The sequence below is a fragment of the Pleurodeles waltl genome, chromosome 1_2 (genome assembly GCF_031143425.1).
Source record: "Pleurodeles waltl isolate 20211129_DDA chromosome 1_2, aPleWal1.hap1.20221129, whole genome shotgun sequence".
In the NCBI taxonomy this organism is placed as follows: domain Eukaryota; kingdom Metazoa; phylum Chordata; class Amphibia; order Caudata; family Salamandridae; genus Pleurodeles; species Pleurodeles waltl.
The window spans coordinates 1,176,143,789-1,176,287,967 of NC_090437.1; positions in this window are offsets into that span (position 1 = coordinate 1,176,143,789).

Genomic DNA, 144,179 nt, shown 5'->3' on the forward strand with positions numbered 1-144,179 from the left:
CACGATAACGATTCAAAATGGTTTTCATTCCACTTACAATCTCTGCAAGGGGAGAGAGAAGCTCACATTAAACTCAGAACCACAATGGCAATGTAGGGTATCTCACAAGTTACATCACATTCCTGCCAAAATTGAGGCACCTGGGGAGAACAGGAGAGGATTTATTGTGCCTTGGTGTATAACAAAAATAGTAAATTAGCAGTAACAGTTGATGCATAATGGGAACCACTGCTTAGCATAAAATTGTTGATTTTGAGTAGCTGCCCAGAGTATGCTTTATGCACAGGGTTGCTGTTGTCTGCTTTCAATTCCTATCTTGAAAATGAAATGTTAAATACAAAAACAATATATATTGTCTAAAGTATCATCTGCCATAGTATAAGGATAAAGCAAGCCACTGAGAAGTTTTGTGACCCTATAGAGGAACGAGCCTGAAGGCTGAGTTCCCTTGTGAGGTCATGGAACTCTGAGGTGAGTTGTGTTAGCTTAATACTGTATGCCATAGGGTATGTTATTTCTCAAAATACATGACCACACTATCACCCTTCTCACAAAATGATTAAAGCCTTGGTGTGTTGCTCTTTCCTCTGATGTTTCTGAACTGGAAGAATAAAATTAGACACACCAGAAAGCAGATAAATGTTTGTTGCAAATAGATATTAGAACCAGTTAAATACAAATAAGATTAAAGAAATACTGGTTTATAATATGTAGAAACATGCAGAAAGAATCTATCTCAACATATTTCCATAAATATCTCCTTTATGCTCACCGATGATCATCTAACAAAACGGAGCAGCAGCGGGAAAAGCCACATTTCATATTCATTTTTTAAACTGAATTTATAATTATACTCTGTGAAGTATCTTTCCACTCAATGGTGAATATGGCAGAAGGTATTATGAGGGTACAACTCAACTGTAAATAGTTATTACACTTTATCCGTTGCTAGCCTATCCCTCTTTTCTTGGTAATGAATAATCAATCATCATTCATGCATAGCCTGGCCTTGAGTTTAGGAGTGACTTAATGATAGTTGCTTATATGACAAGAGAAAAAAATGCTTGGAGTACAAACTCCTGGCTGAAACTGTAGACACAAAACATACTCTATGATGGAATCAAGAAATATGTGGATACTGGATCCTAATTTCACTCCTCGCTCTGTTCTAAAGGATGTATCTCAGTCGCAGGGATGGGGAGAGAATGCCGATCCGGATGCAGCTGCTTGGAGATAAAAGAAAGCCTTGGTTAGTACAGTAGTAAATCAGTCATGGTCCTAGAGACATACCTGGGTTTTTACTTATCTCATTGAGGTGCGATCCCATTCTGTGTGCCTACATATCACATCTAAAGCTACAAGACATCCATTATAGATGTCTTGTCAGCATTGTTAAGTTTGTGGTGCAAATAGGTCACAGGGTGTGTAATGACGCTTTGAGTTGTGCAGACAGCCATTGGAGTCTTCCAGAACCAGAAACATTACAATGTTCATATAAGGCATAACTTTGGAATATACCTGACACATGATAAAATGTTGCATTACATGATGGTCATCGTTGAGTTCCAAAACAAAAAAACATTATGATGCTGATGTTGGGCATAATCCAAGCAATTAGGACTTGTTATGTCTCAACAAAGCTGCAATTCGCTATCTGCTGCTGGACGAGAAAATGTTCAAACATTAACACAAACATTAAGAGACTGATAACCCGTGAAATCTGGTTGACTACTAGAGACACATAAACCTCAAATGTGGATAGACCCAAACCTATAGAATATGTGACAAATTGAAACAAGTATATACAAAATGGATGCTTGGTCTTTATTCATGGCTTTTGATCTTGCCCATTAGATAACTTAGAGGGGTTATACCTTACAACTATTAGTTCATCACCTTGTTCCTCAAATCTTTTGGGAAAGGGACAGTTTCTTCCAACCATAAATGTTGCTCAACTGTTAAATCCTCTCTTAACCCCTTAGCTGCTGGGCCTTTTCCCCCCACAGTGCTGAGCCCTTTTTTGGCTATTTGGGGTAGTTCGCGCTTAGGGCTTCATAATTTTTTGTCCACATAAGCTAACCACGCCAAATTTGCGTCCTTTTTTTCCAACATCCTAAGGATTCTAATGGTACCCAGAGTTTGTGGTTTCCCCTGGAGGAGACCAAGAAAATAGCCAAAATACAGTGAAAATTTCGTTTTTTCCAAAAAAATGGGGACAAAGGGCTGCCGAAGAAGGCTTGTGGTTTTTTCCCTGAAAATGCCATCAACAAAGGGTTTCTGGTGCTGAAATCACTATCTTCCCACCTTTCAGGAACGGGCAGACTTGAATCAGAAAACCACATTTTCCAACACAAATTTGGCATTTTACTGGGACATACCCCATTTTTACTATTTTTGGTGCTTTCAACCTCCTTCCAGTTAGTGACAGGAATGGGTGTGAAACCAATGCTGGATCCCGGAAACCTAAACATTTCTGAAAACTAGACAAAATTCTGAATTCAGCAAGGGGTCATTTGTGTAGATCCTACAAGGTTTTCCTACAGAAAATAACAGCTGAAATAAAAAAATATTGAAATTGAGCTGAAAACAACAGCCATTTTCCTTTATGTTTTACTCTGTAACTTTTTCCTGCGATGTCAGATTTCTGAAAGCAGTATACCGTTTTGTCTGCTGGACTCTTCTGGTTGCGGGGATATAAAGGGCTTGTAGGTTCATCAAGAACCCTAGGTACCCAGAGCCAATAAATGAGCTGCACCCTGCAGTTGGTTTTCATTCTATACTGGGTATACAGCAATTCATTTGCTGAAATATGAAGAGTGAAAAAGATGTATCAAGAAAACCTTTGCATTTCCAAAATGGGATCAAGATAAGGTTTTGAGGAGCAGTGGTTATTTGCACATCTCTGAATTCCGAGGTGCCCATACTAGCATGTGAATTGCAGGGCATTTCTCAAATAGACGCCTTTTTTACACACTCTCTTATATTTGGAAGGAAAAAATGTAGAGAAAGATAAGGGACAATAACACTTGTTTTGCTATTCTATGTTCCCCCAAGTCTCCCGATAAAAATTATACCTTACTTGTGTGGGTAGGCCTAGCGCCCGCGACAAGAAATGCCCCAAAACACAACGTGGGCACATCCCATTTTTTGACAAAATACAGAGCTGTTTTTTGCAAAGTGCCTACCTGTAGATTTTAGCCTCTAGCTCAGCCGGCACATAGGGAAACCTACCAAACCTGTGCATTTTTGAAAACTAGAGACCTAGGGGAATCCAAGATGGGGTGACTCGTTGGGCTCTGACCAGGTTCTGTTACCCAGAATCCTTTGCAAACCTCAAAAAGTGGCTAAAAAAACAAGTTTTCCTCACATTTCGGTGACAGAAAGTTCTGGAATCTGAGAGGAGCCACAAATTTCCTTCCACCCAGCGTTCCCCCAAGTCTCCCAATAAAAATGATACCTCACTTGGGTGGTTAGGCCTAGCGCCCGCGACAGGAAATGCCCCAAAACACAACGTGGACACATCCCATTTTTTGACAAAATACAGAGCTGTTTTTTGCAAAGTGCCTAGCTGTGGATTTTGGCCTCTAGCTCAGCCGGCACCCAGGGGAAACCTACAAAACCTGAGCATTCTTGAAAATTAAACACCTACGGGAATCCAAGATGGGGTGACTTGTGGGGCTCTCACCAGGTTCTGTTACCCAGAATCCTTTGCAAATCTCAAAATTTGGCAAAAAAACACTTTTTCCTCACATTTCGGTGACAGAAAGTTCTGGAATCTGAGAGGAGCCACAAATTTCCTTCCACCCAGCATTCCCCCAAGTCTCCCAATAAAAATGGTACCTCATTTTTGTGGGTAGAGCTAGTGCCCGCGACAGGAAATGCCCCACAACGCTATGCGGACATATCATATTTTCCCAAAGAAAAAAGAGCTGTTTTTTGCAAGTGCCTAGCTGTGGATTTTGCCCTTTAACTCAGCCGGCACCTAGGGAAACCTACCAAACCTGTGCATTTTTTAAAGCTAGACACCTAGGGGAATCCAAGATGGGGTGACTTGTGGGCTCTCACCAGGTTCTGTTACCCAGACTCCATTGCAAACCTCAAAATTTGGCAAAAAAAACATATTTTCCTCGCATTTTGGTGACTGAAATTTCTGGAATCTGAGAGGAGCCACAAACTTCCTTATACCCAGTGTTCTCCCAAGTTTCACGATAAAAATGGTACCTCACTTGCGTGGGTCAGCCTACTGCCTATCACAGGAATTGCAGCAAAACACAACGTGGACACATCATATTTTCGCAAAGAAAACAGAGCTGTTTCTTTGCAAAGTGCCTGGCTGTGGATTTTGGCCTCTAGCTCAGCCGGCACCTAGGGAAGCCTACCAAACCTGTTCATTTTTTGAAACTAGACACCTATGGGAATCAAAGATGGGGTGACTTGTGGGGCTCTCACCAGGTTCTGTTACCCAAAATCCTTTGAAAACCTCAAAATTTGGCCAAAGAATACTTTTTTCTCACATTTCGGTGACAGAAAGTTCTGGAAGGTGAGAGGAGCTACAAATTTCTTTCCACCCAGTGTTCCCACAAGTCTCCCGATAAAAATGGTACCTCACTTGTGTGGGTAGGCCTAGTGCTTGCGACAGGAAATGCCCCAAAACACTATGTGGACACATCATATTTTCCCAAAGAAAACAGAGCTGTTTTTTGCAAAGTGCCTATTTGTGGATTTTGACCTCTAGCTCAGCCGGCACCTAGGGAAACCTACCAAGCCTGTGTATTTTTTAAAACTAGACACCTAGGGGAATCAAAGATGGGGTGATTTGTGGGGCTCTCACCAGGTTCTGTTACCCAGAATCCTTTGCAAACCTCAACATTTGGCAAAGAAAACACTTTTTCCTCAGATTTCGGTGACAGAAAGTTCGGGAATCTGAGAGGAGACACAAAATTCCTTCCACCCAGCGTTCCCCCTAGTCTCCCGATAAAAATGGTACCTCACTTGTGTGGGTAGGCCTAGTGCTCGCGACAAGAAATGCACCAAAAATACAACGTGGACACATCATATTTTCCCAAAGACAACAGAGCTGTTTTTTGCAAAGTGCCTAGCTGTGGATTTTGGCCTCTAGCTCAGCCGGCACCCAGGGGAAACCTACAAAACCTGAGCATTCTTGAAAATTAAACACCTACGGGAATCCAATATGGGGTGACTTGTGGGGCTCTCACCAGGTTCTGTTACCCAGAATCCTTGGCAAATCTCAAAATTTGGCAAAAACAACACTTTTTCCTCACATTTCGGTGACAGAAAGTTCTGGAATCTGAGAGGAGCCACAAATTTCCTTCCACCCAGCACTCCCCCAAGTCTCCCAATAAAAATGGTACCTCATTTTTGTGGTTAGAGCTAGTGCCCGCGTCAGGAAATGCCCCACAATGCTATGCGGACATATCATATTTTCCCAAAGAAAACAGAGCTGTTTTTTGCAAGTGCCTAGCTGTGGATTTTGGCCTTTAACTCAGCCGGCACCTAGGGAAACCTACCAAACCTGTGCATTTTTGAAAATTAAACACCTACGGGAATCCAATATGGGGTGACTTGTGGGGCTCTCACCAGGTTCTGTTACCCAGAATCCTTGGCAAATCTCAAAATTAGGCAAAAACAACACTTTTTCCTCACATTTCGGTGACAGAAAGTTCTGGAATCTGAGAGGAGCCACAAATTTCCTTCCACCCAGCACTCCCCCGAGTCTCCCAATAAAAATGGTACCTCATTTTTGTGGTTAGAGCTAGTGCCCGCGTCAGGAAATGCCCCACAATGCTATGCGGACATATCATATTTTCCCAAAGAAAACAGAGCTGTTTTTTGCAAGTGCCTAGCTGTGGATTTTGGCCTTTAACTCAGCCGGCACCTAGGGAAACCTACCAAACCTGTGCATTTTTTAACGCTAGACACCTAGGGGAATCCAAGATGGGGTGACTTGTGGGCTCTCACCAGGTTCTGTCACCCAGACTCCATTGCAACCCTCAAAATTTGGCAAAAAAAACATCTTTTCCTCGCATTTCGGTGACAGAAATTTCTGGAATCTGAGAAGAGCCACAAACTTCCTTATACCCAGTGTTCCCCCAAGTTTCACGATAAAAATGGTATCTCACTTGCGTGGGTCGGCCTACTGCCTATGACAGGAATTGCAGCAAAACACAACGTGGACACATCATATTTTCGCAAAGAAAACAGAGCTGTTTCTTTGCAAAGTGCCTGGCTGTGGATTTTGGCCTCTAGCTCAGCTGGCACCTAGGGAAACCTACCAAACCCGTGCATTTTTTAAAAGTAGACACCTAAGGGAATTCAAGATGAGGTGACTTGTGGGGCTCTCACCAGGTTCTGTTACCCAAAATCCTTTGAAAACCTCAAAATTTGGCAAAAGAAATACTTTTTCCTCACATTTCGGTGACAGAAAGTTCTGCAATCTGAGAGGAGCTGCAAATTTCCTTCCACCCAGCGTTCCTCCAAGTTTCTCAATAAAAATGGTACCTCACTTGAGTGGGTAGGCCTAGTGCTCACGGCAGGAAATGCACCAGAAACACAATGCGGACACATCACATTTCCCCAAAGAAAACAGAGCTGTTTTTTGCAAAGTGCCTATCTGTGGATTTTGGCCTCTAGCTCAGCCGGCACCCAGGGGAAACCTACAAAACCAGAGCATTCTTGAAAATTAAACACCTACGGGAATCCAAGATGGGGTGACTTGTGGGGCTCTCACCAGGTTCTGTTACCCAGAATCCTTTGCAAATCTCAAAATTTGGCAAAAAAAATACTTTTTCCTCACATTTCGGTGACAGAAAGTTCTGGAATCTGAGAGGAGCCACAAATTTCCTTCCACCCAGCACTCCCCCAAGTCTCCCAATAAAAATGTACCTAATTTTTGTGGGTAGAGCTAGTGCCCGCGTCACGAAATGCCCCACAATGCTATGCGGACATATCATATTTTCCCAAAGAAAACAGAGCTGTTTTTTGCAAGTGCCTAGCTGTGGATTTTGGTCTTTTACTCAGCCGGCACCTAGGGAAACCTACAAACCTGTGCATTTTTTAACGCTAGACACCTAGGGGAATCCAAGATGGGGTGACTTGTGGGCTCTCACCAGGTTCTGTTATCCAGACTCCATTGCAAACCTCAAAATTTGGCAAAAAAAACATATTATCCTCGCATTTCGGTGACAGAAATTTCTGGAATCTGAGAGGAGCCACAAACTTCCTTATACCCAGTGTTCCCCCCAAGTTTCACGATAAAAATGGTACCTCACTTGCGTGGGTCGGCCTACTGCCTATGACAGGAATTGCAGCAAAACACAACGTGGACACATCATATTTTCGCAAAGAAAACAGAGCTGTTTCTTTGCAAAGTGCCTGGCTGTGGATTTTGGCCTCTAGCTCAGCTGGCACCTAGGGAAACCTACCAAACCTGTGCATTTTTTAAAACTAGACACCTAGGGGAATCAAAGATGGGGTGACTTGTGGGGCTCTCACCAGGTTCTGTTACCCAAAATCCTTTGAAAACCTCAAAATGTGGCCAAAGAATACTTTTTCCTCACATTTCGGTGACAGAAAGTTCTGGAAGGTGAGAGGAGCTACAAATTTCTTTCCACCCAGCATTCCCACAAGTCTCCTGATAAAAATGGTACCTCACTTGTGTGGGTAGGCCTAGTGCTCGCGACAGGAAATGCCCCAAAACACTTTGTGGACACATCATATTTTCCCAAAGAAGACAGAGCTGTTTTTTGCAAAGTCTCTATTTGTGGATTTTGAACTCTAGCTCAGCTGGCACCTAGGGAAACCTACCAAACCTGAGCATTTTTTTAAACTAGACACCTAGGGGAATCCATGATGGGGTGTCTTGTGGGGCTCTCATCAGGTTCTGTTACCCAGAATCCTTTTCAAACCTTAAAATGTTGCAAAATAAACACGTTTTCCTCACATTTCGGTGACAGAAAGTTCTGGAATGTGAGAGGAGCTACAACTTTCCTTCCACCCAGCGTTCCCCCAAGTCTCCCAATAAAAATGGTACCTCACTTTTGTGGGTAGACCTAGTGCCTGCAAAAGGAAATGTCCCTCAACCCTATGCTGACACATCAAAATGATCAAATACAAAGCTACCTGTTTTTGCGGGTTCGGGGTCACCTGCGTTTTTGGTCCTGGGATCAGCAGCCATATAGAGAAACCTACCAAACCCAAACATTTCTGAAAACTAGACATCAGAGGGAGTCCAGGGAGGTGTGACTTGCGTGGTTCCCCCAGTGGTTTCTCACCCAGAATCCTGAGCAAACCTCAAAATTTGCCTGCAACAGAAAAAGGCCAAAAACCTGTAGAGATCGAGGGGATAGCACAGCGAGTTGATACGCACATATTTTTCTTTTATAAATCTTTAGGCTTACTCTGCTTTGGTGACCCACACAATTGAGGTATAAATTTACTTGGGAGACTGAGGGGAACGCTGGGTGGTAGGAAAATTGTGCCGGAGCAGTGATCCTACAAAGAAAAGTGAGGAAAATATGCTTTTTGAAGCAAACTTTGAGGTTTACAGAGGAGTCTGGGCAAGAAAATATTGGGGGATCCACACAAGCCACAGCCTCCTGGACTCCTTGGGGTGTCCAGTTTTTAAAAATATCTGGGTTTGGTAGGTTTCCCTAGATGAAGGCTGCACCCGGGACCAAAAACATAAGTGCCCCTCCCCCCAAGCACAGGTAGTTTTGTAATAGATCATTTTGATGTGTCCACGTACTTCTGTGATGTTCCAAACACTAAAATCGTGAAAAGAAATGCACTAAGGTTATTTTAGAAAGACCCCTCACCCACCAACCAAGTTGGTGGCATGCTTCATCATCGGGGTCCCACCTGAGACACCTTGCGTGTCACGGGTGTGCTGCAACGCCTGATTACAGTGGAGTAGGTTTTATTATTTTTACCACACATACTGGTTGGATTTGGCATGACGGTGAGTGATGGTTCAGTAGATCGAATTTTATTGACAAGAGATTTCACAAAAATGAAATGCACTGTTGTAGGAAGTTGTCTCTGTATATACTATCTCAAAGTGAGAGATAGTGTGCACAGAGTCCAAGGTTTCCCCTTAGAGGTTGATAGTGGCAAAATTAGATAATAATACTGCTCTATTTTGTGGTAGTGTGGTCGAGCAGTAGGGTTATCAGAGGGTAGTGTTAAGCATTTGTTGTACACACACGGGCAATAAATTAGAACACAAACTCAAAGACTTAACTCCAGGCCAATAGGTTTTTATATAGAAAAATATTCTTTTCTTAATTTATTTTAGAACCACAAGATTCAGAATTCAAGTAAATACATACATTGTAAGGTACTTGGCATAGGTAATTATGGACCTTTGAAGTAAAACAGTAAGGTACACAGTTTTGGCAAAAATGGCAATAAGCTATTTGAAAAGTGGACACTGCAAAAATCAACAGTTCCTGGGGGAGGTAAGTACACGTTAGTTTAGCAGGTAAGTAAGGCACTTACAAGTTAGCAGGTAAGTAAGGCAGCCCACCGTTGGGTGTTCAAGTTAACCCCAAACACTCAGCACCAGCAACACAGGGTCGGTCAGGTGCAGAGGTCAAAGAGGGGCCCCAATATCATAGTCGCCTATAAAGACTAGGGGGGCTGCGGTTCCAGTCTACTAGCAGGTAAGTACCTGTGTCCTCAGGGAGCAGGCCAGGGGTGTTTTGTAGAGCACTGGGGTGTCACAAACAGACACACAAAATACACCCTCAGCGGCACAGGGGAGGTCAGGTGCAGTGTGCAAAGTAGGTGTCAGGTTTTACATTTAAAGCAATAGAGGGCCAGCCACAGACTGGGCAAAGATGAGGGCTGCCTGCTGGTCACTCCTGCAGCAGTAGTTTGTTTCTCTCGGGGCTGGGGCTGAAGTGCTTGTTCCAGGTGTCGGGTTCTTTGTTACCGGGCAGTCGCGGTCAGGGGGAGCCTCTGGATTCTCTCTGCAGGCGTCGCCGTGGGGGTGCAGGCAGGTCATCTCAGGGCATCCACATCGTGGGAGTTGCCTGGGGGTCCTTGCTGCAGTGTTGGTTTCTCTGGACACGAGCTGAGGGTGTCAGGTGCAGAGTGTTGGGGACTCACGCTTCTGTAGTGAGGCTGGAGTCTCTTTAAAGTTGGTTTCTTCTTTGTTGCTTGGACAGAGCCTCTGTCCACAGGAGTTTCTTGGTCCTTTGGGTTGCAGGACAATCCTCTGAGCCGACGAAGTTCGCTGGTCCCGCTGGATGCATCACTGTTGCAGGTTCTTTGAGTCTGGAGACAGGCTGGCAGGGCTGGGGCCAAGTTAGTTGTTGTCCCAGTCATCTCTGTGGGGCTTTCAGGCCAGCAGTCCTTCTTCATTGTAGATTGTCAGGAAATCTGTCTTCCTAGTTCAGGGTTGCCCCTAAATACTCAATTTAGGTGTGTGTTTAGGGCTGGAGGACAGTAGCATATGGCTACTGTCCCTGAGGGTTGCTACACCCTCCTGGTGCCTCTTCCCTGTGGGGAGGAGGGCACATCCCTAATCCTATTGGGTGGAATCCTCCAAAGCAAGATGAAGGATTTCCTAAGGCAGGGGTCACCGCAGCTCAGGACACCTTAGGGGCTGTCCTGGCTGGAAGGTGACTCCTCCTTGTTTTTCTCATTATCTCCTCCATACTTTTTGCCAAAAGTGGGGGCTGTGTCCTGGGGGGCGAGGGCATCTCCACTAACTGGAGTGCCCTGGGGCGCTGTAACATCAGGCTTGAGCCTTTGAAGCTCACCACCAGGTGTTACAGTTCCTGCAGGGGGAGGTGTGAAGCACCTCCTCCCATTACAGGCTTTGTTTCTGGTCACAGAGTGCACAAAGGCACTCACCCCATGTGGCCAGAAACCCATCTGGATGTGGCAGGCTGGCTGAAACTGGTCAGTAGTTGGGCTGGTATACCGGGGGCACCTCTAAGATGCCCTCTGTGTGCATTTCTCAATAAATCCCACACTGACATCAGTGTGGATTTATTGTGCTGAGAAGTTTGATACCAAACTTCCCAGTATTCAGTGTAGCCATTATGGAACTATGGAGTTCCTGTTTGACAAACTCCCAGACCATATACTCTTCATGGCTACCCTGCACTTAAAATGGCTAAGAATTGGCTTAGACACTGTAGGGGCTCATGCAGCTATGCCCTCACCTGTGGTATAGTGCACCCTGCACTTAGGGCTATAAGGCCGGCTAGAGGGGTGACTTACCTATGCCACAGGCAGTGGGTTGTGGGCATGGAACCCTGAGGGGAGTGCTATGTCGACTTAGGGGCATATTTATACTCTGTTTGCGCCGAATGTGCGGCAAAATTTTTGACGCACAATCGGCGCAAACCCTGCCCCATATTTATACTTTGACGTCCGATCCCGCGGGCGTCAAAGTTCCACCATGTGCGTCATTTTTTGGAAGGGGGAACCAGCCTTGCGTTAATTATATGCAAGGTAGGCGTTCCCTTCCAAAAAATGACTTTAAGGCCTGTGCCCCATATTTATACTCTGACGTCATTTTGACGCACAGGAGGGGGCAGGCCTTTAAAAAACGGCACCCAGCCTGATGGGCGCAGTTTTTTAACGCCTGGGTCAGGGCAGGCGTTAAGGGACCTGTGGGCTCAGAAGGAGCCCAGAGGTGCCCTCCCATGCCCCCAGGGACACCCCCTGCCACCCTTGCCCACCCCAGGAGGACACCCAAGGATGGAGGGACCCATCCCAGGGAAGTTGAGGTAAGTTGGGGTAAGTATTTTTTTTCGTTTTTGTTTGTGGCATAGGGCCCCCTTACATGCCACTATGCCCAATGACCATGCCCAGGGGACATAAGTCCCCTGGGCATGGCCATTGGGCAAGGGGGCATGACTCTTGTCTTTGCTAAGACAGAAGTCATGTCAATGTAGGTTGGGCGTAAAAAAAAATGGCGCAAATCGGGTTGAGGCCTGAATTTTGCCTCAGACCTGACTTGCCCCATTTTTTTACGCCCAACCTCCATTTTCCCCTACGCCGGCGCTGCCTGGTGTGAGTCATTTTTTTTTACGCACACCAGTCCACAGCGCCGGCTAACGTCATTCAATAAATAAGGCGCCCGCATGGCGCTTTGGAATGGCGTTAGCCAGCGGTAAAATTTTTGACGCACAACTGCGTTGGAGCAGTTGTGCGTCAAAAAGTATAAATATGGGCCTTAGTGTTTTTCTCCCCACTAGCACACACAAGCTGTGAGGCAGTGTGCATGTGCTGAGTGAGGGGTCCCTAGGGTGGCATAATACATGCTGCAGCCCTTAGAGACCTTCCCTGGCCACAGGGCCGTTAGTACCAGGGGTACGATTTGCAAGGGACTTATCTGTGTGCCAGGGCTGTGCCAATTGTGGAGACAAACGTACAGTTTTAGGGAACTAACACTTTCAATCATAACTAGCATCAACAAAAGGCAAAAAGTTAGGGAGTAAACATGCCACCAGTGGCATTTTCCTACAACAGTTAATAACTGAAAGGCTAAAAAACAGAACCAATGACTCACAACTTGTGAACTGTAAAGCGACGACAAGGGACCAACCGCTTTACAGTCCATTCACACACCTTTCATACATGACATACACAAGACCATTCACACCGCCAGCCACGGGCTCAGCACATTACAACACTCACATCGACAGACAGCGCCACTCAAGGGACCATCACTTACATACGCCCACATGCCTGATTTAACAATCAGACCAGCTTATGGGAGTGTGTGGATTGACGTTTGGCTGGCACCGACAGCCAAGCACCACTCCACGCACACTGCCAGCCGTGTGCCACCCCATGCACAGCACCAGCCAAGCGACACCCCATGCACACCGCCAGCCAAGCGCCACTCCACGCACACTGCCAGCCAAGTGCCACCCTACTGACATCGCCAGCTAAGCAGCACCCCATGCACACCACCAGCCAGGTGCCACCCCATGCACTCTGCCAGCCAAGTGCCACCTCATGCACACTGCCAGCCAAGTGCCAGCCCACAAACACCACCAGCCAAGCACCATTCCACGCGCACTGCCAGCCAAGCGCAACCCCATGCACACTGCCAGCCAAGTGCCACCCCATGCACACTGCCAGCCAAGCGCCACCCCACGCACACTGCCAGCCAAGCTCCACGCAAATCTCCAGCCAAGCACCACTCCACGCACACTGCCATCACTTTTTTTTTAAACAACAAAAAACCCACTAACTAATTATAAAGAAGTACAAAACAACAAACACAAAAGCTTTAACTGTATACATGACAGAAATGCCAACCGTGAAACTGCACATATGAAAATAATAACAGGCAGTTTACGCTCATTTTTTTTTTTTTGCTGTGGTAACTCCTGAAACAGCTGGCCACACACAGCCCAGGCTTTGAAGGGCAATTGGGGCAGTACATCCAGCTCTCCCTCCGGATAGCTCTTCGGGCACAGACTCTACATTTCTTAGTGGGCAAGTCTTTTTTGGGAGTGGGAGGAATGTGAACAGGAAAGTGGCGATCTTTAAATCTAGCCACATCCTCCACCACTGCTACTCTAGAAACTCTTGCACGTTCCACCACAATAAAGCTCCATATCACTGACTCCTGAAATTTAACAAATTTCATCCATGACGCAGGGGAACAATCCTTGAACACAATAAAAGCATTAAAAGTTACTATATGAAATAGATGTATGGCCAACTTTTTATACCTCAGGTAAGACTCACGAAGAGCAGTGTAAGGTCCCAACCTCTGATCTATTCTCATCAACACCACCCATATTCTTATTGTAGTCCAAAATGCACACAGGTTTGCGCACTTCGGCAACCTGACGCCAAATAGTCACAGGGAAAGTACTCTTATCATGGATGGTAGTTAGCATGTACACATCCCTCCTGTCTGAAAATTTCAGAGCTAGCAGCTCATCATAATGCAAGGCGCTGCACTGTCACCTCTCAAGATTTTTACAGACAAGCTCCTTCGGATAGCCTTTCCGGTTAGAACGGATTGTGCCACAAGCAACAGTGTCCACTCTGAACAACTCCTTGAACAACTGCACTCCAGTGTAGAAATTATCTACGTACAAATGGTGACCTTTGCAAAACAGTCGTCTACCAAGTTCCCACACAATTTTCTCTCTAACTCCAAAAGTGGAAAACAAGGGGGGTCAATAATGTAATATCTACCAGTGTAGACCCAGAAATTACACATGTATCCTGTACTACTTTCTGACAGCATATACAATTTAATTCCATTCTGTGCCCTCTTGCTAGGAATGTACTGCTTAAAAACCAAACGCCCCTTGAACAGGACCAAAGACTCATCTACACTTATTTCTTTGCCTGGAACATACACCTCTGAAAACCGATCTACAAAATTATCAATGACAGGCCTAACCTTAAAAAGATGATCACAATCAGGGTGATCTTGTGGGAAGGCTAAAGCATTGTCAACAAAGTTCAGCATCCGAAGAAGAAGCAAAAAATCGATTACGAGTCATGGTTGCAGGAAATGTAGCCGTTGCCATCAAGAGACTAGTAGACCAATGATGGCTTCCTTATCAACCCCATCAAAAAAGTTAAACCCTAAGAACTTATTCATCTCTTCCAGATTTGTGGGAACCCACTGGGTAGCTCTAGACTGAGACCTAAGTCTGGCAGTGTTGTCCCTCAAATAATGTTCCACATACAAATTAGTCTGCTCAACAATCTCTTCCAAAAATACATTGTCCATTAGCAACTCAAAGAAATTGACAGGCAAAAAGTTTTCCGTATTTGCTCTACACCCTGGGAGACTAGTAAAGGCAGGCCACTGCGGCTGCTCCATGTTTGGGGCAACCCAGGTGTCACGTCTTCCAAAGGGAAACCTTTCAGCCACAGGCTGCTGCACTATTAGTACATCAGTGTCCTCCTCTAAAGCAGGCCCTTCATCTGCACTCAGAGTGGAATCCTCATCAGAAGATTCCTCTCGGACAGAAAACTCACTGCCAGAATCTCTCACTTCCTCCTCTGCCTCAGATGCAGAGCCAGTCTTATAATCATGGTCAAAAGATTACTCTAAATGCATGCCACCATCCTGCTGAGCGGTCTCTCTACTGCTAGCCATGATCCTTTCTAACAACAAATGGATTGCCAACAACAACCAGAACTGTCTAAAACAAGTAATAAACAAAGTGTGGCTTTATCACAAAGAGTTATGTACTAAAAAACTATGGGGGTCATTACAAGCTTGGCGGGAAGCGGTAACCGCCGTGCGGCCGCCAATGCGGCCGCACTCCCGCGGACCCCATTACAACATCCCTGCTGGGCCGGCAGGCGTAAACTAGGTTGGGCCCAGCGGGGATGCGGCCGCAACATAGGAGCCGTGAGACAGTGAAAAGCTGCATGGGGCCCTGTTAGGGGGCCCGGCACTGCCCATACCAGTGGCATGGGCAGTGCAGGGGCCCCCAGGACTCCCCTTACCGCCAGCCTCTTCCTGGCGGTGCAAACCGCCAGAAACAGGCCGGCGGTTGGGGAGTCATAATCCCCAGGGCAGCGCTGCTTGCAGCGCTGCCCTGGCGGATTATCACCTCTGGGGCTAAAACGGTGGGAAACCGCCGGCCCCGGCGGTGCGACCGCGGCGCTACCGCCGCGGTCGTAAGACGGGTCTCCGTACCACCAGCCTGTTGACGGTACGGATGCCACATTACCCCTGGCGGTCGGAGACCGCCAGGGTCGTAATGACCCCCTATATACTGAAAAAGCTGGACTCACCAGCAACTACTCTGCACAGACACAGCAATCACCAATGATATCCCACTAAAAAGAAAAAAGAAAAGCAAATTAGACATAAGACAACACAAATATATTGCGCACAAATCTAAGGACAATTTCACATACAATCCTGCATTTAGTACACCACCTACAAACATGTCATTCATGCATGTCAACAATACTCCTTTGGAATAAATTGCTTTTACTTACCTAAAACATGCAACTACGCAAACCTCAAGTCAACTACTGCCAAAACCGCAAGGATCCATAGCAAAGGAAGCAAAAGCTGTGAACTAGAACAAAAAAAAGAAATAAGCTGTTATAATCACAAATACAAATACTTTGCCAGTTGACAAACACCCCGCCACCAAGAATTTTCAAATTTTCCCTGGTGCCTAAGTGGATTCTGCCCCCACCTTGGGGGCAGATGGGCCTAAAAACAAATAAGCTGATCTTTCTCCAAGGGGGCAGAAATGACCATCAGTAATGTGCCCCCTTTGGGGGAGGGGGGTGACCCATGCTAAAGGGGCTGCCACCCCACAGAAAACACACACACACATACAAGATCTCTGATGCCTATGTGGATTCTGAAAGAACAAGTGATGGACGGAATGCTGAACAATGTCAAACATTCACCTCCAGTACAGAGATCTGGGCCTAAATCCATCATTTTTTTGCTGCCCATGCCATTCCAGTTTGGACCCAGCCATATGCAAATCAGTCTTGACCCTGTTCCCCATGGGAACAGTCCAGCCCGAACTGCCAGGCCAGGTCTTCCCTGGACTGGAAACAAGCATCCTGGGACCGGTTTCGGGGTTTCACTCCTCATCAGCCAGGCTAGCTTGAATCCAGTGTCATGGGAAGCACGGGTCCCACGTCTGGGCATACCCTACCCACTTAGGGCGACAAATTAAAAAAGAACAAGTGATGGACGGAATGCTGAACAATGTCAAACATTCACCCCCAGTACAGAGATCTGGGCCTAAATCCATCGTTTTTTTGCTGCCCATGCCATTCCAGTTTGGACCCAGCCACGTGCAAATCAGTCTTGACCCTGTTCCCCATGGGAACGGTCCAGCCCGAACTGACAGGCCAGGTCTTCCCTGGACTGGAAACAAGCATCCTGGGACCGGTTTAGGGGTTTCACCCCTCATCAGCCAGGCTAGCTTGAATCCAGTGGCATGGGAAGCACGGGACCCACGCCTGGGCATACCCTAAGTGGATTCTGCCCATGGGCCAAAATAAATAGACCGATCTTCCCCCAAGGGGGGCAGAAATGGGCAACAGTTATGTGCACCCTTTGGTTGGGCGACCCTTGCCAAAGCTCGCCTCAGGCACAGTGGGGGATAAGCAGCTATTCTGGAATTGCTGTTGTTCTGTTCATATCACCTGCCCAGATTATTAAAAAAATTCATGAATATATCTTGGAGACCTTGCCCATAGTGTAAAAAAATAATAAGAGTTTGGTTTAGTGGAATGATATGTATATTGTGTTTCAATTCTGTGCATATCCAGATTTACCAGGCTTGGGGCACATGCATATGTAAAGATACAAGGTGAAGTGAGGGTAGTACCGCCAACAGGCAGGTGGTACATACCGCCACATTATGACATTGGCGGGTTGGCTGAAGCTAACCTGCCAATATACCACAACACCTGCCATGGCGGTTGCAGCCGCCGGGCCGGAGATAATAATCTCCAGCCTGGTGGCTGCTAATGTACCGCTTGCAGCATTTTTACCCTGCCTACCGCCATGGTTTCGTGGCGTCATGGCGGTAGGCCCTACCATTGACAGGGAATTCTTTTAACACTCCCAGATGCACCCCCCGACCCCCTCCATCCACGCTCCCCCCTTCCAATCCCCCACCCCATACACACACACTCGCAGACACGCACCACGCATACACACACTCACTTACACAGGCATACACACATTCATACACTCATGCATCCATTCATTCACTCACACATCTGTACCACATTCACACTGAAATGCAGACATGCATTTACATTTCCATTCAAACACGCATTCTCACACTTGCAACACATGCAAACAACACTACACACACATTCACATTCACGCACACACTCACACATTCATGTATACACCCCCACACACATATACAACACCCCCTCCCCCCTACCCCCCTCCCCTGTTGGAAACCCAACTCACCTGCATCCAGCTGGCAGCAGTCTACTGGCGTGGCGCTGCTGGTGGTAGCAGCGCCACCTTAACACCATCCACCAGTATGGCCACAGCTGAATTTCCGCCCTTCTTGTGGTGCAAATCCAGCTGTGGTCATAGTTTGGCAGGTGGATGTTAGCTGCGGCGACGGCCTTTTGGCAGCCATCGCCGCGGCGGTAGGCAGCACACACCGCCAATGTCTTAATGTGTCCCAATGTGTACTCAAATTTGATTTTTTTCTTCATGGTGATAGTTTCACCTGCAAATTGGAGTGATATAAGTTTGATCACTTTCTCAGAATAGCTCTTCAATGGTCTGTGGAGAACGGTCTTATAGGATGCTGGCAAAAGAGCTGGGTTTCTGTAGTAGGATCTAAGGAGATCCCCTCTAGTGTTCATAGCATCTATTTTTCTGTCTTTTAAATTTAATGGAATCCGATGGATGACAGGTCTGAGAAAAGGAAATGATAAATTGTGAGAGAGGTTCTTGGATGGGCACTGTGCTGACACAATAAGTTGGCCTAGTGGTAGTTGCCTGGCTTTGTTTATTTTACTCCAGGATCCATGTGCTGCCTGTTATCACAATATCCACTTCCTGCTTTGGGATCCAGTCTGACAGTGAGGCTTCATTGACCATGGCCTAATTATAAGTTGAAATCGCTCAGTGGGCTCTTGGTTTATCTTCTTGTAGCTGTTCTCATCTTTGAGGAGGCATAACCATTCACCAGGGTAGGATTTGGGCGACTGTAAAAGAATAGCTTCTCCCTTATCTGTAGTTTTTATGGCAACAGAATCATGTGTTGGATCCCTAATAAGATATTGAATTGTAGAAAGTTGTTATTGTTGATTTTAGAAAGTTCTTTGAACATTGCCTTGTCAAACGTATCTACATCTGGAGGGATAGTGTGTAGTCAAAATGGAGACTTCTTCTTTTGACCTATGTTTGTCTCTCCCTATTTGTTCTCAACAATTGAATCAAAGTAAAATCTCAGGTGAATCTTTCAAAAGAAACCAGCTAGCTCTCTCATGGTATTGGAATCACCTCTGTTATGGGTGGGGCTGATGCCAAGGCCCTTATTAAGGACAAGTTCTTGTAAGGGTGTCATGAGGGAGTCACCTGACAATTAAGTCCATTCCTAGCATGTGCTTGTGGCTCCTTGCTCCGGCTATGGAGGGTGATATTATACTAATTGTTGGTCTCTTGTTTTCCCTTTTCTATGTCCTCAACCTCTTCCTAAAAATGCCATTGGTTGCATCAGTATGGTCCTCTCTCTGAATGTTGGTGGATACTGTGGAGACCAGAAATTAATAGTTGTGTAATAGTCTGTTGAGAAAAAAAGGCAGCCAAACTGAAAAATCATTCTTTCGCTAATTGTTACTGCTCCATTCATGAGAACCGAATGATCAGTCTTGGGGTGTTTGTCTATGTCTTAGTGGTCTCAGAGAAACTATTGCAGATGTCAGTCTTGTGCAGTACTCACCAATGTCAGGCTACACTATCAAATGTAAGAAGTCTACCACATTTGTATTCAGCTTTGTGATTTTAAACTGACATAAAGATCCTTTCTATTTAGCCAGGGACTTCTTTATCTCCTATAGTTGTTTCTTATAAATGGTTGCCTGTATTGTGTTTTTCTGGTCTGCTTCTTATGTTTAGATCACATTCATCATTGTATCTGGAATATGCTTGGCTTTATTAAAAATTAGTATTAGCCAATGCTGTGTGAACTGGCCAGAAATCTTTGTCATCAAGAAAGATTCTTGGTTTATGTTGGAAAGAGTATTATTGGTAAGGGGAGTGTTAGACCTGACAGCCTTAGGGTGGTCATCCCTAATGTTATGCCTGCCTCCCTCCACTTTTTAGATGCTGTTTTTGCTGGTTATAAGACTCTGCACACTTTACCACTGCTAAGCAGTGCTAAAGTGCATATGCTCTCTCTCTTTAAATATGGTAACACTGGATCATACTCAACTGGACTATTTAATTTACTTATAAGTCCCTAGTAGAGTGCACTATATGTGCCCAGGGCCTGTTGATTAAATGCTACTAGTGGGCCTGCAGAACTGATTGTGCCACCCACTTAAATAGCCCCATAACCTTGTCTCAGGCCTGCCATTGCAAGGCTTGTGTGTTCAGTGTCACTGCCAATTCGACTTGGCATTTAAAAGTACTTGTCAACCCTAAAATTCCCCTTTTTCTACATATAAGACACTCCTAAGGTATGCCCTAGGTAACCCATAGGGCAGGGTGCTGTGTAGGCAAAAGGCAGGACAGGTACCTGTGTAGTTTACAAGTCCTGGTAGTGTACAACTCCTAAATTCGTTTTTACACTGCTGTGAGGCCTGCTCACTTCATAGGCTAGCATTGGGGCTGCCCTCATACATTGTTTGAGTGGTAGCTGCTGATCGAAAGGAGTAGGAAGGTCATATTTAATATGGCCAGAATGGTGATATAAAATCCTGCTGACTGCTGGATCTAATATTACTATTTTAGAAATGCCCCTTTTACAAAGTGAGCATTTCTCTGCACTTAAATCTTTCTGTGCCTTACAATCCACGTCTGGCTGGGTTTAGTTGACAGCTCCTTCTGCATTCACTCAGACACATCCCAAACACAGGATACTCAGCCTCACTTGCATACATCTGCATTTTGAATGGGTCTTCCTGGACTGGAAGGGTGGAGGGCCTGCCCTCACACAAAGGACTGCCACACCCCCTACTGGGACCCTGGCAGACAGGAATGAAATGAAAGGGGACCTTGTGCACTCCTAAGTCACTCTTTGAAGTCTCCCCCACTTCAAAGGCACAACTAGGTATATAATCAGGGCCTCTGCCCCTACCAACTCAGACACTTCCTGGAGAAGAAAGTGGAACCAGAACCTGCATCCTGCCAAGAAGAACTGCCTGGCTGCCCAAAGGACTCACCTGTCTGCTTTCTGTGAAGGACTGCTGCCTTGCTGTTGCCCTGCTGCCTTGCTGCTCTCCGGCTGTGGTGAAGAAGTGCTCTCCAAGGGCTTGGATGCAGCTTGCCTCCTGGTCCCTGAAGTCTCAGGACAAAAAAGACTTCATCTCTACAAGAGGGACTCCCTGTGTGACAAAAGTTGACGCACAGCCTGCCAGAAACGACGCACAGCCTGTACAGCAGTGAAAATGTCACTGTACGCCGTACCGGAATGACACAGCTCGACTTTGTAACGAGAAGATAGATGCAGCGCCAGCGTAGCGACTGGAAGTTCGATGCACTGCCCACTGGATCGACGCACAGCTGAGCCGGAACGACGCAGCCTGACTTCCAGAGAGAAATTGACGCAGCGCCTGCCGTGCGATAGCAACACCGACCGGATCGACGCAGCTCCTGTGACTGCGTCCTGCCAGTGCAGGAAATCCATGCATCATCCCCCGGGCGTCTGAAAACCCCGCAACCCGAAGAGGATCCACGACCGCGTACCGGAAATCGACGTACAGCCGTCTCTGCATGAAAACTAAATGACGCATCGCCATGTGTGGCCCGAGAAATCGGCGCACACCCCTTTGTTTCCACGCATCTCCTCCTCTGCGGTTCTTTGCGGAGATTTCTTATGCAAACCAGGTACTTTGTGCTTGAAAGAGACTTTGGCCATCATTATGAACACAGCGGTAAACACCGCATCACCGGTGGAGGCGGTAAAAACCGCCAACAGACGTGTGGTCTGGACTGCAAAATAATGAACCAACTGAAACACAGGCATCCTGAAAACCACCCTCCGCCAGCAAAGGAGTGGCGACAACAATGGCAGAGCCCTCCCACAGGCCGACGGAAAGGCACTACCCGCCCGTCAAATAATGAACCACTAGACCGCATCAGTTCCAGGGCGGGAACCACCGCCACGCAAAGCTAGGCGGAAATTAACCAAATATAAGGAAACACTCACTGGAGGATGACACAACACACCGAAGCAGACATGGATAGAGAGCTGCAGATCATGCCAGCCCTTCTCCTTGCCATATACCTCCACGACCGAGACCGCCGACGAAGACGACGACGGTAAGTACCGCAACCTACGTAACAAGGCAAGAAAGGGCACAGTTATAGACCCACCCAATCCACCCTCCCTGCAACGCTCCGACAACCCTTCACAGCAGTGCAAGCCATACACCCCACAGCAAGAAAGATGGACTTACCCGACACAAGGCAAATCCAATCTGTCCAAAGTACATACATGTGCCCCACACCCACAAACAATGAAACAAGAGACCAGGGATCCAGAGTGTACCGCCAAAAACACAGGCCACACATTAACTTTTTATTGTGCTCACTGAGCAACCGAAGTGTATATAAGGCCAATGGCCAGTCCGTCAGAATACCAGTCCGATGGGCCACAATGGCCCCAACCTGACACCCACAAGTGCTACGGTACTCCACCTCAGAGGGGCAACAATGGAGCATCCAGGCACCTCAGGGAACAGGGGCAGGAGGTGGCGGGGGTGGGGATTTACAACGGGGTGGGTCTTAGATTTACGTTTGGAAGGTGGAGGGGGTTTGGCCTTGGAAGGTGGGGGGTGTGCTTGGACCTGGTGGAGGCAGATGGAACAGTCTCAGCACGGGACTTCTTCCTCCCTGGGGAAGGGGCACAGGAATGGGAAGGGCAGACAGGGCGGGCTGTGACATGGAAGGAGTGGATAGGACAAGGAGGTGTGCACGTTTAGGGACGAGACGGGGTGGGCCAGTGGGTTGGAATAGGTCAGCACGGAAGAGAAAAAGTTTCTTTGGTGTAATTAGGTTGGGCCTGGAGGAAGGCGTGGGAGTTGAGGTAGAGGGAGTGGTTGTAAGTGGTTTAGGTGTGCGTGATGTGGGTGCAGGTGACTGGAAAGTATGCTGAGGTGTGGTGGATGTGTGATGGGTGGGTGTTTTGGTGCATTTGAGTGTCTTTGGAGGAGGGGGGTTGGACACAGTGGGACAAGACAGGCTGCCAGTGTGAATGTATGTTGTGTGGGTGTCTGCAAGTCTGGTGAGTGTGCTGCATGTGTCAACTAAAGTAGTTGTGGTGAGTGCAGGTGTGGTGTCTGGGGTGCATGTATGGATGTGTGCTGTTGTGGTGACTGCAGGAATAGGATCAGCAACAGTGAATGAAGGTGAAGTGCCTGGGGGTGTGTATGTAGAGGGGACAGACAGGGAGGCGGAAGAGGTGGGCACACTGGGGGAAGTGGATGTTGTTGTGTGTGCATGTGTATGTTGGCTGTGTGAATGCTTGTGGTGGGAGGTGTGGTGCTTGTGCTTTGAAGTGTGCTTCTTGTGTGTTGAGGTGTGTGCCTGCGTGTCAGAATGTGTGCTTTGGATGGGTGAAGGGAGTGGGGTGCTGGAAGGGGTAGAGGAGGTTGGAGGGGGGACAGAATGACCAGGGACACTGGCTGTCGTCCAAGAGGAGGCCAGAGCCTGAAAAGATCTCTGTAGGCCAGACAGTGAATGCCATCCAGATAGGCATTGGTCTGCTGCATCTCTGATGCTAGCCCCTGGATGGCATTGACAATGGTTGTCTGCCCTACAGAGATGGTTTGCAGGAGGTCAATAGCCTCCTCCGTGAGGGCAGCAGGGCTTCGGACGACTCTGCTTCCGAGGATCCGTGGACCGCTGCATCCCCACTCGCCGGTGCCTCAGCTCCCTTGCCAGATGATGCTGATGTACACAGACGACACAAGAGAACAGGGATGGGAAGTCAAAAAAGCAGAGACACTTGTAAATAGCTGAATGGAGTTAACATAGTGGTTCATACATACACCCACCCAGAAGACCCTCCTACAGGCAGCACCTACCGCTATACCCTTGGCTATGCCCCTTACTAGTGCCCAGAACCCTGCTCTACAGCCATTCCCCAAATAACTTAAGGACACATCTATCAAGGGACAAATAAATGGGTTGTGTACTCACCCCCTTGGACTGCTGTGCAGCCTTCAAGCACCCATCCAGGTCTGGGTACGCCACCGCAAGGATGCATTGCATAAGGGGGGGGTCAGTGCCCGACGGGCACCCCTTCCCCGTTGGGAGAACTTCCCCAGCTGGGCTTTGCAGCTTTTCACGCCCTGTGCCGCAGGTCCTCCTGCAGTGGGTGCTCCGCCGGTTGTAGACCCCCAGGGTCTGCACTTCCTTGGCCATGGCATGCCAAAGTGCCCTCTTCTGGTGCTTACCTAAAAGGGACACACATAAAAGTAACACAGAGGTCAGGCACTGGCCAATCATATACAGCTGGCTATACGTCCACAATGGGACGGACAGCACAAACCGACGAACAGCACATACACACGCAGCATGTCAGGAACCTTGGCCCATCCAGTGTCAGATCTGCACACATGTATGCAGCCAATACCAACCATTACACACATCCATGGCCCCCAATCCTCCTACTCACCTGTACCTCTGGCCGTCCGTAGAGCTTGGCGTACAGGGGCAGGACCCCATCCACAAGCCTCTCCAATTCATATTGTGTGAAGGCCGGGGCCCTTTCCCCTGCAACACGTGCCACTTCCTTGACCAGAGGCAGGACACAGCAGTACACTCAGTGGAGTACCTGCTTGCACGAGATCAGGGAGTCAAGTGAAGTTGGGGTGACAAGTTTGCGTACGCACTGCAGCGGTGTGCACCGTCACCGCTGGCAGCGATCATGATACGCTAGGATTCCCCATTGACATCCATGTTAACCAATGAATTGGCGCACAGCGGTATACTCCGCCTTACACTGGTACGTCAACCGCTAGCGGTATGAGGTCACTTCCACAGCGACAGTAGTGGATTACATGGGGCAGACATTTTGGCACACACTACGCATTTTTAAAACTCACATCTGCACAATGCAGGCCCATTGTTTCCCAAACACCCATAGGCATGTGGCAATTAGCATTGCCATACCTGACAAGCCCTGATCTATCATTGTGGTCAAGTTGCTGTTATGTCATACACACTATGCTTTTGTGTCGACGATAATCATGCCAGCAGTGCTCAATGACTGACAATGTGTGCCGATATATGTGTGTTCCTCACATGTGTTTTCAACTCCTCCTAGGTACAGACCCTTGTGGCGAGGAAGGGCCCCATCATTGTACAGACCACTTGTGGATTTCTGGACCGTGGTGGAGCGTCACATCATTATCAATTACAGACTCACCCATGCAACTATTCTTGAACTTTGTGCATTACTAGATCCTGCACTGACTTCATCGTAATCAGCATGCCATCCCTACTGAAGTGCAGGTGCTTTCTGCACTCCATTTCCTGGCCATGGGCTCATTTCAAGTGACAGTGGGCATGGGTGCAGGTTTTTCACAGCCAATGTTTAGCATTATACTGACAAAATTCCTGAATGCATTTGTACGACACCTGCAGTCCTATGTGAGGTTTCCCCAAAGTGCTGACCTCCCTGCCATCAAGTCGGACTTCTATGCCTTTGCCAACATACCCCATGTGATAGGCGCCATCTATGGCACCCACATTGCTATCATCCCTCCAAGAGTCAGTGAACAGGTGTACAGAAACAGGAAGAACTTTCATTCCATGAACATTCAATAGATGTATCTGCATACCAGTTCATCACACATGTGAATGCCATGTTCCCTAGTTCAGTCCATGATTCATTTGTTCTGAGGAACAGTAGTGTGCCACACAAGATGTAACAACTACAAGAGGAAAGAGGGTGGATTATAGGTAGGTGTTTCTGTCACATGTTGCCACCTAGCACACAGCCTGGCTGATTGCCTCTGAAGCTTGTCATTTAAAGTTGTGTTGTGCACCTTTTTCTAGGCGAATCTGGCTATCCCAACTTGCGTTGGCTCCTGAAACCAGTGAGGAATCCTGGAACAGATGCAGAGAGGAATTACAATGAGGCCCGTGGACGTACTAGGAGGGTGATAGAGCGCACAATAGGTCTCCTGAAGGCTCGATTTTGTTGTCTACATATCTCTGGCAGTTCCCTGGCCTATTGGCCTGAAAAGGTGTGTAGAATAGTGGTGGCCTGATGCATGCTGCACAACGTGGCTGTGAGACATTCTATCCCCCTCTTGGAGGAGGAGGGTGCTGTTTATCCAGACCAGCTTCCTCAGAGAGGGGATGAGAGTGATGGTGATGATGAGGAAGGGGAAGATGTAAATTCCAGGACCCAAGTGATACAACTATACTTCCAGTAACTATGTGGGACAATTGGCTGAGATTGGTGTCTGTGCATTATACTGTCAGTGTGCCTTGTCATCTAGGGGGGTTGGATCAATACTAATTGCCACTGTGACCAGGTCTGCATAGGACAGATTACAATTGATTTCACTATTAATGCGTGTGGTGCTTTTCATGCTACTCGGGCACAATTAAAGGAGTTATCAACCAGTTGCATCCATAATTCACTTTGTTCACACTTGATGACAGGGGACATTGTAAGAGGTGAGAAATGTGTTTTATTTGGTGCAGGGATAATATCATGCAGATTACAGTGATGGGACTGGGTCAATAGTGGTTATCCAAAATGGCAACATGGTGGCAGCATTGTTGGCAGTGTTGGTAGGTCCATCCATGCTTACATAAGTTTTCATTATTTGTTGCACAGTTTGGTGGTTGATTGTGTGGGACACTTGGTGGACTGTTTTTTAGCAGAGACACTTCTTAGAGGGGGCCTTGTTCTTGGCAGGTGTCCCTGTCCCATATCTTGGTCTGAGGGTCCGTTTGGGTGCCTGTTGTTGGCCTGTATGGGTTGAGATGGATGTCCCCTGTATTTCCTCAGAGGGTAGTACATGTGAAGTTGATGCTGATGCTCTTGTTGTCCGGTCTGTATCCTGTGCTGTAGTGGGAGCTTCCTGTTCTGTGTGGGCCTCAGGCTGTGTTTGGACAAGCTGCAGCAACGCACCTGCTATGCTGGCCATTGTGGCATTGTGCAGTTTCCACTGCTCCATGGCCTCTTGGTGGTGTGCTTGCTGCATCCTCTGACTCCGCTCCAGGGTGGATACTATCTGGGCCAATCTGTCCTGGGTATGGTGGTAGGCTCCAAGGACCTCCAAAATCACATCCTGGGCTGCAGCATCCATCCTGTGGCCTCCCCCGGGCCACTTATGCCCTCCCATTGCTAGACCCCTTTGTCTGTGTCCCCTGCACAGGTCTGGCGTACCACTTGTACTGGGGCCATCGTCTTCTTGCCTGTTGGTAGGGGGTGACTGTGGCCTCTGTACTTGTGTTCCACCAGTCTGTGGCCTGGATACACAGGTGTGGGGACGGTTGACCTGGGCTGATGTTATTGGCTGTGTGGTAGGCGTATCAGTAGTATCCTGGGTGGGGCTGCTGGATGGTGACAGTCCAGGACTGTGTGAGTGGCCAGCCTGATCATCAGTGTCCAGGGTTCCATCCCCAGTGTCTTGTGAGGTGCCTCTGTCTCCCTGTGGGGCACTGGCACTCCTTGTCCTGTCCATCAGGGTGGCATCGGTGGTGGTGCCTGTTGGGGGAAATGGACATGTCTGTTACATTAGCATGGTCAGATGGGGTGCAGAGGCCTGGGCAGGTTTGTGCAGCTTACACACTTTGGGGCCATGCAGGATGCTTTGGTGAAGTTGGCATTGCTTTTAGCTTAGGATGTGGAGGTGCATTGTGGGTGTTATAGGCCATTGTGTTTCCTTGCAGGGGTGGGTGGCTGCACACAGGGGGAGGGATGTGGGCCTGTTAGTGGGTTTGTGGGCATACAGTGGGAGTGGATTCAGTGCCTGTGGGCTGGGTGGGGTAGTGGTCCTGGTGGGTGTGGATGGGATGGGGTGGTACATGCATTCCAGGTGTGATGGATATGGGGTAATTGTAGATGTCTTACCCAAGTCCATTCCTCCAGTGAGGCCCTCAGGGTGGAGGATGGACAGTACCTTTTCGTCCCAGTCAGTGTAGTTCGGTGGTGTTGGTGGAGGTCCTCCCCCAGTCTTCTGTACTGCAATGTGGTGCCTAGATGCCATGGCCTTGACCTTCCCCCACAGGTCATTCCATCTCTTGCGGATGTCGTCCCTGGTGCGTGGATGGTGTCCCACTGCATTGACACTGTAGACAATGGTCTGCCATAGCTCCATCTTCCTGGCGATGGGTGTGTGCTGCACCTGAGCCCCAAATAGTTATGGCTCGAACTTCAGGATCTCGTCCACCATGGTCCTTAGCTCCCTTTCTGTGAAGCGTGGGTGTTTGTGGGGTGCCATGGTGAGTGTTGTGAATGGTGTCTGGTGTGGATCTAGGTGAGGGTGCTCTTGTGTGGTTGGGTGTGAGTATCGTGGATTGTGGCGTTCGGTGTCTGCTTATGGTGTTCTCTGTCTTTGTTAGCCTACTTTCATTGCAAAGGATTATGGGGTGTGTCTGTGAGTGTTTTATAGTGTTGTGGATGTGTGTCAGGTGTGTGGGTTTCTAACCTATCCAATGTGTGCACTTCTTACTGTTGGGTCCACTTCCCGCCCGTGGTGGTCTGCTCCGCCAAATGGTCGTTGGGCTTCCACTGACCGCCAAGGTGATTTGTGCATCATTATTTGGAGGGGGAGTGTTGGTGTGCTTGGTGGTGGGTGGTGGGAGGTCCAGCATTTCCGCCGACAATGTCCTGGTGGATGGGTGATTTTTGTCAGAATCTGATTCTTGTATCTTTATATGGCGGGTTTCTGTTCACCGCCAATGGCGGTCTTCTATTCACCGTCACCACTGCGGTCGGCGGTGTTTAGCGCCGTGTTCATAATGAGGGCCTTTGTTTGCTTTTAAAAGACTTAAGATACTTTATATCACTTTTCAGTGATATCTCAGCATTTACTTATCGCATCTTTAATCGTTTTGACTTGCATTTATCCAGATAAATATTATATATTTTTCTAAACACTGTGGTGTATTTTTGTGGTGCTTTATGGTGTTATTGTATGATTTATTGCACAAATACTTTACACATTGCCTTCTAAGTTAAGCCTGACTGCTCAGTGCCACTCTACCAGAGGGTGGGCACAGGATAATTTGGATAGTGTGTGACTTACCCTGACTAGAGTGAGGGTCCTTGCTTGGACAGGGGGTAACCTGGCTGCCAACCAAATACCCCATTTCTAACAGGGAGGTAAGTACCTATGCTTAGCAATAGGCCACAAACAACTACTAGTTTCCAGTCAGGTCTCAATAAATTAATCCCAGATCAACCCCTGGTAGCTTGGCAGCAAGCAGTTAGGCCTAACTTAGGAGACAGGTTTGTAAAGTGTTCAAAAATCACAAAGAGTAAATACGTAAAACATAAAACAAGATGAAAATCCAACTCCAATTTATAAAAATATATTATATTTTATCTTTAAAATGACACTACAATGATAAGAATCCAATAAAGGGAACCGGAGATATCAATTTTTAAAGAAGCGGGAACCGCCAGAAGACCGTACCGCGGTCAAAAGACCGCGGCGGTCATTCTGGGTTTCCCACTGGGCTGGCGGGCGACCGCCGAAAGTCCGCCCGCCCGCCCAGCGGGAAACACCCTTCCCACGAGGACGCCGGCTCAGAATTGAGCCGGCGGAGTGGGAAGGTGCGACGGGTGCAGTTGCACCCGTCGCGAATTTCAGTGTCTGCTAAGCAGACACTGAAATTCTTTTTGGGGCCCTCTTACGGGGGCCCCTGCAGTGCCCATGCCATTGGCATGGGCATGGGCACTGCAGGGGCCCCCAGGGGCCCCGCGGCACCCCCTACCGCCATCCTGTTCCCGGCGGGAGAACCGCCAGGAACAGGATGGCGGTAGGGGGTGTCAGAATCCCCATGGCGGCGGAGCGCGCTCCGCCGCCATGGAGGATTCTCAAGGGCAGCGGAAAGTCGGCGGGACACCGCCGACTTTCCGTTTCTGGCCACGGCTGAACCGCCGCGGTCAGAATGCCCAGCGGTGCACCGCCAGCCTGTTGGCGGTGCTACCGCGGTCGTTCGCCCTGGCGGTTTTTACCGCCAGGGCTAGAATGACCCCCTTAGGCCCTTATTACGAGTTTGGCGGTCTTCAGGCAAGACCGCCGTGGAAAATTCCTCCGTTGTTGGTGGCATAGTGACCACCGTATTTGAAGATACAAACACCAAGCCAATGAAACAGAGCCAGAAATCCAATACCGCCAGTGCCACTGACGGCTAAAGAGCGACTGTCCGCCCGCCGGGCCCGCCATGCTGGCACCATACCAGCCACCATATTATGAGTCAGATTACAGCACAGCGTAACATGCACGGCGGGAAACCATTGGCGGTGTGCACCGCGGCGGGCTAGAAAATCACCGGCAATAGAATTCAACACTAGATTGGACAGTTCAAATACCCCACACCTGAAACACATACACACACTAAACACACCTGTTCACTGCACCATAAAACCCCTCAAACCCTTGTGAATACTACCACAACCCAGAGATACACGACCCACGAACCACTGCACATTGACCACTGAATACACACGGTGCACGCACCCCCACAACATGTCACGCCACAAGCACCCACGCTTCACCGACAATGAGTTGCGGGTCATGGTGGGTGAGATCATCAGAGCAGAGTCACAACTGATGGGAGCACAAGTCCAGCAAACATCAATGGCCAGGAAAACCGAGCTATGGCAGAAGATCGCCGACAGGATGAACGCAGTCGGCAACTACCCATGCACAAGGGAGGACATCAGAAAGAGGTGGAACGACCTCAGGGGGAAGATCCGTTCCATGGTATCCAGGCACAACATCGCCCTCAATAAGACTGACGGTCGACCCCCACCTCCTCCCCTTGACCTGACAACCTGGGAGGAGAAGGTCTTGGACATCATGCATCCTGAGGGCCTGATAGGAATCATTGGAGGGATTGATACTGGTAAGGAACCTACACCTCCCGAGCACTAACCACTACAGTCCTGCATGCCTCCCAAGCACCCACCACTCCCCATCATATCACAAACCACAAGAATGCACCCCCCACTATCACCCCACTTTCCTACTCTGCATGCCACCCCACCCCTCTCCCGCCATCCACACACCCACCCTGCACAATGCACGCTAAACCTTCACTATCTCCTCAACTCCAACTCCAACAATCCATCACTAGGCATGCCGGATATGAGTCACACTAACACCTCACATTGGTGCACCTGCATGGGCATTCCTCCCACAGCCCACACAGACTGCTATCCAATACCACCTCACTACCTATGCCAATTACAGCAATGTCAAACAGGAAACCCACAACTACAATTGATATGAGAAGCATGGCCCAAAGGCCATTCACCATGCTGTGTCAGCATTGCTGCAAATGTCATTGTCATCCCTGGGTAATGATTTCACCCACTGCAAGCGGCACACCATGACTCTACAACAACATTCCCACGTACTAACTCTCACCCTTTCCATCCACAGCTAACCCTGCTACTGCCATCCAGCAGAGGATGCCAGGGTCAGACAGTCCTCCCCAGGATGAAGGCCCCAGTGGATGTCTGGAGGACGACGAATTGCCTGGGCCATATGGGGTGACTGTTCAGTCCACCTCCAGCAGCCCCAACCTAGACACCACGGACTTACCCTCTTGTGTGACTACAACACCAAAGCTAGCTCCTCCTCGCCAAACCTTTGCCTCAGAGACCACTCAATTAGAGTTGGGCCCCACAATACAGGGGCCTGAGTCAAGGGCATCCACCCCAGACAATGAAGGCCTTGGTGCTACTGGGAGTGGGCACAGGGGGCCAGGGATAGTGGGAGGGGATCTGTGGTCCAAGGGAGGGGGCAGCAACAACATCAGACTGGCCAGGAGGCCCCTCATCCAAGTCCTGGGTGTATACCACCAAACCCAGGACACCATGGCCTAGATCCTCACTACCCTGCAGGAGACCCAGAGGCTACACAGGGAGAACCATCAGGAAGCCATGCAGCAGTGGCAGACCCACAATGCCACCATGGCCTCCATAGCAAGGGTGCTGACAGAACTTGCCTCCATCCTGAGTCAGTCCACCTCCCACCAGCAGGCCCCTACCATTAGTAAGATCACATCTGAGCCCTCCAAGTCAGCCGCAACCAATGGAATGGAGGCCCTGCCACAGGAGATGCAGGACACCAGAACCCCTTCCCCTGTAGCTGAGGAGCCCCCATGCAAGCGAGGACGTCCAACCAGGCATCCAGCCTCCACTGATGCCAAGGCCAAGGCCACAGCCAGGAAGTGAGCCACTTCAAAACATACCCCCTTGTGTGTCACAGCGACACCCTGTTGACTGTCCATTGTCATAACACCTTTTTCACATGGCCATCATTCTAGATAACGACTCCCCACATGTGGGCTAAGTACTCTGATTATCCCACTCCCCATGACCCCACTCATTAGCCCTTGCACTTGTATTATAAAAATAAACACCTTTCAGCACAGTTTCTGTCTATGTCTTTATCTACCATGAGTACAAAAACATACAGCCATCACATATGTAACAGGAAGACCATTGACCTTCCAATTTATGTGACAGTGCCAGAAGGGGGGGGGGGGCAATCATTTATAAGTTCTGTAATACAGTTAACAGCACCACATCTAAAGTAATGGGTTCACCCTATACCCACATTGAACACATAACCCTGGTAGCAGCCCTGCACATGGCAGACATTGCTACTGGTTACATAGCATGGCTTTGAACATGCCTGTTTGTCAGTGGAAGTATTGTTGTATCAGCTGTGCTCTGGAATTAGCTGCATCCTCATCATCCTCCTTCTCATCACTTCCCATGTCCCCTTCATCAGCCACTGGCACAGCTGCACCCTCCTCAGCATCCAGTAATAGATATGATGTCTGAGAGCCAAATTGTGTAACATACAGCACACTACAAAGATCTGGCATACTTTTGCTGGTCTGTACAGTAGGGCCCCTCCAGTAAGGAGCAGGCACCTGAATCTGGCTTTCGGCATTCCAAAGATGCATTCGATTACCCGTCGATCCTACCATGGGCCTCATTGAAATGGTTTTCTGCTGCTGTAGTCAGATTCCTAAGAGTAGAGTTTTTACGGTTCCTAAACTCTTGTTCACTCCTCCTGAGTGGCACCAGGGCAATTTAGGTCCCATCAATAGCCCCGATCACATGTGGCACATGTGCTACAGCGTAGAAGGCTGCTTTCACAGTGGGCAGATCATCATGTATAGGGAACCTGATATACCTGCCAATATATTTCAGTAGGGCACATAGGACGTTCTTCAACACGTTGCTGAACATGGGCTGGGACATTTCGACAGCCCAACCCACTGTTATTTGGAAGGGCCATGAGACAAGGAAGTGGAGGACTGCCACCAGGCTACAGACGTGCCTCTCTTCAAGGGTGGCAAGATCGATGAGGGGCCTGTAGACAGGAGTGTTCCTCACCATCATTCTTCCACCGAACCTGGGAAGAGGAAGGAGTGGCAATCATTATGTGCATAAAGGGCTGTGTAGATGCAGTGGAGCTGTGCACAGGTCACTATTAAGCATTCATGACGCACCTCATAAACCCCCTCTGTACGCATTGTAGAAGTAAAATGACAGCCGTCTGTCCTGCATGCACAGGGCAGATGGAAGTGAGCGAATCCCGCCGGCGTAAGATGTCATGGTGATAGGCGGTTGCAACTGCCGTGCAACTCATCATTGGTTAACATGGTTGCCTATGGGAGACATGAGCAAATGCGCTCACCGCCAGCAGTGATGGTGATGTCCACAGCGGCCGTGACCTCCATTTCATGTGCTCATGTTCACTTGACTTCTGGCACTCATGCTGAGAAGACCTCCACTGAGTGTGCTGCTGTGTTCTCCCACTGGTAGCCAAGATGCCACGAGCTGCAGAGGATAGGACCTCAGCCGTTTCTTACAGGAAGAACTTGAGAAGCTTGTGGAGGGTGTCCTACCCTTGTATGCCCAGTTGTATGGGGCACCAGGGCAGCAGGTGAGTGCACTATGATTGTACTGTCTGTGAGTGGTATGAATGTGGATGGGGACCTTGGGACGAGGATGAGTGGCTTGTGGAAGGACCTGGCTGAGGGCTATGAGGACAACAGGAAGGTTGAAATGTGCGTATGTTTAGGGGATATGTTGTGTCCAATGCAGTCCCTAAGATGCCACGCTACATGACTGTCTCCTTTTCTCTGTGTTATCCATGCCGGTGAGCACCCATCAGAAGAAGGGGATCTGGCGTGCCATCACCGAGCAAGAGTGGACCCTGGGGGTCCATACCCGGCGGAGCACCCACTGCAGGAAGCGGTGGGAGGACCTGAGACACTGGGTGAGGAAGACTGATGAGGCCGAGCTGGAGAAGTCCTCCCAACGATCCTGACCCCCCTTATTTCCCGTATTTTGACAGTGGCGTACCCTGAGGTGGATGGGCGCTTGAGGGCAGCACATCAGCCATAAGGGGGTGAGTTCACATTCGTACTTAGGTTATGTAGTGAGTGATAGGTGCAGCCTGTGCAGTGTGTGAAGGCTGTAAGATATGTGCTAGGTAGCTACTGTCTGATTAGGCTTGGGACACGTAGAGGCCGGATGTGCTACATACATGTGTTCATATGCCGTGCAGGATGTGAGTCGAGGTGACTTTACTGCTAAGTGGCATTGATGACAGGGCAACTGTGTAGTACATCAGCAGGGTCTTAGATGTGGACAGGGTTCCTGCTTCTGGAGTTCACACACATTGTACTCCCAACTATCTAATCAGTTTTGCTGGTGCCACATCCCATCTGCTGTCTGCTGGCATGTGGTGTATGTGTAGTCTGCGAAGTCTGAGGTTTCACATCATACAGATATGTGTTTGGGTTAGGTAGCTGTACAAGTATGCCTCCAATTGCTCATAGAGTATTACGTTTGGGTCTAGTGATCTTATAGAGCCATGAGCCAATGTGGTGGGTCAGGCATGTGTTTAGGGTATGGCTTTCATCCTGTACCGGAAACATGTGTGTCATCATGAGTGACTCTCATGTGCATGATTGAGGTGGCATGCATGGGCTGTCATTGCAGTGGCATGTGTGTGTCAAGGCATGGCATGTAATGACATGGCACTAGAGTATGTTGTAGTGACTTGTGTGTGGCTGGTGTGTTGGCATTGCTCACTTGCTCCCTGTTTCTCTTTCTCCCACCCTGTCTCTCACTGTCCCATCCTCCCTCTTCTCCTCTGTCTTTGTGTGCAACAGCATCATCTGGCGAAGGAGAAGGGGCACCAGTGAGTGGAGAAGCTGCATCCCACGGGACCCATGAGGCTGATAACAGCAGATTCTTCCTCTGATGGTGACTCCCTGGTGGTGGTGGAAAATTCAGGCCCTATGCCTGAACTATCCTTGTCCGCCACCCCCCTTACCAGCACCACCCTCCCTGTAACTCCCTACTAAGTTGCCCATGCCTGCTCACCCAGGAGGGCGGGCATCTCTTCGCCCCAGGCACCTCTGTCCGTACCCCAGTCAGCCCTGCTGCCCTCAATGAGGAGGCTATTGACCTCCTTAGGTCCATCTCTGTTGGGCAGACAACCATCGTGAATGCCATCCAGGGACTGGCATTCCAGATGCACGGTGCCCTGTCTGCCCTTCAGAGATCGTTTCAGGCTCTGGCCTCCTCATTGATGGCAGCCAGTGTTCCTTCTTCTTCCGTCCTCCCTCCAACTACCTGTTCCCACTCCCACATCCTCTCCCATTTCCCATCCAAAGCACACTTTCATACCAGCACTCATCCCCTCCAACAGACCCAGAGCGCAAGGACTATCACATGCACCACAAATGCCACCACTGCCATGCACACACCCACCATTCAGACACACACACAACAACATCCACTACCTACCCTGACTCCCCCACCTGCTTCCCCCTCACAGTCACATTGTCACTCACACATGCAGACACCACATCATCAGTCCCAGGTCCAGCCACATGTGCCGTCACTTCCACCGTCACCACACCAGCAGACCCCCATACAGGCACCCCATACAACACATCAACATGTACCACAACAGTCAACACAACCACATGCAGCACATCCACCCTACCTGCACACACCACCTCAACATTCACTCACACATCCACCCTGCCATCTCCCTGTGTCTCCTCCATTCCTCCACTCCTCCTCCCAATACACCTTTACGCCCACACTCATTCACCCAACACACACCTAGCACACACATATCATACACACACGCACCAGTGTGCCCGGGACATTTGGACAATGATGCACTGGCCATTGTGGCATTTTGTAAATAGTTATTATCATGACATTTTTGATATTTCCAATAATATTTATCTACAACGGCACCATTCGTGTCAATGCTACATAGCTTGTCCTGGCTTTCCTTGCGCATGTATGTATGGTGTTCGTGCATGTGTATGTGTACTAATGTCCTTCCCTCCAGTGTGTGCTAGGATGGGGTACTTACCGCTGTTGTCTATATCGGTGTCGCAGTTCCTGGATGTCAATGGCCAGCAGGAGCATTGGAAAGACTTGCAATTTGCATCCCAGGGTGTCTAAGGATGTGCCTGTGTTCCAGAAGGTGGGTGCTTCCTTTTATGTTGTTCTTTCTGCCATGGAAGCCCTGACGGTGTGCAACCTTATAATACAGTGGGTGGAAACTGTCTGACCGCTGGCCTGAAGAGGCCTTTGCCGGCAACAGTGGTCCGTCCACAAGGGCAGTCAGGACAGAAACTTGACTGTGTTCTGCAGGTGCCTTCCCAGTACTCGTAATATGGCAGTCAGGCCCGCGGCGGTGCGACCACCATCTCCACTGCGACGGTCCACTGACCACCAAACTTGAAATGAGGGCCTTAATGTTTTTAGCTCATAGAAACTAAAAGAGTCAATCTTGACATGTGGCCACACTTGACCGTGGCAAAGTCAAAATTTGAGGCTCACCCCGATGGAGCCCTGCTCAGCTACAGTGAGTGGGAGGCCTCCATTAAAGTTTTACCTTCAGAGTTCATCTTTTTCTTGAAGACCTTTTGGACCTGGACGAAGTCACAAGTTGAATCTGACATCCCAGGAGACCTCTTCAGATATGCATCACAGGAGACATCTGTCAAGGATTATGTGTTCAGACTTAGATGATTTTTCATGATGGAAATCTTCATCCGGGACCAACTTGAAAATGAAGCTAACCTCCCTGGAGCTGCCCTCAGATCCACTGCGTGGGAAGCCTTGGTCTTTTTTTGGAGCTTTTTGTCTCTGACGTCGGATGACGCTCCACAGCAAGCCGATTTTGAGTCGACATCATCAGATTGTCTTTCCATGAGCCCTCAGTGAAATCCTGGAAGTTTTGGGGTCTGGAGCATTTCAGCAGGGTGAACCTGCAAGTCAGGCCAGGTTGGGGTTGACGTAAGCCTGCTTGACTCACAATGTTGGGTCGTTCCACTTATGGAGCTTTTTTCCAAAGATGCTACAAACTTCTCCAAACTTCCGGATCTTCTTCCGGAAGGTCTTTGAAGGTCTTTTAGGAGTCCACAACTCACTCCAAGTTTTCAGAAGCTCTGAGATGCTCCTTGAGGGGTAGGACTCCAACTCCCAGAATGCAACTGGCTCAAATCCAAAAAAGATCACTGGTCACTGGTGAGCTGGTCACTTTCTTCAGGGCTTTATTCAGGAGACTCTGGTCAACTTAGTAGCAAACAGGGAGTCCCTTCTTGAAGCAGTAGAAGCCAGGCAAAGTTCTTTTGGTGGTGAAGCACAACTGAGTACAGTGTCCAGGTGCAGGGCAAGGGTCGAGCAGGGCAGTCCTTTTCTACTTCTTATTCAAGTTCCTGTAGGGATCTGAGGTGGGGTGTAGCTCTGCCAATTTTATCCCTGCTCCTGGGGTGGCAAGCAGGGGAGCCTCTGTCCAATAATGTGCAGGCTATCACCCTCTTGAGTGATCACTTCCTGGGAAGTATGGCACAAATCAATCCGAGGAAGTAACATTCTCCCAAAATCCAAGGTGGCAAAAATTCAATCTCAGAGGTTAGGTTAGGCTGAGCCCACCCACTGGTGTGTCTATGTTTCCCTAAACACACTGCTTCCTTGATGTAATCAGGGGGCACATTGCTGTCTGGGGTTGCAGGAAATAGGGGAGGTAGAGTTGCCTTCCCAAATGTCCTTCCCTCCTTTGAAGACCAGTTTGGCTGCTCTCTGCCCATCCTGTTCCACTGTCTGCTGAGGCAAATCCCCTCCCACCAGATGCTTCCTTTGTGTCAGCCCAGGCCACTTCACACCACATCAAAGCAGCCTGGCTCAGGCTGCCAGAGACTGACCAGTCAGAGAAGGGTGCTGCAGAGCTGAAACTGGTGACTTTAGGTAGGGTTCTAAAACTCTTTCTAGGTACAAGGTATATTAAATTCAACAGTGGCAAGTTGTTGGATTTATTAAAACTTTTAATTTGACACAAAATATGCCATATTTAGCTTCTTTCTATGGAAAATAAGGCTTTATGATTTTAAAATAAAGTCTCTCCATGTTAGCCTATGGAGCCAATAAAGTGACGCTCCAGTGGCACTACGGACTTGTAAATATGCCCTAAAGTATTTTAAGTCCTGGTTGCGGAGCGCTGTGAGGTCCTGCATCAAAGATGCATCACACATCAGTAGTTCTGAAGAGCTGGGGGGCTGTGATGTGGGATCCTGCATTGAGGATGCATTGAATAGCAGCATTTTTGAGGCGTTATGGGGCTGAGATACAAGGTCCTGTGTCAAAGGTGCATCGCAAAGTGGCGGCTCTGAGGAGCTGTGGGCCTGTGATGCGTGGTCCTGCATCGAGGATACATTGCGCGTCAGCAGTTCTGAGGAGCTGTGACATCTTGTGCTTGAGATACATTCTGCAGCAGCAGTTCTGATGCAGAGTTGAGAGGAGATGCATCATGCTGCATGGTGCTGCACAAGACCACAGCTGGGCTAGCAGAGCACCTTTGGGGCCACGTCCAAGGGTCCAGGACTGGGGTGTAGGACTCACGGCAGGCAGAGTGCCAGGTTCATTGGACATCAGGTTGGTTGGACCCTTTTCTGTCCCAGAGGATCTGATCAGGAGCCCAGCCAACTAGCCCTTGGAGTCACTCTGGTGGTTCTGAGGTCAAGATGCAGGTCTAGACCTTCTCACTGCAGCAGCAGCAGTCCTTCATGCATCAGAGCAGCACAGCGGCCTTTCTTCTGAGTTTTTCACAGTTCTCAATGTGTACTTAAGAGTTGGATTTGAGGGTCCAATATTTATATGTGGTGTTTGCTTTGAAGTGGGAGAAGCTTCTGGAGTTCACCGCTACAGAGGTGGCTGGAATTTCCTGCCTCCCTTTCCTCACCCTTTTTTGTGTGTGGGAACATAAGACTAATGTGAAACCCTTTGTGAGTTTGCTGAGACAGAGTCTTTGTGATGTGCAGTGTGGTAGGTGACAGCTCCTCCATCTTATCCTGACAGGGATGGCCCAGACTGCCAACACCTGTTTCCCCTTTGTCTCACTCACTTATGATTCTTTGGAGACCAATATCAACTTTCCTACTTATTCCCAATTGAAAGTTAGCAATTATCCTATGGGAGAGGATTACAGTTGGGAAAACACATTTCAGTGTTTTTCACTATATGGTCATGTAGAAGTTAAAATTACATGTCCAACTTTTTAAATACACCACACCCTTCCCTACGGGCTGTTTAGAGCCTACCCTGGGAGTGACTTATAAGTGTTAAAAAGGAAGTTTTAGGGCTGGTAAAATGTTTGTTATGCCTGTTCGAAATGTCAAGTTAAAACTGTACACACAGGCTGAAATGGAAAGCCATGTCTAAAAGTCTACTTACGTGTATGGCACAATATGTACTGCAGGTCCACTATTAGCATTCAATCTGCAGGCCGTGGGTACAGATAGTACCACTTTACTAGTGACTTACAAGTAAATTAAATGTGCCAGATTGGTGTACGCCAATGTTACCATGTTGTAGTGGTTAAGCACATGCACTTTAGCACTAGTCAGCAGTGGTAAAGTGCATAGAGTCTAAAGAAAAAGAAAAATGAAATCAGCAAAAGTAGAGGAGTGAGGCAAAATGTTTAGAGGAAGAAACTCCTAAGGCTGACAGGCCAACATGTGGCTAAAGCCACCCATGCCCCAGCTGAAAGTTGAAAAAAGTACCCAACCTCAAGGGAGTTCTCACTAAGGGGGGAGAACCTTGAAAGACTATCAGCATTGGTATGGCCTGACCCAGGATGGTCTTCCACCATAAATTCTAATCCCTGTAGAAATATGGACTTCCTCAACAGCTTGAGATTTTTACCCTTCTTTTTCATGCGCCATCTGAGCGACCTGTGGTCTCTCTGAACCTGTAAGTGAGTGATTTTTCAGTGCCCAGAAATAGCAAAGCCCTTCCTCTCAGTAGCACTCTTCCTCTGTTCCCTGGAAAGTAACCTCCTAATGAGGCCCTCCTCATTTAACTGTGCTAGAACCTCCCTTACCTTATGCTCTAAAGCATCCATCTGCTCAATAAACTCCTTTGACAAGTTAGGAGCCTTGAATACAGATGCGGTATACATAGCCTTGACGGTATCACAGGCTTAGTGACAGCCCTCTGTCTAGATCACATTTTTGGCCTGCTTCTTGACAGACAGACAGCTCAGTTAAGGGAGCCACAATGGTGCCACACCCCTCAAAAACCTATTGTAGTATCCTGGGTGGCCCAAGAAGGCCGTCACTTCAGTCAGTGGTTTTGGGGGATTGTCAGAATGGTCTCAGTCATGGACTGGAGGGGCTGGACCTTCCCCCCATCCACCGGATGGCCCAGATACACCACTGTTCCCTGCCCTATCTGGTACTTGACTGCCTTGATAGTCAGGCCCACCTGCTGCAGGAGTAGTACTGATGTTCCTCCCAGCTGGAGCTGAAGACAGCTATGTCCTCTTGGAAGGAGGCACAGAATGCCTCCTTCTCACCCAGGACTCTGTTCACCATCCTCTGGAATGTGACAAGGCATTTGTATACAAATGGACATCAGCCGAAACTGGAAGTGGACCTCTATGATTGACAATGCTGAGGCCCCTTCAGTCAGGGCAGTCTGCCAGTGTCTGGATGTAAGGTCAGAGGTACTGAGGATCTTGTCAGCGTTCAGCCTCCCTGTGAACTCATCAAATCAGGGGATGGGGTGAGCATCACACACCCCTACTTTCTCTAATAAATTAGTCTAATCCATACAGCTACATATACCTTGCTGGAAAATGGCCTCTTTGAAGGGTCAGCCCAAACCTTTTGCCTTCCTCCTCTTCTTTTTCTGACCTTATTTTTGGCTTGTTTTTGGACTCTGGCCACTTTACCACTGCTAACCAGTGCTAAAGTGCATGTGCTTTCTCCCTAAAACATGGTAGCATTGGCTCATACCCAATTGGCATCTTTGATTTACTAATAGGTCCCTAGTAAAGAGCACTACTAGTGGGCCTGCAGCATTGATTGTGCCACCCACATACGCAGCCCCTTAACCATGTCTCAGTCCTGCCATTGCAAGGCCTGTGTGTGCAGTTTCACTACCACTTCGACGGCATTTAAAACTAATTGTCAAGCCTTAATCTCCCCTTTTTTTACATATAAGTCACCCCTAAGGTACGCCCTAGGTAACCCATAGTGCAGGGTGATATGTAAGTAAAAGGCGGGACATGTACCTATGTGTTTTACATGTCCTGGTAGTGGAAAACTCACAAAGCCGTTTTCCACTGAGGATCAGGCCTGCTCCTTTCATAGACTAGCATTAGAACTGCCCTCATATACTTTTGAGTGTTAGATTCTGATCTGGAAGGAGTAGCCAGGTGTTATTTAGTATGGCCAGAATGGTAATGACAAATCCTACTTACTGGTGAAGTTGGATTTAATATTACTATTTTAGAAATGCCACTTTTAGAAAGTGGGTATTTCTCTGCACTTACTACCATTTGTCTTCAATCCAAGTCTGGTCTGTGCTGGTTGACAGCTCCCCTTGTGCATTCCACCCAGACAGCAACAAACACAGGGCACTCAGACACATCTGCATTCATCTGCATACTGAATGGGTCTTCCTAGGCTGGAATGGTGGAGGGGGGCTCCCACTTATATTTCAAAGGCCAGTGACCTGCCCTTACACAAAGGACTGATAAACCCCCACAGGGACCCTGACAGGCAGGACTGGGCTGTAAGGGGAATGTGTGCACTTCAAAACCACTCTAAGGTTTCCCCCATTTCAAGGACTCATCTGGACTGCTTTGCTGCTGAGAAGGACTGATGCCCTGCTGTTGTCCTGCTACCTGGTGGCCTCTGACTGTGCTGGAGGGACTCTGCCTTACCCAAGAGTGATCTCAAAGGGCTTGGATTGAGCTTGCGTCCTGTTCTTTAGTCCCAGGGACAGCAGACTTCATCTACTAGCTTTTAGCTAGTTTTCTGACTTCAGCGACACCTAGAACGAATTCAGCGATGCCAACACAGATGCAGTAGCCTGCTCCCACTTCATGGACATTGCTGCACACAACGACTGCAGTCTGCAACGCAAGTCTGACATTGCCGCAACACCGCTGAAGTCATTCAGGGTCATTGCAACACTGCCAAGTCGACACACCACGTCTTGACCGACTGGATCCAGTGACCCTGGCGGGTCACCAGGAATCGACGAATCGCCAATGATGCCGCATCAGCTCTCCATGCACCCAGATGGAACTGACGCCCTGCCCCCACCTGCCTCACAGTGTGGAACCAATGCCTCATCTCCTCGGGGACTGACGCTGCACCTGCTCCAGCAATGCCTCTTCTCCCCGACTCCATGTGATGTCCTTGTTCTTCATTTTCCAAAGGCACTGTACCTGGGGGTCTGTGTGACTCTATGACCACCGACAGTGGTGTTGAATTGTTGGGAACAACTCCGTCATCAATGCTGTGATAGCCCCAGTTGGAGCTATTGTGTTTCTAAGCACTTTAGTGGCACTTAGGTGGTCATTATGACATTGACCGTGACTGTTAAAGTGGCAGTAATATGGGCAACAGGTTGGTGGTAATTACCGCCAAATTATGACCGTGGCGGTGATAACTACCATAGACAGACAATGTACCACACCATCCGGCAGGGCGTAAATACCACGCACCACGGCAGTACCCATCAACAGCAAGGCAGAGGACAAGGTACGGCCCACCACATTATGACACACCACACCGCTACGACTTCCGGGGCGGTACCAACGCCATTAAAAGCATGGCTGAACATCACAGAAGACCAAAGACTCACTAACAGAGACACAGAGAAGCTCAACGCCTCCATGGAACCAGAACTTCAAGTCTTCCCAATGCTGTTCTATGCTATGCTCCACCTGGAACACCAACGCTGACAAAGACGACAACGGTGAGTACAGCCGCCTAGCGCACAAGGGAGGGAGGAAAAAGGAGAGTGAAACACATGCACACAACACACAGCACACACCATACACACACACACCACACACACAACCAGCTGCAGAGGAAAACCAATGGCACACAGCATAATAATACAAGGACTAGAGGTTGGAAGTATTGAAAATGTATTTGCAAGGCAAAAACCACCATATGAACCAATTTAGAACAGATAGACATAAACAATTGTCCAGAAAGGGCCAATGCCCAGGCCAAAGTACATAAGGCCCACATGGCCACAGGGCACAGTCCAAACCCCAACTTGATGCTGACTAACTATGCACAAAACTGTACAGGGGCATCATCACAGATGTGGACAGGCACCTCAGGGGAAAGGGGGTGGGGGGCACCTCAGGTGAAGTCGGAAAGTTGCCCACTGGTTCTGGAGGGTACTCCATGCCCATTTTCCAATGCTGGGGAGTGCAAGGTCACAGTCACTGAGGTGGGGAACTTGCCCACTGATCCTGGAGGGGGCTCCATGACCATTTCTCAATGCTTGGGAGTGCAAGGTCACAGTCACTGAGGTGGGGAACTTGCCCACTGATCCTGGAGGGAGCTACTTGTACAACAGTCCCTGGATGGTGGCCTACATGCCCTCTGCTGGAAGTGAGGGCTACTGTATCTCAGTTGGAGGTGAGGGCTGCATTGTATCTGCTGGGGGAGGTGTCACCTGGGCAGCCTCTGCTGGAGGTGAGGGCTGAATTGTTTCTGCTGGGGGAGGTGTCACCTGGGCAGCCTCTGCTGGAGGTGAGGGTTGCATTGTCTCTGCTGGGGGATGTGTCACCTGGGCAGCCTGTGCTGGAGGTGAGGGCTGCTGTGTCCCAGTTGGTGGAGGTGTCACCTGGGCAGCCTCTGCTGGAGGTGAGGGCTACTGTGTCCCAGCTGGAGGTGAGGTCTTCTTGCCTGTCATTGGTGGTTGAGTGGCAACCTTTTCTTGCATTGGTGGTTGAGTGCGAACCTTGTCTTGCATTGGTGGTTAAGTGGGAACCTTACCTCTCCTGGCTGGTGGAGTGGGATCCTTCCCTTTCCTGGCTGGTGGAGTGGGATCCTTCCCTTTCCTGGCTGATGGAGTGGGATCCTTCACTGTCTTGCCTCCATGACTAGGAGGTTCCTCCACTGTCCCCGTGGACTGTTTGGCTGAGGTGCTGGGCTGGGTCATTGGGAACCTGCTCTTACGGGCAGGACATGGGGGAGGGAAGAGGTCAGGACGTGCAAGGAAAATCTTCTTAGGGGCGTTGGGGCGGGACGTGGGAGGAGGGATGGGATTGGAGGTTGAGAGAGTGGTTTTTGGATGAGTACGTCTGCTTGACTTGGGTACAGGTGCATGGGCAGTGTGCTGATGTGAGGTGGATTGCTGTTGGGTGTCTGAGTGCCTGCATTTGTGTCCTTTAGGAATGGGGGGACAAACAGGGTGGGACAGGGCACAGGGTACTCGAGGATGGATGTTGTGGAGGTGTCTGCTAGTGATGTGTGTGTGCTGCTTGGTGTGGTGATGCTGGGGGTGGATGTTGAAGCAGTGCATGGAGGTGTGAGTGTGGACGTGACTGTGAGGGAGGTGGAGGAGGAGGGGGAGACAGTGGAGGCAGTGGATTTGGATGTGTGTGCAACTGTCTGTTGTTTATCTGAGTGCTTGTGGACTGGAGTGTGGTGCCTGTGTTTGACTGTGCCACTCTTGTGTGATGTCTTGTGTGCATGCTCATCTGTATGTGTGAATGGGATGGGTTGGGGTTGAGGAGACTGGTACTGGGAAGTGGTAGTTGGAGGGGGGACGGTAGGAACAGGGAAAATGGCTGCCATCAGAGAAGAGGCCAGCGCCTGAATCGATCTCTGTTGGGTCACCAATCCATCGTGGATGCACTCCAGGGATGCATTGCATTCACAATGGTTGACTGCCCTTCAGAGATGGATCTCAGGAGGTCAATAGCCTCCTCACTCAGGGCAGCAGGGCTGACTGGGGCAGAGTCTGAGGTGTCTGGGGCGAAAGAGGTGCCCACCCTCCTGGATACCGAGAAGGTATCTGAGCTAGTGTTGTCATCTCCTGTCTCCCCCGTGGTGCCCCCCTTGCCCTCCATCCCACTGGTTCCCTCGGTGTCGGTGGGCTCTGCCTCCTGAGTCTTATGGGATGCAGCTTCCTCTGTCGCCGGTGCCCCTGCTTTTCTGCCAGATTATGCTAATGCACACATGGACAGGATGACAGAAGAAGAAAGGGGGGGAGGGAGAGAAAGGGAGCACTGCATCAATTACAGCAGCAACACCACAGTTGGCATACACAGCACTGTCAAACACAGGGATCAGGATTGAGCACTATGCATTGCACTGGCATTGAATTGGCTAGATGCCACAACAAGATGAGGGCCAAACCCCGCCAATTGCACACCTCCTGGGACCCACAAAGACCTGACTGACATGGAATGCAAATGAGCTAGGTTACCTGCATTTCCCATATACCTATTACCCTTGCGCTGGATCACGCTGCAATGTCTGGCCTGGCATTAAGGGGCACCCACTAACTCACACGCACCACCCGGATCCCATGCCACCTACCAATTATTGTAGTAATGTCCACTGTACTCACCCCCTTGTGGCTGCTGTGATTCCCTGAAGCGCCCATCCAGCTCTGAGTAGGCCACAGCCAGTATGCGGCCCATCCTTGTTGGGAGTCCATCTTTGTGCCCAGCGTCTCAGGTCCTCCCACTGTTTCCTGCAGTGGGTGCTCTGCCTGCTGTAGACCCCCAGGGTCCACACATCCTTGGCAATGGCACACCACAATCCCTTCTTTTGATGGGCGCTGACCTGCGGAGGGAATGCAGACAGAAGGACACCATTACACATACAATACAGTCTGTTGCACATATGGCCCACAAATCCCATTTCCAAATCCATTGGCACACACTTCGCCCGGCGCCCATTCTTGCACACTACCTACAGACATCCCCCCCAAATGACACGATGCCTACACACACATCTCCATGCAACCTTCCCACATGCATCGTGCCCAAGGTGTACTCACCTGTTGGTTTGGAGGCCCACACAGCTGTCCATACTTGGGTAGGACCCCATCCCCTAAGCACTCCAACTCCTCTGAAGTGAAGGCTGGGGCCCTTTCCCCAGTCACACAGGCCATGGTAGATTCCAGACACAGGTCACAACAGCACACGCAGTGCAGGTGTTCTCCTGTGGACAGTCCGGAATCAATTGAGGTTATAGATGGAAAATGGCGGTCACGTCTGCGGCGATGTACACCGTCACCACTGATCCCCGTTGGCCACTGTACTCCATAGGGACCTATATTAGCCAATGAAGAATTGCACGGCGGTGCAAGACAGCCTTCTGCCACGACGCCAAACGTCGGCAGAGTTACCTCACTTCCACCTGTCCCTAGGTACAGGACAGGCGGTCACAATTTTATGGTGGTGGACTACTTAAAGATCTTCCATAACTGCGTCATTGCCGAAAATTGCACATACATTGACATTGCCACTGTCCCATTACATTAATGCAGTATGCACACAGAGGTGGTGGTTCCAATGTTCACATTTTGGCAGTCTATTCACTCTTGTGTCCCTTAGATACCTACCACTGCAGATGAATAGGAGGAGGAGATAAACCCTGTGTACAGATCTCTTGTGGACTTCGCTACACTGGAGGACAGCCACATTATACTCACCTATGGACTGGACAGTGCCACAATCACAGAGCTGTGTGCACAATTGGAGCCTGACCTGACATCAACTACCCATCATCCCACTGGGATCTCCCCTCTTGTGCAGGTTCTATCTGTGCTCCATTTCCTGGCAACTGGTTCTTTCCATGTGACAGTGGGCTTGGCAGCAGGAATTTCAAAGCCAATGTTCTCAATCGTGCTGGCAAGGGTATTGTCTGCTTTGGTGAAACACATGTGCAGCTACATTTCTTTCCCCCAGGTGGAAGATTCGGCCACTGTGAAGGCCGGATTCTATGCAATGGGACATATACCCAATTTTATTGGGGCAATTGGTGGTATACATATTGCATTTGTCCCCACCCTCCCCCAGAATGTATGGGTGTTCAGGAATCGCAAGAGTTTCCTCTCACTGAATGTGGAAATGGTGTGCCCAGCAGACCAGTACATCTCCCACGTCACCGCCAAGTTTCCTGGGTCAGTGCATGACGCCTTCGTTCTGAGGAATGGCAGCACCCCAAATGTTATGGCCCAACTACAGAGGCACAGCGTGTGGCTAGTAGGTGAGCCAGAGTCCCCACCCACTGTATGTCAGTGTATGCCTTCAAGTGTTGTCCCCATAGGATTGTGTAAGGCTAAATTTTGTCCCCACTATTTGCAGGTGACTCTGGCTACCAAAACCTATTGTGGCCCCTGACCCCCTGTGAGGAACGGCAGGACAGGGGCTGAGAACCATTATAATGATGCACATGGGCGAACCAGGAGAATAATCGATAGGACCTTTGGCCACCTAAAGGCCTGGCCAGGATGCCTGCATCTGACAGGTGGATCCCTGTGCTACTCACCCGAGAAGGTCTGCTAGATAGTAGTGGCATGCTGCATGTTGCACAACATGGCCCTCAGACGACATATGCCTTTTCTGCAGGAGGAGGAGACTGGAGATGCCCCTGTGGCAGCAGTGGACCCTGAGGACAGTGAGGATGAGGAAGCAGAGGATGAGGTTGTGGACAACAGAACATCAGTCAATACTTCCAATGACACACAGGTGAGACAGTGCAACTGACCATTACTCTGACAATTGATGTTTTCTGTGTGGTGGTAGCATGAAGGCATTCACGTCCTTTGCATCTCAACTTACTGTCACCTATGGCTTGTCCTTCTACAGATGTTGTTGATATGACAACATTGTCCTCATGTGTTTATTGCAGCAGGTACAGGTCATTATTTGTATGCTATCACAGTGTTCAGATCATTTACACTAGAGGTGACTGTTCCCATAAATGCACATTTTCAACACATAAAATGGTGTCACTCAAATTGTGTTCAAGGTTGTTTATTGTAGTGCAAATAATTTAGGGAAAGGTGCAATGGAATGGGGTGATGGTAGAGGAAAGTCCAGGGTATTGTTCCAGTCTGTTTGTAGCGCAGGTCCAGTGTCCAAGGGGCCATTAGAAGGGAAGCAAAGGCAGTTCAAAGTGGACAAGGTGACAGGGTGGGACACACAGGGGACAATCAGGAGAGTCTCATTTCCTGGTGTTGGTCTTGGTCTTGGCAAGTGTCTCGGGCTTCTGTCTGGGTTGCAGGAAACCTTTGCGTGGTAGTTCACCTTCTGCAGGGGGAGGGGTGCTGGTGGCCTGTTGGTCCTTTGGCGGGGCCTCCTGCCCACTAGCTGCAGCGGAAGTGAGGGGCTGGTCAATAGGCTGGCTAGTGGTAGGGCCCCACTGGTGTGCTGTCCATTCCCTCATGATGTTGGCCATGTCTGCCAGCACCCCTGCTATGGAGATCATGGTGGTGTTGAGAGCCTGCAAGTCCTCCCGGATCTCCTGATGGTGTTCCTCCTGCAGCCGCTTGTTCTCCTGCATGTTGTTAAGGATCTGGCCCATCATGTCCTGGGATTATTGGTAGGTACCCAGGACATTGGTGAGTGCCTCCTGGAGAGTCGGTTTCCTGGGCCTGTCCTCCCCCTGGCGCACAGCAGTCCTGCCACTGTCCCTGGGCAGGGCTTGGCATTGGGGTTAGTCATATGTGTAGGTGCAGCGTGTGGGATGGAGTGGAGTGATGGGAGTGAGGGTGAGGGTGTGAGATAGCATGCATGCATGGGGGGTGATAAGTAGTAAATGTTGACTCACCAGTGTCCAGTTCTCTGGCAACTCCAGTGAGTCCCTCAGGATGCAGTAATGCCAAGACTTGCTCCTCCCATGCTGTGAGCTGTGGGGGAGAAGGTGAGGGTCTACCACCAGTCCTCTGTATGGCGAGCTAATGCCTTGCTGCCACGGAATGCACATTCCTCTGTAGGTCATTCCACCTCTTCCTGATTTTGTCAGTTGTAGGTGGATGCTGTCCCACGGCGTTCTCTCTGTCCATGATTCTCCGCCATAGCTCCATCTTCCTGGCAATGGATATTTGCTGTACGTGTGCTCCAAACAGCTGTGGCTCTACCCCAACTATTTCCTCCACCATGACCCGCAACGCCCCATCTGTGAAACAGGGGTGTGTTTGTGGGGACATCAGTGTTGTGTGGTGTGTGGGTGTTGGGTACTGTGGTTGCATGTGTGAAGTGGGGTGCGTGAGGGATGTCTGGGTGTGTGTGTCTAGTTGCCACAGTTGTCTTTTTATGTCAGTCTGGCGGCAATAATTTGTATTCGTAAAGGGTTGTGGGTGATGTGGGTGTGTGCTTTATAGTGCTGTGGGGGGGTGGGTATGAGTGTCAGGTGTGTGTATTTGGTATTGGCCAATGTTGTGTACTTTAGTTTGTAACGCCAATGGTTTACCTCAATTGAATGTCCGCCATGGTGATTTGTGGGTCATGATGAGATGGGCATTGTTTTGTTGGCGTAACAGTATGGGTGTTGGTAATGCCACTTTAGCACTGACCTTTGGGTTGGCGGATTTGTGTATGTGGCAGTATTCTGTTGATTTGGTGTGTGTGTGTCATAATATGGCAAACGGATATTCTTCAACCCGGCGGTATGTTGCAGGCCGTCACTGTGGCGGTAAGCAGGATGTACCGCCAATGTCTTTATAAGGGTCCTAATCTTTAAAAATTCATAACTTTAATTGTGCACAATGGATTTTCATTGTTTCAACAGTATTTTACTCAGATAAATATTCTCTTTTGTTCTACGTATGTGTGGTGTATTTTTGTGGTGTTTTCACTGTGTTATTGTATAAGTTCTGCATAATTGCTTTAAATATGCTTTAAATATTTCCTTCTAATCTAAGCCTGACTGCTCAGTGCCAAGCTACTGGAGGGTGTTGTGACTTACCATGACTAGGATTGTGGCACCTACTTGGACAAGGGTGCATATCTGTGAATTAGAGACCCCATTGCTATTGCTGACCCATGTAACTACTTTGGCATAATTCTGAAATTTGTGAGGCCTGCAGTCAGATAATAGCTCTCTTGCATTTCCCCTTTAGCAATCGGTCTCTGTGTCTCCCCTTCCCAATTTCCTGACTCTCTTTACTCCTTTTCCCCTAATGATTCTCTTTGGAGAGGTGAAAGGGAGCTTCCTCACAGCCTCTAGTATAAGCAGTTCAGAACATGAACAATGTCTTTGTTAGAGATATGCTCAAAAGGCAAGTAACTGTAACAAATACTGCTTCCTCTTTCCTTCTAAGCTTGTTCCATGTGAGGCTGGATGGCCTCACAGTTCTAATCACTGCACAGAGTCCCCCAAACTGGAGAAATGAACATTCCTTTCTGCTGTGTTTCAACTTTTATAGTTAGCACTATTGATGTTAAGCTGCAGCTACAATTATATGGCACTCTCACAAACTCTGTTAGCTAGCGCCACAACATTTACAATGTCAGTTCCCTGTGCCCTAAACCTTGGACAAATCCACTCGAAAGAGTGGCCTACAATTCCCTTCCCTACCCTTCATGTTGGCGTACAATTAGCCTGGTTTGTATGTAAAATATATCTAATGCCAGGAAAGCCCTGCCATACACAACACCTCAAAAATGAAAAAATCTGACATTGACCTTCAGACATCATTTAATAATGCACAATTCCCAACAATGCGCTGATTATATTACACCTACATAATTCCAAAAATGATTATATTTCCTTTAGAAACAATTTGTGCTCTGGAGTATTATGCAACAACTGAAATAATGTGTCAGTAGATGGAGTGGCCCAAAAAAGTATTGTTATTGTAGACAAATCAGAAGACATAATGGCATCAGAATTTCAGTGCACTAAGTACAAATAAAGGCCAATTGCACCTGTTCTGCAGTAGGATAATGCCTCTCAACACTATCAACATTTGTGATTCTCGACATATTGACTAGGCTTATGCTAAATATTTATTGTATCAGAGGCCAGTTCTAACCAAGCAGAAATTAGTGGCCTATGCTATCTTGGGGTCCTTCTCTAGTGTTTCCATGTTGCTGCAGAACAGCAGGGCATCATGTTTATATATCTTTGTGTTTACAAAGTGTTGTCTGATGTGATAGTCTAGTTTAAAAAAAAATAAACCTCACAGATAGCAATGCTATACAAAACACTGTCCAATGTGGGCAAATCCATTGCAGAGCTTAACCCTATCTTGTAGAGCTAGTGCTGAGCAGCACAATTGCCTATTTGCCGCCACTGCACACTAATCTGAGTTGGTATTTGCAGGTGTCAGCAGGAAGATGAAGATTTCTGAAGTAGAACTGTAATCTGAACTCAACCCTTATGCCCCTGACTGCAACAGATCAACCCAGGGACCATGTGAAGCCAATGTGGTCTTCACATAGCCCCTGGCTTGATCCATTTTTGTTGTGTGCCCTAGGCCTAGTCACGTAAGTGGGGTGCTATTTTTATTGGGAGAGTTGTAGAAACACTGGGTGGTAGGAGTTTTGTGGATCCAGGTAGGTTCGGACGTTTCTTCTGTAGGAATGTGATTGAGGTTTGCAGTGCATTGTGTGTATGAAAATGTTGACAGATTGATACAAGGCACAATCTGTGCACCCCTGGATGTAAAATTTTTAAAAATGTTTGGCAGGTTTCCCTGGGGGGTGGTCAGGCCTGATTAAATACTGAAACTAATCCAATTGCTAACACCCTTTGTGGAAAAAAGGTTATGAAGGATTAAGCGTAAAGCACTCCAAATAAAAAAGAGCTGAGCACCCCGTTTGGAAACACCTCATTAGCTAAGGGGTTTAAACATTGAAAAACGTTAGAAATGATGGTGCTAGAAAATATTTCTTGCAGCTGTGGAATTGAGAAGTTTAAAATACTTTTGCTGTAAGCAATTTGCTTTTGGCAACTTCTAAATTCAAGCAAATGTCACCTAACTTCAAGATACAAAATATCCACACTTTTTAGTGGAAAACATTTGAAGTGATATGTGCCTCTTGGAAGCACACACAGTGTTTGCAAATAAAGTTTTTTCGGAAGGTTAATTCTATTAACATTCGACCCATTATGAACAGACAAAGGGTTGCAGGAGAAATAATTCCGAAGGCCACATTATAACCTTATCTCTTGTGGAAGTCTCTCATGATATTGAATATTGTCATGCTTCATTCGTGTTTCCGTGTGATGATAGATATACATAGCATAAGCCCAGAAAAAGTTTATGTTTATGTTTGGGATTTATAAAGCGCCAGAACCAGGTTGCCAGAGCTCTGTGACTCCAACCAAGTGAACTCTGGGGCAGAAGCTATGACAGCCAGGTTTTAACTGTCTTTAGGTCGAACGCACAAGCACTCTGGCCTGTTGTAATCTATCTGTGGGCTTTTTACCACGCCCACTGCACGCCCATCACTATCACTCGGTCGTGGTCTTGCCTTTCAAAAATCCTTTATCACTGAAAAATGATTTATGTTTGTCCATCTTTGGGGCAGTGTTGTCACCGCCTTGGCCATCGACCTTGTTACATGATAATGGCACTTTTAGCAACACGTTTGACTGCGAGCAAACTTCTTTTTCCTTTTGTGTGTCTCCTTCACACTCATGCTCAAGGTGGTCATGGCACTTTGAATTGGCTCGCTTATGTCAACTGTTTTACTTTTGATTTTCAATTTATGTGGCAAGAAAAGTCCAGTTAGGAATTGACATCGCTCTAACTCGAGCAAACGCGAGACCCATTACATTGCAAATGCTTGTTTAAAATGCATCCTCCGACAGACATTGTCAAATGTACAAAAGCAAGTAGTTCCAGAGTTATGGGGTGATATACCTGAAGAGGAGCCCCTTGGCCAGCAGATTTGATTCTGGGGGTAGCTGCAAGAGGGAGACTGTAGAGCAGAAGGTGCATAGAGGTGTCTGATGAATGGGGTCCTGTTCGGGAAAGAGCACATTTGCTGAATCAGGGAGCCCTAAATTAAGTCCTTTTAGTAATCGGCAGCCAGTGCAGTTTTTAGGTTTGTAGAAACAGAATGATGTCTTGGGACATGGAGTAAGAGGTGGGCTGCAGTGTTCTGGATGACCTATAAGTGTCTGAGTAAGGTCTGGGAAGTAGCTAGATAGCATATATTATCACAATCTAGGCAAGAGATCGACTAGACATAGTTTTTCTGGCTTGAAGAAAGTAGAAGAAGAAGTATTTTCTGAAGGCATCGTAAGAGGCTAAAACAACAAGCAGCAATAATTTTTATATGGTGGACCATGGAGAGCTTACTGTCCACCAAAGTCAAAGTTTTTCACCTCCTTTTTAGGAGTAGGTGAAGGGCCGAATGAGTTGGGTCACAAAATTGGGTACCTCAGTTTGGGCTTGTTACTGATGACATAACTTCAATTTTTCCACCATTCAGATGAAGGCAATTGAGGCACATACATCTTGCTACTAGACAGTTATGAAAATAAGTGGAGTTATTGGTGGATTCACAGGTGAGAGAAACAAGGAACTGGGTGTTGTCATTATGTGTAAGAAGGGCGGTCTAAATGTTAAAAAGCATCAAATAGTCATTGACTGTGGAGATCCATTGATTAGTAGCGTTGTTGGCCTGAGTGATATCGAATATCGAACGTCAAAGTTGGAGCTGAGTTCGAGGGAAGAGGAAAACATTGAAGGTGAATTTTGACAAGTGGCGTGAGGGAGTAGTATCGGAGTGTGAAGGCACAAAAATTGTGTTTGAGTACAGAGCCTGGTGAACAGACCAGATAAGGGGGAGATGAAGATCAGCTCTAGGATTGTGGAGCTTTGCAGAAACATAGTGCAGTATATGAACAGGGTGGGGGATTTAACCAGCTGAGAAAGCTGGATAGATCCCAAGGTATCAATTAGTGTTGTGGCAGTTTATAATTGCACCTCATATAGTTGATTATTTTGAAAACTAGTCACTGGGTTCTTCTGCATCATACACTCACTATATTGTGATTTATTTTGATTGTTTGCCCAGTTGGTGCTCAGTTGAAAGTGAACTGCGGGCACCTTGATAACTATTTAGACCATGTTAGGATTTTACTATACTCTGTTATACTGACTATATGGTGTTTGTGATGCCACTTCCACATTTATAGTGGTCTTGGAGTAGTTCATTTATGGAGCAACAAGATTGCCTTGGTAGACAAAACATGCTTGGGGGCGGTACCATCCAGGGTCAGCACCGGTTTTGGTCTGTAGGGACAGTGGAAGCCGGAGTAGGAGGTAGGGACAGCACTCCACAAGTATGGTGTTTGCTTGTACTTTGCTATCTCCAGGGGAGAAAGTCAGAATAATGACACTGTGATAGCTCATTCCAAAAGTACAGACATGATGTGTTACCAGGTGTTGGAAAATGGGTTATTGGTAAGGGCAGGTAGGTACCTACACTTAGCAATAGGCCACTAACCTCCACTTAGGTCCAGTTAGGTCTCAGTAAATTAAACCCAGCTCAACCCTTGGTAGCTTGGCAACGAGCGTCAAGGCTTAACTTAGGAGACAGAGTGTAAAGCATTCAAATATCACAAAACAGTAATTAAATAAAACACAGGAAACAGTTTAAAAATCAAAAACCAATTTATAAAAATAGATTATATTTTTATCCTTAAAATGACACCAAAACAAATAAAATCGGATAAGGGGAACCGGAGATATTAATTTTTAAAGATTTTTTTTTTTTTTGCGCCTAGAAACAAAAAGCGCCAATCGGGTCATCTGGTTGCACCTCGACCGGGGCAAAGTCAAAGTTTAAGGCCGACCGCAATGGAGCCCTGCTCGGCTACAGGCCGTGGGAGGCCTCGGTTAAAAGTTTACCTTCACACTTAGTCTTTTTTTCGAAGATTTTCTTCAGCGGGACGAACCTGCCATTCCAATCCGACCTCCTGGAGCCCTTCTCCGGATACGCGATGCTGGAATCCTCGGTGGAGATTTTTACCTTCGTTTTTTCGAGGTGAAAATCCTTCGACCGGAGTAAACCTGGATCTTGATCCGACGTCCATGGAGCCCTCCTCGGATTCGCTGGCTGGGAGGTCCCGGTCAACTTTTTACCTTCGGACTTAGTCTCTTTTTCTGAGATTTTCTTTACCGGGACGAACCAGCAAATCAGGCCGGGTCGCGGTTGAGGCAAGCCGGCTAGAGTTGCTGCGGCGGGTTGGTCCCTCTCTGGAGCTTTTTTTCAAAAGTTGTCCAAACTTCTCCAAACTTCTGGGGCTTCTCCCAGATGTCCTTTTAAGGTTCTTTTGAGGTCCACATCTCACCCCAAGGGTCCAGAAGCTCTGAGATGGTCCTTGGGGGTGCGGACTACAACTCCCAGAATGCACCTGGCGCAAACTCCTTTTTAGCCACTGGACAGTGGTCAGCTGGTCGCTTTCTTCAGGAGTTGGTGCAGGGGACTCTGGATAGCAATTTTTCACCTGTAGCAAACAGGGAGTCCCTCCTTGAACCAGTTGAAGCCAGGCATAGTCCTTCTTGTGGTGAAGCCCAAGTGTGCAGCTGGTGCAGTTCTTCTGAGTGCAGGTTCCAGGTGCAGGCCAGGGGTCCAGCAGGGCAGTCCTTCTTCTTCTGTTGTTCTTCGTTGTTGGATGTGGTAGGGAACTGAGGTGTGGGTGCAGGTCTGCCAGTTTTATCCTTGCTCCTGGGTGAAAAGCAGGGGGGTCCTTGTTCTCCAATCAGGTGCAGGGTCCTTCCCCCTGTGATGACCACTTCCTGGGAAGTGTGGCAAAAATCAATCCCAGGAGGCAACATTCTCTAAAAATCCATCATGGCTGAATCTGATTTTTGGAGGTTACATCTGGCTGAGCCCACCCACTGGTGTGGCTAAAAATCATAAACACACCCCTCTCCTAATCTAATCAAGGGGGCACCTAGTTGTCTGGGGTTGCAGGATGTGGGGGTGTTGCTGGTTGCTCCAAATGTCATTCTCTGCATTTGAAGACCAGTTTGGCAGCCCTCCCCCTTCCCGCCTCACCATCTGCTGAGGGGAGATTCCTTCCCACAGGCACATTCCTTTGTGTGAAGCCAGGCCACTTCACACCTCATCAAGGCAGCTTGGCCAAGCTGCTCGAGGCTGGCCAATCAGAGCACAGCAGCAAAAACAATGCAGGGCTGAAACTGGCAACTTTTCAGGTAAAGTTTAAAACTCTTTACCTGAACAAGTTATATTAAATCCAACAACTGGAAGTTGTGGGATGTATTACAACAATTAATTTGATACCAAATTCTTGGTATGCATCATTTAAGGAGACTTTAAAAATTAAAATAAAGTCTCCCCATTCTAGCCTATGAAGGCCATTTACTACAATGAGGGAAAAATGAATTCGGCTGTTTTTCCTCACCAGGGCTTATAAAACTATTTTTATAAAGTCCCTGCTTATAGTTACATGGCACCCAGCCCTAGGGGCACATAGGGCACACCTTAGGGGTGACTTATATGTAAAAATAAGGTAGTTTAAGACTTTGGAACTACTTTTCATTCCAAAGTCGAATTTGCATATAACTTTAACTTAAAAGCAGCCAGCAAGGCAGGCCTGCCTTTAAAATGACACTGGGCACCTCAGCAGTGCACCTATGGGTGCACTACCTATGCTTTGGTCCCTAAACCTACATGCCCTACCATATACTAGGGACTTATAGGTAGGTTAACTTAGCCAATTATAATTAGCCTAATTTGCATATCCATTTTACACAGAGCACAGGCCCTGGGACTGGTTAGCAGTACCCAGGGCACCATCAGAGTCAGGAAAACACCAGCAAAAAGTGGAAAATGGGGGCAAAAAGTTAGGGGGCCTCTGCAATCAGCCCTGTTTTCTCACACCAGGGATTGCTAGTTCCCTTCTTTTTTTCCATCTATCTTTTTGTTCTTTCCTCCTTCTTTGCTACTCCTTATTGGCTTTTTTCATTTCTTTCATTGGGCTTTATTTGGACGTTATTTGGTCAGAAGAAGGTGTAAGAATAAAAGTGTAAGAAGTTCGTGAGGCTTAATTTTGGTCTCTTCTCTACTGGGGATATCAAGGATACACCAACATCATACACAATTCCACCACAGGACCATGTCAGATGTAGCTGTCACAAAGGAAGCAACAGCATAAGCACTTTTAAGAAAATTCATGTGTATTTTAAAGGTATCAGAAAAGAAAATCTCTGCCCATGAGTCCCGGGAACTACAAAGGTGCAGGTTTAGAACAGAAGCAAAGGAGAGGCCCTCACATAAAAAGAGTAGAAGGAGTGGAGGATTGAGGGCAGGGTCTTAATGACGTCAGCAGCAGTGAAGTGAGATTTCCATCTGCTTTAGTTATAAGAGCACTGGTGAGCCGGGCTGTAGCATAGTGGAGGGAGGGATAGAACCGCCACAGAGTTGAAGAAAGGAGAACGCATTCTGACCCTGGTCCCTCTTCTGTGGTGTCACTAGCAGCGACGTGAGGTCACTTGTTGTCTCTTTTTTTCTTGTTGGAGCCTTCTAGCAGACAGGGATAGGTCGATACCATCTACAGGCAAAGGAGCCCCCCGATCATTTGATTTTGTGATGTACATGAGCTAAATCATGTGTTCAGGTACTTAAGGTCATGATATTTTAATCCTATAACTACAATTAATTTATGACTAAGTGAAATACTTTATTGGGAGTCTTCGAAGAAAAATCTGCTTATAGTGTGTATCATGTATTAGTAGCGTAAAACTGGCCAAGAGCTGTCAGGTTTCCTATTGTTATTTCTGTTATTATTCCGTACCAGTGCCTTTGCTTCAGATGGGTTTGTGGGTAATTGGAAAATTGCAAAATAAAATCGAAGATAATGAGCACACAATACTAAAGGAGGGGTTGGCTCTCAATATCTGTCAACAGAACATATCAGCTGGAGCTCAACAAAGAGAGAGAGCTTTTCTACTTCAGAAGAAGCGAGAAATAATGATGTGGGCGTTCTTGAAATTATTTCATTTGAGGCTACATGCAAGCCTCGCTCTCATGTCCTCTGAAGGATTCTAAAAAGGAATTGGAAACATCTTTTGAGTGACTCTAGCGTTGAAACTTGGTTAATTTTAAATCTCAAATGGTTTACAGAGGAGCATGCAATTTGGCTGAAAGACTAACTTCGAACTATATGTCTGCTGCTTATGGAGAAGTGTACTTCATGTGATAAACCATGCGTACAAATTCTGGCAGTCAGTTACAGCTGAGGTTCCGCTATCACTGTCACGGCACATTCAAATGCAAGATTTCTTAATCATCCCACTTACAGGCAAATTTTGCTTTGTTATCGATGTCAATTTAAGATCACAAATTAAATAGCAATTTAGAATTTATTTTTAGTTGATATGTTTCTTCGATGATTTTACAGACTCTGTCTTAGTAGGTTCCATGTGTTTCCAATGATCCGTATTTATTAACTTCTTCATAACGAGATGGTTTACATTTCTCTTGTTTGGAGGTTTGTTGTAGAAAGGAGTTTTGCAAGCTCAAAAAAATCTGATGTTAGGTATAAATTAAATAAATAGCAGGTAATTTCAATAATATTATTGCTATGGTTGAGTGTGGGAAGCCTTCGGCTTCCTCCTGCCCCCCCTCCTCTCAATAATAACTACCAGGATATACAGTGGACATCTACATGTATGATTTACGAAGTGTCATTTTTTGTGTATGTGTATTAACCAAAATTAGGATGCAAGGGGTTAAATATGAGCAGCAAAGTAAAATCACGCTGAAACAAACGACTATTAGGAGAGTTGTTTTCTTGTTTGAAGTAATTATTACATGCAATCTGTGGATCAATAAACACTGTGTTTCTCAAGTCAATTTTGCTGTACCATGGTAATAAAGCTAACTATCATCTTTGCACTGAAGTAATATATGTGTAAATGCGAGTTTATTAGTGCAGTTGCCCACAATAACATATTACAGGGCCACATTTATTTTCACTGCCATTGTGTGTGTACATATATATACATATATGTATGTATATATATATATATATATATATATATATATATATATATAATAATATATCCTTGTTGTGGTTCGGTGATGCCGGTCAGCTCCAGACCGCAAGTGGTGCCTCGTTAGCACTTCGCCGTATGCACCTCATAGTCAAGTCTTCTTTTGCATTAATAAAGTTTCCGGGCACTCAGCATTGAGAGTGAATTCTATGGCAGGACCGGAGGCTCAGATTATGCTTCTCTTTCTTTACTACTCAAATTTTAGCAGCCAATCAAAATACAGAAAAAGTTAACTACATTTCCCAACATGCCTTATACAACATGTCCACCAATCACAAGTGTCCCCGCCCTATTAGAGTCCATAACACTAAGTAGAACTCTTGCTGCTCATCGGCAAGATAAGTACTTACTTTTTCGGCAAGATAAGTACTCACTTTTCGTTTGCCTCTATTATTGGTTCTTGATTACTGGTTCTTAATTTGTCCGTTGGGATTCCTGTGTTGGGGATCTTAGATTGGGCTGCGCGGGCAGTTTTTTGTTGCTGCGGCACCCTTGGTGTTTTGGTTCTTGCCTCTTTGTCAGTTTCCCTCGCAGGTTTTCGATAGCGGACGGGGTCCTGTGTCCACTTGACGCGCCCGCTTCCACGGGCCTCAAAGGTGGGTTTAGTTTTTTATTGGGGGTTCCTTGGTCCTCTGGGGCTTCTGCCCTGTCCAGTTGGGGCTTCAGCGTGTGCCCGGTGCCTTCCCTAGTACGGTCCGGCACGGAGAGCAGAGTCGGATCGCGTAGCACAAATCCAACCAAATCTACTGATTGGGCTACACGCATTCCGTTGTCAGTTTCTCCTCCTTCCGGCCGTTGACAGCACGTCAGAATCGCACGATTTTCGCATTCCTGACATGCCTGTCATCGGTGTAGACGCCGAGCTCTGGCTGAAAGAACGGAGCAAGCCCTGCATTCTTAGCGGTGTGCACGCTTGGTGGAAAGTTAATTTGATGCTGATAGAGGCTCTCCTTGACGCCCTCAGGATTTATTAGGGGGCTGGAATAATTTTGAACAGCGGTGACTGAGTAGCCCTGTTAAGACTTTTTTCTCTTGCACCTGGGGTGGCTCCCCTCTTATTTAGTCCAGTGTCTGACTGGGTTAATATATAGCTGTTTAAGCAGTACATTGTATTGCAATGACCAAGTGGCTGCCCTTTGAGGATGAGAAGTTTGGGCAAGGTTATGAGGAGGCCCTCGGTCCTCAGTTGAGAGAAGGCCTGTCTGAGGTTATTAATGCCTCAGTGCAGCAGTCTCTCAGCAGAACCTTGGTGGTTTCCGTACCGCAAAAAAACAACTAAGCTGTTTTGGCACCTATGAAACCCCTCATGCAGCAATTTGAATGTTTTGTCAAGAAGCAGGTGTTGGTTCCCTTAGCAGACGACAAGTTGACGGAAGAAGGCCCTTCAGTTGCGGCTAAACCAAAACCTCTAACCCCATCGTGGCCTTATGATGGAGCCATGTCGGCCTTGACCCAGTCTTCTTCTTCAGATCATGTGTATTGCTCCCTTCTGTCTACTTCTAAAGGGTCACCTCTGGAGGTTGAAATTTCATCTGTCTCAGACTCAGCTGCTTCCGACTCCTCCCATTCCAGCGGCTCCTTGCGTAAGCGCAAGAGGGCTAGGAAGTCGGGTTCTTCCCACACGAAGGAGAGGTCTGTCTCCTCCCAATCCGTTTCAGTTTAACCCAGAGGATATAATTCATCCTCGATCTGTGGATTGGGCCCCGGCGCAAGCCGTGGCAGATTATCTACAGGATAAATTAAGGAAGGGCTTCGACAAGGAGGTGCATTTAAGGTTGCGGGCTGAGTGCCCTAGGCCAGAAATTCCTGATAAAGTGGCGGAGACGCTGAACATTGACCCTCGTATGCTCACCTTCCTCAAGAACTTCGCCAAGGATCCCAAAAAAGGCATTGACAGGGCTTGGCGCTCGTGTCAAGACAAACTTTGGACCTTTCGGGCCCTTTGGCTAAGATTTTGGAAATGGCCTTAAGAGCTAAGGAAACTGGTGCTCTGATTGACCCTCATACTCTGGCTGAGTGGACGCAGAGGACGATTTGTTTGTTAGGTAATGCTAACTGCGCCATATCTGTGGAAAGAAGGAAGACTCTCCTTATGGGAATTGACACCACCTTGACTGAGCTAGCGGCTGCGGACGCAGGTCCCCTGGTGGAAGGTCGTCTTTTTGGCGACAAGTTTGTCAAGGATATCGCCAAGTATGTGACCACTTTTACTACTTTAGATAAGGCGCAGGTGAACTTAAAAAAGGTATTCCATTCGGGCCTTTATGGACGGGCCAGGCGAGGCAGGGGCCGCTCGTCAGGCAGTTCGAATTTCCAAGGCTCCCAGAGGGGCTCCTTCAGACGAGGCCAGGATTATGCCAAAGGAGGCGCTTTCTTCTCCTCCCGCTCTCGTTTCCTTCATCGACGTGGACAGAGAGGTGGTTCAAGAGCCAACATCCAGTCAAGTTTGTCCACAGGTGAGACTTACAGATTGTTCTCTCATTCAGTTGGGGGGTCGTGTGCAGTATTTTCTCCACAACTGGTCTCGTTTGACTCAGGATCCATGTGTCTTGCAGACTGTTCAGGGTTTCCGTTTGGAGTTCTATCAGACTCCGCAGCAGGAAAGTCTTCCTCCTCCTCTCAATTTTACCCTACAAGACGCCAGTGTGATCAATTCTGAGATTCAGGTTTTGTTCCAGAAAAGAGCTATTGCTTTCTGCGAACCCCATCCTTCCGGGTTCTGCAGCAACATCTTTCTGGTACAAAAAAGGGAAGGAGGGCATCGGTTGGTTTTAAATCTCCAAGAGTTCAACTCATTAATTGTCTACAGGCACTTCAAAATGGAGGGTCTTCATCTGTTACCAGATCTTCTTCAGACGGGAGACTGGTTGATGCAATTGGATCTCAAGGATGCATATCTGACTGTTCCCATTTGGCATCCTCACAGGCATTTCCTCCAGTTCAGGTGGAGGGGCAGTTGGATGGAGTATTCTGTCCTGCCTTTCGGGCTTTCCTTAGCGCCTTGGTGTTTCACCACGCTGCTCAAGCCGGTGGTTCCGCATCTGAGGGAGAAAGGGATACGCCTGATCATATATTTGGACGATATACTGATCATGGCGCAATCACAGGAGTTGCTCAAGCAACACGGTCTCACGATGATCTCCGTTCTTCAGGATCTGTGTTTTGTCATAAACAAGAAGAAATCAATGCTTATTCCATCCAGGACTGTAGAATTCTTAGGTTTTGTGATCGATTCAGAGAGGTCCCTATTGGTCCTTCCCAAGTCCAAGCATTGGGACATCAAGAAGGAGCTTCAGTTAGCATTAACCAAAACCTTGTTGTCCTGAAGGAAAATCGCTCAGATTGTGGGCCTGCTGGCCTCTTCAATTCAGGTGATTTTTCCAGGGCCCCTTCACTACAGGGCATAACAGAGGCTCAAAATCCACCATCTTCAGAGAGGCTTGACCTATTCATATTTGGTTCCTCTGACGGAAGAAGTTCGGTCAGAGCTCAATTGGTGGTTGACGCAGGTCGCTGCATGGAATGGCAGGGCTGTATTCAGCTCCCAGCCAGGGACGGTGATAGAATCGGATGCCAGCCAGGGCTGGGGAGCGAGATGCGGGGACATCTCGACAGGGGGGAGATGGTCACAACAGGAACTTCAGTTGCACATCAATTGCCTGGAGCTGTTAGCGGGGTCTTTTACGATAAAGACTCTATCTCCCAAGAAGGTTTTGTGTTCCATTCTTCTGCGGATGGACAATATCTCGGCAGTCAGATACATAAACAAGTTGGGGGGAACCAGGTCGCCTGCCCTGGCCGAGATAGCCAAAGATTTTTGGCATTACTGTTTGAAACACAGATTTCTGGTACCAGGTACCTCAGGGATTACAGCGATTGGAAACTTCTGCCTCAATTATTCCTTTTGACTCAAAAACTGTGGGGCCACTGCAAGATAGATCTTTTTGTCTGACGTCTGAACAAGCGGATAGAGGATTTTTTCAGTTGGAGGCCGGACTCGTTGGCGAGGACCATGGATGCTTTCCTTCAGGATTGGGCAGGGTCTCTCAATTATACTTTTCCCCCTTTCGCCATGATTCCGAGGGTGGCGACTCAGATCAAGCGGCAGAGAGCAGAGGTAATCCTGATTACTATGGTTTGGAGAGCTCAGCCTTGGTTCCCGTTACTTCTGGAACTGGCGTGCGACTCTCCTCTATATCTTCCTTGGCAGGGCGAGAGACATCCTCTAGTACTGGAGAGGCAGTTGCAGCTGATGGCTTGGAGGCTTTCAGGCAACAGTGGCATTTGCCAGGCATTTCGCGATCGGATGCAGAATTTATCAATAGAGCATGGGAGTTTGGAGGGGTTGGTGCCTGGAACGGCATTTGGATCCCATGGCAGCTGGGATTATCCAAATCGATTTTTTTTTGTCTCAGAAAGGAAAGGAAGGATTGTCGTACAGGTCAGTAAATCATTTTCGGTCGGCCATTTCAGCTGGCCATGTCAAGGTCGATAGCATTCCGGCAGGCATGCACCCAGTGGTGACTAAGCTTCTTAGGGGTGTGAGAGTTTCTAATCCTCCTTCTCCCAAGTATATGTTTCTTTGGGATGTGAACTTAGTTCTTAACTTGTTTGAGAGCTGGTCAGATGATTCAGCTTTGTCAAAGAAGCAATTGTCAGCCAAGTTAGCAATGCTTTTATGCTTGGCAGCCTGTCGAAGATCTTCGGACGTGAAAGCTCTGGATCTTGCAGGTAGAGTTTTTACACTGGAAGGTGTTTCTTTTTCGATCTTTAGGAGGACTAAGACAATGTCTACGAGTACAGAATATTTTACATTCCCGTTTTCTAAAAAGTTGTGTGTTGATGATTGCTTAAAAGAATATGAACAGCCTACTAGATTGCTCAGGCCGAATCTGACGGGTCAATTGCTGATTTCATTGTGTAAGCCTTTTAAGCCTGTCTCTGCAGCTACCATTGCTAGATGGTTGCGCGTTGTAATGGTCGAAGCGGGTATTGACACTCATTTATTTGGAGTGCACTCTGTTACGGTGCAATGGCATCAAAATCTGTGCATTTAGGAGTGTCTGTGCACGATAGTATGAAATCAGCTGATTGGTCCTCGGACTCTACTTTTAAACAGTTTTATTACAAGCCAGTAGGTGATTTTGCATCTAGAGTGTTCCATGTAGCTTTGAACTAGCATAATCTGAGCCTCCGGTCCTACCATAGAATGTAAAATTTGCTAGCATTTGCCCCAAGAATTTTCAATTCTATTAAGGACACGGAAGCGAGGATTATCCCTCCCAAGGATTTATTTGCTGTTTCATGTGCCAATATGTTAATCACGGACTATGATTGGATATGTTTTAATGTGCCCTCCCTGGTTATGAAGTTGGTCTATAGGATTACCATGCTATCATTATTATTTCTCTATTTTTTCTTAGGATCGAAGAAGAAGTAGGAGTAACAGGAAAATCCTTTCCAGCAGAAAATGGTGGGACATGCTATCTGTAGTGAACGATTGTCTTCAAGCAGTTGACTTTCCTTTGTGGATGTTTTCCAAGTTCTTGGTTTATGGTTCATCGTGATGCAGTTTCTTGAAGCAAAGAAAGAGGAGTTCTACTTAGTGTTATGGATTCTAATAGGGTCGGGAGGCTTGTGATTGGTGGACATGTTGTATAAGGCATGATGGGAAATGTAGTTAACTTTTTCTGTATTTTGATTGGCTGCTGAAATTTGAGTAGTAGTATTAGAATCGATGGAAACTACAGAACTCGTTTTGATAATAACGTCTTTCTCAACCTGTCCGTTCCGCCATCTTACTGGTATATAAATCCTTCACCTTTGTGTTTAAATTGCTTACGTCATTAAAAACACTATAAAAATACCATATTAACCTTTTTTCTCATGCTTTTAAAACAACATTAATGTTTAAATAACACACAAAGTTTATGTTACTGAACTCTATTATAAATATTTTCAACATTTCCTCTTTGTGATCCAAAAAGTATTACACTAGAATATTTACATAATCCCGAATCTCACATTCGTTATCTAATCAACACAGGTCTTAATTATCTCCCATTTGAACATGCAATGTTTTTTCATATCGAATTGATCATGCCTCTGTCGATATAATAATCTTTTTGTCTCAATACTATAATTCGACTTGTGTTATGTTGTCCACGTTATTTCCTTCATTATGCCAGAGTTTTCAAACAATCAATCCTTCATTACAGGTAAAATACCTATTGCTATCAATCACTCTTATTTTTTTTCGTTTCCTTTAATTTCATTCATAAAGATATAATAGTCTCCTTTGCTCTTTTAATGGATCGCCTTTTTCCAATTCTGTACCATAAAATACAACTAAAACTTTAAAATTCAATTGGCATAATTTCACATTTAAGCTACAGATGCACATATAATTCCTATCCACTACCTAATTCTTTTAGTTCTTTGCTATCTAGGGCAATAACGTATTTAGACTCTAATATTCTTAGGCCCAAATTTATACTTTTTTAGCGCCGCATTTGCGCCGCTTTTTTACGCACAAGCGGCGCAAACTTACAAAATACAATTGTATTTTGTAAGTTTGCGCCGCTTTTGCGTCAAAAAGTGGCACAAATGCGCCGCTAAAAAAGTATAAATATGGGCCTTAGTCTCTTTGCCCCCACTATTATCGGCCATTATTCAATCAATGACACTATATTTCAAATTGCTCACATCTCCACTGTGTTCTTCTTTGAAGTGTCTAGCAACTGGGTATGTTTTATCCCCATTTTTTATGGCTCTCAGATGTTGGTGAATCCTCTTAAGTGCCTGTAATGTCGTACTGCCTACATACATTTTCAGGCAACTACATTTTAATATATACACTTCATATTCACTTTTGCATGTGAATTGTCCTCTAATTGTATGGATAATTTTGCCTTCACTTTTTAATTCAGTCATACTCTCTCCATTCGTACACGCTTTACACTTGACACATTTCTTGAATCTACCACTTGATTTTAACCAACAATTCTTACTACTTATGTCACTTCTCACTTTCTATATGTTATCATTGGACGTCTTTTGAATTCTGTACCTATTACTGCGTCACTCCTTAAAAAGTGCCAATGCCTCCTCAAAATAGCTCTTACTTCCATTTGCGCCGTATTGTAAGTCGTGATAAATCTATGTTCTCTCTGCTTACCACTTATCTTTTTCTAACCAAATGAAAGTGACTCTCTGTTCTTACTTACTTCCTCATGACACGCTTTTCTCACTGTTTTCTCTTTATAACCTCTGTTCTTTAATCTCAGGACCATGTCTCTTTGCTCCTCCTTATAATCTGCACCAGTATTGCAATTTCTTCAGTTCTTAGGAGTTCACCATATGGAATGCTTTCCTTCAAAGGGATAGGATGAAAACTACTTGCTTGCAATATGCTGTTTCCAGCACTAGGTTCTCGATAGAAAGTGGTATCCAGTCTATTTTCAACCACCTTGATCTTCACATCTAAAAACTCGATCTCTTTCTCATTTATATTACTTGTAAGTTTTAAATTCAAATCATTTTGATTTATTGCTCCCACAAATTGTGGGCACTGTTTTTGTCACCTTTCCATAACACAAAAATGTTGTCTATGAAACACAACCATAATATAATGTGTCTATTCCAATCTTCCAAGGGGTAGCCATTAAGCACCTGCTCTTCCCAAAAGCCCACGTGTAAATTTGCATAGCTGGGGGTGAAGCAGGTGCCCATAGCAGGTCCCTGATGTTATTCATAGATGTCACATTTAAAGAAAAAATGTATTGGCCCACATTTATACTTTTTTAGTGCCGCATTTGCACTGCTTTTTGACGCAAAAGCAGCGCAAACTAACAAAATGCAATTGTATTTTGTTAGTTTGCGCCGCTTTTGCGTCAAAATGTGGCGCAAATGCGGCGCTAAAAAAGTATAAATATGGGCCATTGTGTTTCAGACACTATTCCATCATGCTTACCAGCATTTTGCTATGCTTACAAACCCTTATCAGTTTTGATATAAGAAAATGTTCTGTGGCCCTTAGTCCATCTACATGCCTAATGCTGATATACAGTGTGGTTATGTCAAGTATCATTAGAAGCATATCATCATTCCAACTAATGTTGAACACTCTCCTCACAAAATCTGTTGTATCCTTTAAATATGATACCAATGGGCTATATATAGCAGTTGAAATTAATTTATTTGTGGCTACATGCAAGCCCCGCTCTCATGTCCTTTAAAAGATTCCAAAAAGGAATTGGTAAAATCTTTTGAGTGGCTCTAGCCTTGAAACTTGGCTCATTTTAAGTCTCTAATGGTTTACAGAGGAGCATGCAATTTGGCTGAAAGACTAACTTCCAAGTATATTTCTGCTGCTTATGGAGAAGTATACTTCATGTGATAATGCAGGTGCACAAATTCTGGCAGTCAATTACTGCAGAGGTTTCACTGTCACTCGCATAGCAAATTCAAAACCAAGATTTTGTAATTACCCTACTTAGATGCCAAATTTGCTATCTTTCTTATCGATTGCAACTCACAGACCCATGCAGTGTTTCATACACCCACTCACAGACCCCCTCAGACACTCACACTGCCCCTCACAGACCCACTCAAACTCTCACACACTCACTCACACACCCACACAGACCCTCATAAACCCACTCAGAGACCCACTCAGCGACTCACACACCCACTCTCAAATCTAGAGACACCCTAGCACACCAACATAGACACTCTCACACTCACTCTACAACCAGACAAACCCTCTCACACCTATTCTCAGACTCAGAGAGACAGGTCCTGCAGCCAACCCATGCACAGTTTTCTCATTAATAATTTTACTACAAATGTTACAGTGACAGCAATGATTTCATAGACGATGTCCTGAGTTATGTAATTAGCAGTGCTAGGGCGCGAGTTATGGTTGCCTTAGGGCACAAGTTATAGTTACTTCAAATAACTCTAACTATAACAGCTGAATTTCTATGGTTTTGTGCATGTAAAATCTGAACCTATCTATAACGTCCCTGTAACCTTTGCCTTTTTTTAGTTAACGTCTAAGGTTTTATCAAAATTCTATTACCTAACTATGACGTCCCTGCAACCTAAATTTTTTTCAGTGAATTTTTAGGGTTTTTTCAATGTTAAGTAAAATGCTTATCTCAATGCACAGTGGGGAAGGGGGGTTGGATGCAGGGTCTGGACTGGCATTGTGCTGCCCCTACCCAAGCTTGCTGCGCCTGCCTCCCCCTCCTTCTTGTTGCCTCTGCTCCCTCATTACAGCCCTGTCTGGCCGGTTGTTCTGCCACTGCCCTTCCCACCTGCCCTGGACAACTAGCTTGCTGCTCTATCCACTTTCTCCCTACCCTCTGTTGTCCAAGTCCATGCACCAGCCCCCTCCCTCCTGCCCTGCATGGCCTGATGTGCTGCCACTGCCTTCCATTTAGCTTGATGTTCCTGCCAGCTCCTGTCTTCTGTTGCCCAATTATATGTCCCATCATTGCCCTCCTGATTAGCCTCTGTGCTTAGCTTGCTGTCCCTTCCATCCTTCCCCCTGCCCTCTGATGTTGGTGTGCTTGCCCCTTCTCCCTCCTTTTTGCCCTCCACGTTCCATGGACCTGCCTATCTACTTTGAGTGTTCTGTTGAGCTGCCACTGCCCCTTCCACCTGCCTATCACGGTCAGATGACTGTCGCCTGTCCCTGCCACCTCTACCCTGCCTGTCAGAGGTCCATGCCCATAACCCCTCCCTCCTGTCCTTCATGGTCCATTTTGCTGCCTCTCCCCTCTGCGGGCCGTGCTGTGTTGTAAAGCCCCTTCCCCTGCCCTCTCTAGTATGTGTCCATCCCTTACTCATCCCTTTTGTCCTCAATGGTCCTTTGTGCATGTCCCTACCTCCTCTCTTTTGCCCACCATGGCCATTGTGCTGCCACTAACCCTTCTGCTTGCCATGCATGGCCATCTGTGCTGCTACAGCACCTCCCGCCTGCCCGGTGTGGACAGCTTGCTCTCTCTGACCCCCTTCCATGTTCTCTCTGTTGTTTATGTGTATGCATTTATAGTCTCACTGTTGCCCTCCATGGTGTGTTGTGCTTCCAGTTCCCATCCCACCTGCCCTCCATGGTCAGCTTGCTGCTCCAGCCCTGCCCTCTTGCCCCCTGCCCTCCATTTTCCATATGCAGGCCCCTCTTCTCTCCCTCCTGCCTTATCTGGTCCTTTGTAGTGCCCCTGCCCCAACCTCCTGCCCTTCATGGTCCGTTCTGCTGCAACTGTTCCTCGTGTATGTCCAGTATGGTCCGCTTGCTGTCCTTGCCTCTTTCCTCTGAAATGAAATGAAATGAAAGGGGATTTATAAAGCGCGACTGCTGCCCTAAGGCGTCCAAGCGCTAAGTAGAAAAAACCGGTTCACTGAGGGAGTCAATGGGGAATTAGCTCCTGAACAGGAAAGTTTTTAATTCCTTGCGGAAGGAAGGGAGGATGGGATTGGATCTAAGGGATAGGGGAAGTGAATTCCATAATTTGGCGGCGTTGAGGGTGAATGCCCTGCCTCCTGCTCTTGACCTCTTAATTCTAGGTACGGTGGCTAGAAATGCGTTGGATGAGCGCAGCATTTTCCCGGGGAGATAGGGAGTGAGAAGAGAATGATTGATCTCTGGGTTTGCTCTGTGAAATGCTTGATGGGATATGCATAGGGCTTTGTATTTTATTCTATCCCTCACCGGGAGCCAATGGAGTGATCGAATTCCCGTTTTGGCAGATTCTCTTCTCGGTATCTTAAGTAGCGTACGTGCAGCACAGTTTTGGATTCGCTGTAGTTTTTGCAGCACGAATTCAGGGGATCCCAGATAGAGAGCGTTGTTGAAGTCTATCCGGGACTGGATGAGGCCCTGAATAACCACCTGTTGGGCTTCGAAAGGTAGGAGAAGCAACATTTTCTTCAGCATCCGGATGATGCCGAAACAAGTTGCTGAAGTTTTAGTGGCCTGGGTGTTCAGAGTGAGTGAGTTGTCAAGCCACACTCCCAGGCTTTTAATATTCTCCTTCGGAGTAGATGGAGGGCCTAAACTAGGGGGCCATAGCCGGTCGAAGTCAGTGAGGGTGGAGGGGCCGAGGAGCATGACCTCGGTTTTATCCCCGTTTAATTTTAATGAGGATGCTGTCATCCATTTCCTCACCTCTTCCATGCAGGCCGCCAGATTGTCCCGAGGGGACCCGCTGTTCTTCTGTGCCAGGGAGACCACCAGCTGGGTGTCGTCCGCATAAGAAATGATTTTAATACCATATTGGCGGACAACCCCAGCCAGCGGTCTCATGTACACATTGAACAGCGTGGGGCTTAGGGAGGAGCCCTGGGGCACCCCACAATCCAGGGATCTACTGGTGGAGCAGGAGTCGCCATCGAAGACCTGAAAAGTCCTTCCGCTCAAAAAGGAGCTCAGCCAGTCAAGGGCGGCCCCGGCGAGTCCCAGATGACCCTCTCTGCTCTCTATTGTCCATGCGCATGGCTCTGTCCTCTCCCTATTGCTTTCCGTGGTCGGTTGTGCTGCACTGCCGTCCTGCTCGCCCTGTGTGGTGTACTGTGCTGCTGCAACCCCTGCTGCAACTCCTGATGCCTGCACTGTCAGGTCAATTTGGTGCCCCTGCACCTCTGACTCCTGCCCTCTGTTATCCTACTCCATATCTCTACTCCGTTCCATCTGCCCTCACTGATCCAATATGCCATACTTGGCAACATTTTGAACTTGGTAACAAGGAGATTTTGAAAAAAAAATGTGGTGAATTGATTTTCCCCCTTGACGTACAATGATGAACATTGAAAAAGAGGAGATCTTAGGCAGAAGACAGATAAAATAAAGCCCCTTCGGACTTAAAAACACTGGGAGTCTCCTGTCTGAATTGGGTCTGTAGGCATGTATAGTAATGCTCCCACTGCCTCTTCCATCTGCCCTCAATGGTCTGTTATATTGCCACAGCCTATCTTGCCTTTCCTGAATGGTTGGTTTGTTGTCCCTGCCCTCTTTCCCGTGCCCTCCATGGTCTGTTGTGCTGCCACCGCCCCTTCCACCTGCCCGCGTGGTCAACTTGTGTGTGGAAAGTCTGACGTCATCTAGATGTAATCAAAACTGTAATTCCTAAAGCATTATCTTTAGAAATTATAGAAATTAGAGGGTCTAATTCCCATAGGAATTATGGTTAGTGCTCTAAAAAACTAAAATGAGGACATATTTTCTCAGTTCTGAAATAGTGACTGTTAGCACTTTTAAATGATTTGCCATCTTGATGTTTTTTTTATTCAGTTGATCACTTCATTATATGTTACACTTAGCTGACAGAATGTGGCATTATGGTCAAAGCTGCACTTTCCAATTGGGGAACCGAGTTCGAGTTTCAGCATCAGCTTGACATCCTGTGATTCTGGGCAATTCAGTGAGGCCTGATTTAGGTCTTGGCGGAGGGAATACTCTGTCACAAACGTGATGGATATCCCGTCCGCCATAATATGAACTTCATAGGATAGAATGGGATCGTAATATGATGCCTAAAGCCCAAAAGGAAGGCTGTGCTATATAAAACTGCAAAAAAACAACAACAAAAAAGTGCACACTTCTGTCATTGGGCTACACTAGGGCTACATTTGGGTGATATTTGTGCTACATGTTTTGGAAAATTTCATGAAGATTTGTCAAAAGGTGCCTCAGATATAGCCAACTAAAAAAAACACTTTTTCTTATGGAAACTAGGTCCTAACTGTAACTACCTACTGGCGACTGGTGGAAAAAAAAAAAAAATATATATATATATATATATATATATATATATATATATATATATATATATATATATATGTATATATATACATATATATATATATATATTGCCAGTGTAGGTATAGCTAGGCCTGAACTTTATGTAGAAAAGGGCTATTTTGTTTTTTTAATAACGTTGGCACCATTATACGCATCTACACAAATTTCCCAAAAAATGTTCATTCAATTCAGCTCCTTTGTGGAAAGTTTTGTGCTTATCCATCAAGCAGGTGGCATGAAAAATTTTGATCTCCAATGTCAATTCCCTACAAATGTGACATAAAGTTAGAAGTTCACGCAGAAATCGTCTTTTTTTGTTATTGAAAAAAAATTAAGTCTAAGATGCTAGGGGTGGACAAGCAGAGTATTAATTTCCTGAAAATGTTGGTGAATCTGGGCTCTTAGGTACCGTAGGTCTTCAGCACTACCAAAGTACTTGAGTCCCATACTTGAATCCCATTAATGAAGTCTTTTATCCTGTCAGTCAATGCGGTCTGGCTGTATCTGCGGTAACTTGAAAGCTCAAGAAAATGGTGCAACATTCATTACAGGACTCAGGGGGTAGGTCCGTGTGGTCCAGAAAAGTTTTTAGATAAAGGCATAATGGGGCAGGATAGGAACACCCTGACCTCCCAGGTACTTGTAGGGGAGCACAGAGGGATACCCCCTACCTTCAAGTGAATAACATTAAAAAAAGGTTGCACCAAGAAAACCTACACTATTCCCTGGTACCTTGGGGTGGAGGTTTGTGACAAAAGTATCACCAGAATACTACAGTTCCAAAAACAAACAAAAAATAATAAAAATGGAGAAAACAGTGTAGGTTGGGTGTTGGGTGCAAGTGCCAGCCAAATGTCAGACCTTGCACCGTTTGCTACCCATGGTTGAGGCCACATGCAGTGGGGGTGGGGAGCATGGCCTGGCCGAAGACCCCAATGTGTGGTAGTGGTTAGTCACAAATAGGGGTTGGATGCAGGGCCTGCCCGAAAGCCAGGCCCTGCTGCCAATCCATGCTTTGCATGGACAAAGGCTATGCACACAAGGAGCGTGGCTGCATGAGACGGGCACATTTATAATATGATAAAAAAACAAGGAATTCACTGAAAAAAAACAACAGTTAAAGTGATGTTATACTTAGGTTAGGTTCTAAGAGCTTAACCTACATTAACAAATCCATACATTCAAAGAAATACCTAACGTTAAAGTTAGGTGTTTGAATGAGACATGAGCTAATGTTAAACAAAATTAAAACTGAAATACACCAGTTACAGTTTTAGTTAAAATGCTATTACATACTCTGTTTGACCTCACACCTTGGTGCAGTCCTTCAGGGTGCAGTGTCCAGGTGCAGGTCAGGGGTCCAGCAGGGCAGTCCTTTTTCCTCTGATGTTCTTCCTTGTAGGGATCTAAGGTATGGGTGCAGCTCTGATATATTTATCCTTGCTCCAAGGTGAAAAACAGGGTCATCCTGGTTCTCCAATCAGATGCAGGGTCCTTCCCCCTGTGATGACCGCTTCCTGGGAAGTGTGGCAAAAATCAATTCAAGGGAGCAACATTCTTCAAAAATCCATCATGGCTGAAACTGATTTTTGGAAGTTACATTTGGCTTAGCCCACTCACTGGTGTGGCTAAATATCCTAAACACACCCCTCTCCTAATCTAATCAAGATGACACCTAATTGTCTGGGGTTGCAGGATGTGAGGGAGGTGCTGGGTTGCTCCAACTGTCCTTCCCTGCCTTTGAAGACCAGTTTGTCAGCAAACCCCCTTCCTGCTTCCCCATCTGCTGATGTAGTTCTCCTCCCCCAGGCACTTCCCTTTGTGTTCAGCCCAGGCCACTTCACACCTCATCAAGGCAGCCTGCAACTAATTTAATACCAAACTGGAGGTACCTGACACTTAGGGGGACATTGTTAATTAAAATAAAGTCTCCCTATTTTAGCCTATTGTGGCCATTCACTACAGTGAGGGAAAAACAAATTTGGCTGTTTTACCTCACCAGGGCTTATAAAACTACCTTTATGCTTATAGTTACATGGCACCCAACCCTAGAGACACATAGGGCACACCTTAGGGGTGACTTATATGTAACAATAAGGTGGTCGAAGACTTTGGAAGTACTTTGGAAGTACTTTTAATTCCAAAGCTGAATTTGTATGTAACTTTAGTTTAAAAGCAGCCAACAAGGCAGGCCTCAGATACCTCAGCAGTGCACCTATGGGTGCACTACCTATGCTGGGGTCCCTAAACCTACATGCCTACCATGTACTAGAGACTTATAGGTAGGTTAATGCTGCCAATTATAATTAGCCTAATTTGCATATCCTCTTTACACAGAGCACTGGCCCTGGGAGTGGTAAGCAGTACCCAGGGCACAGCCAAGAGTCAGTAACCACCAGTGTCTGTCCAAAACGTTTGGGAGTGACCAGGGCAAAAAAGAGGACTTTCCTACAGTGCTAAAGGTACCCAGATGGGCAATTGCTAAAACTGAGGACTTAGAAAATATTTGGCCAAAAGGGCTCTGAGAACCAGGAAGAGACCGGGACCAACATGCTTGCCTATCTGCCCAAGGTGCATCACTGTTCGCATTAACTTTGAGGCTTCTTCCTCTAAGTTCTTCTATGCAGCAGCAAATTTGTTACAGAGTTCCTTTGGCAAAGGGGCAACCAACCTTGTGGAACTGTCTTTGGCTACAGCCCTCTATCTCATCACAATGGAGATTTTCAACTTCCATTTTGGTGACTAAGTCCGAACGTAGAAATCTTCACTGCAGCTTTGACCCAAGGGCCATCCGATGATGAAGCTCACTCCTCCTACACCTCCCATAACCTTGCCCCGCTAAACTTTACCTTCTCAGACATGTTTCTTCAAGAATTTTCCCAGGTCCGAAGATAAGCACTGATGAGGCCCAATCCACTTTTTGTATTCAAACCGCACTCTATTGTGGTTGGCCTTAACTTTAAACTTTAACCCGGTCTCGTGCAAGTAGATATCTGTGGTTGGTGCTTTCATATTATAGGCACTGGGTTTCACTTAAATCTTTAAAAATTCATAACTCTGGCTCTGCTGACTACATTTTTGTTGTTATGATATCAAATAATTTATTACAATTTACTCTATTTTTCTGAATTGGTTTGAGATTTTTTTTGTGTTGTCTTGTCACTTTATTACTGCTTGTGTGCTGCATAAATGCCTCTAAATTAAGACTGACTACTTTTTGTGCCAAGCTACTCAAGGTTAATTGATTGACTTTTTTGGTTTACTCTGCAAAGGATTGCGGCTGTTGCTTGACCCGCACACATAGAAAGAGGAAAAAACAAAGACAAATAAAGACATTTCTTCTCGTTGCACCTTACCTAGGGACGCGTAAGGTTTTGGTGCATTCCCAGGTTTACAAACTCTTGTAAATCTGGAGATGCATCAAAATTCATTGGTGTTGTGTGGGAACACCCACTGCAATGCCCATGGAATGCCTCCCTTGCACAGAGTAAGACAACACAGAGATTTGCGCTGCATGCCTTACTCCACATCTATGAGGCCATTCAAAGCCACACAAACTGGCTTTGTGTGGACTCATAAATATGAGTGCAAGGTTTGCTGTGCCGTTGCGTCACAAAATGTGATGCAACGGAGGCGCAAAGGCTCATAAATATGCCCTTTAATCACTGTTGTCTTACTGTCTGGCAGGAAAACACAAACCCCAATAGCAGAGCCATTCACATTCATGTGACAAAGAATACTGTTTGAAGGCACACATGGTTACTTACTACATCCTTGATTAGGCAAAGCAGGGTTAGCAAGTTATCCTCGATATTACTTTTGTTTTAAAGCTGACTTGACACCATGGGATTTTTCTCCTCATTTAAAAGTCTTGTGTAGCACGGCTCTTCCAAATGTAGGAGCGCTATCACTTGATTGTTCCCCAGCATATGCTGACTTCCTTTCTTATGGATTGAGACTAGTAGACTAGACTAGACCCTCGCCAGCTGTCTGGGACTTTGCTGGTATGGAGGCAATCTAAAAAAAGTTCACTTAAATTTGTTGTCCGTAGGGTCAGGTCAGATTCGAGAAGTGCTGCCAGTAGCCCATTGGGGCAGGGTGCACCTGCCGCTCTTAGGGGCATATTTATACTCTGTTTGCACCAAATTTGCATCATTTTATTTAATGCAAATTCAGCGCAAACTTAACTCCATATTCTATTTTGACGCTAGACACGTCGGATGCCTGAACCTACCTTGTGTCAATGAGATGCAAGGTAGGCATTCCCATCCAAAAAACTGTGCTATCCTCATAGCTCCACATTTATTCCCTTTGCAAAAATGACGCGCAGGTAGGATGCAGCCCCAAATAATGGTGCTAAGCTTGGTTAGCGCCATTATTTAATGCCTGGGTCAGACCAGGCGTTAGGGGACCTGTGGACCCGTTTCCATGGTCAAACACCATAGAATGGGCCCAGGAACACCCCCAGCCACGCCAGAGGGACACCACAGGATGGGTAAGTAGAGGTAAATATTAGTTGTTTTTTTTTAAGTGTCTTTTCTAAGACAGGAGTTCTGTTTTAGGATGGTTATGTGCCAGGAAATGACGCAAGGCTGGTTAGCGCAATTTTTTTGCCGCTAACCAGCCTAACGTCATTTTTTGGTGCACAACCTACTCACCCCATACCGCCATCCCCACCCCGGCTAGCGTAATTATTTATGATGCTAGCCCAATCTTAGCAATGGCTTGCGCCATTCCTTAAATATGGTGCCCAGCTGGCACTGTGAAATGGCGCATGCCGGCGCTTATATTTTTGCCGCAAAACTGCATAAGCGCAGTTTTGTGGCAAAAAGGTTAAATATGCCTTTAGTTTGCTTATGGTCCTGCCCATCCTAGATTTGGTGAGCCAAATTGGAACTTTATATTTTGCATATTAAGCCCACTGGCTAATTGGGGAATCTGTTTGTAATCTTCTGTGTGAAAATTAATATTCCAGCACTTTTTCAAAACGGGCTGTCTCCTTCACTAGAGTAGACCACCTTATTACCATTGGCTTACAATAGGATATTTCCCAGTAAATAGTGTTATTATTGTGGATGTACTCCCCTATCTCACACGGTCCCTCAAGCTTTGAATTTGTACCCTCAATGTACTACGGTAAGGAACCAGCAGGGGGGAGCTTCTTCCTTACTGCATAGACGCTGCATAGAATTAGTCCACTGTTTAGCTGATAACCTATTTCCTTGGATCTTTACATTTCAGGGCTGCATGGAGTTTTTCCCCGTTAACCCATCCTTCATTTTTTTATGGGCCTATTTTCACATTCTGTGTGCTTACCTCAGTGCCTTAATTTTTTCTTTCTGCATTTTAGATATATGATTTTTATTACTATATCTATGTAGGGGAATAATTAGCTCCTTTCTTGTCTTCCGTGCTTTCTGATCGCCAGTATGTCAGAATTCTGCAATTCCAATTTTATTTCTTCCCTTCATTGTACATTGTAAGTTCTTGTTACTTTAGAACATAAATGCACCATTTGAAAAGAGAAATTGAAGTAGGAGTCCAATTAGAATGGGAAGAGTAACTATGCCCAACCTTCCTCTTTAGTGACTCCTACTAGTGGGCCTGCGGCATTGATTGTGCCACTCACTTAAGTAGCACTTTACACATGCCTCAGGCCTGCCATTGCAGCCTGTATGTGCAGTTTTCAACTGCCGTTTCGACCTGGCAAAACAAACCTTTTGCCAGGCCCAAACCTTCCTTTTTAATACATATAGGTTACCTGTTGGGTAGGCCCTGGACAGCCCAGAGGGCATGGTGCAAAGTATTTAAAAAGTAGGAAATGTACATTTCAGTTTTTCATGTCCTGGTAGAGAAAAACACTTACATTTGTTTTTCACTATTGCAAGGCCTACCTCTGCCATAGGAGAGCATTGGATGGACATTATTACATGTAATAAGATGTAATTTCCAAACGGGAGCAGGTCACCAGTTCATGTTTGGTGTCTTTGGAATTGTAATGAAAAATCCTAACTTATGCTGAAGCCAGATTTTAAATTACAGTTTTCAAAATACCACGTTTAGAAAGTTGGCATTTTCCTGCCTTAACCATTTGGTACCTACAGCCTGTTTTGGCATTTTCCTGCCTTAGCCATTTGGTACCAACAGCCTGTCCCTGTGTCACCTGACTGGGTGTAGTTGACATTGGGCTTTGTGTATTCCTCCTAAACAGCCACCCACAATAGGGAGCTTAGGTGGACCTAGATGGGCCATCACTGACAAGATGTGAGGGAGAAGCTGGCCTCAGCCTCACTTCCGCTTGAATAGGCCTTGTCCTGCATCGACACAAAGGGCTGCACATCCCCTGTAGTAAGTCTGGAACCAGGACGAGGAATGCAGGACACCTGTGCACTTCAAAGGTCTGTCTCTAGAAACATTTCCCCACTTCAAAGGCATAGCCGGGTATAAATGCTGGACCTCAGACACCAACTCTTCAGTACACTGCTGGACCTGTGGATACTCTGCCAGGAACAAGGACTGCTGGGCGCCTGAAAGGGCTGCCAATCTGCAGGACTGCTGCTCTGTTGTACTCACCTGCTGCATGCTGCCCTCTTGCTTGGATGAGAAGGACTGGACCTGCATTTAATGAACTCAGATTCCCAGAGTGACACCAAGGGCTAGTTGGCTTGCCTCCTGATCTAAAGCCTCAGGGACACAACAGGCTTCGAACAACCTTTCACCTGCACCTAGACTCTGCCATCTGTGAGACTACCCTGTCAAATGATGCCACCCCAGTCTTGGACAGTTGGAAGGGGGCTTAAGGTGCTCTGGCAGCCTCAGTGATCCAGCAGAACCGGTGCATCTCCTCTGTTGCGCAGCACAAACCTAAGCAGAATGTAGACATCAACACTGCTGTGTGGATTGGACCCATTGCAAAGACTTGCATTGCATTGCAGCCTATTGGAACCGCCACTGTGTGATGCATCCTTGGTGCAGGCCCCACATCCCTCATAGATGGCAGTCTTGGTGACAATGATGGATTCTGCATCATAGTCTCGCACCTCTTCAGAACAAACTCATTGCCTCAACTGAGCGATGCATCCTCAACGCCGGACTTCGAATCGCAAACCCTTGTCGACAGGATCCTCAACGATGACGCAGGACCTCGCACTGCAGCCTTGCTGCATCTCAGAACTTACCCTTGCTTCTGCTGTATGACACATCTTCGAAGTGGATCCTCCAAATGCCCTGCAAATCAGGATTTAAGGTACTTTGTTCAGTGGGCCTAAGTGGGTCGCTGAAGCTGGGCCGCGCTCCATCGCAGCCGACTTGAAGTTGTGAATTTGTCCCATTCCCACTCAACCAATAATCCCATTTCTTACACTAGAATTCCCTGAACACTTAGAATTGAGCTTAGGTCTCATGTTAAGCGTGAGAGTGCTTCACAGCCTTGGGCCTTGTGCACCCTGGAATTTCATACGCATCTCATGCTTATGAATGATCCGTGGCTGTTTATGTTGTGCAGAGGCTGTGTAAATAATTCTGGTTGAGTTCTAATGTGATTCCTTCTACAGCACATTTTCTGAGCCTTGGCCTACATAGACAGTATGCATGATGCAGAGAATCCTAAATATGAGCCTTGTCATCACTGGAATCCCTGGGTGATTTTGATGCAGTCAGGGTTTTGTGTTTCTCCAGGTTTAGCCATTTTCTAGCCACTACGTTTGGCAGCCATTGTATCCTTTGTAGTCTGACAATGTAGTTGTTGCCTAGACAAGGAGCCTTGCCAACTTTACTCCACTGACTGATTTGGTTTCAAATTATGGAAAGTCTTTTTGGAGTAGGAAGAGCTGAAGATTGATAACTGTAATTCTTGTGTTGACTTGATAAATCCATAAAAGTTCAGAGTTAAAAAGCATCCTTAGAGTCCTACATATCAGAAACATTGATGAAGATATTCCAGGGCCCTGGGCCAATTCAAAACCCAATAGAAGATATCATGTTTCACCATTGTCAGAATCTCAGCCTTGGCTCTGTTTATGCAAAGATTGCTCTCCATCATCTAGTGGAGCACATGATCCTCACACAAGACAATATTGAGGGATTATCTCATCTATCGTCAAATATTGCCACTCATGGCTCCAACCTTACTAGTGATATTGTGCAAGGGTGTGTGTTTAAGGCTGCTGTGAGGCTGACACCCATATATGTCGTATAAGAATGATATGGTGTTTCTCACAGGTCTGATTACAGACAGATGGTCAAGAATTAGATGGTTTAGTTCTCCATTTTGTTGGAGTTTTCTCCTTTTTCTATGATCTTGTTAAGGAATGGGAGGTTGGAGATGAGTCTTTTGTTCACCAGTATATTCACATCTGTGGATAGGTATTCAGTAGAGGGCAATGATGATGTGTTTTAAAGGGTCAGCAATGACTCCAGAGCTGACTGAGACGTTTAGCAGGTTTCTGTTGTCTGTGACAAGAAAAGACAGGACTGTATTTGCAAGCACAGAAGAGACTACTAGAAGGCAATTGTTAAACTTATATGCAGTGGAACACCCAAACATAAGCATGATGTATTCAATCACACACAATGAACACCATTTTCATACTCAAAGCAAAACACATGAACAATGTCTAACTGTACAAGCCACAAAGTAATATTAAAAGAGGCACTAGCATAGAAGAGTCAAAAACTCTCATAAGACAACCGACATGAGCAACATAAATGAATTACAAACCACATGCATACTCCAAAAATATACATAGTCTAACTAACAACTGGGTGGGCAGAGTAGTGTCTGTGCACTCCAATTCAAATTATAATAACATTTCCCAAAGTCTTTAATATCCTCGATTGTGTGCTCAGCAAAGACAAGGACACTCCAATGCTCCCCATGTAGGAAAAAGCAATTCCCCCTAAAGTTTTAACTGCAATCACAAGAACTCCCCACCATATCTTCAGAGTCTCTTAATCCATTAAACCAATTCTTTAATTTTCAAGTCTTTTTCACAGAGCATATTCTAACCAGCAAAGCTGTGTTTTGTCACTTCATATTAAACCAGTGACTTCATCAGGGCTAGAAAACATATACACAAATATATAATGGGTGCATATGAATCAACAGGATGGGAAGTAAGTATGATCAAACAAGTGTCACCTACCGTGATTTAAAGGACATAAAGAACACAAATTTTGCATGGGATACAATGAGGTAAGACAAATCAACTAAAGAGATAGTTCTCTTTGGACCAAATGCCCAGATGTTATGATGATTACTGTATCATTAGTCAACAAAGCATCATAAACAACAGGAAGACCAAAAGATATCATAAACAGGAAGGTCAGTCTGCACTATGACAAATGACCCCAAAAAGTGCTACTTCTTTAATATTTCGAGACTGACCAATGATAGAGCAGATTTTCCTGTACCTGAAGATTCTCATATTTTTGTTGTACAAGATCCTCCACTGGCCGTATGGACCTCTGGTTTTCAACTGAAAGTGTATGAAAGGAGCTAGCATCAGCAATACATTTCAAGTACAATGAAACCAATTTGCCTCCACAATAACGACAGAGAGCATGTTGTCTAAACCATGAGGGTTCATTAGAAACTTTTAGTCAAATATAACCAACCATTAATTAATGAAATCAATGTAAATAAAAGTAGCTATCCATATAATTCTGCAGTCTGAATTTGTATTTTATATGAAAAAATATGAGAAATATAACATGATATAAAGCACATGATATAAAGTAGATAGGATCCATAAAGGAACTTATATAATCTAAATAAATCTTTGAAAGTGTCAAGAAGAAGTTAAAAGAGAAAGGTGTCAGCATTAGAAGAACCAAATTAAGGTTCTCAAGGGTGAAACAGGCATTCAAGCATGAAGCTTAATACCCTTAGTAAGGGGAATCTGCAGAGTTGAGAGAGGTCTTCTCTTAGCCACATCAGGACAGGGTCTGCTAAATCTTCTAAGAAAACATACAATTAATACACAATAGAAGGTTCTGGAAGTTCTTCCTACCAACTCCCTGTCGATGGCCTAATCAGAAGACGAAGTTCTACAAGAGCAGGTAGACTTTCCAGGTTTCCAGTGTAAGACAAAGAATGCGGAGCTATGTAGCCTTGAAGTGTAGCAATCAATCTTGCCTAGTAAACTCTTTCCCATCCCTATTTGCTACATCTCCATGAACAAAAATTAATTAGACAAGCTAAATCTCACAGACTTCTACAACAAACAATAACTATGTTTTTACTAATAAGCACTCCTCGATAAGGCACTTGCAGAGAAGAGCAGACATGAAACTTGCAATGCACTTATTAAAGACTTGAGTGACTAAGAGCTAGCATGTCATCTAAAAGAATAAAGATGGCAACCTACAGATACAGTTAGCATGATGAATATAATGATTATACTGCAGTTTTATGTTTGGTTCTAACTATGTGTAAATGACATTAATATTAATTGATTAATTTGATGCACACAGATGAACATTGTTATTGGAAATGTGTTAGTATGATAAACAAGTGCATCAAAAGTTAAATTGCACTGCACCACCAACATTGTGAGAGTGAAAATGTTCTTCATAAGAAAGGAGGGAGGGTGTCTGGAAGCTCAGAGAAGAGTGTTATGTAAAAAGTAGAAATGTAATGTGGAAGAAGAACCTTAATCATAACAAATTATGCATGAAAAGTAGACAAGAAGCTCTCATGTCAGAAGTTTAGTAGACAATCTGAAAGTGTAAGAATATATCAGTGGGATACATATTATGAATTTATGCAAAACGTTTGGAGTTGTATGCTGCAATGCTATTTACACATAGGCGTATATTGAGGTCTAGGAAAATTAACTGCTTTTCAAGCTAGATATTGTCACTGTAGAATCCTGGTGAATTGGACATGCACAATGTTAGAAATGGGGTCTTTGGTTGGCAGTCAGTTACCCCCGTCGAAGCAAGGACCCTCACTCAAGACAGGGTACAGGAGAATCACACTCAGTTAAACCCTGCTCACCCCCTTGGTAGCTTGGCATGAGCAGTCAGGCTTAACTTCAGAGACAATATGTTAAGTATTTGTAAAAACACACACAGTAATACAGTGAACCACTACAAAATGACAGAACACAGGTTTAGAAAAATAGTAAATATTTTACCTGAATAAACGACCAAATACAATATAAATTCACAATATACAGTTAAAAATACAAATTTAGCACTTAAAAGCAAGAAAACAGTGCCTTGAGGTAAAAACACTGCAAGTTGGTGAAATGAGGCGTCATATCAGACCCGTTTCATGCAATGCGACGCCAATGGCGCCGTTCACGGAGTCGAATGCCACAGGGCAGGACTGCGGTGTCGAGTCCTCACTACAGGGCACTGGAGGTGAAGCGGCGTCAGATGCGAAGTCGGTCCCTTGGTTCCGGCAGACGCGAAGTCCGGCGGAGTTATGGTGCTTTAGAGCAACCTCACGGGCTCATAATGATGTAATAGGGCCGCAGGCGCTGCAATGGCATTGGATCGTCTTGGACGTTGGACGTACGACACTCAAGTGTCAGTGAAGTCGGGCAGGATCGGCGGTTGCAGCGACGCGGGGGCCTACAGGGCCATTAGACTTCTACAAGGTCCATGGCTTAGAGGCTGGCAGCGCCGCAATTCTGGGGTAGCGGCGTCAGCTCACAGGGTCGTCGGATTCGTGTTCAGTGAGTTCCATGGCTTCAGGGCAAGCGGCTTTGCGGTTCCGGGCAGCAGCGTCCTTTAGGAAGTCACATAGGGGGTGATTCTCACCCTGGCGGGCGGCGGAGGCCGCCCGCCAGAGTTCCCCCCTCCAAAATACCGCTCCGCGGTCGAAAGACCGCTGAGGGTATTTTGGGTTTTGCACTGGGCTGGCGGTCGACCGCCAAAAGGCCGCCCGCCAGCCCAGTGCAAAACAGCCTTCCCACGAGGACCCCGGCTCAGAATTGAGCCGGCGGAGTGGGAAGGTGCGACCGGTGCAGTGGCACCCGTCGCGTATTTCAGTGTCTGCAAAGCAGACACTGAAATACAAAGTGGGGCCCTCTTATGGGGGCCCCTGCAGTGCCAATGCCATAGACATGGGCACTGCAGGGGCCCCCAGGGGCCCCACGACACCCCATACCGCCATCCTGTTCCTGGCGGCAGAGCCGCCAGGAACAGGATGGCGGTATGGGGTGTCAGAATCCGAGCTACGCCGCCATGGAGGATTCTACAGGGCAGCGGAAAACCAGCGGGAGACCGCCGGTTTTCCCTTTCTGGCCGCGGCTGAACCGCCGCGGTCAGAATACCCTGTGGAGCACCGCCAGCCTGTTGGCGGTGCTCCCTCCAACCCTGGCCCCGGCGGTCCATGACCGCCGGGGTTAGAATGACCCCCATAGTGTCGTCCGGTGTCGCTAGACAGGTTTTTCTTCAGGAATTCACTTACAGGGGTCCAGGAACTGGAATGACACCCTCTGGCAAACTAAAGTCCACAGCAAGTAGAGTCAGGTCTGGTTGGTGAAGCCTTTGCTGTCTCTGAGGCTTCAAAACAGGAGGCAAGATCCTCTTTTAGCCCTTGGAGTCACTTCTCAAGCAGAAATGTAACAAAGTCCAGTCTCTGTATCCTAGCACAGGCAGAAGCAGCAACTACATGATAGTCCAACACAGCACAGTCACAGGCCAGGGCAGCACTTCTCCTCAGCTCTTCTTCAAGCAGATGTTCCTCTTGAATCCTTGAAGTAATCTAAAGTCTGGGGTTGTGGGTGCTCTTCTGATACCCCTTTCCGCCTTTGAAGTTGGCAAACTTCAAAGTAAAGTCTCAAGTGTCTGTAAGACCCTTTCTTGTCCAGGCCAGGCCTCAGCCACACACCAGAAGGTGGGAGACTGCTTTGTGTGAGAGCAGGCACAGCCCATTCAGGTGTGAGTGACCACTCCTTCCCTCCCTTCCAGCTCGGATAGCTCATCAGAATAATGGGGCTAAACCCTAGACCCCTTTGTGTCACTGTCTAGAGAGAGGTGCAAAACAACCCAACTGTTAAACTGACCCAGACAGGGAATCCACAAACAGGCAGAGTCACAGAATGGTTTAAGCAAGAAAATGCCTACTTTCTAAAAGAGGGATTTTCAAACACACAATCTAAAAACCAACTTCAATAAAAGATGTATTTTTAAATTGTGAGCTCAGAGACCCTAAACTCCATATTTCCATTTGCTCCCAAAGGGAATCCGCACTTTAATAACTTTTAAAGGCAGCCCCCATATTAACCTATGAGAGAGATAAGCCTTGCAACAGTGAAAACTGAATTTGGCAGTAATTCACTGTTAGGATATGTAAAACACATAAGCACATGTCCCACCTTTAACATACACTGCACCCTGCCCATCGGTCTACGTAGGGCCTACCTTAGAGGTGCCGTACATGTATGAAAATTGAAGGTTTAGGCCTGGCAAGTGGGTACACTTGCCAAGTCGAATTGGCAGTTTAAAACTGCATACACAAACACAGTGGCAGGTCTGAGCAATGTTTACAGGGCTACTAAGGTGGGTGACACAACCAGTGCTGCAGGCCCATTAGTAGCATTTGATTTACAGGGCCTGGTCACCTCTAGTGCACTCTAATAGGGACTTATTATTAAATTAAATATGCCAATCATGAAAAGCCAATTACACATAAATTTTACAGAGGAGCACTTGTACTTTAGCACTCGATAGCACACAGTGATGTTATTATGCTACTGTAACTAGGAAAATGAACTAGAGGGCTCAAATATTCCTATTTAGAACGTAGGGCCTCATTACAAGTGTGACAGTCTGAGGGCCGTCACACTTGTGTTGACGGTCGGACCACCACACTCTGGGCGGTTTGACCACCCAATTACATCCCTGACATGACGGCGGTCAGAGTTGTACCCAGCCAGGGCAGCTCTGAACTTAGTGAACTTAGTGCCGCCTGGCTGATTACAACTCCCCTCACCGCCAGATTGTCCATGGTGATTTTGCCGACATGAAAAGGCTGGTTGTGAGGGTGTGCTGTGGGCCACAAGGGGGCCCTTGCACTGCCCATGCCTATGGGCCCCCCTGCCCAGCACCATCAGAATGTGCACTGTCTGCTGTCCGTCAGGTAATTGTAAAGGTAAATGGTCCAATGTGCATGATGTCAAACCTGTGTTTATTATTTGAAAAAAAAAAAAAAGGACTGTAGTGTCCTACCTGAGGTTAGGTCATAGAAGAAAAGTTAATAGAGATCACTGTAAAGAGAGAGGTGGATTAAAGGCAAGCATATAAGTGTAAAAAGATGACACTCAGAGTAGGGTAAAAATCTGTAAGTTCTAACAGAAAAGCCCAAATTGTATTGTCACATAAGGACAGGTAAATAACCAGTGGTTGTCATGTGGAGGAGCCAATCATTAACATCTGTAGAAACAGAGGATGGTGTTATGCCAGATGACTGGTACTCTGCGGCCACACTCTCAGAGTCCATTTCTCCGAAGAGCATTGAAGAAACACAAACCGTTAGGACAGTTAGAATTACAGTCAACCGATCTCCAAGGAAATACTGAACTTCATGGTCTATATTAGGACCCAACTCAATTGCTCTAAGCTTCATAATTCAGAAAGTCTTTGAACATCATAATCTCAGTTCTCTATTATTTCTGGGGTTAAGACGTGTTCATTGTATGCCATGAGATTTGAATCCTGTTTGATGCCCTTTGAGGCACATGTGGTACAATTAATTGCTATGGGCTTCCCAGTGTTTGTTAAACAGCCCTGGAATGATCTGCCATTCTTTGTTTAAGTGCTCTTAAGGTGCTGCCCACATAGAGTTTGCCACATACATAGATTAATATGTGCATAACATATATTGTAATTACATGTCATATTTGTGTCAATCCTGAATTCTGGACTAAGATTGTATTGGGAAGTTTTTATTTTTGGCCAAAAGGAATTTGCACATAATACAACCTCCACATTTGGAGAACACTTTGCTTACGCCCACAACAGACTTAACAACTAGGTAGCTGGGGCTAATGATGTTTCTAATTGTTTTTTCTCTAGAAAGGTAACACTTGTGTGTTGGTCATCCATTTGGTGGTGGCCTCATCATTAATCGGTAGCTTCCAGAGTCTGTTGAGTATTCTGCTAAATTTGCCAATGTTAGTACTATGGGATGTAATAAGCATGCTTAATGTCACTGGTCCAGCTATGGTTAGTTCTCTTCTTCTTGACCACCAATGTTGTCTATGAAGAGACACCTTGTTAAATTGAAATTTTATCAATTGTTTGTCATAATCTTTGGCTAGGAATCATATCAATTACATATCAACAAGATTCTTGGAGAGATTAGAATCATCACTATGGTTTCTCTTTGCTCTATATTTCCCCATAGGGGATTGTTCTGTGAATTAGAAATTGAACTATTTGCATGTAACAGGGACCTAATTGTAGTCTCTTAATAGAAACACACTGCTCTGTAGTTTGTTATTACCAATATACAGCTTGATATCTAAAAATGTTATCCTCACCATACTGTAATTGATTGTGAAAGTCATGTTCTTAGCATTATGATTCAAATGAGAGAAAAGCTCCCATAATTCAGTATTTGGTCTTGTCCATATCAAAAGAATATAGTCTGTGTATCTTCACCAATGTAGCATCATTCCATTCCAAGCAGAACAACGGGTACCCCAGACATGTTCATCCTAGAAGTAGCCCATGAAAAGGTGAGCATACAAGGGGGCAAATCTGGAACCCACTGATGTTCCACATGTTTGATAAAATCAGTCTCCATTAAAAAGGATGTGTTATTGTATTGAATGATCCAGGTTATTGCCAACAACATATTCTTGTGTTCAGTGAAGTTTGCTGACCTTTTATTAAGAAAGTGTGCAAATGCGTGTGTTCCCCAATTGTGTGTTATGTGCGTATAGGGCACTACTACATCCAGTGTCACGACTATCATTCCTTCCTTCCAGGCCAAGTCACAAATATATTGCGTACATGTTGAGTATCTCAAATATAAAATTGCAAGTTACCAACAAAAGGCCTTAAAAATATGTCAAAATTTCTGCAAAATTTCCCAGTGGGTGAAAATATTACCAGAGATAGTAGGCCTACCCAGTGATAAGGGTGCTTCCATATATATTTTAGTTAATGTGTACGGGCATGGGAACCAGGTCTTATCAACCTTCTAGTACATGGATTTCCCATTGCCAGTGTCTGAAGTTAATTTGTATTTCTCTGACAGTACTGTAGTTAGGGTTGTTGTCCAGCCTCAGGTAGCACGCTGATTCCCAGAGTAGGGATAATATTTCATTGTCATAATTATCAGTCTTGTTTATGACCACAATGTTCCCTTCTTTGTCTATTTATCTTATAATATTATTAGTGTCTTGTCATTACCTGTGAAGCTATCCTCTCTGACTCCGTTAAGTTGGCACTCCCTTGATGGACAGATTATTTGTTTAGATACTTAGATCATTTGTCTGGGTCAAGGGATACAACTTTAAAAAATAATTGCCACTCGTCAATTGTGAAGTAAGCCTAGACTTGGGTTGCACTCCACTAGCCATAATGTACTTACTAATTCATGGCAACACTATTTGAAGGAGAGTCAATAATGACAAACTATAAAATGCAAATACAATATTAGAGACTATATTGGGTGGCAATTGTGGGATATTATAGGGAGTTGGAAAGGAATGGCAAATGATTAATGGGGTGGGCACTAGGCCATTAGATGAGTGCTTGAAAGGTGAAGGAAGGAAGAAGAAGGCAGAGAATACAGAGAGGAGTGAAGGAGAGGGGAGGATAAAACAGGATTCCATTGGAATATCCCATTCAGAAGCAGCTTAGGTAAAAAAGTGGGTGGGTTATCCATTGCTGGTGTGATGGAGGTTGTGTGTACTGAAGCTGCAGTCTTTGTATCTATGGAACCTGAGTGATATATCCAAATTAAAAAAAAGCTAAGAAAATGGAGTATATACACAAGCATGAGATACTCAGAAGGAGTCATTTAAGGCATGGTCAAAGTGGGCGCTAACGTTTAATGCTGAAAAGTGTTACCTAAAAGGTAAAGAGAAGTGAAGACTCAGTAGGGAGTTACTCAGGGAAAGCTTTTAGTAAGTCTACCCAACAGCTATCAATATTGGCAGCTAGGGCTAGCACAACAGATATAGGTGGGGTTACTGAGAAATTACTCACTGAGGGCCTCATTTAGAGTTTGGCAGACAGGCAACTCTGTCACATCTGTGAGGGATAGCCCATCTGCCGTATTATGATCTCCATAGGACTTAATAGGAATGTAATACGGCGGACAGGATATCCGTCACATCTATGACGAAGTTACTCTCTCTACCAAACTCTAAATCAGCCCCTAAGTTCTGAACCAAAAGTAGGTAAATAGATGTCGTTGTCAGTTACTGACAAATTAAAAAGAAAGGTTTAAATTAGAGCAGTACCTCCGAAGTACTGGGGATGTGTCACCACTGGTGAGTACTTCACAGAGGTAGATGAAAGTTACCCTGGATGTACAGCTAAGCAGGTATACCCAGGAGTGGAAAAACAGATGTACCTTATGGTTAGTCAGTTCTTTCCAAGTACTCTGAAAAAAACTGCATAAGACATACCAAAGAGTTGTGTAGCAAATTTGGGGGAGGTCATCAAGAGGCATGCATCTAGTAGTGGTAACTCATAGTTGCTTAGAAAGAGACGGCTAATCTGGACTCCTATGGCAGTGCAGCAGATAAACAGATACTTAGTGAGGTCTACTCACCAGTCTAAAGAGGTGATTGCCAGTTACCGAGGCACACATCAGTATACAAACAACAAAGAGAGATTGTTTACCAAATTACTTGATGGAGCCACCAACAGGAATTGAGGAGTAAAGAAATGCAGAGATCGGAAATAGCCTACGGTGGTTGTAAGACCAGCTTGTGAGCTAGGCAGTTATCAGCAGCAAATTGGTTAGTGAAATCATGCCAAAGAAATTGCATCCTAGAACAATGGGTATTTTAATTAAACAACTGGATTCACTAGTCTTGGTTAAGTTAATGCAGTAAAATCAATCTCATGGTACAATTCTTTATTCAATAGCTAAGAGTGTTTGAGGTGTTTTGACAGAAAGTATGCTGAGTACAGAGGCTTTTTGCAGAACCTTTGGCCAAGACCCTGCTAGACCTGAACCAGGCCAAATCTGGAAGTCATCATTAGGATTTTTCTGTGACCCCAAAGCCAGATACATTGGGAGGGCAGAAATATGATGGCAAATTTCTTTGTCATAAGATCTGATCAGCAAGTTGCAGCTCCAGACTACATCTAAAGATGGCTGTTACACTAAAAAATTAGTGGTGCAGTCAACGCAAATTAATGTTTAGATACTCATACAGCAAGAACTGACTATTGTGTGCAAGACCCAAAAGATCCCATTAGCAGGACTCCTGTAATGCCCAAATAGGTCATATGACACATTTAATAAATCAGAGATGAGGATTATGTTGATTCCTGGTAAATATCACTCATACCAACAATGTTGTCCATTGTACCTTGGGAATAAATGCCTGCAGAATTATGAAGAATACATTCTGGTACCAGCACCAATTCAGGGCACAGTTAGAAAACTATGCCCTGAATCAATACTATCATTGGAAAGGGGGTGGGGGTTAATGATGGTTAGGGCTGTTGTTACCTGAATCATCAGCCGTAAGCCTCGCCTGAGAAGCTCGACCATAAGAAATAGGGAAAATAACACATCATTCATCTGTGCTTTACTGTATTGATTTCCACTGTCCGTTGCCTGTGAAATCTAATTAATCCCAAACTTAGCACTCTGATGTTACCATAACATTGCTGAAGCCAGCAATTTATTCACACCCCAACCTGAACTTCTGGTGGAAATGTTTATTTTTCTGGATTTTGAGAATCGTCTATGCCGTGCAGTTTCTCAATGTTTTCTATACTGAATTGGGTCCTTCAAATGCACTATTTCAATCCTCCATAGACAATAAACATGAATTTGCACCATCCAATTAATACCCAGGTTATTTTACTTGTCAACCTGTCATGTTTCACCCTCACTCATTTAACTGCTCCCCTGTGAACTCCTTGTGGTCCCAACCCACTCCTATACCATTTTCAACCTGATACATCCACAACTCTATCAATTAAAATTTCCATGATGCTCCTTATATCTGTACCTCACTGGTCATTGCTGCATTAGTAGATTGTTAGTGAAGTAAATGCAGCTTTTCTACATGGTTACTGAACAAAAATGGGCTATTCTTTGGAAGGGGTGGATACCCCACTCAGGTAACAGATCACAAGTATTTGTGCAGCACACAAACAGCAATAAAGTAAAAAATTCCCAACCGATTTAAGAAAATAGAAGACATTTTAATAAATAAAACAATACCAGAACAACAGAAATTCCATATATATAACCAGAGATATTGGATTTTAAAGTGTTTAGCAAAAGTAGCAGCAAAAAACAGAAAGCAGCAACTGTGGGGATCTAGTTGTGCTCAACTGGGACAAAATTACAAGTTCAGACCGACCACAATAGGGTGCAGGCCAAATAGAGAACAAGTTAGGCCCGCTGTGGTTGTTCCTTGTGTCCTTGATGCAAGGTCTGAACTGTGCTGTTTGATGAGGCTTGACGTCACTCAACGTCAGTTCCAATGAAGCTTTCAGCTGTGCGATGAGGCCTTGTGGGGCTTTATGTTTCTCAACATCAGTTCCAATGAAGCTTTCAGCTGTGCGGTGAAGCTGTGCAGGGCTTTGAGATGCTCTGCATCAGTTCCGGTGAAGCTTTCAGCTGTGTGGCGAGGCTTTGCAAGGATTTGTGTTGCTCAGCATTGGAACTGGTACAGCTTTCGGATACGATCAGCGCCCCACAAGGCTTTGTGTAGCTCTGTGTTGGTTCAGATGAAGCCTTCGGGTTGGGCGCTGGATGGCTTTGTGGGGCACTGCGTCACTTTGCAACGGATATGATGGGACCTTAAGTTACGGAGGGAGGAGTGCTCCTCGATGCCAGCTAAGGGTCCGGGACCTATAAGACACCTTTTGAGGGTGAGTACTCAGTCCAGCAGAGGTCAGCAGCAGGGCTCAGATGGTGCAGGTCAGCTGGGCAGTTGTACACCTCTGGAAGCTTGCAATGTCAACAGGAGGTCAGCCAACTGACCTTGGATTCACTCTAGTTAGCCTTGGATCAAGGCAAGCAGGCCCAATCTTCTTCAGGCAGCAGTACAGCCCTACATGCAGCAGGGCAGTTCTTCTGGCAGCAGGATAGTCCTTCTTCTGAATCTTTCACAGGTCCAGGAGTATTCTCTTAAGTGGCTCTCAAAGTCCAATATTTATGCCATCCTTTGTGTGGGGAGACTCCCTGTCCTGCCCTTAACACTGGTTCTGGAAAGTTTCCTTTCCCTGGTCAAGGCTTGAAACTGTATGGGGTGCCAAAAGACAGAGCAGACCTGGTGTTAGGTTCCTTTGTGTGTACTGTAGGCAAAGCCATTTGAAGTGTTGGTGGGAATGGGTACAGCTCTTCCCCAGCCTTCCTGTCACAATGGCCCATCCTGTCCACAAGTAAACACCTTTAGTCTTACTGCTTGGAAGCAATACACAAACCCCAAAAGTAGAACCATTCACAGTTATATGACCCAGGACTCTGGCAGAAATACACAGTTTCTTGGGACAAGAAAATGTCAGCTTTCTAAAAGTGGCATTTTCAAAACTGTAACTTAAAATCAAACTTCAGCATTAAAGAGGATTTAAAATTACAATTAATTTGAATGTAAACAGCCAATCTCTACCTGCTCCCAATCTGTAGTTAATGTTTTTTAAATGAAGTAACCCAGTATTAGTCAATGGGAGGGATAGGACTTTTCACAACCTAAAACTACTTTTTGTTTTTTTTTCACTGCCGTGACATGTAAAACTTAAACTCACATGTCCTACATTTTAAATACCATACACCCTACCCTAGCATCTGTTAGGGTCTACATTAGGGGTGCCTTGCAGGTATTAAAAAGGAAGGTTTAGGCAGGGCAAAAGGTTTATTTTGCCAGGTTAAAATTGCAGTTTAAAATCACACAACAGGCTAGAGTGGCAGGCCTGAGACATGTTTTAAAGGGCTATGATAGTAGGTGGCACAATGAGTGCTGCAGCCCACTAGTAGCATTTAATTTACAGGCCAGGGGGACAGATAGTACTATTTATTTAGCTAGCCTTGTCTGGACTTGAACATGTGAAAGAAAAAAGAGCAGTTTAGGCACTACCTCTTTTGATTTGGAGATGCCAAGGGTGGCTTATTCTGGTCATTCCCGGGACTCTCCCACATAGCCAGGCTCCAGTGATTTAAGTGAGTGGCTTAGGAGCTGAAAACAGGCCTATCTGACAGCAGCTTGGTGTCACCATCTTGGAACAGGAACTCCTGGATAATTGTACTGTAAGGCAAAGATGAAATGCCAGAAAATGTGATGGGGTGTCTCAAGAGAATATTTAAAATTAGGTGATAGAATTTTCCCAATCATTTGCAAGTGCACACTATAAATCTGGTTCCTGCACCACCACCTCCTCAGAACATTCTCTGACTCGAGAAGACTCCATCTGAAGAAAAAGGCCCTGCTGGAAGAAGAATCCTAACCTATGACTCTTGATTACTGCTGGAAGAAGATGACTCACACGAGAACTGATGGACTCCTGAATCCTGCTTGCACCCAAGCACAGGCGTTGCTGTGTAAGGTTCAAATGGGTGGGCTTCTCTTTACCTGCTCAGGGACACAAAAACCAGGACTGCTGATTTGATGAGGGACCAGCTGACTTAAAAAGATTGAGCACTGCATGAGACCTGTTTGGAAAGAGGTTTGGTTACCAGAAGCCTACCCGATGAGCAGGAGACTGCAGGAGTGAGTAGAGAAAGCTTTCCCATACAGTGAAGGCTAAATCTGAATGTGTTGAGTGTGTAATCTTTGACCAGGACAACACACCTTATGTATTCAACCTCCACTTCATCGTGGTTAGCCTGAAATTGCACCTAGGTCCTGGTCCACTACGAACTGTTTTTTTTCCATAGTACTTGACTTTTTTAGCCTTTTTCTGATTTTAAAAAATTAAAAAGTTCTGGTACTCCTTATACTTTTCTCTATTTTGTAAATCGTTTTGAGAACGTAATTGTGGTATTAACTTAAACATTGTTACATTGCTTGAACTTAGCATGCACGTCTCAGAAAAATGCCTGCTGCTTGTGCCAGTTGAGATGCTCTCAGAACCGTTTTTGGCCTAACCAGAGTGGGTTTTTGGAATTGGTAGAGGTACCCCCTTACCAAATTAATAACCCCCTTTTCCTAAAATCAACCCCTTGTCAGATAGAAATCCAGCCACTGCCTTACCAAGTTGATCACTGTTCATTTTTTCACAACACATAGATCACCAGTCTTCAACTCCAATGCCTACAATAACCATTGATAGGTTGCTGCCACTTGTTTACCTGCTTGCAGCCACCTGATGTGTCCTTCTGTATTACCCCTGAGTAATCAAAACACATTCGCCCACACCCCACTGGTGCCCCCCACACACTGTATGCCGGCAGCAGCCACAGAGAAATACAGTTGTCTGGCCTTTGTGCTTTTTTGTGGTGTTGGTCATATTATTCCATTTGTCGATATTGCTGGCATGTGGTATCGGAGATGGATCTAAATATAAAAATGATGATAATAGCAAGGATATAATTAGGAAGGCTGCTCCATATGATTCAGTATGCCGGGCTGCAGCCAGGTTAATGGCCCATTTGTTGATGTCAGGGAGGCGGGAAGCAGCATGGTGTCTTCGAGTTTTCAACTAATTGCCTCTCTGAAGCTTATAGGTTACATTTCTGTGTATTTTTCACTAGTTGGTGGCTATTATTGTGTATGATTACCCAGTAGGGGTTTGACGCATGCCTATGGCATCCTGTGTTGCATTCTTTATATTTGCTGTTTTTCAATTTATTTTATATAGAATACTGGCTGCGTATTTACATATGCATTTCATATTTGCTTTTTAGTCACCGTATGAGTAACGTTCTTTATTGTAAGCATTTTTTTGGGTGTGCATCACTTCTTGAAAGGACATCACAAGTCAAATGTTTTACATTTTATGTTATAGATCTTCCACAGTTTGTGGACCCTATGTATCTGTACTTGTCTTGAACATAACAGTTATTAACCTTTGCTCAGCTCAGCCTTTATTCTAAGTGTGCTCTCTGCTACTGAGAATGATGGACTCGAAGATGTTTTGATTTCTATTTTGTTTAGTGTTTAGGCTGCATGTATCCTGCGTGTAGGCATTCGTACATAATTTATGTCACTGACGAACACAATCACTGTCATTCAACCTGGAGAGCGTTTTTCTGACAGTAAAACCTGAGCACCTCATTAAAATAATCATAACTACGAGTATATGTTACCTAGGTCTGATATTATTACCCTGATGCATGCAAAAGTGCATTTGTGCATGTCTTCTTTCCACGAGTTACCATATTAAAGCCAGACCAATTGACAATGACTATGCTTGTTTTGTTTTAAGCAGTTGAACTGTGTGCTCTTATGCATGTGTTTGTGCCTGTGTGCGGTGCGTGTTTATGCATGTATGTGACTCGCACTCGATTCCTGATTAAAGCATTAAAACATCTGTAGATTTAAAGAGATTTAAAGATACACCAAAAATGAATAAGCATGAGGCGAGAAAGTGTACTCCTCTTGGCGGAGCCATAGCCGACTCTATGTATATTGGGAAGTATTTACAGCACTGTGAAACCAGAGATGAAAACGAACCAATATTATAATAACATGGACTTTTCATTGACATTCTATTGACCCATAACAATTAGTAAAACAGGGTCCTGTGAAGATGACTACCCAAATGCTATACACAGAAAAAAATCATTCCTTGATAAATTTGACTTGTTAATGCATCAAAACCTTCCTCACTAGTGATCGATAGTCCAAGGCCGTATTTTAACCTACCTGCAAATTTTAATCCTTGATGAAAGCATTGCAAACAGTACCCATTTTCGCTATTCTCTGAACTGACCTTGGATGGTAAGCCACCCTACAATATGTCAACATGCTCCGAATCACCTTGAGACATTTAGTTGAGATCAAATGGTAACGCAAGAAATTGATAACCCTTCTAATGTACTATGCGGTTCAAGGCTTCGTCAGCTAAACCCACTACTACATCAAAAGTCAGGTGTCTTGGTAGTGTGCTCACCTATAGACAATGGAGCCAATTCACAAATGCATGCCCTGGAGAAAATTAGGAGATGTATGTAGGAACACTGATTTGCAAAAGCAATATTTTAGTGCGTTCACAATATTTTGCATTGAGGAAATCTGAAGATACTTGGATCATCCCTGAAATGACAATAGGCAAATGGATTTTCTCAAAGCATCTAAAAAATATTCTGTTCGTTTTCTGATTATCACCCCTCCATACTGGTGGAGTTTCTGAGAAAGCCCATGGGCCCTTCAGAAGTAGTTGCAGATGTCCATGGCTAGGTAACATGCCGGGGTCAGGATCTCACAAGTGATGCATGCTTGGCGGTTGTACGACGGAACACCGAGTTCCAAAACAACTAGTGCCTTAACAACGAGGTCGGAACACCGACCTCGTTGTTACTACTAATGATTTTACCACAAATGCCTTAACAACGATTTTTGTTGTAAAGGCATTCCTGATAAAAGCATTACTAATAGGCACCATTGACCCTACATCCCTCACCCCACCCCACCAACCCCACCCCAAAACCTAAAACCCCCTGACCCCCACCCCCTCCCCAAAACCAAAAACGCCCCACCCCCCAACCCCGCCCCAAAACCTAAAACCCCCTGACCCCCCACCCCCTCTCCAAAACCAAAAACGCCACACACCCCCAACCCCACCCCAAAACCTAAAACCCCCTGACCCCCCACCCCCTCCCCAAAACCAAAACCAAAAACGCCCCAGCCCCCCAACCCCACCCCAAAACCTAAAATCCCCTGAACCCCCACCCCTCCCCAAAACCAAAAACGCCCCACCCCCCCAACCCCACCCCAAAACCTAAAACCCCCTGACCCCCACCCCCTCCCCAAAACCAAAAACGCCCCACCCCACCCCCCCAACCCCACCCCTAAACCTAAAACCCCCTGACCCCCCACCCCCTCCCCAAAACCTAAAACCCCCCACTTACCTTAGTCGACCCCTTGTCACCTGCGTCGTTCTCCTTCGCCAACTCCCTTCTTTGTACCTTAACCGCACATGTTCATAGTTCAGAATATACAAAATAACGGAGTTGTGGTTAAAAAAAGCGTTGTTGCGCTTTCGTTAACCATGACTTCGTTAATAAGACGTCGTAATAAAGGATGTTTCCCATGCTTGGCAGTTGAGGCCAACAAACATCACACTGTGTTACAAAGTGGCTTGCATTGCAATAGGAAACAGCAGTAATGGTGACCCATAATTCCTTGTAGGAGCTGTGGCATTAGCTTTATAGTGATGCATGAGGTTTTTTGTATAAAGAAAAAAAAAAATCCAGAAAACATTTTCTACCGCACATTTGCCATTTTGGTGCCCTATATGTACAGATCTTACAATTGCCTGACTGAATAGTACTCCCATTATTGTTGTAAGAATGGTGAAATTACTCTGCCATGCTGGGATTTAAATCAGTGGTGAAATGACCATGCAGTGCTGGGATTCAAATCAATGATGAAATGACTATGTAGTGCTGGGATTCAAATCTATGATGTTCCCCTCTCACAGCTGTCATCAGGGAGCACTGACCCAACCTTGGAATGTTCTTGCTTGGTTACAAACTGTATGGAATGAATAAGAAACAATTAGGTAAATAAAACGTTTTTTATTTAATGTCAATCACAAAGAAAGATCAAAAAGAACTCCTCAGGAACAGTACAATATTAGACTTCCAGAGGCACGGTTCTTATTGCTAAATAGTTTCTCATTCTCCAGTTAGTCTACCCACCAACTCTGTCTGCTATGAAAATGGGAACTAGCCTAAACCTTAATCTTAAAATCAGTGTGTCTAGGGATCCATTCACTCAAATCTTAGATGTCCTGCAATAGTGACTTGTCAGATGGAAGGAATCTGTACACTTTAAAGAGGATATTGAAGTGAACCATTGGACAGACTTTGTGAAGGTCTGAGCAATTAGGACTCCCCTCAATATTGCTATAGCAGCATCACACAACAAGTCCAATGTTATCTCTCCATTATTATTGAAATAGTGTTTCAGAGATTACCGTGCTAAACTTTGAGTTCCAAGCATCTAAATACCACTGCACTAATTTACCAGTGTGATGGTTTAGTTTGGTTAGGTGGAGCTATGCCTAGGGTGAGTGTAGCAGGGGCATGGTCTGACAGAGTTTGTGTGTGTCTATAACCATGGATAAATCAGAGGACATAAGGTGCCTGTTAACAAGAAAAAGGTCCTTGTGCTTGCCTTATGCACATTGAAGTAGAAGGTATAATCCCTCTCTCCAGGGTGTTGCATTCTCTAGACATCTAAAAACTTCAGATTTTCAATTCCTTGTGTGAAGGATTGGGGTGCACATTATAGACTGGCAGAGGCAATGCACCTATACTCAAAGGGAGTGAGTAATGTATTGAAATCCCCAAAGAAGCATGCTAACTCTTCTAAAATTGTCTACAGCTAGAAATAATTTTGAGTAACACCATCCTCTCTCCTAGCTAGAACTATATACAGAACAGACGGTCACTATTGTGGAACCTATTGTACCTCTCGCTCTACTTAACATATTGTACCATTCATCTTCCATGTCCCTCCTGGCATTGGCCTTCTGGCTGAAAGGGCACTTACCCAGCACTACGATTGCTCCTCTCTTGGTCTTATTAGGCTCAGGTGAATGATGATGATGCCTCTAAATATGTTTCTTGAATAGTACAATATTCATTTCTTTTAGGTGCAACCAATTTAGTAACACTTTCAGTTCCACTGGAGAGTTCAACCATTTTATACTTTATTTTATCATATTGAAAGGTGTCATATTAATTAATAATGAGCTAATAGTTCCTGACGGCTGCCTGTATTCTCTGGGTTTGTAAGTGCTTTATCACCCATTAGTGTAATTTGGGACGAAAAGTAGTAATGCCTTCTTGCTCTAGCATCCCTAAAATGTATCTTGAGGCTGGAAACCTATATTTATGTGGCCTCCCTCCCATTCATCTCTGTGCATAAACATGTAAATAAAAAATATAATAACCATAAAACTAAATGTAACCAATGTTGGTGGATTTGACTAATATCAAAAGCCAGTCTGCAAAGCGATGCCTAGAAGTACTTTGGTAGTGCAGCAACTGCAAAGACCTCAGAGCCCCCACACCTCCTCCGGCTCAATGAAAACCGATAGTGACCCCATTGGGTGGTCTATGAAGCAAAGTGTCAATTCTATAGTAACTCTATTTATACATGGTGGCGTTTTGTGTTGTTTAGTAAGAGACAGTGACGATTGTTTATTTTTATAGGAGACCTGTGGATGTCTGTATGTAAAATGCAAGAAAGAAAAGGATGTACATAGCCCTCATTTGTTGAGGTGTTCAGTCATATTCCGAAGACCATTAGGTGTCGTTATTCTTTTCTGTTAACTCTGATGTCTAGCCTCGCTCAGTTTTCTTGATGATGGTTACCTCCTCCATCCCCCCTCAAGGCTCTGGGCTGGGATTGTTCTTTTGAGTCTTTGCTGTGGTTCGCAGTTCAAACAAACTCAGGATTCTCTTTGCTTCATCTACTGAGCTGACAGTGTGTTCTCTGTTGCCATATGAGAACGGTCGACAGGAAGTGAAGTCCCACCTATAGGGGATTTTCTCCCTCTGTAGGAAGGCTATGCCTCTCTAAAGTCTCTTCTCCTGATCAGGCTAGAAGGTGGGATGTCTAGAAAAAGTGTTATATTCTCACCTTTACAGTGGGTTTCCCCCATCTGCCTAACTACAACCACTGCTACTTTCATTTTAAAGTAGATGCCTTTTACCTCCTCAGTGATATCACAGGAAGTGACATCACAATGCCTTTAACCTGGTGACATCACAGGAAGTGATATTCTGTAACTGCTGGACTCCCATGAGATCACAGGAAGTGGCAATGCACAACCTTTAGGCCTGGCGCTATCATAGTAAGTGACACATCTGACCTTTGGTTAGTTACATACCACTAGGCTGGAAAATATTTAGCAGATAAAAGCAAATACTCTATAAACAAACATACTTTATTCACAACCTATTGAAAATGCTTCCACGTACATTGTCGCTATCTTCAGATACAGAGTTGAGATAATTTAGTATTGGGTAAGAATCTTTTAATTAGTGTACCACAAAAGAAGCTATTCTGAACAGGTGGAAATCACTCAGTATCAAATAAGTGTTATATAATGGAAGGTCCATGGCATATAATGCACAGCTCAAGTTAATTTTGCCATATGTTTTAGAAACTAAGATAAACAGGTAATGGATGATCAGTCTTGGAATGTAGGTCACAGTGCTATTTATGGCGGGTCAGGCTCTTTGAGCAACCTTTGTTTATAAAATGTGGCATAAATCCTACCTCGGGCGAGTAGACTTTGTACCTTCCTAGGTTTACTTTCATTAATTTATTTTACAGATAAAAATGCACATCACTAGTAGCATACTTGTGTCAATCAATAGTAAGCTTGTTTTTCCATTTAGTTCATTGACCGAATTTTCAGAGTATTAAGAGGAGGATACCAGATTAAGTGGGAACTTTGCTTGTGAGTCATGTAATGCATCTAGCTCTCCTCCCAGTACTCCACAGAAACACTTTCATGATACTTTCCATCACACATTAGAAACATACATTCACTCCCACCTATTTGACTACACAAATAACACACATCTTAAACCGTCTTTAATCCAAAATATTCAATATTTACCAACACCAACAACAGGTACACCAACACAGCAACTCTCATTCACCTGCCTCCCATCCATTGCACAATTTAGAATCTGACCCACATTCTCCACCACCACCACCCCTAACCCGTGCACCTTTCCTCCTAATGAGTCGCAAACAAAATAAACAACATGCCACTCTTCACAACCTCGCATCTATATCTCTATTGCACAACAAGGCTACTTTACAAAAACAACACAACTCACTATTTCACTATCACCACCATGTCTACCACTGACAGGTGCAGACCCAACAAAATGCCTTCTAAGCCTGCTGGACGAGGCATATGATATAGAAAAACAACACTTTTGTGACCCTCTTACAGTGAAACCAGCACTAATGACACACCTGCTACGAGTTCAAAATATATTGCTCATTTGTCTATAAAACAAAGTAACACTACCATCAAAACACATTTCTAAACTGCCTACCAACAAATGCTTGCTAACTCTCTAAAAACAAGCACCACATCTACGACCTACTTACTGACACACAACCTGACTTACTCTTCTTAACTGAATCATGGTTAGGAGATGACATGGACTCCAGTGTTGCATGAAGCCCCTCCTTCAGGCTGCCAAAATATCGCTCAAAATCCTATAGGCAAAAGAGGAGGTGGACTAGTTGATATATTCAAGTCAACAATAAACCTCACCAAAACTGACGTCCTTTCCATACAAGGTTGTGAGGCCCTCATCACCAGATGTAACCCTATACCTACTTCCTCCTGTAAAGTTCTCCTCCCTTACATACCATCACCTAGCAATGCAACATTCTCAGACATATTTTTGGGCACATGGCCTCATTTACAAAGTTTGGCAGAAGGTAGCACAGAAATGATTCTTGCTGTGCAAACCTACATCAAAAGAAAAGGGCAGGAATGCACTGTATCTATGAGATACGATGCATTCCTGTCCTTTTCCTCTGCGCTGGCACACAATGGGCTGCCATGCGCCAACACAGGCACCCTTGTGTTGCAGGGACAATTGTTTTGTGCAGGATGGAGTACCTTCCTGCACAACAACAATCATGAGAAGTTGTTGCACCTCCCTTACTTGGGGACCTAAACATTTTATTTGGTAAACCCAATATGCCCCATCCGAAAACTATCATCACCAGCCCAGTCACACTGAACCTACATCACAGCCTACACAAATCCACACCCATCGCTGGATTCTTCCTAGATGTTATTTTTTGAAATCCAGAACTAGTTACCTTTCAAACAATTACTCCAGTCACATGGTCAGATTACCAACATAAAACACCACAAATCAACACACTCAAGACCACCTTACATGCATCTACCTGTCGACGACAGAACAAACTCAATTTTGAATACTTAAAAAACACTCACAAACAGTCAACATAGATCTAGACAAAATAAATCAGTTTAGCAACTTTATGAGTGGCTACAGGAGGTTTTCCATACCTCTAAGAACAACAAAACTGGACAAAAAAACAAGCACCTTGGAGAGATGCAGAACTAAAAAAGATATAACAACAAATCAGAAGGCTGCAATGAACCTGGCTCAAACAAACAGCAATCAAGACAAACTTCACCTATGCAAACATAACAAAATATACAAATCAACAATCAAAAAAGCTAAAGAAAAGGTACTGCCACGCCAGTAAGAAGAATCATCAACAATTCTTTAACTATAGGAATCTTTCTAGAAGACCTATAAAAGGCATGCATATGCCCATTATTAAAGAAAACAAATCTATACCTGCAAGACCCCAATAACTGTAGACCAATTACAGATGGACCTTTCCTGTGCAAAGTGATAGAACGAGCAGTGTTCACTCAAATGTCAAAATTAATTGAAGATAACTCCATACTTTCAGACTAGCAAATTAGATTCAGCCCAGGAAGAGGCCCAGAATATGCCCTCATTGCCATCTGGGAAAAATACAGTAGACTTCAATGGAGTTCCTGCACTACTTCTCTTGGGCCTCTCAGCTTCCTTTGACACAGTTAACCATGACACCCTAATACAAAGACTTTATGACGCGGGCATAGAGGGGACTGTCTCGACTGGCTCACATCCTACGTTCAAAACAGAACAAATATCATCCATACTCTCCCTTATCATTCAAACTGAACTTCACAAAGTAGCAGTCCCTCAAGGCTCATTCATCTCACCTATACTTTTTAACATCTACATGAGATAATCGCCAGCAATGATCAATGAATTTCAGCTCACGTGCCACAACTATGCAGATAACACACAAACACTCCTTAAAATGGAAATCCCGAAAGACATTGAAAACTCAAAAATCTTCATTTGCCTCAAAGCCGTTGATCAGTGGATGACATGGAGCCATCTCAAAATGAATGCTTCCAAAACAGAAATACTCACATGTGGTGGTTGGAAAAAGTATGACTTACTCTGTGCCTGGCCTGACGATCTGGGACCAGCTCCTAAAGTATCTAAGGAAGTAAGAAACCTTGGTATTACCATGGACTCTAAGGGCCAGATGTAGGTAGGTATAAAATTGCGACTTGCAATTTGCGAGTCATAGCGACTCGCAAATTGCAACTCGCAATACGAAATGCAGAAAGGTGTCTCAGACGCCTTGTGCGACTCGCTATGGGGTCGCAAAGACCCACCTCATGAATATTAATGAGGTGGGTCGCAGTTTGTGACCCCATAGCGAGTCCATGCACTCACAGGGATGGTGGCCTGCTGGAGACATCAGACCACCATGTCTGTGACTGCTTTTTTAATAAAGCAGTTTTTCTTTTTTCTTTTTGCAGTCCGTTTTCCTTAAAGGAAAACGAGCTGCAAAAAGAAAAACTTCTGAAACCATTTGGTTTCGTTTTTTTCAGAGTAGGCAGGGGTCCATAGGACCACTTCCTGCTCTGAAAAAATATTTTTTGGGGCATTCACAAAGGGGAAGGGGTCCCATGGGGACCCCTTCCCTTTTGCGAATATGTTACCATCCACTTTAAGTGGATGGTAACTGCGAGTTGGTTTGCGACCGCATTTGCGGTCACAAACCAACTCAGCATGGCGATGCGGTTGCAAATAGGAAGGGAACACCCCTTCCCATTTGCGAGTCGCAGCCTCAAATTGCGAGTCGGTACCGACTCGCAATTTGAGGTTGTGCATCGCGTTAGGCCTTTTGCACGTCGCAAACTGCGTTTTTCGCAGTTTGCGACGCGCAAAAGTCTTCCTACATCTGGCCCTAATTTACCAATGAAAGCTCAAGTGGACAAATTAGCAAGATAAAGCTTTGCCACCTGGGATTTCCACACAAGGTCCAGGTTACTATCTCTTTTGTACTGTCTAAATTAGATTACAGCAGTGGCCTCTACCACCTGTCATCTCTATCAGCTATGAAAAGACTACAATGGATTTCGATCACTGCTGCCAGACTACTCCTGCATGTCAAGCCACAAGTCCACATCTCCCCTGCCTTGAGGGCCCGATAATTGGTTACTGGTTGCCAGAAGATCTACCTTCAAGCTGCTTTGTATCACTGTTGCCACGCTATGCCAGGAAGATTTTCTCCCTGCTTCTGGTTCATAAACCACACACGCCCAGGTGAGACTCCATCACTATTCTCACTTTCGAGGTCAACTATATCTTTGGACGTGGCGAAGAGTGTAGTAGTCAGAACCTTTCAATCACAAATCAGTGGCATTATACAATAAACAATTCCTCACACCATAAACAATTTAACACTAAATTAAGACTCCAAACTGAATAAAGTTTCAAAGCTTTATTACAATCCCAAAATAATGTCACATCTATGGTATGTAGACCTAAATTATAAACATACATAAAAACCGAGGCTGACCAAAACATCTGAAAAACTTAATCTACTGAACATCAACACTGCTAAACTCTCCAAAAGAATGATGTAGATTAGCAGCAACACAATGTACACATTATTAATATTTTTCAAAGCAGATGAAGGTGACATCACTAAATCATCAAAATACAATTTTAACAATCAATTTTGAATTTCAGGCCTGGGGCATTCCTATCACTAACACAGATCAGGACTTGCATGTGTGGGAGTGGGCTAAAGCATGAGGACAAAAGCAAAAAGAAAAGAAAGACAAAAATAATTTAGAAAACATCTAACTAGGGCAACTCACTATGACGCTGGTGTTAATACCTAACTGAAAAAGGAAACAAAAAAACACATTTAGTTAAACCTCTCCTCATGGGACAGGAGACAATAATAGTTTGTTAGGCAGGACGGCCACTTTCTTCCGGCATCAGTTGACAGCAGCATCAGTACAGTGCAGAACACGGGCTGCACATAGGGCAAATCATCAGTTCAGAATTAGTTTGGCTTATTAGTAGTGAACCTCATGAGAAATAGGAAAATTAGACTGAAATCGAAAAAAACTCATCCGGGGACTTAAGGAATCAAAGGGTGACCGCAAACTTGAACAAGAATAAACAGACTCCGACAGAGTTCTCAACAGCATCGAGGCATGACTGGAACTCACTCTAATTTCCAATCCTCTCGATTGGTCCTTCAGGTGGGTGCACTTCAGACATCAAATTCGGTGTCCAATGGCTGTTGATGGCACCACCAATTCTGCAACTATTCCAAATTTTCTCAGTAAAAGTTCATTGTCATTTCTATGATTTCATACAGTTCCGACAAAATATTACATTCTCTAATAACTTGCAACATTGGGTTCTTCTCTCACGAAACTAAACCTATTTCACATAGAAATCATGGATTTTCTGTCCTGTTCGACGTTTAGAACAAATAAAATAATGCAACATTGTTATCAACAAACATGTTTCTTGCCTTCAATGCAATAGGACATTCAACATCACATTAACATCCTAGGAAATAATTAAAATCAGAGGGAACAGCATAAACAAGAAATTTTCCATTGCTGCCGCAAACTGAATCTTCCAGGCCTAGTCAAGCTAAGAAGACTAATACACATTAATACATTAGTAAACCTATTGCTCTCCTCACAATTCATATCAAACATGCAAATCAAATTATTTAATTGAAAACATTATTCATGACATGTTAGAATTAATTTAAATGTACATTTATTTTTCTGCACACATGTAACCCAAGTTACTAAATTCCATTTAATCAGTATAAGTTTGATTAATTCATATTCATTTACTACTTTAAATTCTTAATCTACATTTTAATAAAAACATTCTTTAAAATTAACTCATGTTAGCACTTAATTTAATATGAATGCAAAACATCTCATGTTAAAACATGGTGCAAAATACGAGGGGCGGCCACATGGTCCACCAAACTTCCAACGTGTACATTTTACTACTCATGCCATTGTCTCTGTTAGGCTTTTAAATGTAGGCTAATTAATCACCATATGCTAACTTCTATGCCATTAATATATTAATAAAATTTGATCTCTCGCATCACCCATGAACCAATACATGAAACAGGACCGTTTTTCATCAGAAATAAACTCACCAAATAGATTCAACAAAGAAACCTCCGCTCGTGAATGGCACCTTGTCTCTAGACCCCGCCGTACAAGAAAATACAATAGGTGGTGCATCATCTCTGTTCAAGAGGCCATACTATGGAATTCATTACCCCCAAATATAAGATCCACAGATAACTATCTTATCTTCAGAAGACTACTCCAGAGTTGGCTTTGTCCTACATAACCACCATACTCATACCGTAATGGACAGCATATCTCTGTGTATGTGAACATTTATAATTGCCTTATATATATATGTACAATACATATATATATATATGTGTGTGTGTATTTTGTTGTACAAATATGCATAATAACTAGGTTCTATAAAAAATATGGAAACTCTTTAGGCCTGCTTAACAAATGTACACTACTAATGGTTAAATACATATATTATTCTATGCTTAATATGTTCATAGGTCATTGCACAGTTTTTTTATATAGGTTGTTTGATTGTTTGATTAGATGCTTATGGGTCTTATTTATCTATGACAATAGGTAAATATTATCATAACTATTTATCTACAAACACTTCACTATTGAAATATTGACAAAAAGATAACATTTTATAAAATGAGCTAAATAAATACACAAATTACCTCAAATACTGCAATACTTGAAGGTCTGAAATTATACACTACAACTTACATTTCAATAGATTATCTTTCTTGTACATACAATCCCTTTCTATGTAATCATGTATCTATATATTTATTACTTTACTCCTACTGTAGAAGAGAAACAATCCCTCTCTCCAATGCACTACTCTTTCCCTAGACCTCTCTCAATCTATCCTCTATCTCCACTCTCTGACTCATCCCACACCCCCTTCTACTATTATGGTCTCCTAAAATAACACTCCTAGACCTTTGCCTCCTCTATCCCTCCTGGCTCACCCTAAAAGTCATTTTACTACTATAATATCACAAACAACCCTAAATTGTAAAATTGTAAAATTGCTAAATTCTCCCCTCATGTATCTCTCCTTTGACTCATCCCAAACCTCATTTTACTACTATAATCTCCCTAATCCCTTTCTATAGATTCTTACTACCACCATCTCTCCTTTTATTCATCCCAACCCTCATCTTACTACTATGATCTTCCACTAGCCCCATCTAGGTTCCTCCCTCCTCTATCCCCCCATTATTCTTTTCAATTTAACTAACAAACTCACATGTCCACTGCTCAAATTAACTTTCCCTATACTAATCCACCACTAATCTTTTTGGGATCCGGAGTAGCGTGCTACTCACCGAAAAGCGCTTTGATGTCTCGTCAAGGATAGTAAGCGCTATATAAATACAATTACAATTAGTTAGCTGGTAAAAAGGTAGATATTACTGACATGGAAAAAGATGCAGGTTGACATGCTGATGATTAGTTGATGTCAAGTCACACTTGGATGACTGGAAATTAAGAGGCTGACTGACTGAGCTTTTCTTATAACACACTGACTAGGCAGTAAACTGTTGCCTGACAAACAGGAAAAAAGAGGCCACGAGTTCACATGCTCTCAGAAAAAATAAGAGTACATTGTCTGCTTTGGGTCGGAGGATGATTGGCCATCCAGCTATGAAGTGGAAGACTCAAAAGGGAAATTGATGCTCATGTATCATGCAATCAAGAAGGGTCAGACAAGGCAGCATATAAGGTTTACATATCTCTAAGTAGGATACTGGTGACTACAAAAGTAGTTAATATGCTAATGCTTGGTAGTCTTAAAGAGTAAAATAACTTTTCTTGGCTGACAGGAAATTCATAGGAGACCGCTGGTGCTTGTTGTGGTAGATGTGGTTTGCATGTCCCTTGATAGGATTCTGGGTACACTGAGGAATGACGGCCCCAATGCTACTTGGTCGTGTCGACAAGAAGGAACTGATTGGATGGCAATTTATTGTACGACTATCAGGAAACAATGAAGAATCTCATTCTATGGGTAAAATGTGAATCCTGTTTACATGTCAATGGACAGGATACTGGATTCTGCTATGAGTTGTTGTGTTAAATATTTTTGACTGGTCACACTGTGAGCTCCCCAGAGCCAGACTTGGAGCCAAAAACATTCCTGGAAAGTTTTCTCACATCAAACCCTATGACGCCTGTAACCAGCGACTTAACTGACCATTGAGACAGATTTAAGGAGAGATCTCCAAATAAAACTGTTTTTAAAAATGGCATAGTTTCCAACACAAATAAAACATCTTAAATGTCAGCAAGCCCTCAATCAGAACTATAGAAATATATGAACGCTATGGAGGAAAGGTCAATTGCTCAGAAGGAAACACATAATTAAATGAGATGGCAGCACAGGCCTGGGAGATGGCAGCACAGGCCTGGGAGCTCACGTAGACATACCTGTCAGGCATATCATGTATCCCTAAGACAGCCACGCACCCAAAACATCCACATGAACACAATATTATACATTTAAAAAAACTATCATGCAGAAGTGAGCAAGCGGTTTAAATTATAGCCATTGAAACATATATTTTAGTCATAAAAACAGCGACTCCAATGAGGATTCATTAGAGCACAGCCCACTCCAATGTCCGCTCTCCTTTTATGAAGACAAAAACCACACTGACTCAGGTGGCTCCTAGTGAGGCAATGTGATAATCATCACACACAGTAGTTCCCTCTGAACATGTCCGCAAACACAGATCCCAAAGACACAAAAACCTTCCTCAGACCACATTCAAGTCTGCACAGAATCCCTGGCTGAGGTGCATAACCTAGCCAATCAGAAACCCCATTTCTAACAGTATGTAAATAAAGTTTGTATTCAACATGCACATTAGCTAACACAACAGGAACATCATGTAATTCTGGGCATAAATCAAATTTAGAAATATCACTAGCAGTACTAGGCCCAACTGTGTTAAAACAACATTAGCAGTATGTACAAATGAGAAGAATAATACTTTCCCTCCCAGCACACTTATGTGGTGCCAAAACATTGTCAGCACAAGGCCCACCCTTGTGATTACCCCCAATTCAATATCACACAGTTATAGGGTAAACTCTGGTTTACAAAAGTAGCAGAAATGTGTACATACAGAGACTTGCAGCACTTTTAAATAGGTCTGCGGCCTGGGCCGCCCAGGTAAAACCGAATGTCAACAGTGATAGTCCTCTGACAAAGAAACAAAGTGTAAAGCAACACCGCCATGCAGTGTAGTCAATCACCGGCAATCACTCCCACTCACTCACTCAACACTGGTAAGTGATGCCACAGATATCAGACAGGATAGTATGACCGCACTTGCACACACTTTCTTCTAGCACCCTAATGCAGTGCACTGATGTCCGGCAGGTTAGTGGTCACTGCGCTCGCAAACCCCTCTGGGTCCAAACCTTTCTCCACCCTCCAACCAGTTCCTATTTCTCCAGGCTCCTATGAGCTGGAGATGAAAGCACCCTTTCCCCAGATGCATGGCCATTCACAGCCGGAATTACACTTATTTAAGACCTCTCGGCAAAGGTGGGGTAAAGAAAGAGATAACGCCAGATCAGGTAACAGTCGACAAATGGAGGTTTGCCCATCACTTGGGAAATTCACTCACTGTCCTCCCATTGTGCTTTCCGACACGGGCCCCGGTGTGCAAAGCACATGGAGAGGGTTGCTTTGGGGCACATGATGTTCACAGTGGCGTCCAGCCCAGCCAGGCACAAATAGTTACCAATTCTCCACCTCCCTGGAAGGGGCACAACATCTGGGGTGCAATGGCTTGAGTTGCCCCAGACAATCTCAGTTGTGCACAAAGAGTTACCAAATCCGCACCTCCCTGGAAGCAGGCACATCATCAGGTGCACGATGACTTGAGTCACACCAGATGATTCCGATCATCCATGAAGAGTTATTGATTTCCGTGCACCCATGGAATGTGGCTCAACATCTGGTGCGCGATGGCTTGGGTCACACCAGATGATTATGATCGCACATGCAGGGTGACCAATGCTCCACCTCCCTTGAATGAGGCACAATATCTGGTGCGCGATGACTTGAGCTGCACCAGACAATTCTGGACAGACACGAAAAGTTCCAATCCTGTACTTCCCTGGAATGAGGCACACCGTCTGGTGCACGATGACTTGAGTCACATCAGACAATTCCAAACGCACATGAATAGTTCCAATCCTGTACTTCCCTGGAATAAGGCACAATGTCTGGTGCACAATGACTTGAGCGCACCAGACAAATCCGAACACAAATGGAAAGTTACCAATCCCATACCTCCCTGAAATGAGGCACAATGTATGGTGTATGATGACTTGAGTCGCACCAGACAATTCTGTTCATACACACGCACAGATGCAGTGTCAGCAGTGCCGCATGAGGTAGAATGTGACACTTCTCTGGGTGAGCCCCCACTTCCGAGGGTCACAACCAGTGAATCGAACACCACACACAATGAGCATGCAGTTAGGTGTTGCACAAAAGAAATGCAGCATGGTCGACAAGAGCAGGCCAGGTAGTGTCCGCGACCAGTAAATCTACTCACTACCAACAAGATGCTGATTTGTGTCGTAGCCCCACAAGGAAGGGCCACACTTTTTGAATGCAGGCAGTACTTTGAAGGATCCTGACCAGGCAAATCCCGTCTCCATAAGCAACACTTAGTTCCACGTCCACTGGTACCAGGTGATGTCCAGCAGATGATGTAAGCATTTCAGAGGGCACCACTCTCCAGATGACACAGGTAGAAGGTGTAGGTCCCTCATGAAAGGTCTTTGATGTCTCTGAGACCTCCACAAGAGAACAGGCCAAGAAGCCCTTGAGGAGGACATGTTAGAGTGCCACACAGCAACAACCGATTTGCCCAGACTAGACATGATGCAGGAAGGGTGCATAGTCCCTTCCTAGGGCAGTAATTACACCTTTCGCACAACAGATTCCTCTGGCAGTGTGCACCACCTTCATGCTAGTGTATCTCTACTTTGCTGCAGTATGACACCTGTAGTGTACCTTTGAAGTTGGGTGAAGTTCAGAGGGTTTCCCTTTGAACCACAGGTGTCTCCTCTAAATTTCAGTCCTGTATGTCATGGGGCTGTGGAATGCATATATTAATGTTTTGTGGGACTATGATCTGGCTCTGAGAGGCTAAGTGTCAGAATCTCTCCCTCCAGTTCTGTGCCCACGTTTTAAAGCTTTCGCTGGGGAATGCACAGATGTGCTCCTCTATCGACCAGTGTGGGTTTGAGTCAAATTAAAAGGCACACAAAGCATTCTAGGGCAGAGAAATGCCCACTTTCTAGAAGTGGCATTTCTGTACGATTCTTGACAAAACCACCTTTACCACAGAAAGAGGTTTGTCAGGATAAATCCAATGATAGTAAACAATGTGAGGCTGCTCTGCTGCAATTCACTGTTGCAGCAAGGAGTAATTGTCACACTTAACCTGTTAACCTACGAGCAGAGCAGCACTCCTTTGCAGTGAAAACACACGTGGGTTTTCTTCACTCCCTGGGCATATGTGCCCTTGCGCACATACAAGCATGCATTAGCAGGCTGGACACATGTTTAAAAATACCATAGGTGTAAGTGCTGAGTCAGGTGGAATACATGTTTAAAGCACCATCGGTGGTAATGCGCACACCAAGGCCTGCTATGACAGTGTGGATACATATTTTTTTTAAACCTAGATGCTAGCGTGCACGCACAGGCCTACTGCAACAGGCTGGAATGCAGGTGTAAAGCACCATAAGTGTTAGTGCACCCACCCAGTCCCAGTGGCGTAATGAAACTTAAGGGGGCCCCCTGCATAGTACAAGGAGGGCCCCCCTCCAGACTCGCTCAGGAGCTTGTCAGCCAGGTTACTATATTGAGGGCCCTCCCTGGAGCTCAGAGGCCCTCCCTGCACCGCAGGTGATGTGGGGGCCTTTGTTACACCACTGCCCAGGCCTGCTATGACCTGGCTGGATACCTATTTAGTTGAAGTAAGGAAGATGTGTTTATTGAGTGGATATTCAAGGGGAACCTTTTTGTTTGATTCAGGACAGTGCTCTGTCCCCTTGTTGTGAGGGGCCCGCGCTCCATTTTTGTCCTACATATTTAAACACACCATAGGGGCAAGTGCACACACAAGCCTGCTATGACAGGCTCAGCACATTTGTCTGCCAGTGGGAATGCACCAACGCCACTTCCTCATATATGTAAGAAGTTGCACCCACTTCCATACTGTATTGACAGTAGGAAGGGGCCCAGGGCCCTAAGGCCACTGAGTAGGGAATCAGCAAAAACCTATGGGAAGATCCCCCCATGTGAGGGTTCTTCTCTACTGGGCATGAAACACCCATGTGTACCTGCCCAACATCCCGTCTACCACCTGCCCCACCCTTCAGGGTGTGCTCTAAGGGTAGCAGAGGGTCCCCTCAGGATTGGCTAGGAAGTTAGAAGTGTCAACCTAAGCCCAAACGTAACTGCGCCTCCACAGGCCTGCATTGGCAGACCTGATACATGCTTCAAAAGATATTCTAGTGAGTGGCACACTCAGTGCAATGTCCCACTAGTACCCAGGGCTGTACTCACCCCGGGGATGTGGTGTACTTTTTTACAGGGCACTCTGAGTTACAGCCCCTAAACCAATCAGGTAAGCGCTCCATCTTAGCATGGGTAGGCAGGGCACACACATTTTCCCATTGCAGTACAGTGGAAAAGAGCCCAGCGTCCTAACGCCACTCAAAGAGAGTGAGCAAAAGACCAGGAGAAAAAAGGAAAACAATTCAGGGAAATCCCCTAAGAAGAGTCATCTCCAACACCATCTTACTGACATCAGATTCCCAACTTTTTCTACATTCACTGGTAGTGCAGGCTGGACTAGTAATTTTCACAATTTTAGGAGAATAGATAAGGCACTGTTCTTACAACAGGTACTTGGTGTAGTGTGGGGTGAGCAGTGAGACAGAGGAACAGCAAGTGTCCTTTTGCACAGCAATCTCTATGGCTTGGCTCCTGAACCGGAAAGCTGTTGTCCAGCATGAGTGCTGGAAACTTATTTTCAAAATAAAATTATGTGTTCTCCCCAAGCTTCATTGGTCAAACATGTCTCTTTAAAGTGTGGTTTGCAGCTCCAGGTACAATGTAGTGTGCTCTGCATATAGGATCTAGAGAGGAGACTGAACAGTGTGGATGTGTGCATGCTATAGCCCTGCTCTGCCAAGCACCAAGAACGTAGCCCATACATAACAGGGGTCGAGACTGGCATGCCCCAACAAAGCAGAGAACCTGGAGGTAGCCTTTTAGGCCAATTAATTTGAGTTGGGATAGAATACCATGGGTCTGTTTGTGACGTTCCACCCTATTCATTTATTTGCGACCAGGAGACAAAAAACATTCTAATCACCTTGCCATTTTATACCACCATTTACAGACCTTCTTCAGTGCTCCCAAACGCACAATAAGCAACCACAGTGTGAATTCAATATCATTCACTACTTTATAGTATGAAAAGGCTAGGGTACTCTTCTCACCGGCAGGCAGTAGGTGCAGGCTGGGGTGAGGAAGGTGGCAGAGGAAATGTAAATCTCTTTATTTACAAAAATGCCTATGACTGGGTCGCTGAACTGGAAGGTCGTTGTCAACCTTGAGTCCCACAAATTTATTTTTAAAATAAAATGATGCATTTTCCCGAAGCACCATTGGTTAAACATGTTTTTCTAGACTCGGTGCGCACGGGAGTGTTCTCTGCACATAGGCTTTGGAGAGGAGACTGAAATGCGTGGATGAGTGCATATTGTAGCCTTTCTCTGCAAGCACCAAGAAACCTCCAAGTAAAGTCCCTCTCATAATTTGATTTGGGTTGAAATATCATGAGTTTGTTTGTGCTTTTCTCCCCTGTTTCCTTATTTGTGACCAGAAGACAACAACCGTTCTATTTGCCTTGTAATTTTGGGCCACTATTTACATACCTTCGAATGCTCCTCAAGAAAGTAATTCTTCAGAGCACCCACACTGTATAGTAAGTGACCACAGTGCAAGTGTACTAGCAGACATTGCTTTCATTGGTATGAATCAAGGTGGAGAGGGGTCTCTAAAAGGGGCGTGGCCAAAGAAGAGTAACCATCTCCTTTTCAAGACGTGTGGCTCGTGTAATGAAAGGTGTAGCTGAAAATATGTGAACTAAAATCCTGTACTCCACACAACAGGTGACCTGGCCCGTATTCTGGGGAACTCTTGTCAGTTTTCGTCTCTGCATCCGTATACGGCAAGAAAGGACCTACGCCTGAAACAAACCAGACCTACTGTTGTTGTTAATGCTTGTCAGCACTATTAAAATGTGTAATAGTAATGATTTTGTTGTGAATTTACAATCAAAGTGTTTCCATTCTTGAAAGTATGACACTGTGAATTAAGCATTACTACGGACTGTGGAAGGGGTAGTGGTCTTCAGAGTGTCTCTATCATTGCTGTTCACTCCCTTACACACTTTTCTCTGCAATCTATCAATCTGTTAACTCTGGCAACCCTTTTCTCCCCACACATTGCATCTGCATATCTTATGTTATCTCTTTCCTCTTCAGCACCATCTTTTCACTCTCTCCTACTGTGCGTATTTTCATCTCCCTACTTCACCATCCCTTACAAACACAATCCACTCATTCACCTCTTGCCACTGCATTTCCTTTTCCTTTGGCATTGTATATATTTCTATAACTGTGTACATCCTTCTCACACTCTCCCACATTTACAATTGAAAAAAATATGACCATGGTTCTGCACAGAGGCCAAAGATTGGATGTGCGTGTGATCAGAATACCTTTGTGATGCACTGACAGGCTCTTTGAAAAAGTAAAGCCTTCAGATTTTGCTCCATTGATTGCTCTCATTTTGACACATGGAGGTGACAGTTCAAAGCGTGCACTGCACAAAAGCCATATGTTTGCATGAAGAAAACCACAGAAACTTAACATCTGTGAAAAAGCAAATGCATTTAAGGAATACAAACTGAATCGAAGCATGTGGTTTGCATGGCTGACATTATTTACCTTAGGGGTTGATCCAGTTATTAAAAAATCAGTCGATCAGTGCTTTCGCCTGTTAAGGATATCAAAACAGGGCCAGAGAGGGACCCGTTTCAAAGTCAACTCACATGAAGTCCTGTTAGCAGACTCCAAGCTTGTCATCTGACTGCAACTGTTCATTGACTACTGATAAAAAGCACTTAATCACTTATGATGGTATGAAGTATGTTCACAGATGCATTTATTGTACAATCTATGGTAGCCTTATTTGGAGAGCTGTCCTCGCCCCTTTCAGAGGGCCACAGGGTGCGCAGAGGTACTGGGCCCAACCGTGGTGTTTGAGGCCATTTTCTCCTGATGTCCAGGGGCCTTACCTACTATGTATCCTGAGCAACTTGACCAAGAACTCCTTTTGCGCTTGACATTCAGTAGTAGCAGTGGAAGAGCAGTCAAAGGCTCCCTCAATGGGAGGAAGGATAGATATAGATCAGTGGATAGGACTCAGAACTCAAAGTGCACTCAGTGAAGTCAGTACAGTAAATAAATGCCCCCTTAAATACCTGCTTTTATATATAAAAAGAAGTACTTTATTTCTAACTATACACATTAAAAATAATAACATGTGTAAGCAATAACACAATCTCCTTGAGGTTGGGCCTCTAATGTTTATCTGGCACATTCCTGTCCAAACCTCTCCTTTGCAATGTGATCAGGGTTAATCCCCATTCACTGGTGGACGCACCCAGGGAATGCTTACTAGTAGGCCTTACTTGAGTCCCCACTGGCAGATGGGGTCACAGTCAAGGCTCACAAAAGTGTTGGCTCTTTGGCTCTGGTGGCCCCTTCTGGCATACAGGGTCACTGGAACGAGGCAGTACGGGCTTTGTGCTCTAACATGGCATGTAATGCATAGCTCAGTCAATGGCAGACCTCTCCTAGCACTGAATCACACCTTCACATTGGAAACAGCGGGGTCAATGCACAGCCGTCTCCTCACACCTCGCCCCAGGAGTCCGCTCAGTAGGGATTGCTACTGGGCCTTTCTCCCTCCAACAGTTTCCTCTTCCTCTCAGGGCACTCTGGTCTTGGTCTCTAGAGCAGCTGGTCTTGGATTCCCTGGGTGATTTCCCCTCACCCAGTAGGGAGGCTAGCTGGCTTTGGCCCCTAGTCCTGGCCACAGGCAGATGTCTTGCAGAGCTACTCCTTCTCACACAGCCCACCTGGCAGCTTGGCAGATGACACATTTTGGGGTCTCAAACTCCAACTATTATAGTCCATTTCCATCCACCAATTGTGATTTAGGGTCTTGGCCTTTGAAGTTTTATGCTGGGGTTCTGCTTCTTTTGAAGTGAATATTCTTCTTTTTGAAAGGCTGTCTGTCACAGCAAGAGAGACTCTGAAGCTGATAGTCCCACAACTTGGGCCATGGAGTGACTAGAGTTCACACCTGAATGTCAGCCACAGTGATATGTGCTTCAAAAGGTTAATCCCAGGTCCCAGCCCTACACTTTATGAGCCCCACCTCCTTCTTTAGATCTGTCCCTGCCCCTTTCTTGTGATCTATCACTGAATCAAAGAGCATTCTTTTGAAGTGTACAGGAGGAGTCTCTCTCTCCCTTCCACCAGTGTGTTCCATCCATCTCATAGGAATGCAATTATACACACATGTTTGGGGGGAATTCAACCATTTCTCATGTCTTCACCAGACAGGCATGGGCTTCCCAAAATGTAACCTAGGGTCCTCTATGTAATATGCCTTTGCAGGCACTCTTGCCCTCAGTGTACATACACAGTATACCTATTGTCCAGCACTGCCACCTCCATGTATTGTGCCACCCAGGTGTACATGCATACGGCACATACAATCACTCTGTGAGCACTACTCAGTACTATATCTTTTCTGTATTGTGCATTGATCTGCTATTTAAAAACAGACACACTGCCAGCACACACATTCATTATGTGCATGCTACACAACAATTCACCGTTCATGTGTTGTACTTCTAGCAAGCACACATTCACCCAGCACATGATTTCACTGCACATACACTGCACTGTGTTACTCCTCCGATATAATGTATTCCTTGTGTTGTAGTTGGACTCTCACTCCTAGGCAAAACTGCTGGTTTAGGGATGACAGCAATTTTGTTTGTAGGCGACTAAGCCAGTCCTACAACAAGCTGCAAGTGTCTGCCCAACCCTCCTGGCTCACAAGCAGTACCTCACCAAAACCCAGACAGTAAAAGGTGATTTATGGCAGCCTTATGCATGGACTCTAGAATGCAACATCTCAGGGGACACGTGGTGGAGTGGGAATTACCCTTTTCTCAAGTTAGCAATAAGTCTCAGTCACACACAAGCAATGAAGGGAATGCAGGAGAGTTTTCAATATATTTATTGAGAAGACCGCAACCTACGGTAAAATGCATGTGCTGCAATGATAATGAATAGTAAAAGAAGCATAACTGTGAAGATGAGAGTCATGAATACAAAGACCTTGTAACTCGTGTGCATATTCCCTGCGCTTATTTCGCCAATGCATAATTCTACATAGTGTACATTTACAAAATACCTGATATGAACCTCTTTTCTTTTTTTCTACATGGGGAAGACATTTTCCATGCAGAGAAACCCATTCCTCTATATCTCCTCTGCGTCTGGAAGGGATCTGTTTCCCTCCCCATCCAAGAATGGGAGTTATTCTACCTTTTCTCATGGTGGAAAAAAGATTGATTCAGAGCTCACGAAGGCCAACAAATGTACATGTTTGTGTTCAGTCACAGTTCTCTTACATAAAAGTCACTACTCCGTATTTCCCTGCACACACGCTGAAGAAATCCTCATTTTAACGAGTGCTGCATACCCTAATTAAAACGATTTATTGCCATGGGTTAAACTGGAATTTGTTACAAAGCTTTGAAAGCTTTTAAAAGGAAAGGAGGTGAAGAAATGCAGTGTTTAATAAATGTATCTGAAATTATGAAACATGGTTTTGCTAAATTTGAGAGTATGAGAATGTTTCAAAAAAGTAGGAAATTAATGAAGTCACTTGTATTTCACAAGACATGACAACGACTGCTTAATTCATTTATAATCCACTGCTACTTTAGAGACAACATGTTAAAATGGATCCATTTATACAGCTGCTTCACAAAATACTCATTGGTGGAATAGGATAATGAGTGATTATTCAACGATGGTAGTGCATATGTCATTTGTAAACAATTATCCACTGCGAATAGGTACAGTGACTATTATTTAAACAGCAAATTTTCTGTGGTTAAAAAAGTAACACAACGTAGGTGTCATTACGTACGGCAACAGTAACACCTGTTGTTTACAATGATTAGGATAGGCAAAAATGGTGTAATAAGCACTCACTTAGAGCATTGGAGTAAAATATCATTCTTGTTATTAACATATTACCCATGTTAATTGTATGCTATATATGGTCCACTCCCAAATCATCTGCTCCTGCTTCCAACATTTACATACGAAAAGAGGAGTCATGGGGTAGCTATATAAAACATAAAAAAGTGGTTAAAAAAAATCACCCCTTGAGATAACTCCCCCAACTCGTTCAAATTAAAAAATAAATACCCAACCTCGTTCAATCCACACCGCAGCACTCTGAAAAGGCATTACCCTTCCCTAATCCGAATTTATAACAAATATCTTGGCATCTTCCATCCTCTGCCCTTTGCAAAACTCTACCCCAAAACTGGACATAATTACCTTGTCTCCTTCCACCCATCCCCAGCATCCTCTGCGAAATCTCACTCCACCCAGGCCAAAGCTTCGCTCCCGCCTCTGAGAGAGTGGCGTGCCAGCACTGCACTGACAGTGGCTGTCTGAGACTTGCTTGCCAGAAAGCTTTATTTTTTAATTCTCAGTGCGGGTGTTAGAAATTGAGTCTCTGGTTGGCAGTCAGTTTGTACTCTGTCCAAGCAGGGACCCCCACTCTAGTCAGGGCAAGGGAGATACTTACTTAAGCTAACCCTGCTCATCCCCTTGGTAGCTTGGCACAAGCAGTCAGGATTATCTCAAAGGCAATGTGTAAAGTATTTGTACAAAAACACACAGTAATACAGTGAAAACATTACAAAATGGACACCACACCAGTTTAGGAAATTAGCCAATATTTATCTAAATCAAAAAAGACCAAAATGACAAAAAACCAACATACACAAGTCAAGATATGAATTTTTTAAAATAATAGGATCTTACTCCAAAGAAAACGTTGTTGTTACATAAAGTGCCTGATTTGCGTCAAAAATAAAGCCGCACAGGCGAGCGTTCATCAGAAAAGCCAGCGATGCGTTGATTCCTTACCGCAAGTGAGGCCCTTTATCGTTACTTCTCCGGTCAGGTATGGGATGCATCTCTCCCGCTTTTCTCTCCCGCAAGAGAGCGGTGTGTCGCTTTCCGGATGGGGCACCTCGGATTCGCGCAGGTTCACATTTTGATGCCCGGAGATGATGCGTGCAGAATCTAGCCACACGGTGATGGAAAACCGTGTTGCATGGGGTTTGCGTCGTCTTTAGCAGCCTCAAACAGGTGTTGCATTGTTTCTCCGCTATGCAAGTGATGCGTCGATTTCCCAGCCATGATGGAGGTGGTGTGTTGATTTCAGCCGCAAGGCGGGTGGCGCGTCGTTTTTCAGATGCGTTGCAGGTGGTGTGTCAAAATATTCCCTGCAAGGCTTCCTGTGCTTGGATTTCAGATCTTGTTCTCCTAGCTTCACCTTTCAAGGGCCCAGGGACTGGAGAGGGCATCACTCGGCAGTGCAGGAGTCTCATCAGACAGTCCAGATGCTGGCAGAAGAAGTCTTTGATGGCCCTGAGACTTCAAAACAGAAGGCAAGCCCAGTCCAAGCCCTTGGAGGCACTTCACAAGCAGGAATGTACCACAACGTCCAGTCTTTGTCCTCTTTCAGGTAGAAGCAGCAACTGCGGGCCAAGAAAGCAAAGCACAGTCACAGCAATGGGCAGTAATCCTCCTCCAGCTCTTCAGCTCTTCTCCTTGGTAGAGGTTCCTCTTGGTTCCAGAAGTGTCCTACATGTATAAATAGGGAAGGTTTGGGCCTGGCAAGTGGGTACACTTGCCAGGTCGAATTGGCAGTTTAAAACTGCACACATAGACACTGCAGTGGCAGGTCTGAGCAATGTTTACAGGGCTATTCAGGTGGTGGCACAATCATTGCTGAAGGCCCACTAGTAGCATTTGATTTACAGGCCCTGGGCACCTCTAGTACACTTTACTAGGGACTTACTAGTAAATAAAATATGCCAATCCTCGAAAAGCTAATTACACATACAATTTACACAGGGAGCACTTGCACTTTAGCACTGGTCAGCAGTGATAAAATGCCCAGAGTACCAAAACCATCAAGAACAGGGTCCAGCACACAGTCAAAACATAGGAAGCAGAGGCAAAAAAGACAGGGGAGACCACGCCAAGGATGCCATGTCTAACAATGTGTTTACACCGACATGTGCTGAAAGAGAGGAGGGAAGTCAGTGTAGGTAATATGCCACCTATATGCTCTTGTCCTCTTCAGGTCTGTGGAGACTCGGGAGAGGTTGGAGAAGGTGTGTGAGCCCTTCCACCATTGCGCGCCAGTCTCTTGAGAACTAGGAGAAGTATCGGAGTAAAGGGGAAGCGAGCATCTCCCTAGTAGATGTCAGTTTGGTTAATCACTATTGTGACGGCACTGTAGTGAATAACTGGACTTCGACCATTCGCAATATGAAATCCATACACAGAACAAATACAGTAAGCATGAGGAGCATGAAAACAGACATCCCTAAGGTTTGATTTAGAGGTCGAGGTAAGGGAAAGAATGCGCATGATTTTTTAAAAAATGTATAATTTTTTTTAATCGGCTTATATATAGCTTCGTGGCTGAAAGCATCCGACAACTAGGCCTGGGTGTGGCCTTAACGTGGCAAGTTTTAAATTGGAATGTTGGTTCAGATTTTTTACTGTAGTGTAACTATTTGTTATATCCCAAATAAACTCCAAAGAGCAATGGAGCCCTTTAGATGGGGGTAGATCATCTCGAGTGGGACAGTGTTGAAAACAGGTTACATGACTCGGGATGCGATGAGGGTGGGCCTGTGATCGTTTTGCTTGAATTACTGCGAAGATGTTCGTTTTAGAATAAATAGACATCATTACCAAATTATTAAAAATGTAGAGGCACTATAATGTTCTTTGCTATTTCCTATTATAATTCGCTGTTTACATCAACACAATTTTAAGATTTGACTTTTAGTATGATTAGTGAACTGAATCTTAAAAATAATTAATCTATAATATATATTTTCAAAAGTTGATTAAAAGGGATAATTGTTCCAAATAAGCAGGGCTGAGAATGCACTGTTGTTGAAAATACCTCCATTCCTTGATCCTTATTTTCTGTTTCAGTAACAAAGAATGAAACATAGCCTTTTGAACCTTTTACAAGATTTGCGACTTTATTAGTACTCTGCATATGGTAGCTATCTTTGCATGGAACACCTTTTAGCCTGAATGCCCATCATGGAAACCTAAGAAATAATTCAGTGTTCATTTTATTTCAAATACTTCTTGCTGGAGCTTGGTGTCTTGAACCCCAATACAAGCATGTTAGAAATTGGGGTTTCTAGTATACACCCTTGTCCAAGTAGGGACTACAATCCTAGTCAGGGTAAGTCACAACACAATTCAAATTATCCTGTGTCCACCTCACTGAGCAGTCAGGATTAACTTAGAAGGCAATGTGTAAAGTAGTTGTGCAATAAATCATATAGTAACAGTGAAAACACCACAAAAATACACCACACAGGTTTAGAAAATTAGATAATATTTATCTGAATAAAATAAGGTAAAAACTATGAAAATCTAATGTTCACAAGCAAAGTTATGAATTTGTAATGATTAAATCCCACTAAAGTGCTTAGAAACACAATAGCTCCAACTGGGGCAACCACGATGTCATTGACGGAGTCCTTCCTAATAGTCAGACCCCACAGGTGCCAGTCATGGAGTTGCACGGACCCCCAGGTACAGTACCTTTGAAAATGAAGATACAAAGACATCACACTGAGTGGTGGAAGTGAGGCGTCGCTGGGGTCCCTTACGGTGGGGAGATGAGGCATTGTTTTCGTCTTGTGAGACAGGGGAGGCGAGGTGTTGGTTCAGTCTTGTTGCAGGGATAGCTGGTGCAACGTCGATGGGGATGTGTCGGTTCCTTGTGACCCAGAGGGGTCAATGGATCCAGTTGCTCAAGACGTGATGAGTCGACTTCACAGTGTTATGATGATACTGCGTGACATCAGCGGTGTAGCAGCAATGTCAGACTTGCATTGCAGGCCGTGGGCGTTGCTTGCAGCAATGTCCATGGAGTGGGAGAAGGCTGCGGTGTCGGGGCTGGCATCGCTGACGTCGGAAGACTAGTTAAAAGCTAATAGATTAAGCCTTTGCTGTCCCTGAGACTTCAGAGTCAGGAGCATGCTCAATCCAAGCCCTTGGAGAGCACTGTTGGAGAAGGCAGATTCCTTCCAGCACAATCACAGGCCAGCATGCAGCAGGGCAACAAGCAGGGCAGCAGTACTTCTCAGTAAAGTAGTCCAGATGAGTCCTTTGGCCAGACAAGCATTTCTTCTGACAGAGTTCAGGTGTAGATCCAGATGTGTCTGACTTGGTGGGGTCAGAGACCCAGTTTATTTACCCCAAAATGCCTTTAAAGTGGAGGAAACTTCAAAGAGTGGTTTTGAAGTGCACAAGTTCCCATTTCAGCTCAGTCTTGTCTACAAGTATCCCTTTGGTAGGTTATCAGTCCTTTGTGTGAGGGCAGGCCCCTGACCTTTGAAATGTAAGTGGGAGCCCCTCTGCCCTTTCTGCCTACGGAGACCCATTCGGTATGCAGATGTATGCTGATGCGACTGAGTGTCCTGTGTTTATTGTTGTCTCAGTGGAATACACAACATAGCTGTCAACCAGAGCAGACCGGACGTGGATTGGAGACAGGCTGTAAGGCACAGACAGCAGTAAGTGCAGAGAAATGCTCACTTTCTAAAAAGTGGTATTTCTAAAATAGTAATGTTAAATCCAACTTCCCCAGTAAGCAGGATCTTCTATTACCATTCTGGCAATACTAAACATGACAGGGCTACTCCTTCCAGATCGGAATCTACCACTACTGTGAGTCAGCCACAGTAGTGAAAAACTACGTTATGTGTTTTTCACTACCAGTGCATGTCCTGCCTTTTATCTACATAGCACCCTACCCTATGGGCTACCTAGAGCCTACCTTAGGGGTGTTATATGTAGAAAAAGGGGAGTTCACGGTTTGGCAAGTAGTTTTAAATGCCAAGTCAAAGTGGCAGTGAAACTGCACACACAGGCCTTGCAATGGCAGGCCTGAGGCAGGGCTACTTGGTGGGTGGCACAATCAGTGCTGCAGGCCCACTAGTAGCATTAATTTACAGGTCCTGGGCATATGAAGTGCACTTTACTTGGAACTTATAGGTGAATCAAATATGCAATTGGGTAGGAATCCATATTTAGGGGAAAGAGAGCATGCACTTTAGCACTGATTAGCAGTGGTAAAGTGCACTGAGTCCTAAAACCAGCAAAAGGGTGGTCAGAAAATTTGAGGGAGCCAGGCACAAAGTTCAGACATTGACCACCCTAGGGCTGTCAGGTCTAACAATGCAGGTTTATTAACAGTAGTTACTTCTGCCATCAAGGGTCCAATGGATAGAGTATCTAACAGCCTAATTCTGGATAAACCATGGTGCAATTGTTTCCTTTCATGTTCCCATCAGTAATAGCCCCAATATCCAAGCTATACTTCGTGTAACAGTGATTCATCACAGATGAAAGATGTATAATGTGTATAGTGTGCCATTAGGTTGCAGTCCAGAATACCTGACTCTTTTTGAATTGGAAAATGTATTTTTGGTGGTGGGTTGTTATTTATGCAGATAAAGAAGCTCACCCCATCCCTGCATAAAAATATGAATCAGATGTGATACTGAGCAATAGTAAACCTGCCTATGTATCCTGTGTAAAGCCTTAGACAGCTGCACCCATGGAGTGTTCTCCAGTCACAAAATACCAAATACCTCCTGACTTCGGACTTGCAAGTTCATGATACTTACCACGGAGCTAACACAGCTTCAGGGTTAGAAGAGGTTTTACTGTGCTAGGTACTGGTGATCCATATATGAACTGGATATATTCGAATCTGAAGAGACACCAGAGTGTAGATGCAAATGTAGAGCCAGCCTTGTAAGGTGGTAGCCTTCCTATAATACCACAAAGTCGTGTGATCTGATAACAGAATGCGACCAAGATGGAGGAGGATGTCTGATGACAGATGGTGATTAATATAATACACTTCTCTCAATAGCTGATCATCTTTCTAAATGACGTATTTAACAATGGAATTCATGCATCAAGAGAAAGAATAGTGCCAAATTTTGATATCTCAGTTATTTGGGCCTTAGGGCTTCTAGGCAGATTCGTATATGCTCTCCTTTCGCTACACACAAAAAGAGTGCCTGGAGTAAATTTTAGTTTTTTGGGTGAGACTACAACCTCATTTGAAGTCAATAAGAGGATCTGACAAGGGTGCTTTCTAGCACTAGTGCGACTACACATAGGGGCTCATTCTGAGCCCGGTGGGCGGCGGGCGCCGCCCGCCTGGCGGGAACCGCCATATGGACGCTCCGCGGTCGAAAGACCGCGGAGGCCATTCTGGCTTTCCCGCTGGGCTGGCGGCTGACCGCCAGAAGGCCACCCGCCAGCCCAGCGGGAAACCCCTTCCCACGAGGAAGCCGGCTCCGAATGGAGCCGGCGGAGTGGGAAGGTGCGACGGGTGCAGTTGCACCTGTCGCGAATTTCAGTGTCTGCAAAGCAGACACTGAAATTCTTTGTGGGGGCCCTCTTACGGGGGCCCCTGCAGTGCCCATGCCATTGGCATGGGCACTGCAGGGGCCCCCAGGGGCCCCACGGCACCCCATACCGCCATCCTGTTCCTGGCGGGCGACCCGCCAGGAACAGGATGGCGGTATGGGGTGTCGGAATCCCCATGGCGGCGCAGCAAGCTGCGCCGCCGTGGAGGATTCCTCAGGGCATCGCAAAACCGGCGGGAGACCGCCGGTTTTCCTGTTCTGACTGCTGCCAAACCGCCGCGGTCAGAATGCCCGGCGTGGCACCGCCAGCCTGTTGGTGGTGCTCCCGCATCCCCGGCCCGCCGGGGTCGGAATGAGCCCCATAGTTATAAATGACTTGGAAGCTACTTTGTCTCTAATGTCACCTGACATCCTTAGACTTCACAGCTTATCAACTCCTCAGTACTAGACCTTGGTTTACGGTTTTCTAGTAAAGGGGACCAGATCATGGAAGTCCAAAGGAATGACTAGGAGCTAGAAGTACTAGCCATTTTGTGGTTGCAAGCCCTGCAATTCACAAAATCACTGGGTTTCCAAGCCCAAAATGGGTCTAAATTCATTTTGCAATTCAGCAAAGGGTTTCTGAAAAGTAAAATGGGATTCAAATGTGCAATTTGGAAGAGGCGTGTTTAGAGCATAGCTTCCAAATTGCAAACTGACATGCAATGTTCAATGATTTGCAACCTTCATTCTGAGTGCAAAGCATTGAAGAGTTACCGATTCCTCAAAGGAGGTTGTAATACATTCATGTTAAAAAACGTTTGTTTGGGAGTAAACAATAATCCAGGGGACCACTGAAATTTTTAAACAAACGTTTTAAAACTCAGTTCTGTTCCTATATTGCGTGGCAAACAGAGACACAGTGGTCTGCTGATCATAATATGCCATCATCGCTATCGAAGTGGACTGCGTCGTAGACTGTGACCTACTTCATGCATATTAATTAGGTATGTCAAATTTCGACCCACTCTGTATCTTTGTAATATGAATTGACTTAATCTATGTTAGTTCTCAAAATCTGATTTCATAGCAAAAAGGCGGTGTGCAATTTAAGATTTTATGACTTTTGTGAACGAAATGTTAATACCCCTGGCCCTTGATTTTTTTGAACACTGCCCACAGCTTGCCAATTTATAATTTTAAAAAGAGGTCTGTTCTCAATGCTTGCCTGTGAGACCTGACATCCTTTGTATGGTATTGCCAAAACTTCTTTGCTTCATTCCTCCTGTTTTCCTAAATTTGTTTTCTTTAGGACTCTGCACAGTTCACCACTGCTAACCAGTGCCAGAGTGCTTGTGTTCTCTCCCTAAAACATGGTTAAATCGGCTTACACCTAATTGACACATTAAATTTAATTCTACTCCCCTATTAAATGGTACTAAATGTACCCAGGGCCTGTAAATTAAATGCTACTAGTGGGCCTGCATCATGCATTGTGCCACCTACTACAGTAGTCATTTAAAAAGTGTCTCAGGCCTGCAATTGCAGCCTGTTGTGCAGTTTAAGACTGCTGTTTTTACCTGGCAAACTAAACCTTTTTCTGAGCCGAAGCCTCCCTTTTTATGTCTTGCCTAACAGTAGGGATGCATTGTTTGTTATAATGGATATTGTTTACAGTAAAGGGCTTGGACCTGCCCTTACTTACCATTGGTTCCCTCTATCTTCACTCTTCAAGCAGCCTTTTAGTTGGTCATCGTAGGCCATTGCCTCAATTCCATTCCTTCAGTGGGGCAACAGGCGAAGTAGAAATTGATTAACCTTAATTAGTGGCCATCCGCTGCTCGCGGTATGATTAAGGTATTATTTATTTTTCCCCCCTCCAGCTCCCCCTTGTGCTTCTTTCCCCTCTAGCATGAACTCGACAAGAAGGTATTGGAGCACTTAACATGAGCTTTAGTTACGTTTCATTCATGTTTTTTATTTTCTTGAAGCAGAGACACATTAAACAACATTACATTCATTTTATTTATATGTTTTGTTTAATCATGGGGCAATTAGGTGATTTGCTCAGACTCAGACGATGTTGAGCTGATGCCGAGAATCAAACCTGGCCGCCAGTGCCATTTTCCGGCATTTAGGCCCTCATTACGACCTTGGCGGGCGGCTTCGGACCACCGGGCGGCGCCAATGCAGCCGCACCCCCGCCGCGGCCATTTGGAGATCCCCGCTGGGCCGGCGGGCGGAAACCTAGGCCCAGCTGGGATCTCGGCCGCAACACAGGAGCCGGCTCCAAATGGAGCCGGCGGTGTTGCGGCCGTGCAACGGGTGCAGTTGCACCCATCGCGCTTTTCACTGTCTGCATAGCAGACAGTGAAAAGCTGCACGGGGCCCTGTCAGGGGGCCACTGCACTGCCCATGCCAATGGCATGGGCAGTGCAGGGGCCCCCAGGGGCGCCACAACTCCCCGTACCGCCAGCCTTTTCCTGGCGGTTCAAACTGCCAGGAAATGGCTGGCGGTAGGGGACTCGTAATCCCCTGGCCAGCGCTGCAAGCAGCGCTGCCCTGGGGGATTAACACCGCCGGGGCAATTGTGGCTTCCGCCCCGGTCGTAATGCCATGGGAAGCACCGCCAGCCTGTTGGCGGTGCTTCCTCCGAAACAGCCCTGGCGGTCTTAGACCGCCAGGGTTGTAATGAGGGCCTTAGTGCTTTGAACTGATTGTTTCACCTGCCCGGTACTTTGTCAGGGAATATATCACTGCTTCCCCCATAGTTGCTTCCTTGTAGTTGTTGCTTGTTCTCTTTAAATGATTCCATCTTCTGCTTTAAGTGAAACATGTCTTTAAAAATTATTGTCAACTACCAAGCAAATTCCTTTATAACTACACTCTTTCACAGTCTATTTTTATTTGTGGTACAAGCCCTGTTTTGTCTTCGGTGAACTCATCAACATCAGCAATTTATTTGTTCCTTTCTATTCAGATTGAACATTACTGTGGTAGCCAAAGGAATGCATTTGTATACTTGTTGTGCATCCTTACTTTCACAGAATGCAGACTTATATGTCTTGCACTGCTGCTTGGAGGAATTATACAGGGGTGTAAGCAGCAGCCAAGATGAGTGTTCACTTCTTCTCCACTTCTCTTGTCTGCTGCATGTGTTAGCATGACACTGAAATGATCAATGTCAGTTGTGAGGACCATTCCTCTTGCCCCCCACACCCTGCCTCTGTACAGACTATAGTGCAGAAGACAACCTTGGGAGAACCGTTTTTCTTGCTATTTTTGGATCAAGGAGAGACAATAGTTGCAATGCTTTCAAGTGCTGCCTGTTATTTACTCTTCTGCTGCCAGACTCAGGCATTGCTACCTTGAGCTCAGGACTGAGCTCGAATGCTAAATCAGAAGATGTTTTTTGCTATGTTTCTAGAACTATTGCTTTGAAACAAAAAGCGCTATGACATGGGCAACCCTGGATGTGTCATAGTGCTTTTTTCACCTTCTCCCTACCCTGTACCTGTTTCTTACTCACCCACCACTCCATTGTCTTCCCTTCCCACTTGCTTCCTCCTGTTTCTTCTCATCCCCTCCCTTCCTGTTTCTTCTTCACCCCCTCTCGCCTACATCTTGTTTCTTCTCCCCCCACCAGCTCACAACCTGTTTTATCTCCCCTGCTGTTGTGTCCTCCTGTCCGTTTCTTCCTCCCCTTCGATCCCTGTTTATTCTGCTTCTTAGTACCCGCCTTCCCGCCTCTGTTTATTCTCCCTCTCCAACACACCTCTTTTTTGAAAAAACAGCGCTGGCCACTTTATAGCACTTTTTAAATCGTCCTATTGCCCATCCCTATCGGTCCCCCCCTTAATTGCCAAAGCCAAAAACTCACCCATGGGCGAGATCTTTTGGCTTTGCCAGTGCCATTTAATGCTTATTAGTCACCCCTAAGGCAGGCCCTAAAAGCTCAAAGGGCAGGGTGCAATGTAGGGACATGGGACATGTGGGTTTAAGGTTTACATGTTCTGGTAGTGAAAAACTCCAAATGTCGTTAGTTACTACTTTAAAGCCTATATCTCCCATTGACTAACATGGGGTTACCACATTACATTTAATAAGTGATAAAATGTGAATGGAGGCAGGTAGAGATATACTGTTTGGATTTAAATAAATTGCAAAAAATCAGTTGTGCCTTCTGCCAGTACCTGGGTCACATGACTAGGATTAGCTTAGCTGTTGGCCTTTGTGTATTCCTCCCAGACAGTGAGACAACAGGCTGGCGGTAACTACCGCCAAATATGACCATGGCAGTGATAGCTCCGATAGACAGCCAATGTACCACACCGACCGCCAGGGTGGAAACAACAGTCACCACGGTGGTAGCTGCCTACAGCCAGGCGGAAGACAAAGCTCTGCCCACCATATTAAGACCCTGCAAACCACCACCTTTTCCGGGGCAGTACCAATGCCAACAAAAGCCTGGTGGAAGCAGAGTGCAAAAGTGAAAGGACTCACCATTGGAGACACAGGGAAGAACCACGCCACCATGGAACCTGAACTGCAAGTTTTCCAGATGATCTTCTACGTTATGCTCCACCTGGAACACCAATGCCGGCGAAGACGACGACGGTGAGTACAGCTGCCTAGCACACAAGGGAGGGAGGGAGGGAGGGAGGAAAACGACAGTGACACTCACACGCACAACACACACCTGACAAACACAAACCATACACACAACCAGCTGCATTACAAAAACAATTTAACCCCGAAAACCTGTAGAATAATGCAAGGACAACAGGTATTTACAAAAGTGATTGTAATCAGTTCATCATCAAAATTAAGAATCCAATTTGGACATGACACAGATATGTACACTTGTATAAAAAAGGGACACTGCCCAGTCCATAGTTCAAAGGGGCCACATGGCCACAGGGCACAGTCCAAGGCCCAACTCCAATCCGGATAGAACACTGCAGGGGCATCAGTTGTCAAATAGGCAGGCACCTCAGGGGGTGGGAGGGCACCTCAGCTGGATGCGGGGACAAGCCCACCGGTTCTGGAGGGGGCAACATGCCCATTGCTTTGTCCTGGGGAGTGTAAGGCCACAGTCTCTTGAGTGGGTGTCTTCCCCACTGGTTCTGGAGGGGGCAACATGCCAATTGCTTTGTCCTGGGGAGTGCAAGGCCACAGTCTCTGGAGTGGGTGTCTTGCCCAGAGGTTCTGGAGGGGGCAACATGCCCATTGATTTGTCCTGGGGAGTGCAAGGCCACAGTCTCTGGAGTGGGTGTCTTGCCCAATGGTTCCGGAGGGGGCAAATACCCATTGCTTTGTCCTGGGGAGTGCAAGGCCACAGTCTCTCGAGTGGGTGTCTTCCCCACTGGTTTTGGAGGGGTAAGCCTGCACAGTAGCCACTGGAGGGTAGACTACATTGCATCCGCCGGCGGTGATGGCTGCATGCTGGTGGTGGTTGTGGAAGGCTCCTGGACAGCCCCTGCACTCTGTGATGGCTGCATGCTGGTGGTGGTTGCGGGAGGCTCCTGGACAGCCCCTGCACTCTGTGATAGCAGTGCATCCACGGTTGGCAGTGGGGGCCCTGTGACAGCTGGTGGTGGTGGCGGTGTTTGGATGACAGCTTCCACTGGCGTAGAGTGCCTCTTCTCCTACTGGTCATGGGTTTGGGCTCCCTTACCCTTCCTGCCAGGGGTGGATGGGCTCTTCCCCCCTCTGCCTGGTGGTGCAGGATCCTTTCCCTTCTTCCCAGTTAGTGCAGGCTCCTTCCCCTTCCTCACAGCTGGTGCCAGACTCCCAGGTTGTGCTGCCTCCTTCCCCTTCAGTGCTGTAGTTCTGGTATCCCTACGACCACAAATGGGTGGTGCTACCACTGTCCCCGTGGACTGTTTGGCTGAGGTGCTGGGCTGTGTCCTTGCTACCCTGCTCATACGTACAGGACATGGGGGAGGGGGAGGGAAGAGGTCAAGTTGGGCAAGGAAAAGCTTTCTAGGGATGTTGGGGCGGGAAGAGGGAGGAGTAAAGGGAGTGGAGGATGAGGGAGTGGTCGTTGGAGGTGTATGTCTGCTGGATTTGGGTGCAGGTGCATGGGCTGTATGCTGTTGTGAGGTGGATGGCTGGTGGGTGTCTGAGTGCTTGCGTTTGTGTCTTTTAGGGGGGACAGACACGGTGGGAGAGGACACAGGGGACGAGTGCATTGATATTGTGGAGGTGTCTGCCAGTGAGGTGTGTGTTCTGCTTGGTGTGGTGATGATGCTGGTAGTGGATATTGATGTAGTGCATGCAGGTGTGAGTATGGACGTAACTGGGTGGGAGGTGGACGAGGAGTAGGAGGGGGAGACAGTGGAGATAGTGGTTGTTGTCGTGTCTGGAATGGTATGGTGTTTGTGTGAGTGCCTGTGGAATTAAATGTGTTGCTTGAGCTTGCCTGTGACACTCTTGGGTGTTGTCTTGTGTGCATGCTCGTCTGTCTGTGTGCTTGGGATGGGTTGGGGTTGAGAAGAATGGGACTGGAAATTGGAAGTTGGAGGGGGACGGTAGAAACATCGACAATGGCTGCCATCAGACAGGTGATCAAAGCCTGAATCGATCTCTGTTGAGCCGCCCATCCACCATGAATGCACTCCAGGAATGCACTGCATTGCTGCATCTGGGATGCCAGCCACTAGATGGCATTCACAATGGTTGACTGCCCTACTGAAATGGATCTCAAGAGGTCAATAGCCTCCTCACTCAGGGCAGCAGGGCTCACTGGGGCAGGGTCTGAGGTGCCTGGAGCAAAGAAGATGTCCACCCTCCTGGGTGAGAAGGCACAGACAACTTGCTGAGGGGTTACTGGGAGGGCGGTGCAGGTACAGGGGGTGGTGGCTGTACCTGCAGCAGGGGTGGTCACAGAGGTGTCTGCCACTACCAGAGAGCTCCTATTGGAGGAGGTATCAGAGTCTGTGTTGTCCCCTCCAGTCTCCGCCTCCCCTCCCTCTCTATCCCACTGATTCCCTCAGCGTCAGTGGATTCTGCCTCCAGGGTCCTGTGGGATGCAGCTCTCTCTGTCACTGGTGCCTCTGTTCCTCAGCCAGATGATGCTAATGCACTTAAGGACAGGATGACAAAGCAAGAAAAGGGGGGAGAGAGATAAAGGATACACTGGGTCAATGACTGCAACACCACCACCGTTGGCATACACAGCACCCTCACACACAGGGAACAGGCCTACGCAATATGCATTGCACTACCAGTGAAATGGCTAGTCACTAAGGAATGAGGAGGGCCACACAATCCGCCAATAGCAGCACAGCTGGGACCCACGCAGCCCTGCCTAGAAGTTAATACTAACAAGCTAGGTAAGCAGTATTTTACATTCAAACCCTTAGCCACCAGCGGACCTACGCTGCTATGCCTGGCCTGGGCTAGGGGAACCAAAGGACACACAATCACCACCCGGATACCACCCCACCAGCTGTAAGTTGTGTGATAGCCACTGTACTCACCCCCTTGTGGCTGCTGTGATGCCCTGAAGCGCCCATCCAGCTCTGGGTAGGCCACCGCCAGTATGCGGGCCATCGGGGTGTCAGGACCCAACGAGCACCCCTTCCTCTTTTGGAGGCCATCCCCAGCTGGGCCCCCATGGTCTTCTGTGCCCAGCGTTTCAGGTCCTCCCCCATTTCCGACAGTGGGTGCTCCGCCTTCCATAGACCCCCAGACGCTATATTCCCAGCTTTTGATGGGCGCTGACCTGCAGAGGTAATATAGACAGGAGAAAACCATTAGACAAACAGTCCAGCCGGTCACACACCATTGGCACACACATAGCCCAGTGCACAAGATGTACACCACCAAGAGGACATCCGCCCACCCCCTTACACAATGCTTTCACACACAACTCCATACATTCATGCCATATGCATCATGCCCACAGTGTACTCACCTGTTGGTCTGGAGGCATATACAGCAGTCTGTACTGGGGTAGGACCCCATCCACCAGTCGGTCCAACTCCTCAGAAGAGAAGGCTGGGGCGCTTTCCCCGGTCACATGGGCCATGGTAGGTTCCAGACACAGGTCACAGCAGCATATGCAGTGTAGGTCCTCTCGTATGGAAGGTCAGGAAACAAATGAGGATTGAGATAAAAAAAAATGGCGGTCACATCTGCGGCGGTGCATACCCTCACCGCGGGCGTAGATCTCCATTGGCCACTGTACCACATAGGGCCCAATATTATCCAAAGAGGAATTGCACGACCGCCTACGCCACAACGTCGGCAGAATTAGCTCACTTCCACCTGTCCCTCCACACAGGAGAGGCGGTTGTCATTTCAGGGGGACGAACAGGCCTATTGATAATTGCTGTGCCCCAGGATAAATAGGCACATACATTATCAATCACACTCTCCCTAAGTATGTTTGCACAATGTGGACTGCTGTTGTGGTATAGTTGTTCAAATTGTGACAGCCTACTCACTCTTGTGTCCCTTAGATACCTACTGCTGCGGATGAATAGAGATGGAGACATACCCAGTGTACAGACCCCTGGTGGACTTGGCTACACTGGAGGACACGCACATTATACTCATCTATAGTCTGGACAGGGCCACAATCACAGAGATGTGTGCCCAGTTGGAATGTTACCTGATCTCAGCTATCTGACATCCCACTGGGATCCCCCCTCTTGTGCAGGTTTTATCAGTGCTCCATTTCCTAGCAACTGGTTCTTTCCAAGTGACAATGGGATTGGCAGCAGGAATGTCGCAGCCAATGTTCCCAATCATGCTAGCAAGAGTCTTGTCTGCCCTGATAAAACACATGTGCAGCTACATTGCTTTCCTCCAGGTGGAGGATTTGGCCACTGTGAAGGCCGGGTTTTATGCAATGGGACATATCCCCAATATAATTGGGGTGATTCACGGAACCCATATTGCATTTGTCCCCCCCCCGCCAGAATGAACAGGTGTACAGGAATCGTAAAAGTTTACACTCCATGAATGTGCAGATGGTATACCTGGCGGACCAGTACATCCCCCGTGTCAATGCTAAGTATCCTGGATCGGTGCATGATGCCTTTGTCCTAAGGAATAGCAGCATCTCAAATGTGATGTCCAAATACAGAGGCACAGGGTGTGGCTAATAGGTGAGCCCTGGTTCACACCCAGTATATGTTGGTAAATGCCTATGGTGTGGGCCATATAGGATAGTGTGTGTCTAAATGTTGTCCCTCAATATTTGCAGATGACTCTGGTTACCCAAACCTATCATGGCTGCTGACCCCTGTGAGGAATGCCAGGACAAGTGCAGAAGAATGTTATAATGAGGGACATGGGCAAACCAGAAGGATCATTGAAAGGACCTTTAGCCTCCTGAAGGCCAGGTTCAGGTGCCTCCATCTGACAGGTGGATCCCTGTGCTACTCACCCAAGAAGGTATGCCAGATAGTAGTGGCATGCTGCATGTTGCACAACCTGGCCCTCAGACGCCATGTACCTTTTCTGCAGGAGGAGGAGACTGGAGATGTCCCTGTGGCAGCAGTGGACCCTGAGGACAGTGAGGATGAGGAGGCAGAGGATGAGGATGTGGACAACAGAACATTGGTGATACGTCAATACTTCCAATGACACACAGGTGAGACAGTGCAACTTCACATTTCTATGACTATTGGTGTATTCTGTGTGGCAGTGGCATGCTGGCATTACCCACTTCTTTCCCATACTTACTGTTACCTATGGATATTAGTTTTTCAGATGTTGGTGATATGACAACATTCTCCTGATGTGATCACAACAACCAGCTACAGATCATGAATTCCATGCTCATGCTATTTACAGTTAATGTGCAATGGTTGTAGCTGTTTCAATCAATACAGATTTGCAATACTTGAAATACTAGTAGTCGAGGTTTATCCAAGGGTGTTTATTGTTGACACCCTTAGATTCTCTAAGTGCCTTCCTCTAGGTTCTGTGGGCCTTATAAATATAGCCTTGTGTTTGTTTGGGCATCAGAAGAAAATTTGGAAACTTTTGAAACATTTTCCTCTAGAGTTCCAGAGCTTCAGTGAGACTTGCCAAAAAATATATCCGACTCACAGATCCACAGCATCAGATTGGTTTTCAGTTTGTGCTACTCAAAGATGCCCACACTTCAAAAAGAAAAAAAAAAGGAAGGGCCTCATTATGAACAAGGCGGACAGTGGTACACTGGCGGTAACACCGCCAACAGGCTGGCGGTGTTCTGCCAGTGTATTATGACTGTGGTGCATTAGCCACGGCCATACCGCCGGCCCCTCCACTTGACCGCCAGGCGGTCGTAATCCCCAACTGCCAGCCTGTGGAAAGGCTGGCTGTAAGGGGGACTCAGGGTGCCCCTGGGGGACCCTGCACTGCCCATGCACTTGGCATGGGCAGTGCAGGGGCCCCAGGCACAGCCCAATCACGCATTTCACTGCCCGAAATTCAGGCAGTGAAATGAGCGACAGGTGCTGCTGCACATCAACATTGCCGCCGGCTCTATTATGAGCCAGCTGCAATGTTGATGTGACTTTTCCGCCAGGCCAGTGGATGGAAACGCTGTTTGCATCCGCCGGCCCAACGGAAATTTCATAATAGGGAGCCACCAATACCGCCGGCACTGGCGGCATAGTGGTGCCTGCGGCTTCAGTGGTCTTTTTGAAAGACCACCGAAGTCGTAATGAGGGCCTAAGTCTTATTGAGCTTTGGGACTTAAAAAAATGTCAGTGAGATATCTCAAAATCTTTATAGAGTGGGAAGAACCAACATCCTTTTCTGTTTACTGATCCATAAGACTATTATTAGTTCAAAAGTGTCAATTTTTTTAAAAAGAGAACCACTGGGTGGGGCTATAAAGTAGGTGCAAGGAATGGGTGAGAGCAAAGAGGGGGAAAGCACTGCATGAGGGAGAGTGCAACACAGGGAAGGAGCATACATGAAAAGAAAAATACAGAGTGTGGGAATGAGAGAGCAAAGAACATGGATTGCAGGGTCAGAAGAGAAGCACTTGGGGAGCAAGGAGCATGCAAAAGTGACAGCAACATGGGAGCAGAGGAGAAGCACACAAGGGCAGGAACAACACCGAGAATGAGGTAGGCAGGGGAAAGATACACAAGAGAGTAACATAAAGTGAGGAAACTGGGCGTTTGTGGGGAGCACATTGGTAAGAAGAGCAAGTTAGAAAAGAGATAGACTTACATAAGCAAAAAGAAAAAAAGGTCCTCTGAAAATGAGCAGTGAATAAGTCAAGCCAGACAGATAGAGATGGTCTAAAGAGGTTGTGCTCCATGGAAGGGAGAAACAAGGGATGGACTAGCTGGGATAAGGAAAGTCATTGAATAAGAAACAAGGAAATGAGAGAGTCAGAAAGCAACCCAATGGCCCCTACAATGTTTTAGTAAGTTCACAAAAGGTGTTGTCAATTGAGAAAGTGTCTGCTGTCTGGTAGGCTCAACCTAAAAACGAGCCTTGATAAAGTGAAAGTACCCACAAAACATGCATCTGCAGAGTTCTCTTAATTTAAGAAACTGTTTTGGTGAAATAAACATTATATATGGTTCAATAAAAAATATAGCAATATTAGATATAATTTTAGTGACTACTAAATTACCAAGCTCCTCAAAATTGATTTGGTGAATGGTATTTCTACAAGCTGTGTGCATTTTTGGCACTATACTATTTCTTCAGACTCTTTGTTTACTGTATGTATTTCAAGTTGTTTGGGCTTCCGTTGTGTTCTAGAGTAGATTCCATTGTGTGTACATCCTGACTGTTAATAACTGCGCCTCTGGTGGGTTGGCTGTGGGCTGTTCACAGGCACTCTGTGGAGCATATAACTTGGTTGTGGTTTCCTGCACTTTCCCATTGGTTGTTGCCCACTATCTCTCCCAGGTTTATCAATACTGCATAGACTCCTCCTCCTATTATCGATGTCTCCAGTGTTGGACCGCTGCTGCTCCTGCATAGACTCTAAAGAAATTTTTTTTTTTTAGTTGTTAGCTGTTCCTTTCTGTGGACCGCTCCTCTGTTACTTCTGGGTGGACTCCGTGTAGCATGTACCATGGCTGTTATTCATTACTCCTCTGATGACTTGAGCGTCTGTTACTATTGGAAGAACAATAGTGCAAAACCCTTGTTGTTTTTTTAGCAGCGCCTTCATATCAGTTGCTCCTCCAATCCTCAGGCTACGCTCTTTCACATTCAAGGGTTGTTTAAACTGAATTATATGGCTCCCTGGCATAACCAAATGGTAAGTAACTGCATACACAACCATGCCTATTATCTCTCATTCTGCTACATTTCATGGTTATGTGCAGCTACCAGTTTGCCATCCAATGTTTAGTGCAATTCTTCAAACCCTACATACCTCCTGCTGCATTACCTTTATAGATCATACTACAACAAATACCATATCAACCATGCATTTTAAAATGATGATCAGCGACTCAATGCAACCTATGTTTATAAAATTTGAAACAGCTAAACACAGGGCTGGTGTACTCAAAGTGCATAGCCAAACAGAATCCTGAAAATAAAAACTCCTGAAAACAGATGTCCCTCACACAAGCCCTTAACTGTTAACTTACAGGATACTGAGATGGTTTACTGTGGTTCAATCAGCCAACTAACTCTCTCAAAAAGATCAGTGGAGCTCTTGGCAGCAACTAGTGACCTGGAATTCTGAAGCAGGAGACCCCTATTTTAGATAAAACAGTAGTTGGCACACAGTAGGTGGATGGGTTCCAATGATTTCCACCTGCTTGGAATGATTGTACCACTCCCTTGTTTCAACGCCCGATGCAGGAAGAAACTTGAGGATGTCTCATCAGGTTGCAATGCATGGCAACTGGTGAGGAAGTGAGGAAGCTTCAGAGAGTCTAATACAGAGAAGGGCTGTAAGAGGTGAACAGACAGGGCTTGATGGAGAAAACCTAATAGCAGCCATGGAGGTCATGAAGCAACCCTGAACTTCTAGTCAGCATCATAATGCGTGGCACTATCACACTACATCAGTGGTTCTCAACCTGTGGTCCGGGGACCCCTGGGGGTCCGTGAAACCTCCTCAGGGGGTCCGCGACTGCTTCGAAAATGAAATAATATTAACATATTATGACCCAAGCTTTCAGTAATTATTTAGTGTGGGGGGTCCCCCGATTCCAATAATGATTTAGTGGGGGTCCCTGGGTTCCAGTAATGATAAAGTGGGGGTCCACAGAAGTCAAAAGGTTGGGAACCACTGCACTACATGAATAAATATTTGCCTTCTCCATGCTTATGGCATCCGGAGATGGTGAAACAAACGAGGTACGTGAACAACAGCAAGATATTACGAATGAATAGGTACAGTGAACTAGCGGAAAGGCCTTGAAGTAACCGTTGTAGTTTTGTGACTGAGCTGTGGAAGATTCATTGAGAACACCATGAACAATGACAATGGGAATTAACAAATAAGATCCTGCATGAGTGCAGTGCTGCAGAAATAAACAGTGAAATGTGCTTGGGGGAAGACAATGGTGGCATCCATTTTGAAAAAGATGATGCTAGGCCTAAATTGAGGCCTAAATAACAACTGTCAGGAAAAAAGCACTTTTACAAAACATAGGAAAATCGTTTTAAAAGCAGTAGTACTATATCAGTATATTCATCTGCAATCAAGTGTTAAACTACAATCTGCAAGTTGTTAATGATACACAAAAACATAGATGCACAAAATTACTCCACACTACCTCCATCATCAAGAAGCAGCCCCACTGGTGCATAAATGGACGTTAGTTTTCTGAGGTGACTGCAAGGTGACATTTTTAGCCACTGATAAATGCACTACCATTTAAGATGGTAGTAACTAGCTGCTTGCCCCTGCTTGCTTAGAGCCAAAGGTTGTTTGCAGATTATTTTTTGCATGTGTTCAGAACTGGACAGTGGTCATTTTGTTGTGATGCTAAGTTGTTAACAGGAGCCAAAGAAGCAGTGGGATGCATCGAGTAAACATATACTGGCCACGTAACAACCTTCCTTGGCTTTTAATATGTATCACTTTCCATAAACCATGATACACCTTAGACCAGCGGCGAGGCTCATTTCTAAATTATATCTGCACTACCTACAAATAATTTCCAAATGTTTACTTTGCCAGGAGGTGAATAAGGGGCTTCCCAAAGAAAATTGTTTTTGTACTGCTACTCTGAAGCCAGACTTTCTGTACAGAAATATGTTCTCGCTCCGTGAAGCGAAAGTTAGCAGTTATTTTCAGACACGTTTCCTGGAGTATAAAGGAGTGACATTTAGAGAGAATGGACCTCAGTGACTCATGCACTGTACGGCGCTGCTGCCCCGCATGGAAAAAATGCAACCTCCCCGTGGTCCCCGCTCATGAGAGATGGCTTTGTGCGAACTTTATTCACAGCGCTGCGATAACTCTGGCCTTTCCGCCCAGTTCACAAATGTTCTTACATTTTACTTTAAAAAATTCACAGGGCTGGACAGAGGAGATAAAGCAGCTGTATATCCTATTTGCCAGTAGATTTGTGACAAGATTGTTCCTCGTAAATGTACTGTCCTCTTGTCCCAGCTTGTATATGGTTTACTTCTAAAACAATCACCACTTCAATGGTCCTTGAATGAATATACCATAGTTATATTTCCTTTGGCAGGTGCGTAGTGTTTTGAGCAGCCGTCTTCCACCGTGGAATGATCGGCGTCACCGGTCAGTGATGTTCCCAGCAAAGAGTATATTAACCTCGTATTTATGCAAGCGGCATCCAGAAGTTTCCAGGCAACAATAACAGTGCCAATTTAACTCTGGTGACTAATGTACCTGCTGGAGACAGAGTTTTGGCTAGTGGCAAGTTTGACTTGTATAAGGTAGCACAGAGAGTTAATATGCATTCTGCATAAAAGTGTACCATGCAGATCTCAGAACAGTATTTTATGTGCATAGCTCAGTGGGTTACTGCTTTTGTCACAGAGACCCTTTTGTTACGTTGCAGTTCATAAATTACAATCGTAATCTAGCGCAGTGAGCTATGTACTGCCACCCAAGAGATGCATGCAAACTGCATAGGACAGGTTAGGAAGTTATGGGGCAGATTTAAGGAAAGTGGCGCTGCACCCAGTGAAGCTCTACTTTCCTTGCGCCCCATAGCGCCCCCTACCGCCACCATGTGTGCTCCGTATCTAAGATAAAGGGCACCATGGTGCAGGGTAGGGGTCAAAAGCGTCAACATTTTGGGTGCTATTGATGTACTGTCAGGGTTGCTGCCAAAATGTTGGCGCTAACCCTGAACAGTACATCGGGGTCCATTGTAAACAATGGTGTTTCCCCTTTTAACGCCTGCTCTGAGCAGGTATTAAATGTGCCCAAAAAAATTGACGCAAAAAATCTCTTAGATCTCTTTGCGCCATTTTTCGGCCTCCCTAACAGGGAAACATCCCCTTTGCATACATTATGCATGGCACATGCATAATGTAGCGCAAAGGGTTACAAAGTGGCGCAATGCATGCATTGTGCCACTTTGTAAATTTTCCGCAAGGAAAAGGCCACCTTAGTATCAACAAAAAGTATGCTAAGGCGGTGCTAAAGTGGCGCTGCACCCTCTTAAATCTGGCCCTATGTGTTGCCCCAGGCTTCCATTATCCTATTGTTGCTAAAAAGGATTTGGGTAGAAATACATTTTTATTAGTAAAGGCAACCCTAACCACTGTGTCATGTTCTGAATCCAGAATTTGCACTTTCCACACCAAGCACTCTTAAAAAATGCCTACTAGTATGCATGACATGTGAATCCTACACCGTATAGTCCCCTTTGTCCTATACAATATTTTCTATATACTGATTTACAAATGGATGATGCATTGTCCCTATATGTGTGCGTGATGCAAAGTATGAGAGGCACTATAAAACAAATCAAATGCATGTGAGAGAGGGGCTATGAGAGGCACTGAAGGAGAGTGGTAGTGTGGGAATCATTGAATAGCCTCACAAGGATTGTTGTATCCTGTTGCACTGTAAGATCATCATTTACTATGCTTTAAAAGCCAATATAATTGAATAGATTATGAAAAATCTGTTTTAGAATCCTCCATTTTTGCCTTTTTTCCAAAATGTTCTTGTGGGTACCACAAGTGTAATTGTCAGGTTCGCTCACTTCACTTGTTATGCACTGTACGGAGACTGGTCTGGCAAAATTTATGGGGGATGCTTTGAGCTCCCAGTCCAGCCCTGGACATGACCTGATGAAAATTAGTTTATAAATACAAATTGTCTTTAGTTACAAATCAAGAAATACATTATTAGCCAGGTGAAATAGAAAGCCTACAAAATGGTACCTTGAACCAAAGTGAGTGTAACTCGATATAAACTCTTGATCATGAGGGTCCTCCACCTAGAGACAACTTGTATATTAGTGCTGTTTTCACACGCTCTCATATCTATTATTTTATTTTTACCCAGTGCTTCAAATCTAATTTCTGCTTTTGTTCCTGTTCTTCTTCAGTGCTGTAAGTAAAACATACTATTATTAATCAAATTATCAACCTCAGAAGGATGGAATGGTGAGTCTGACTTGCCAAGATTCAAAATCATGCCTTCCAGGACATTGCATTTGATAGTGGTGTGCATTCATTTAATTGAACCACCATCCTGACAGATGTTGTTTCATCCCCTGAGACTGCATCCCTTCCAGGAGGTGCCAGTAAGATAAAGCCCAAAGCCCCCATTTACCTATAGATTGGTTCTGCAGCATACGTCATGCTGGCCCTAATGTTAGCATAACAATCCATTACATGACCTTTACACGACCTTCCAGTTTGACATTGTCTGGCTATTGAAATCTTGGTTTAGGACTACTCTATTTAAGCTCTCTCATGACTAGTGGATTACGTTACTGAGTCAGTTGCAAGGGTCTGAGATGTGGGGTATCTGTGATTTTTTTGACTACTGTTACCACTGTAAAAGTGGATTTATATCGAGAGTCAGGTTATTTGTCACGTCTCCCAACGTCCTTGATTGCATTACACCTTGCAACATCTATTTCCTTTTTGCCCTAAATGGGCCGTTGAACGAGACCCAATGGTGTCCTCTACTTCTGTATTTCACTGTCTGAAATTAAACATATGCCTGCCTGTCACGTGCCAGAGCAGGAGCACAATGTCAGCAAAACTGTTACAAAGGGACGAAGGGACGGTTGATACTGTCATTTATTATGTTGTTCCAATGGCTGTGATATTGTTTGATTCCAATTAAATAACCAAGGTTCTCTCTTTGTACACTTGACTCACCACGGAGAGCCAAAGCAAGCAGACAAATTGATGCATACTTCTAACTTTACTTCATCAAGTTTTTTGCTTATGGTGTAGAATAATGGTGATATATAAACTGTTAAATGAATAGTTTGCCTGCTGACTTTAGGAATGCTTTCTCCAGTAAAGGTTCAGTTATCTGTCAAACTTATTCTATTTTACATGTATTAGGCAATGGCCTTATTTACATAGGTTATGCCTTTGTGTGACTTTCTTGGATACCTTCTTACAACACACCTCTTTTAGAGAACCCTGCCTCTTTCATCCCACCTAAAGCACTTCCCTCCATCATCATAACGATTTAGATCGCTGATTTGAGAATGGGAGCATTTTTTGGGAAACAAAACTTCTTCTTCTTAGTTTGACAATTTAGAATTTCCAGATTTATGGAAAACTACATGCAGCATACTGTGAGAAATTCTCTTAATAATCCAAACATTCATCAAATTGACGGTAAATCTACAAGTGAGGAACTTTGCAGCTTCGAACATTCCCCCCATCTGGCCTCTGCAAGTAGTTTAAGGCCAACGCACATTCTAAAATCATGGAAATGGTCTGAATTAATGCATAATAAGTTTTAACAAACTCCTTTTGATGATACCCGCCTTTGAACTTTATTGTTTCATATCATGCTGAAGAATCCTCTACCCGTGGATGTCCTTGCTGGTTTGGTTGTTACTGCATTCTTTTGAGACAATATTGGACATTGTTCTATTGCACACTATCAACTTCCTTTGTGTTAAAAAAAATGAACTGTGAAGGTGGGGCAATCAGGTAGATAACCACTTCCCAAATACAGTTCTAAGAAGCAATCTGATTGAATTATAAAAACATAACACGTTTTACTTGGCAGTTACTGCTGCTGATTTTCAGTTTAGAAGCACTAAATAAACACAACTGACAAGGGCAACCGCTGCACTCTCTATATTGGTATATATGTGAGAAATGTGTGGTGCAAGTAATACCTCTATAATGTGTGTTTGTGCATGAGTGCTGGGAAAGGCTTAGTCAATTGGAGTGTGTGTATGTGTACGCATTTGTGTATGTGCACATGTGTTTGTGTGTGGTATGTTTTGTGTAAGGAGGCCCTGAGCCCATTTAGGTCCTAGAAGATTGAAAGTACACAATTACTTGAAGCTCATGGGAGAAGGTGGCCCACCAAGCCTTTTCAGTGTCTCACAGGTCTCCTGTCACAGTGAGCCTCATCCTGACGCATCTGCATTTCTACAAGGCAACACCAGGGTTGGATTTGGACAGAAAATAGGCCTTGGCACCAAAATAAAAGTGGTACTCATTTGTGAATTGGGTAGTTAAAGAAGTCTTTCTCGTTTATAAATCAAGCACATTTGAACTTTACAAGATATGCTGTCTAGGTGGCCTGTTAGGATACATGACCTCACTCATTTGTGGCTGCTGCAGGAATAGTTTGTGGTAATAATCAGGGAATACAGTAGTTGAATTCACTATGGCCCTCATTATGATCCCGGCGGACGGCGGTATTTTGGAGAAAAGTACTGCCAACATGCTGGCGGTACTCTTCCCCAAAATATGACATTGGCGGTGGGGCTCAAGCCAAACTGCCAATGTACCACTCCGTCCGCCAGGGTTTTTGTGGCTTCCTTA